The 118,464-nt window shown below is 36.1% G+C and overlaps 4 protein-coding genes and 1 long non-coding RNA gene across 14 annotated transcripts; 3 read left to right on the forward strand and 2 right to left on the reverse strand.

The window, feature by feature from the left end:
• The first annotated feature begins 19,347 nt into the window (after positions 1-19,347).
• On the forward strand, positions 19,348-20,748 carry LOC115958098 (protein ROOT INITIATION DEFECTIVE 3-like). Of its 2 annotated transcripts, XM_031076462.1 has the most exons (2): positions 19,348-19,730; positions 19,851-20,748. In XM_031076462.1, the coding sequence occupies exons 1-2, from the start codon at positions 19,418-19,420 to the stop codon at positions 20,657-20,659; spliced, it is 1,122 nt and encodes a 373-aa protein (XP_030932322.1). In that variant the 5' UTR covers positions 19,348-19,417; the 3' UTR covers positions 20,660-20,748. The 2 variants fall into 2 exon arrangements, with proteins under 2 accessions (XP_030932322.1, XP_030932321.1); XM_031076461.1 differs by having other exon boundaries at positions 19,349-20,748.
• Positions 20,749-33,111: 12,363 nt separating this feature from the next.
• Positions 33,112-35,880, forward strand: LOC115958620. The gene is made up of 3 exons (XR_004084565.1): positions 33,112-33,336; positions 33,706-33,739; positions 35,526-35,880. It is a non-coding gene; the product is annotated as an uncharacterized LOC115958620 (long non-coding RNA).
• Positions 35,881-44,854: 8,974 nt separating this feature from the next.
• LOC115958112 (zinc finger BED domain-containing protein RICESLEEPER 1-like) lies at positions 44,855-64,733 on the reverse strand. Its single transcript, XM_031076476.1, has 4 exons — positions 64,505-64,733; positions 45,494-47,491; positions 45,331-45,395; positions 44,855-45,216 (listed from the first exon to the last, which is right to left on the reverse strand). Exons 2-3 carry the CDS (start codon positions 47,463-47,465, stop codon positions 45,340-45,342), a joined length of 2,028 nt encoding a protein of 675 aa, XP_030932336.1. The 5' UTR covers positions 47,466-47,491; positions 64,505-64,733; the 3' UTR covers positions 44,855-45,216; positions 45,331-45,339.
• A 112-nt stretch (positions 64,734-64,845) lies between these two features.
• Positions 64,846-73,361, forward strand: LOC115958113 (NADH kinase). Of its 2 annotated transcripts, none has more exons than XM_031076477.1 (5): positions 64,846-65,054; positions 71,424-71,678; positions 71,822-71,902; positions 72,550-72,701; positions 72,841-73,361. In XM_031076477.1, exons 1-5 carry the CDS (start codon positions 64,971-64,973, stop codon positions 73,241-73,243), a joined length of 975 nt encoding a protein of 324 aa, XP_030932337.1. In that variant the 5' UTR covers positions 64,846-64,970; the 3' UTR covers positions 73,244-73,361. The 2 variants fall into 2 exon arrangements, with proteins under 2 accessions (XP_030932337.1, XP_030932338.1); XM_031076478.1 differs by having other exon boundaries at positions 64,847-65,054; positions 71,433-71,678.
• A 9,797-nt stretch (positions 73,362-83,158) lies between these two features.
• LOC115954733 (E3 ubiquitin-protein ligase CCNB1IP1 homolog) lies at positions 83,159-88,281 on the reverse strand. Of its 8 annotated transcripts, none has more exons than XM_031072658.1 (12): positions 87,992-88,267; positions 87,816-87,847; positions 87,633-87,706; positions 87,263-87,330; positions 85,679-85,753; positions 85,519-85,599; positions 85,138-85,183; positions 84,937-84,967; positions 84,580-84,835; positions 84,312-84,475; positions 83,323-83,593; positions 83,159-83,245 (listed from the first exon to the last, which is right to left on the reverse strand). In XM_031072658.1, exons 5-12 carry the CDS (start codon positions 85,741-85,743, stop codon positions 83,239-83,241), a joined length of 921 nt encoding a protein of 306 aa, XP_030928518.1. In that variant the 5' UTR covers positions 85,744-85,753; positions 87,263-87,330; positions 87,633-87,706; positions 87,816-87,847; positions 87,992-88,267; the 3' UTR covers positions 83,159-83,238. The 8 variants fall into 8 exon arrangements, with proteins under 8 accessions (XP_030928518.1, XP_030928517.1, XP_030928519.1 ...); XM_031072657.1 differs by having other exon boundaries at positions 87,816-87,886; XM_031072659.1 differs by lacking the exon at positions 87,816-87,847 and having other exon boundaries at positions 85,519-85,591; positions 87,992-88,281.
• Positions 88,282-118,464: the final 30,183 nt, after the last annotated feature.

Genomic DNA, 118,464 nt, shown 5'->3' on the forward strand with positions numbered 1-118,464 from the left:
TTAAGCAAATCATGCATGGGCATATAAGAGAGAGAAAAGAAATACCCAATTATGTTAAGCATTTGACATTCCAATTTTGCCATGCCGAAGCACACAAATGTCATTGACATCACACTTTTGCTATGCCAAAGCATACAGATGTCATTTCATGATTGGCGGGCAACAGTGGTGAGATGGTTATTTATGCCTTTTTCTTAGGATTTTCTAGTCCTTCCTGTTAAAAAGAGTGATATGAGTGTTAAGTATAAGAGATCACTTAACCTTACTCATTACAAACACGAGCCATAAAGCTCATTTGCTTAGTTGTGCATAGAGATGCTCATCTAAGTTACAAGGGATACAAAGTTTAGAAAACTTTGTTTCAATGGCCATCCAAAGTACACAAGTACCAATGTACACAAACACACACTGTTTTTGTATTTTTTTTTTTTTCTAATTTTTCAATTTTATTTATTTATTTTTATATCAAAAAAAAAACAAAACTGAAAATAAACAAAAACAACTTAAACAAAACAAAGTATAAAACTAGGTTGACTCAAAACAAAAGCAAAACACACAAGTTATGCAAAAACAAAAACTCAAAGAGAGAAAGTGATAGAATCACTTGAAGCCCTTTTCCTTCCACACCCTGGAAGAACCTTTCCTTTGATTAACCCTTGAACCGGTGGTGAGGGGAAAGAATTAAAATCTTTCAAGTTCAAAAGGAACATGAGGGCTTTGATAAGATCTCCAAGGGGAGCAAGAGAGGATTGAAGTTGATTTTTGGCTTCTAGATGCTATCATGCTGTTGCTCTATTGAGTGGCTAACCACATATAGCAATTTGGTTGAGTATGGCTGGCAACTCTACAATGATGATAGAGATGCTGCTTCTTCTGTTTAGGCTTTTAAGAGTTAGCCTTCTTAGCCCTAGGGTTTTTAGCTTCCTTCTTATCTTGCTTAGGGGGTGCTTCTAACATAGATTTACCTTTGTCTAAGTTCTCACTAGCTAAATCAGTTTTAACATCATTGTTCTCAATTTCAACAGTATTGCTAGGAGGAACACAAACAATAGTACTAGTAGAAGCAGTATTAGAGGAGGAGAGACTATACCCTAAACCGATTCGATCAGAAGTAGATTTCTAAAGACTGAGCATCTCATCAAGCTTTGCACTTGAAGTCCTCTCCAACTGAGCTTTGACTTGAAACAGCTCCGCTTCAAGCTTCTTAGTCTTCTTAGCCAAGAAATTATTTTCAAACCTCAATGCTCCAATAGTCTGATTAGCTTCATCAAACTTTGTGGAAAGCTCTTTTCACTCAAGTTCCACATCACTAAGCTTCTTGGAGGCCAATCTATACATCTTCTCATGCTTCTCTGAGACCTTTTTACAACTTTGCATAGGCTGTGTGGATGTCATCTTGGTCATCTATCTTCTCAAACTTAGACTCCACCAATTCCTCTTCTTCATCCACATCTTCAACAATCCCCTCAGCAGGATTGAAAGTGGCAGTGAAGGCATTCAGGATTCCGTCATCCTCATTGTCAGAATCATCCTCAAGCTCGGTGTCGCTTAAGGTAGCAGCAAGTGTCTTGCTATTCTCAATGCTCTTGAGATATGTAGGACACTCCTGTTTCATGTGACTGAACCCTTGACACCCAAAGCACTTAGGTCCTGCGGGAACAGTGTACTGACCGCCATCCCTAGCATCCTTTTTCCCTTTGTCTTGGCTTTTGAATTGAGAAGAACTAGATTGCCTATGGTCCTTGTTAAAGCCCTTCCATTTGCATTCTTCATGAACTTCTTGAATTGCCTGGTGGTGTAGGACTTCAGCTTAGAATTTTCGTCGTCTGAAGACTCATCCATGTCACTGCTCTTGGCCTTCAGTGTCATGCTCTTGCCTTTACCCGATTTGCCAATTCTAGTTAACCCTAGCTCGTAGGTCTGTAGATTGCCAACCAGCTCTGTCAAAGGAATCTTGTCGATATCCTTCGATTCCTCGATCGCCGTGATCTTTGCATGGAATCTCCCGGGTAAAGATATGAGCACTTTCCTCACAATCTTGGGTTCAGGAATGGTTTCCCCAAGATTGAAGGCTGAGTTCACTATGTCCTTGAGCTTGGCATAGAACTCATCAAACGACTCATCTTCCTCCATCTTAATCTCTTCGAAGCTTGTAGTGAGCCTTTGTAGCTTCGAATCTTTGACAGCCTTGGTTCCCTCATAGGTTGTCTAAAGGATGGTCAAAGCTTACTTTGTAGTTTCAGTGGAGGATATCTTCTTGAATTCCTCATTAGTGAGTGCACTGAAAAAAGCATTCAATGCCCTACTGTTAAAGTTTGCCGCATTGATCTTGGCTTCATCCCATTCAGCCGGTGCTTCCTTTGGCTTGGTCCAGCTAATCTCTACAGCTTGCCATACCTTCTCATCTAGAGACTGCAAGAAAGCTCTCATGCGTACTTTTCAGTATGCATATTTAGTGCCATCAAATAAAGGAGGTATGATTAAAGATTGTCCTCTATCCATGACAAATAGGGGTTAATGGATCAAACATAGCAAATATTAACTCTAATAAGAGTGTGCCTGCTCTGATACCACTTGATAGGCCAAAAACGAATTGACCCCTTGTGATAAATTAACCAATTAATTTAGCCAAATGAATTAATTAAGTTAATTAACATGCAAACGTGTGGTAGCACAAATAAATTACCAATAAACTAAGTATGCAGTGAAAAATAAATTTAACATGGTGATTTTTTATGAATGGGGAAAACTAACACGGTAAAAATCCTATCGGGTGATTTAAGGTCACCACTCCCGAAATTCCACTATTATCATAACAAGCGGTTACAAGTAAAGGAATCCCATTACCTTATACCAACCTATAGTTGAACCCTTGTCCCAATACCCAATTGGACTTATTCTGTAGTGACAATTTCTCCTTTTGATGCACGGCTCCCAAGTATGTGACTAACCAATTATGCGGATCCCAGTACGCGACTTCAATCACCAACTAGAGAAGGTTGTTGGCTGCAAAGTTCTTCAGTTCATCCTAACGATAAAGATCAAGAAGATGCTTGGTCACAAAACCCTGTGGTGCACAAACACAGCAACTTCTTCAAGAACGATGAACTAGGCTAAATTCTGTCTTCGGTCACAATTTGCTTAAACAAACTTTGCTCAACACTTGTGCAACTTGTGAACATTTCGACAGCCCTTAAAATAATCCTTTTATATGTCTAGGGTTGTGAGAAAAGAAAGCTCAAACACATAAAACCGGATTGGAGTCAAAACAGAACTAGAATTCTATTTTTCATAAAGCTCGACAGATACCTATCTGTCGAGATGCTGTCAAGCAGTTGTCGAGCCACGGGGCTGGAACAGCTTCTTAAGCTCAATGGATAGCTAGCTGTTGAGCTTTAATGACAGGCACTTCTTTAGCTTGTTTCTTGGACAGACTTGCATATCTTCAACACTTAATCTTGAAATACAGTTTCTTGAAGTATTAAACATATCGTAGATTTACCCAAATACAAGTAAAGTTCGTTTTGTCAAAGGATTAACCAATTACATAAAATAGTGACATATGTTCCTAACAAGTGAATCACATATGTCCTAACATATAATGAGACAAGGGATGGAGAACAAATGTCATCACCATATTAAGGAACCTCGGACCTATTGCAAAAGCCCGAGCATGAGGTTTAACAATCACCCCATGAAGAAGGTGTCTCACAAAAGAGAGACAGAAGTTCATCTTTGGACACAATCCTCAGATGTGGACAATCGGGGGAATCAGGATGCAATACCCTCGGAACATGTAGCACATCAAAGATAAGCTCTGGAGTGACTACTATACGTGTACCTTGAACAAAAGTAATAAACTGAGGCACAGAAGAATCAAAACCATGCATATTGGAGTAAGACTCCTATATGATCACGGAGGGACAACTCACGAGTATCTCACATAAAGATTCCCAAGCCTGACTGTGAATGACAATGGGTAGAGTAGTATCGGAAAATTCTGATAGAATCATGCAGCGCTCCGAATGAACACCACGTCTGGAGAAGTTCTCCGAGAAGTCCTAGCAGGCCTTCTCATCACGGAACCTGACATGAAGAGGAGTAGGATCAAAAGATGATGCCCCATAATGAAGAGGGTTTCAGGATGGAGTAGTTTTGCGCATGGGTGCCATGCGTAGACTATCCAAGAGAGAGAGGGAGACAAACAGAAAAACACCATCAACAGAGAGTACCAAATATGAGAAAGAAAAGGTAGGTATGCATGAACAATTTATGAGCATGTGATGTGCAAAGAAAAATTCATCATAGGCTCAACCCAATCCAATCCTACCAGCATACAAGTTTCCAACATAGAAACACATATCTAAACGCATGAAACATTGTGAAAATGCAAATGTAATGCAGTGCATGAGCATATAACAACATATAAGCGAAACCCAACCCAAAAATTTTATAAAATACTCAAAGATTTTTTAAAAACCCAAAATTTTTTAAGAAAACCAAAAACCTAGGTCTTAATGCGTGAAATGCATGAAGAATGAATGAAAGAGAGATCATACCAGAGCAGAAATGATCACACTAGGCCGAAATCCAAGTGGGTTTGAGGTTTAGAGAGAGTAGAGAGTGTTTGGGATGTGAAAGGGAAGGTTTTTGTTGAGAGAGATAGGAGAAACATGAATTTGATTTCGCGCTGAAGCTGTTTAAGGGAAACGCGTCTCCATGGATCGAGGATCTATCGAGATTCTGTCGAACACTAATTCTCAACAGATAAATCTATCGAGGTGCTGTTGAGACAAATTCCTGAAAGCTTTGATTGATTGAAAATGCGTCAAGATCTGTCGAGAAAAGAAGTCCAAGGGTCTCGATAGATAGCAATCTCTCTAGAAGCTGTCGTGCTTGATAAAAACAGGTTTTTCAAAGAGGAGAAAAACACAGATATGAATGCAATCAAGCAAGCTACTCAACCAAAGATCCAATCAACATTTTAAACTCTCAAAAACATCTCTCAATAAGAAAAAAATGCAAAGCATTTAAGATCCAAAACACATACACACATTAAACAAGTCTAACCAATTTTATATTTCAAAAATAAGTCAAGACAGTTTAGTGAGTATACATTAACACATGTATTCCTTGTGATGGCCAAATCACATTGTACCTGCACATGTATCAAAATTAGCAAAGAATTTACATGTTGTGCGTGAAAACATCACAAAATTGCGTAAGTGTCTCATGTTATGACGATTTGAGATATGAGAAAATCAATTTAACTCACACTCAATCATAACTGTTTGATGGAGACTATCACTTTCAAGGTACATCCTATAATTCCCACATCTCCTAGAAACACGCTTGCAACCATATTTAAAAGCATTTTGATTTTTTTTTTTTTTTTTGCTTTTGATTTTCTTTGCATATTTTTCTTTTTGAGCATATCATACATGGGCATATAAAAGAGTGAAAACAAATACCCAATTATGTTAAGCTTAAACATCATAATTTTGCTATGCCTAAGCACACAGATGTTTTACATGATTGACAGGCTTTAGTGGTGAGATGGTTATTTATGCCTTTTTCTTAGAATTTTTTAGTCCTTCCCGTCAAAAAGAGTAATATGAGTGTTAAGTATAAGAGATTACTTAATCATAATCATCATAAACACGAGCCACAAAGCTCACTTGCTTAGTTGTGCATTGAGATGCTCATCTAAACTACAAAAGATACAAAGTTTAGAAAACTTTGTTTGAATGGCCATCCAAGGTACACAAGTACCAATTTACACAAAACACACATTGTTTTTGTATTTTTATGATTTTTCAATTTATTTATTAAAAAAAAAAAAAACAAAAACAAACAAACAAACAAAAACATGTTAAACAAATCATAGCATAAAACTAGACTAACTCAAGGCAAGAAAGCAAAACACACAAGTAATGCATAAGCAAAAAGAGAGGGAGAGAGAGAAAAAGTGACTAAATTACTTAGAGCCTTTTTCTTTCCACAGCTCAGAAGAACCTTTTCGTTGAGCGAACCTTTGATCCGGAGGTGAGGGGGAAGAATTGAAACCGTTCAAGTTCGAAAGGGACGTGAGAGCCTTAAGAAGATCTCCAAGAGGAGCAAAAGAGGATGGAAACTGATTTTGGTTTCCAGATGAGATCATACTGTTGCTTTGTTGAGTGGTAATCACTTGTAGTAATTAGTTCAAGTATGTCCTATAGCTCCACAGTGATGAAAGAGATGCTACTTCTTCTGTTTAGACTTTTGATTATTTCCATTCTTAGTCCTAGTGTTTCTAGTCTCTTTCTTTTTAAGTTTAGGGGGTGCTTCTAAAATTGATTTGCCCTTGTCTATGTTCTCACTAGTTATATCAATTTTACATTCATTGTTCTCAGAGTTAACATTATTAGCAGGTGAGACAAACACAGTAGTACTAAAAGAAGAAATATTTGGAGAAGAGAAATCTTACCCTAAACCGGTTCTATTAGAAGCATATTTTTGAAAGCTAAGCATCTGATCAAGCTTTGCACTAGAAATCCTCTCCAATTGAGCTCTAACTTGAAATAGCTCCGCTTCAAGCTTCTTGGTCTTTTAAGCCAAGAAATCGTTCTCAAATTGTAGTGCTCCAATAGTCTGATTAGTTTCGTCAAACTTTGTGGAAAGCTCTTCTCGATCATGTTCCACATCACTCAGCTTTTTGGTGGCCAACCTATATAGTTTCTCATGCTTCTTAGAAACTTTGCACAATTTTTCATAAGCTGTATGGTTATCATCTTGATCGACCATTTTCTCAAACTTTGAGTCCACCAAGTCCTCTTCATCGTCTACTATTTCTGAAACCCCATTAGTAGGATCAACTATAGAGTGAAGGCATTCAAGATTCCCTCGTCATCATTGTCATCTGAATCATCCTCAGGCTCGATGTCACTCAAGGTACCAACAAGGGCCTTGCTTTTCCCAATAGTCTTGAGATAAGTTGGACATTCTTGTTTCATGTGTCCAAAACCTTGACATCTGAAGCATTTTGGTTCGGAGGGAATAGTGTATTGATCGCCTTCCTTAGCATCCTTCTTTCCTCGGTCTTGGTTCTTGAACTGAGACGAACTGGATTGCTTATAGTCTTTATCAAACCCGTTTGCATTGGCATTCTTCATGAACTTTTTGAACTACCTCATGATATAGGATTTCATTTTAGAATCTTCATCATCAAAAGACTCATCAATATCATTGCTTTTGGCCTTTAAAGCCATGCTCTTGCTCTTGCTTGATTTCCTTATCCTAGTCAAACCCAATTCATAGGTTTGCAATTTGCCAACCAACTCTGTCAAAGGAATTTTGTCAATATCCTTCTATTCCTCAATAGCGGTGATCTTGGCATGAAATCTCTCAAGCAGAGATCCGAGCACCTTCCTTACAACCATGGGTTTGGGAATGGTTTCCCCAAGATTAAGGGCAGAGTTCACTATATCCTTCAGCTTGGCATAGAACTCATCAAATAACTCATCCTCCTCCATCTTAATCTCTTCAAAGCTCATAGTAAGCCTTTGAAACTTTGAATCCTTGACAGCCTTAGTCCCTTCATAGGTTGTTTGGAGGATAGTCCATGCTTCCATAATTTCAGCTGAGGATATCTTCTTGAACTCCTTATTGGTGACCGCACTGAATAAAGCATTCAATGCTCTGCTGTTGAAGTTTTTGGCTTTGATATTAGCATCATCCCAATCAGCCCGTGCTTCCTTTGGCTTAGTCCAGCCTATCTCCATAGCTTGCCACACTTTCTCATCTAAGGACTGCGAGAAAGCTCTTATGCGTACTTTTTAGTATGCATAGATAGTGCCATCAAATAAAGGAGGGATAATTATAGATTGTCTTCTATCCATGACAAACAGGGGTCAATGGATCACACAGCAAAGATTAACCCTAATCAGAGTGTGCCCGCTCTGATACCACTTGATTGGCTAAGAAAGTATTGACCTCTTTAGTAACTTAATCAATTAATTAGCCAAGTTAATTAATTAGATTCGATTTCATGCAATAAGAATGGTAGTACAAACAAATCACCAACTAAGTTAAATGCAATGGAAAATAAATTTGACACAAGTGATTTTTTTAGGGAAAACCACCGAGACAAAACCCCACTGGGTGAATTTAAGGTCACCACTTCCAAAAATCCACTATTATCAAAACAAGCGGTTACAAGTAATTGAATCCCGGTACCTTATACCAACCTACAATTGAACCCTTACTCCAATACATAATTGGACTTGTAATGTAGTGATAATCTCTCCTTTCAATGCATGGCTCTAAGTACGTGACTAACCAATCAATGCACGGATCCCAATACGTGGCTGACACGCCAACTTGAGAAAGATGTTGGCTGCAAAGTTTTTCAGTTCATCCAAACGATGAAGATCAAGAAGCTCCTTGGTTACAAAACCCTTGGCGCACAAACACAACAACTTCTTCAAGAGAGAGTTGAACTAAGGCAAATTGTCTCTGGTCACAGTTTGAGTAAATAATCATTTTGCATCAAGTTGCATCACCTTGGACGGCCCTTAAAATAATCCTTATATATGTCTAGGGTTGTAAGAAAAGAAACCCTACACAAATAGCTTGGATTTGCGTGAAAAACTAATTTGGAAATCTGAATTTCGTAATTCTCAATAGATACAGCTTCTGTCGAGAGCTGTCGAGAATTAAACATTAAACATCTGTCGAGCTTTAATGAACAACACTTCATCACTTGTTTCTTGGATAGACTTTCATGGCTCCAATACTAGACTTGAACTCTTGTTCCTTGAAGTATTAAATACATCCTAGATCTACCCAATTACAAGTAAAGTACATTTTGTCAAAGGATTAACCAATTCTACGTGACATATGTTCTAAAAAGTTCCACATATGTCCTAACAAGTATTTTTGAAACCCACATGACTAGTCTTCCTATCATACTACGATGGCCTATCAAATAATAAATGACATGCATCCATGGGCACAACATCACAAATTACTGAATCATTTTAATTCTTGCTAATAGAAAATTGAATTAAGCATCTCTAAATACCTTCACCCCATTACCTTTGCGAAGCCACTAGAGTTTGTGTGGCTGAGGATGATTTTCAGTTTATAACTTCAACTTCTCCACCATGGTTACTGCAACAACATTTTCACAACTTCCCCATCAATGATAACATCACAAACTTTTCCATGAGAGGTGCATCTAGTATGAAATATATTGTGCTGAAGCCATTCATCTTCCACATAGGCTACCTTAAGACTTCTTTAAACAACAAATGACTCTTCTTGATCAGCATAGATCACCTCCTCATTGAAATCAGCATGTTCATGAATGATTAGTGCTGATTCATCTTCATCCTTTATTTCCATATCTTCCTCCACAAGAGAAACTATTTTGTGATTTGTATAATTAGAAGAAATATGTCCAAGGCCGTAACATTTAAAACATCTACGACCTGTACCAAGGTTTTGGGATGATTAGAACCTAATGTAGATTCAATATTTGGTGGTTGCTTGATAGTGGCTATCTTGGGTAGTGCAACAGCCTTAGAAGTGGAACCACTCCCTCATTTCAAAACCCCCTCTCAATTATAAGATCAATAGTTATTGCCACACATTTTCTTTAATTGCTACTCCACTTTCATAGCAAGCTTGCAAACAACATTGTAAGTCCAATAGGGATGTAGAGGGATGTAGTTGGACCACATCATTGAGTTCAGCATGTAACCTACCAAGATAGTGGGCTACCATTTGCTCCTCTAATTCTACAATATCACATCGAATCATAAGATGATCAAACTTTGCTGTATACTCCTCCACAGAAAGCTTGAAATTATGAAATTTCATAAAAGCATCTTGCCTGTAGTCATGCAAATATTTTCTCTTGAGCTCTCTTTTCATCTTTTCCCATCTCACAATATGATCTCTTTCTTCATGTTGTCGTTACCTCTTGAGATTCTCCCACTAGATTGAACCATGTTTTCTCATCTTGATAGCAATAATCTTTACTTTGTAATTTTCCAGAACATCTTTGAAATCAAATATTCACTTAATAGTAGTTAACCAATCAACGAAATCATCAAGTTGTATCTTCCCCTCAAATTCTGGCATGTCCACCTTCATATCATAACCCTTATTGTAAGTTTTTGAGATGATGAGGATGAGGTGGAGTGCTCCCACCGGAGGAATGAATATGAGCATGGTGAAATGGATTCTCCTTTTCATCATCGCTAATAGCTTTAGATTCTGAATTATGATGTCTAGGACCTTGTCCTTGATTCTCATAAAACTCCATACGCTCTTGGAGTTGCTAAAGTTGTCTCTTTAAATCATCCATTTCAAAATCTTAATGATATCTCTCATGTATCTCAACATTATTACCATGTTGATGATGTCCAACCATTGAACCAAAGCTTTGATACCAACCGATACTATATTTGTAAGGGAAAAACCAAACTGATCCGATAAAGGGGTGAAGGATGGATAGAATGTAATATGGTACAAAGGGTTTTAACCAAACACTTAATAAATAAAAGGGATAAATGGTTCACCACTTTATGGGATACAAAAACACCACCCATTGAGATACAGAACCAGAACTCACCACCTAAGTTTCCACCAATGGGATAAGAGTTTAAAAGAAGAAATCCATCTTCTTAAGCATAAAGACTTTTAATATGAAAATTCACTCTGATTTTATTTAATTTAGCCAAAAGGCTTATATAAAGCTTAGAACAACCCTCTAAGTATAAGAGAACGAAAATAGTAAATAAAACTTAAAATTAGGTTGACGCAAACGATAAGATGAAGACATTAAGACGATGTTACTGAAAGTATAAGGTCTGCACCATCTTATCTTTCTGGCTATAGGAAGCAAGTTAAGAGGGAACAGATCGATGCTACAATCTAAGACATAAGGTGCAAGATCTCTTTGCAAAGAACTTTTGAAGTTTGAATCACAAGAAGAGAAGCTGAACGTTATGCAGAATCCGCTTCCCACGCATGGAAAAAATGGTGCTGGTCCGTCCAGTAATGCAATCAGTCTTCCAGAAAGAGGGTTGAATCTTTTCACAGCTCATAACAGATCCAGGAACCAAAGTGTGTGTATGGTTTGAAATAGATAAGGTGCTACCAGAAATTGCCATAATAGCTCACAAAAATCCAACAAAGTCAGCAAGAAAGAAGGTTGCATCCACAGAAGGGGGTTCCACTCAAGCAACAATGCCATCTCAAGCTCGTCCCATCGTTAGGATAAAAGGACTGAGAAAGTTTGAACCTTTACCTTTCCTTTAGTCACAGTTGCTTCTAGATTTGATCTCAGCAGGACTTATTACTTCAGTGCCACCTAAGGCTCCGCCAAGTCCATTACCGATATGGTATGATCCGAATGCTCGATGTGAATACCATATGCAAGGAAGGGGACATTGGACTTATGATTGCTATGACCTTAAACATAAGATTCAGGACCTCATCGACTAGGACCTCTGGAGTCCGTATGTTAGTCCCATCAATCGTCCGGAAAGAGGGTTCGACCTTTCCTAGCTCATCATTAGGCCTAGGGCCAGGGTCCGTGTACGATTTGAAGAGGACCTACCAGAAGTTAGTAAAGCTAAAGGCTTCCTCGGATGCTAACTATCTTGTGGATCCCTCCATGATAAAGAAATCAGTTGAGACTGAACAGGAGTACAACACCGTTACTGATGATAAACCAAATGGTGAAAGTTCTTCAGCAGATCCCCTAAAGCAGTTATACTGGCTGGGTACTGCTACTGTCACTCCACTGATTGAAAAGGGTTTAGGTTTACTTCGTCCTTAGCCCGACCCTTTACTAAAGGCTTCCCTGCCTTAACTGCTTGAAGCTATCTCACGAATTGAACCAATCAAGCTACTTTCCTTTTTGTAGATCGTGAGTGGGTCTGTCGTCCTCCTTATTATAGTCCTCCTAAAATCAATAGCATTTCGTTGGAATACATCCTGTCTTTTCAGCTTAGTAGTCCTATGCATAGTCAGTACATAGTCCCAATCATGGCTACTAATAAAATAAGACTAAGAACCAAAAACCAGACGGAATAGTAGGTATAAAGTAAATTGCCCAATGTTTCCAAATTAGTCCAACTTCGTACCTTTCTGGCATAAACTGTATATCTCAGACATGTCATATTTCTCTGGGTTGGTAGTAATGGAATGGTTTCATTATCTAAAATGAAGAACATTTCCCACCAAAGGATCAGTCCAATAATACCACTCACTAGTAAATAGCGCAATACTTCTTCTTGAATCTCCGCTATTTGAATATGGAACATCATAACAATGAATAGGAATGAAATGGCTATAGCTCCTATATGAACTACTGGGAAGATCATAGCGGAGAAGTCAAGACCTAACAAAAGAAGTAAACCTGAAGTGTCGCGAAAGATTGGGATGGGAAACAAAATAGAATGTATTGGATTTTTAGCTCGTACAACCATCAAACCAGAGACCAAAGCAGGGCTCGACAAAACAGAAAGTATCATTGATACATTGTCCTTCCCTGAAATGGAACTTTCATGCTGGAGCAAGAACTAGCATGAAAGTCGATCTATTATGACTAGCGTAGTTGTTCATATTTCATTTTCTTCTTCCAAGCCAAGCCCTTCTTAGAAAGTACTCACTGAGTTACTTACGAAATCTCAAATCTCTTTCGACGCTGAGAATTTTTTATGTGTCTAGGTCGATCAAAGGTTAGGCTTGCTTCTCCCCTACCTTTTAGCATTCTGGGCCCCTGAAAAAATAAAGAAACCCGAAATCAAAAAGAAAGAAGAAAAATTGGGCCATGTTTCCTGAGAGAGGCCACCTTCTCTCAAGCTAGTAGTCTTCTACTTCTAGTCAATTACTCCATGACGGGCTTCCCTCTTTCCTGGGCTCTGCTTACTCATCTACACTCCGACCCAGTAAGTAATAATTGAAAAACGATCTTTCCTTGCCTGCATTAAGATTTAAAACTTGTTGTAAAAAAAAAGGCAATCAATTAGAATCAAGATCTAGACTATCTTCTATTCGGATAGATATGTCCTTATAAGCAACTACGCCGATCTTTTTATGTTTTGGCCATGTCCGTTTCCACTCCAAAGAGGAAATTTAGATATTTCAATCTTATGTCGTGAGGGATGTGACCTATGTTAGGTCCATAAGATACCATAGCTTTTGGTGTTCTATGATTCACCTCCGAATAATGAGTAGGTAGTTCGATCCTTTTGATTCTTCTCTTCATAGTAAACTGATGGGGGGACGCGAAGCAATAGGTCGAATTACTATATAAAGAAGAGTTTTAAACTATAGGACTTCTTGTTCGAGTAGGAATATTTCGGTATTTCTCGTTCCTTCTCTTCAATAAGAATAGGGATTTGAAATGATACAAATTCCTCTTCATTCTGTTGTGCTCAGCAAAGGAACTGCCTAAGCATACTTTTTTGGATCCAAACTTCTTTGTTCTTTCTAAGTCTTCTTCTTGCATAGAAGAACGCAACTGTTGCAAAAACCGGGATTTTAGTAGTAGGCGGCATCCCCTCTTAGTTTTGAGTAGGTGGAACCATTTTGTTTTGGTTCTTCTCCACATTCTTACCGGGTGATCTAGGAATTTGCCTATGATTTTTTCAACTGAAATTTCGATATAGAAAGATCTCCTTATTTCTTCACCGCGGATTCTCGCATCATTTTCTTGAAAAGATATTAGATCACCGTGGGATACTTTCAAATGAGTAATGCTTACCATTCCATTATTCACACAAAGCCTTTGATGACTTATCGGCTACCTTGCTTGAGGAATAGTTTCACAAAAATGGAGACAAACCAGAATAACATCCAATCTAGTTTTTGGATTGAGTGGAAAAGGGATATATGAAGTTCGTTCTGTTCCTCTATGCATCTCTGTGATAGGTAAATTCCCATGAAAAAGGGGTAACTTTCGTGTAGTTTGTGATTGGATGTAATTGTTAAGATTTTCTCTCGGATAAATCTTTCTCTTAATAAATCTCTTCTTGTTCCTCAATCTTTGAAGAATGCGGCGTTGTATTATTGAAAGTTCTCTGTTCTGAAGATTTCCTGAAAGTAGATGACAAGTTTTAAATCTTAATGCAGGCAAGGCATATCTTGTTGAATTAGTCTTTTTCACCACATCGCATATAACGGGAATCGAACCCCCTCTGTTGCTGGCGAGCGGATGGAGAATGTTCTACTTCGATCTAGCAACTTGTTACGAGTAGGTTTTGGCTTGCCCCTTTCTATTATATTAGTAAAACACTAATGAGCAAGAAAACGGATGCGCTAACGCGAAACGGCTTTCTAAAGCTCAATTCGTTGCTTTGTTCTATAGTAAGGGGCCTTTTCTTTCAATAAGACTCGAGCTAGGCGCTCACATTTTTTGGCCCTTTTTGCTCTACTAGCCTTGATTGGCAGATGGAAGTACCAAGGTGCATCCGGTGGTATCGTATATAAGATCACGACTGCATTTAGGAGTGATCTTTCCCTCTTCTTAAATCCGATGGTGATCTCACTTTCGAAAGAGGGTCTCAACGTGGCAGTGTACATGTAGCTCCATAGTTGAGCTAGTCACTAGCTACAGCTTTCTTTCATACCGGACCGGAGGCGGCCGAGAATCTTATGTCAAAAGGACCAACGACGATGAAAGGAGAAGGAGTAGGAGTAAGAGCTAATTCAGACGGAATTGAATGATTATGAAATAGACAATGAGACAAAGCCAAGAGGGGAGAGCACTTAGACAATTCACTTTGAGTACAGGGAAGTCCTCTGGTAGGAATTACTTAGGGCGTATTATAGTTTTTCACCGGGGGGTGGATCGAAGCGATTGTAGTGAAGAATTGATCTGAAACGAAGCACTTCATCTATGGGCATTGTAGAAAGGATAAAAAATGATCCTAATCGTTCTTCTTGGATCGCTCTAGTACGATGGATCGAGAGGTTGCATCTATGTCGGCAGAGGAAATGCAACATGATAGAGGAGTTCGCTCCGCCATGTAAGATCCTTGAATCTACCACGACCACCATCCGCGGCCTATTTTCGTTCTCTTCCTTGCCCGGGAAGGTGGATCAAAGAAAGGTAGCTTGCTTCTCTTCTGGACTGATGGCGTTATGTAGTGGTCGGCCTTCCTACCAGAATGCCTCCTTGGAAAAAAAGCCTCTTTACTAGTAAGGGCGCAGGAAGCAAAAAAACTTGCGCGAAGGATGTTTTCTTCTCTGCCTTCTCCTAAAAAAGGGCCAAAGGGGAGGTTGCATCCCTTTCTTTCTGTAGCTCTTTTGCTTTCCCAAGGATAGTGGTAGCTGGGACAAAGCCCACTTTCTTCGCGGAGCGAATGATAGAGAAACTCAGAGGAAAAAAAACGTTCTCTCTTTTCGAGGTCCGAAAGTGGAGAACGCATAGCATTCTCTGGGCACATAGGATCAAACGTAAAGCAGCACTTTCTTGGCGGAGTTTTAGGCGGCAAGATACTTTAGGGCTTGTTGGAGCTACTAAGCATAACAAATCAAAGCCAAAGACGGATCAAGGTAGCTTGCCTACCAAGCCGATAGGCGAAGGGCCGAAGGATGGAGCATGCAAAGTCGATCGTGCACCTGTCGTGTGACCCGTTGGTCTTAAGCAATGTCTTGCACGAAGCGACCCACCTAGAAATAGGCCTCCTTTATGTTAGGGGGGCACTCCAATGGAACTTCGATTGGATGTGGGTATTCAATCCTGCCACTAAAATGTCCAGAGGATTCCTAGGCCTTGACGAAAGGCTGGCCACCTTTTACGTTAGAAGAGCAAAAGGCCCAGGGCATAGCAAGATGAACCAATGTGAATCATAAGCTTCGTTGCCCGAACACGATTGGTGTTGACTACACTAGGTGCTACCATGGTAGCAAGAGAGGCCAGGTGGTGACAATTGAGAGGTTGTCACTGGGCATTCCTAGTCACATGGGAAGAGAGGTCAGTCAAATGGCAAGGCAAGGCCATACGCTTGTTTGGCTCCTTGCGGAGTATAGGTTACATCCAAACATCTGATTGGGGAACGGGGCAACGCCCATGAAGCTCCAGCGGAAAGGGAAGGCCTGCTGGGCCGTATGCCTGTGGGTGCAGGATTCTTCGAAGAGGCACGGTCTGACTCGAGGACCTGGGACCTTGGCTTAGCAACGAATGAAGGGGAGCTCTTCGAGCTTTCTCCGCCAGAGGCTTATGTAGTGGTCGACCTTATAAAGCTCACTAAGCTTCCCTCCCCCTTCCCTTATTAAATGAAGTGGAAAGTCTTCACTTAGTAGTCGGCACTCTATAAGCGACTTGTCGAGTCTATGAAGCTTTGCTTTTTGTAGTCGGCCCGTAATGCCTCCCTTCATTTGCTTGCCCCCTTCCAGCTCAGAATGCTGAATGTCTATTAAATTATCTAGTTCTAAAAGCGAATCACCAGAAGCTCACCCTTCGGGTGTTGCTTCCAGCGCAGGAGGCCAAGCATTCTGCTAGACGTCCCGGCCTGGGAGCCCAATTCGCCTTGTTAGTATTGAGTAGTACTTAAGTAGCTAAGTTTCCAAAGGTGAACAGCCCCTTGTCCTTTATATTATAGTTGTAAAGGGCTTCTCATAAAAGTGAGGAAGGAGGCATTCGAAAGGCTGACCACTCATAGGCCTTTTCCTCTAGTGGGAAGGTCAATGACTACACGGACTCTATACCAAGTCATGAGCGATAGCGAAGCCAAGATGCCGCCGCCTATAGGCGAAGGGGCGAAAGCCCGACGAAGGCCTATGCTAAAGTAAGAAAGAAAGTACGTTAAGGTTATGAAGTAAGGTCAGAACTCGCCACCTAAGTTTCCACCAATGGGATAAGAGTTTAAAAGAAGAAATCTATCTTCTTAAGAATAAAGACTTTTAATATGAAAATTCACTCTGATTTTATTTAATTTAGCCAAAAGGCTAATGGGATAGGAGTTTAAAAGAAGAAATCCATCTTCTTAAGCATAAAGACTTTTAATATGAAAATTCACTCTGATTTTATTTAATTTAGCCAAAAGGCTTATATAAAGCTTAGAACAACCCTCTAAGTATAGGAGAACGAAAATAGTAAATAAAACTTAAACTTAGGCATGACCAAAGTTAGGAATGACTCTTAGGAACTAGAAGCACAATAAAATACTTGTTTGCCTAGGAGAAATAAAACATAAAGTCCGATACATTCTAGGAGACAGTAATTAAAGTCTATTTGACTTTTTTTTATTAATGATAAAAAAAAAATAATAATAATAATGGGCTGCACTTTTGATCTTTAAGGAGCACATTTGGGCCGGGCTTAACATCAAATTGGACTTGCTGGAACTTGGGATACTTCGATGTCACATATTTTCCAACGTGCTTTTAAATATGAAAATTTTACCAAACCAAAAAAAAAAAAAAAAAAAAATGAGAGAGTTAAAAATTTTGATGTACAGGTATGCTAATATACTTACTGTAATTTCATGAGATCTGACCTTTTGATTCTTCTACACTTACTAGCTAGTTGAATGCATCCATAGTTGAAAGCTCATTGCAGCATTTTTACCTTTTTGTACACATATGTCATTTCAAAAGAAATATTTATTGTTAGAATCAAAATGATTTAATTGATTATTGTTAAGTCAAATTCTACTTGCCTCTCTTGTGGTTATGAAGGAGCATGGTTGTCAAAATCACAGTCTGAATTGTAGGATCGCACAATTTTACGATCCCACCTCACCAAAACTTTTAGAATCGCACAAGAATTATAAAAATTGTAGGATCGTATGGGATCCTACCAATTGAAATGCATTTGGAATAGTAAGACCAAATGACTTTGATATATTATCTTCCAATTGAGAATTCCCTATTAAAATTGGTACAACTTTAAATACACTCAAAAAGGAGAAAATCATTTAAACCAGAAAAAACAAAAATGAATGAGTTGGTATTTGTTATGTAAAACTTAAAGATAAAAGAGAAAATACCTAAACCATCAAGTGCAAAAGAAGAAATTGGTTTGAAGAACTTGTCTTCAAATGATGAGTGGTTAGCAAAGGGTGTCGACCAGAAGATGATGGTACAGATTTTGATGAAGAAAATGAAGTTACAATTCTATTGGATCATTTGGTTCTCAATGTTAGGTGATAATGAGAGTTTAGGAGCTACTATCGAAGGAAACACTATGCTAGTATTTTGGTACTTGGTTGGTTTCTAATTAACATTCACTAAACTTTTTAAATACATTGCATCAAAACTTAAATATATTTGTTTCGTTAGTATAGACGTAAAGATGTAGGACATGCAAATTATATTATACGATACAAATCTTTATTTTCTTATGGAAGTATTCATAATTTACATGATTATTCAACATATAAAGTTACCATCAATGTGTTTTTTTGCTTCAAATTTGAAAATATGTAAGATCTTATGATTTACAATCCTACCTACTTCCCACGATCTTACATAAAATCTTGATTTTGACAATTTTGGGAAGGGGTGTGTGTAACTAATGTCTTTTGTCTGTCTATTTGGTACACTTTTTTTATTTTATTTATTTTAGTGATTTGAAAGTGAGTTGTTTGAAAAACCTATATGTATCTACAAAGCGAGGTTTTTTTTTTTTTTTTTTTTTTTAAATTTTTTTTTAATGTATTTTTAAAAAGTGCAGTTTCAAAACGGCGCCAGCCAGACATGTCCAAATCTTCTTTTTTATTTGAAATGTGAAATTTATATTAAAAAGAAGAAAATCAATTTGAATTTAATAAGATAGATCCCAGTTTTCAATAAAATAAAATAAAATAAAATAGATCCCATATATAAAAATCTAATTAATTTATTACTCAATCAGTTGTGATTCGGTTGTAATATACATACAGTAATTTACTATGGCTAAAATACAGAGACGTTCTTATTATTATTGTGAGGGATTTCACAATTCGTTCCAATACCAATGGGCTTGGTCTGCAATCGAATGCTATAAAAGATTTGTGCTCCCTCATCCTTCACCAATTGGTCGTTGGATGGATCGGAAAGGTACATGGTCCAACAAGTGGTATCAGAACTCGGTAAAGATTTGTGCCCTCTCATCCTTCACCAATTGGTTGTTGAATGGATCGGTAAGGCACACAGTCCAACAATCATGTTTTATCTCAAAGCCATTAATAAATAAACAAACAAACATCAGTCTAAATATGGAAGCAAATTCATGTAACCAACACCCACAAGATGTAGTTCCAAGAATCTTTTTCTTTAAAGAAGCCAAACTAGATTAAAAGTTCCTTGTTTTCAACGCCTAGACCCACACGAAATCCCTCCTTAAACACACCCTCCTCGTTTCTCCACCTCAAAACCAACTTCCATTCTACTTCACAATGTATCTCAATTCTCAAGCCTACCAGAAAAGAAAATGTCATCTTCTTCTTCACATGAAATTGTCCTCACTAGCTCTCCTGATGGCCCCATTATCGCCTATGATGCATCCTCAGGTGCTCTTCTAGCCCACTTCACCGGCACCCAAACACCTCGTCAAGGCCTCACCCTTGTGGGAAACAGCACTTTGATTGCTGCCTCTCATATCTCCTCAGCCACAGGTTCTGGTTCCATTCACCTCTACAACTGGTGGTCTTCAACTGTTTTCCACCACCTTCCTCTCCCTGAACCTGTTGCTCCCCTCATTGCCTCTCTTGATGGCTTCTATCTCTTTGCTGGTGGCCTTTCAGGTAATATCCATGTGCTCTCACTCCCCTCAGCTTCAGGGAACGTACTCAAAGCATTTCCTGCTCACCACAGTCCTGTATCTTGCCTCAAAATCAGTGATGATGGATCACTTCTCATTTCAGGTGGTGATGATGGTACCATGGTTGTTATCCCAATCTCTCAACTTATAGGGGCCTCCTCATCAACATATGAGAATGCAAGCAACTTCATATTGCACAGGTTTGTTGCACATGCTGATTCAGTGACAGCCATTACTTGTGGAATTGGACTCTGCAACTCTACAATTATAATTTCCTGCTCACTGGATTGTACATGTAAGTTTTGGAATCTTTTACTCGGGACACACCTGAGGACAGTGGAATTCCCATGCACAGTTTTTGGGGTTGCACTAGACCCGACAGAGTCGGAGTTCTATGTTGCAGGATCAGAGGGTTTTATTTACAAGGGAACAATGAAGGTTGAAAGCAAACAGCTTGTAAGCCAAGGGCTTCAACTTGTGAAATGGGCTCAAAAGCATGGTGGGGCAATAGTGTCTTTGGTGATGATGAATGAGGGGCAGAATTTGATTTCTGCTGCAGAAGATGGAAGCGTTTGGGTTTGGGAAGCCGTAACAGGACAGGTCATTATGACTCTTCAAAATGAAATGGGAAGCATTAGTCATATGGTGGTGGCCACTGGGCGTGGTGCTAGAATGGATAGTAGTGGAAGTAATGAATCAACTGGGAATTGGAGTCTCGGTTTATCTGGGACTGGTAGAGAGTTGAGTTTGCAGGTAAAGCAAACACAAGAAATGGAAGATATGTTGACCGTGGTGGCAAAGGATAGGAGTAAAGCTATTGATATGCTTGAATCTGCTATTGAAATGTATGAGAGGCTCCTGGAGCTCATCCTCAAAGAAGCCAAGAAAGGTACTAGCAATGGTGGTGAGTAAGAGAAAGATAGACATGTAAGCTAAGTTAGTTATCCAAACATGAGTAAAGAATAAACATTGAAGTCGTGAAGCTCAATGTATTTTATTTACTTCTTATTTTATATATATATATATATATATATATATAAAATAAAAAAAAGCACAAACAAAAAAAAAATTTAGGTAAATTTCACAAACATTCTCTGAGGTTTGGGTTAATACAAACAAAGTCCAGAACATTTAAAAACTGACCATATCAGTCCCTAACCCCAAATGGCCTGTAACGCTGTTAGATATTCTACTCTCTCATCCTCCTTGCTGGGTCTCTCTCTTCCTTTTCTGGCTTAAGAAAGAAAGAACACAACTTTTCTCAAAAAAAAAAAAAAAAAACCAAACAAACAAAAAAACAAAAAACAAAAAAACTTGAATGGAGCCCAATGACCACTGACTATCAACCATCAACCAAAGCCACAAACCCACCAACAAAACAACAACATCAACATCAGCATCAACATCAGCATCAGTACACAAACCTAGAACTTTGTAACCATTTGCCACCAATAAACCCAGTACCAGTGATTCAAACCAAAACCCAGAACTAGTGATTCAAATCAAAATTAACCAAACCCAAAACCAGTGATTCAAAATGAAACCCACATAGCCAAAACCCATAAACCTCCAAAGCCAACCCACAACAAAACCCAAATCCTCTAACACCGATTCTATCTAAAACCTAACCACCACGAACCCACCACTACAACACCACTACAAAGGCGAAGGGAGAGAAGAGAAATCTGTGAAGTAAACCCACCACCACAGCACCACTGCAAAGACGAAGAGAAAGGAGAAATCAGTAAACCTACACCAAGATGCCATTGTGAAGAAGAAAGAAAGAAAGAAAATAGAAATCATAGAGAGATGTGAGAGAGTCACATGAATAGAAGAGGAAAAAAGAGAGATAGACAAGAGGTAAGAGAGAGAAGAGGGGTTTGCTAGAGAGAGACACTAAAAAGTAACTAGTAGCTTGTAATGCCGTCTAAGTTTATGGACTAGAATGGCCAAATTTTAAATATTATGGACTTAATTGGTACTAACCCAAACCTCAGTATTTGTTTGTGAAATTTACCCAAAACATTTATAAACCTATACTTCAATTTGGACCAAATATTCAATTTTTTTTTTAATTTTTTTTTTCAATTCAAAATCTTGTGAGTAGTGAATCTCATTAATACAATTTGGAGTTACTTCTTTCTTTGGTTGATAACAACAATACTGCCTCTTTGCTTGTTCACACTGATGTTAGGACCCAACTCAAGTTAAAAGTTCATCTTACTTGAAATCTTTTCACTCTTTGAATCCTACCAAAATAACTCAAAGCATGCATCTATACTTGAAATCTTTTCACACTTTGAATCCTACCAAAATACCTCAAAGCCATGTATTTGTAGAGTAATCAAAACAATCTTGGTCTTATTTATAATGCAAGTACTATAACTTTAGTTTAAGGTTAACCCAGTATATATTGTAATAAACAATTTTATGTACTAAAATATAGCCCGTCAAAAGTTTTTTTTCACTATGGACAAGTCAAATCATGCTTTTTTTTTTTCCTCATATTGCTCTCTTTTTTGTCTCTCACTTAGAGCATTCGCATTGGGCCTGCGAAATGCCAAATGTAAGGAAAATTTGGCATTCAAGCCCAAAAGGAGCTCAACATCCAGAAGTGGGAAATTGTAAAATTCCAAATTTTTTGGGATAGAGCTACAGTACCATCCTAAATGTAGGATGGTACTGTAGCACTTTACCAAAATGTTATATTATATTTTATTCCTCTTTTCTCTCTCATCACACGGTCTCTCATCTCTCTGTCTCTCACTCACTTTCTTCTCTTTCTCCCTCTTCTCTACAATCAACGGAGCTCCACCATGATCATCAACCTATGGGTAAGCACCAACGGAGCTCCAAGGATCATCCACCGTGATCATCAACGAAGCTCCATAGTGATCATCAACCTATGGGTAAGCACCAACGGAGCTCCATGGATTATCCACCATGATCATTCACTGTGATTATGGGTTTGCAAATTGGATTTGGTTGGGGGTGGTCATGGGTTTACTAATCAATTTTGGCAATGGGTTTGGGGCTGAGTTTCGGAGGTGTATCGTGGTGGCATCGGTGTGGTGGGTTGTGGGTTATGGTGGCACGATGGGTCTGGGGCTAAGTTTGGTGGGTTAGGTGGATCGGCATGTGTTGTTGGCGGTGGAATAGTGGGTTTGCTTGGTGGGTTAGGTGGTTAGGTGGATCGGCGTGTGTTGTTGATGGTGGAATAGTGGGTTTGCTTGGTGGGTTAGGTGGATCGACGTGTGTTGTTGAGGATGGATTAGTGGGTTTTTTTTTTTTTGGTTTTTGATAAACTGTGTTGATGGTGGATCAATGAGGTTGTTTTTGGTTCTGTGTTGGTTTTTTTTTTTTTGATAAACTGCGTTGGGGTTTTGGGTCTTCATAGTGGTGACGGTGGTGATGGAGGTGATGTGTGTGTGTGTGTGAGAGAGAGAGAGAGAGAGAGAGAGAGAGAGAGAGACAAATATTAAAGAGAGACATAAATATATTTTATTGTGTAAATATATTATTTTAATGTATTGTATAAGAAAATAAAAGCTGGGATGTTAGGTGTGTTGAAAAATGGTATGGTATAAATGATAAAGTGGATTTTGAGATGGTAAAATAGAATTTTTTGTAAATTCCATATGTGAATGCTCTTATAATCCCAAATCAAGAGCATTGTAGTGCAACTTATCCCGAAATTCCATCGATTCATCCTCTTGACCAACACCAATTTTTTAGCCCTGATCTCCAACTTCTCCACACTTGAAAAAAGCATATTGCAGAATCCTAAGAATAGATAAATAAATAAAATGCTATTTTTTTTTATAGAGATGAGAATAAGAATAGGAAGGGAGTTTCAAATTAAGGGAAGTACAATAGATATTTGCATACGGTCCATATTTGGTACTCTTAGAATGCATGCTAAGACAAGATGTTACTCATGGACTCACAAGTGATATACACAACAAGCTGGTTGTTGTTCTTTATTCAGTTATTTATACCCGATAAGGATACATAAAACATATACTATACATTATAGTATTATACAAGGTGGTTAGTTTTTACATGCCATATGTAATCCTTTTTTATTTTTTTTATTTTTCGTTTCTTCTTCTTCTTAAGAGTCTAGACGTGTAATGTGTAGCATGCATTTTATTCATGCTAGTTACCATAGTTGTCAAAACATGAATTGTATTGTAAATCGATTTTTTTATTTTTATTTTTTTATCATGTATCATGTTGTATTGTGTATGGTAAAATATACAAACAAAATACCTAATAAAATTTATAAAAATTAAGGAAAAAAAATTTAAGATATACATATAAAAGGTATATTCATTATAAATTTAAAATATATTCAAATAATGATCAATTTTATCATCACTTATGTAATAATATTTAACAAAACTAACTAAATAAATCAAATATGTTCATATCATACAAATTCAAATTAATTAAACTCAAAAGTGGTAATACATGATAGTTTCTTCACCATTTTGCCTAATCAACTCCATTTAAATCAATGTCATCATCTTGCACAATTATTTCTTCTTCATCATCAACATTTACTATCTCTTTTCTTGTTCTTTTTTTCTAATAATTTTTTCTTCTTGCCATTCTAACTTAGACATATAAAAATACTAACAAAAAAAAAATTATATTTTCATTTAAAACATTATCGATAGCATAGAAAATAAATTTGTAAATATGAAAGTGAAGTGTCAAGTGTGTAGTCCAAATTTTATTGAAAAATAAACTCATGGACATGTTATTTTATTGGGCTCCATTAAGTACCACAATAATTTTGTGTTAAAAACAAGTGTAACAACTTGTTTAAATCAAATAAAACTATAGATTTTAACAAAAAAAAAAAAAAATAATTTTAAACTCACATGTCTATGTATCGTACAATTCAACGATAAGATACGATTCATATAATACATACCTATGTATCATACAATTCATGAGCACTTTCGATACGTCCTTATGATATGAAACATTTTGTACACAATATGATACATATTGCTTATTATATGATATTGACAACTATGGAGTAGACCATCAACTTAGAACTCTACATTCTCATATTGGATTTTGGATTAATTATAACTTGCTCTCCTATGGTATGTGTGTTGGGAAAACAAATGGAAAAACACAGTTTTGTATCTCATACAAAAACACGCAGCGGAATATAGACAGATTTACTTCATTCATGTGAGATAGCATGTAACATTTGAGTTTTAGAAACAAAGAATGAAAAAGCGTACCTTGATGCAATGAAATTCAAAACAAATGAAGATTGGACTTGAGATGCCTTTCAATCTTCACTCCAATTCCACAATGTGCCCAAGATGTGTGACCTCTCAATCAGTTCTATATGTAATCTTTCAAGAGAATAACCAAGTGTCTCCCTTAAGAAGAACTCTCAATCTTTCTCCTTTTTAATCATACATATTTTTCTACACTTGGCTGTTACTTTATTTAATAACTCTCATTAAATAAATAATTGATTATCTAATTGGGTTAGCCTTTTGGGCTAGCCCAATTGGGTTTTAGTGTATGGCTTGGAGTGGGATCAAAAGGGACAAATAAAGCTCTAACTCTAAATTGCACTCTAGGCCTTATTAATAAATTATATCCCAAGACTTTATTAAACATTTAACCGCTTCATGAAAATATGCATAGTAATACAAAGTCATAATGTGTAATTGTCACTTTGAAAATTACTACGTCTTAATCCTTAAGTACCCGGTTTAATCCTTTAAATTATTCATTTATATTTTATGAAATCGAATTTCATAAAATATAAACTTTAGCAACTCTTTACTAAAGTGGTTAGGCCTAATACTTTGAATAACCAATCCCATTAAACTTATCTCAAGGGAATATTTTATATCTTTATAAAGATACTATGAATTCCATCTTGAGAATATGTGTTCCTTCAACATTACATGTGGTTTCCCTACATACTGAGGTTTTGATCGTTTGTTTAGATCTCACTCCAAATATATCAAAGCAATCTACATTTCATGATCGAGTTCACTATTCCCTTAGGATTGAGAGTTTATGTAAATGAGAAGTCGTGAGATTTATTATTCATTTGACAATTGTTAATAGAATAATAAATCTCACAGCGGTCCAATTCAATATGTTTTATACACTTAAAACATATTAACATATCAACTAGAAGTCTCTACTTCTATGATCAAAGCAAATCATCTTAATTGATATGGTATAGTCTTCGCAGATGAAATGCCCAATTTATCACCGTCTATGAACTAAGATTTTAAGTTTACAAAAAATTTGTGATTTATATCTTCTGTGACTAAATCACATAAATTACATACTATGCATCTCAAGGACTATACAATAATGTCCAAACATTCATGCTACCATTATTTTAGATAATAATGAAACAAGTTTATTACATAGAACATAATGTCATACATAGCATACAATAGGATTTTAGGGCACTAATCCTAACAATCTCCCACTTGCCCTTAAAAACTATTGCGCACTAATCTAACTCTCATTCCCTCTACGTGTGACTCAAAAGTCTTCTGGGGCAAAGCTTTGGTAAAGGGATCTGCCAGATTATTTGTACTATCAATCTTTGCTACTACCACATCTCCTCAGGCCACAATGTCTCAAATAGTATGATACTTTCTTTCTATGGGCTTTCCTTTCTTGTGATTCCTTGGATCTTTGGATTGTGCAACTGCTCCACTATTGTCATAGAACAAAGTGATTGGAACTTGCTCCATTCTCTTGACACCAAGATCATAAAGGAATTTCTTAAGCCAAATAGCTTCCTTTGTTGCTTCACAAGCATCAACATATCCAGCTTCCGTGGTGGAGTCAGCAATACAAGATTGCTTAACACTCCTCTAACTTATGGCTCCACCTCCCAAGGTGAACACACAACCTGAAGTGGACTTTCTGAAATCCTCACATCGATAAACTAGCATATAGTCTCTCATTCTCCTTAGATACTTGAGAATATGCTTTACAACCTCCCAATGTTTTGGTCCTAGATTTGATTGATATCGGCTGACTATGCCAACTGAATAACAGATATCTGGCCTAGGGCATCGGGGTGTTTCCCTATATCAATATGAAATTCTTTGTGATCTAAGAAAATATATATTTCATAATTGATTGTTCTTATACAATTAAAAACTTATGATTCGGTTGAACTGAGACAATTCAAGAATGCATGATAACCTTGATTGATAATGCGATTAGAAAAGTTTTTAGAAAAACTCATTCACTTTAAAACCTGATTTCTATTTGAAACTATTAGAAACTCATCTAAATAATAAGAAAAACATGATTGAACTTATTGAAAGTATGGAAGAACTAATGCATCAAAAGAAATCTAATTGAACAATCAAATATGTCGTTGATAAAATCCTAGAAAGAATCACATTAACTATTCACACCGTACAGAAGAAACATAACAGCTAGCCCTAGCAAAGAGTTTAGGCTGTCATTAGATAAAGGAAAATACAAGGTTTTCTCTCGAAAATTCATTCTGCACAGCCTCCCTTCCAAAACCCTAATGTCTAAGTGTCCAAAGAAAATAAAACTTTTACTATTTTAATTTCCGCCCAGGTTTACAGCAGTAACTTGTGAGTTAATTTCGGCCTTTAAAAATTGAGAATTTTAGAAAACTCAAAACTGGAAAGTTGTAGAATTTAAGTCACGGTTCCAACCCATCTGGCCTTGTGTCAATTGGATTTTTGAGGAGAGAGATACGCCCAAAATACTAATCAGCGCTCAAATCAGATTTTTCCTTTTCAGATTCTGCCTCTTTGATTTCTTTCCTTATTTGAAGCTTCCAATCATGGTAGACGATCCAAGCACTCCAGCTACACCTCCTTAAACATTTAAGTATAGTCCTTTAACTCCACTTTAATTCTACTTTGGCCTGCATTCTCTCACAAATTGCTGTAAACTCATCTTTCTCACATGATTTCCTAAAAGTAGAAAATTACACACAATGAATAGCATCTTATTTAAGAAATTATGTAAAGATAAATAATAGGGACTAATGCAAATCATGGCTTAATTATACAAATTAAGCATAGTAATAAGGAGATAACGCTCACATAAATATATAACAAGTACATATTTTAAGGCCTTATCAGTGTATTTTACACACTTTACCCCACGAGTGCTTGCTCATGCATTGGTCATGCATCTCACATGCATACTAGATGCATCTTTGCTGCACACACTCTAACACTTGACATGTTTTGCATTCACTCATGCTAATTAAGTCTTTTTAGACCTTTTAGCACATTCAACATGTTCTTGTGTCTATGTCATGCCTTGGTCTATACTTTGTTCCATCATCCTTAGCATGTCTTGTTTACTTTATGCTTTGTAGTATTGTGTCTTTAAAATGTTTTATCTTTTGTTTGAGTTTCATTTTCTCATTCAACTTGCACCTCTCATGCATCATCTTTTATCCTTGTTCATATCTTCTTTTTTTTCCCTTTTTCCTTTCCTTTTGATTAATTTGTCTATTCGTGACAAAAAGAGGGAGAGTATACTAGAAAGTATACCGGAGTGTATTATGATTTCTATATGACTTATGTGCACATTCTTAGAAGAAGAAATTCTACCTCGTGCACTTTCATAGGGGGAGAAAGCCATAGGGGATATGCATATACTAAGGGAGAGAAGACATCTTTTATGAGAAAACCTTGTTTTGTCTTGTTTTACCTTATGCTTGTTTTCTCGTTTCTTTATGGTGCTTTGAGTTACATTTAGTTTCTATACTTTGTTGCTCTCATCGCATCGTCTTTAAGTGTTGGACATGCATTCACCCTTATGCTATTGTGTTTTTGGTTGCATGTTCAAATGATCATTTACTTTACTATATGATTATTGTGGTCATTTCCATATAACTGTTTTGTGTTTGATCAAGTTGCTCATATGTTTCACATCATGTTTAATTGATCATACTTTTACTTGTTACATTATACTTGTCATTTTATCACTTGATTTACCTTGAGGGTCTAATGTGTTTTGTGCAAGTGTTTCAGGTTACAAGTATTTTGTTCCAAGTTCATCATAGGTTTTAGATTTAGGTATGAATGAGTTTTTCTATTGTTCTCAAACTCAAGTTTAATTCTAGAGTCTGTTATAGGGTGTTTTGTCATGGAATAGCCAAAAGGGGAGATTGTAAAGTTGTGATTTACAACTATGTTTTATGTTGACTTTATTCCATGAAAAAATGTGTTGTTATTGCATTAAATTTTGTCCTTGTATTTTTTGGGATTTTATTGTATTGGGTTTAGTATTAAGTTGGTGAAGAATCGAGCATGAAATGAAGAATCAGTGCAGTTTCGCAATTGGCTCGCAAGTAGCTTGTGAGAAAGGTTCCCACGAAAAGGGCACGTAAGAAGCACATGCTAGAAGCTGAAGAGTCATGCCAGGTTGTCAATTTTACGAGTGTCTCGCAAGTAAGGCCTTCCCGCAAAATACTCACAAAACTTTTTGCTTGGAGGATTTTAAGAGTGACTTTCTTACCTTTCACCCATACTATATATACCCTCATTACCCACAAAAGTATGAGAGGTTATTCAAAGAGAAAAACTCTAGATAAGTTTTCTACAGCACACACACCCATCTTTGAGAGAGAGAGCTACTCATCCTTAGTGAGAAATCATTGTAGTCTCTTCTACTTCCCTCTCCCATTGTCATATCTTGAGAGGAGATTTATACCCAAACACAACCCACTACTTTTCAAAGTGTAGAGAGTGTTTTGGAGCATGGGAAGTTTTGGAGATTTACCAAAAGAAGCCGGTGAGGCTTGGCAGATGCAATCGGGCATATTGCAGGATCTAGAAAGTTAAAGAAGACATGACTCCGAGAAGTCCATTGGTAGCAGGAGCTTGGAGGGCTCAACTACATTGGGTAGACTAGGCTTGGAGGGTCTTTTGCTATTCGTGTACTCCAATTTTATTCTCTAGTGGATCGATTTCGACTTGGAGGGTCTTGAAGAGGTTTTTCGCCTAGTTCTTCGATTTTCTCTTCGATAACACGTCTTAATCTTATCTTGTATTTGCATCTCTCTTCCCTTACTCTTGTGCTTTACTTTTATTGTTTATTGTTCATGTTTATGCACTAGAGTAATATCGGTTCATTGCGCACATTTCCTCTTGTTTCGCACTTTGATTAAGTAAAAGTAATCTAGCTGTAATTTTTTTTTTTTTTTTGGTCTAAACAAGCTTTTGTGTTTTCACACAAATCTAAGATTTCACACATAAAACTCTAGTTTTAGACACTTGAGTTGCTACAGTAAACTCGAGTCTAAGAGACTCGAGATGTTAGTTTGTTAAATAGTTTAGAAATTATGCTAACTAACGAAATTGTTTGAAGAAGGGTGCTATCTTGCAAAAAAAATCCATGAATGAGTTTTGTGTTGTTTTGGGCTAATGATTGAGGCAAGGCAACTATATTAAAATAAAAGGGTTGGCAATTTTTTCTTTATCCTTTATCATGTGTGGTTTGTACATGCCTTTTTCACATATGCTCAAGTGAAGTAGCCACTAGGATTTCCCTTTTTTTTTTTTTTTTTCTCTGAAGACATTGGGATTTCCCTAAATTATGATAAACATATAATTTTATTTTCCTGAAAAAAGAGGAAGTTTTACATTTATTAAACAAGATATAGAGACATATATTGTTTTCCTAAGCTAAAACAGTTGCGATGGTAGTGTAAAGTGGATGGCTCTTTTTTTCTTTTTCTTTTTTTTGACAAAATTTAACTACAAAATTGGTTGTAGGCTAAGGTTACAACCTTACTCAATAAATTAAACATTACTACATATTTTGAAAATCTAACTGTTGAATTGCGTTTTCTTTACACTCTTAATACACATGTTAAATTTTGTGTCAATTAGATATTATTTACTATATAATCTATAAGTTTATATTTATGCATAATTTTAAACTAAAAAACTTGCAATTTAAACAATTTATTGATGACATAGCTATTGATCTTTAATTTTTTAGAAATTTTGCAAGCATGGTGATTATAAAAAGAAGATATAATCCAATGGTGAATTTATCAAAATTTAACTCCAATAAAAAGATATTGAGTAAGGTTGGCTACAACCAATTTTATAGCTAAGTTTTGTCTTTTTTTTTAGTCCTTGAGTATTTTGAGTTGTTTCAAATGAGTAATGATTCCTCCTAGGCTTCTAAAATTTTTTGTTTATTTATTTTGCTATCTATGGCATGATTCTTCTTTACCCAATAAAGTTTTGGAAGTGTCCACAAGTACTTTTTTTTTCTTCGAGAAAATGAATAGAAATGTCCCTTCATGTTCATATATGTATCTTTTGCAATACTCAATAGATTCTTTATTCATTTTGTGAATTATCATCAATAAATTATTTCCTTTTATGAGTTTTATTTTATGTAAATATATTTCATAAAATTAAAAAAAAAATTATCATAAAACCCTTCATTGTATTATTTCAATTTCAATTTCAATGATTATATAACCCATTGAAAATAGTACAAAAGCTAATTTGATTATACTTAATATATATTCTAACTATATATTTTTTTAAATTACTAATGAAAGAAGACTCTTCTTTTTTTCCCCAAAAAAATGTTTTCCATTCATAATATTTACCAAAAACAATGAAAGATGCTACATCTACAATATTTCTACAACATTTTTACAACAAATCACATGTGGTTAGTGGTTATTGGTTCAAATTTCAAACTAATGCTAAGATTACTTTTTTGCCCCAACAATAACAACTAGTAATAACTTGCCACTTAAAATTTGTTGTAAAAATGTTGTAGAAATGTTGTAGACATATCATTTCTCAAAAACAATTGTGCAACGACCAATAATTAGTCACTTGAATTCCTCAAGTTGATAAGGATATTGAGTCCTAATAGAACTTGGTCAACCTTATGACAAAATTAATAGCCACACAGGCAAATTTTTATGTCCAAAAAAAAAAAAAACAAAAAGATTGGTATGTGAAAATTTGTGAGACCTCAAAAATGACATGTTAAAATATTAGAAGGTCAATTAATAGTCAAACGTCCTCGGCTACTATAATAATACTAATGTTTAACCCACACAATGCGCGGGATCATTTTATGAATTAGAAAACAATCAACTTAATATATTATACTTAATGTGATGGTAAAATAGGGAAGGGGGTGGATGGTTAGTTGTTCAGATAATGATGTTAATGTGCAGGTGTTCTTCTCAAAGACAGACATAACCTAGCATCAACACATGATCTAGAGAAAATGTTAATCGAAATCTCATAAGTTCTAACTAATTGGTTCAAAGTTTTTTTAAAGGTTGTGGGTTCGAGAGAATATAGTTATTGGAGTATGAAATAAGTAGAAGAGAAATTGGCTAATAAAATCAATTTGTAAAGAAAAAATTAGTTGCAAAGTGTGTAAGATACGTTAGCTATCAATCTATTTGTTTATTATTTTAAAATGCAGTAATTAATCAAAAAAAATTCCATAATTTCCATTTACAAAAAAAAAAAAAAAAAAAAAAAATTATTATTACTATACATTCTAAAGTATGTATGTTGAAATTTGGTTACGAACACAAAGATTTGCAAGTTCAATAAAGATTTTCCTTTTGAGTGCCGATCTTCGCTTGGGCTGGCTTCGAGGTTAACAGCTTCACTCTCAATCATCACAACCCAAACTTTGGTGGTATTTATGGAGGAGCCTAACAAATTACATTGAAATAAAACAAACATGCCTTTTCACAATTACTTGGAGCCAAACAAATTAACCTTTAATGCAATATAATCGCAATCATGTTAAAATAGTCTTTGAAGGCAAGAGTTATGAAATAAAACCTAAACATAATTAAATGAATGAGTTTAGCGTACATCAAGAGCGTCACATTTTAAATTTTTTATGCCATGCTAAACTCATATTCATCACCAACACCATTGCAATTTTTTTTTTCCATAGGTGCATCTATATCAAATTGTTGAAACAATTGATATGCGTAGTATTCTCTCATTGTAATAGAATCAATTGTATTAGATCTTATTCAATCTACATCACTATACAAAATGTCAAGCCTAAAGCCATCCTTGCAAGGAAGGAACAATACAAATCTAACCCAAAAATCTAAAACCCAGCCAAAGAGTTTAAATCAAAACCAACCCAAAAGGTAATTGAAATCAAAAAGTTGAAGAACCTCAGGTAATTGAAGCATACTTACTTCACCTTGCTTACCATATGATTTAGAGCCCGTTTGGTTCCACTTTTTCAGCCCAAAACGGGCGTTTTCAAAAAAGCTAAGCCTAGTTCTGCGTTTGGTAAGTTCAAAACGCAACTTTTTTATAAAAGTTGCGTTTTGAACTTTTATAAAAAACTGAAGACAAAACGCACAACGAAAATGGACCCTCAGCGGTCCATAAATCAAAACGCGCTATGCGCGTTTTGTTATATTACCGTTGCAATCATTGAAAGACCGAAATACCCACACGTTTGACGCCCCTCATCTCTCATCTCTGCTCTCCCTTCGCATTTGACACCTCCATCTCTTCTCTCTGCCTTGCTCTGCCTTCGTAAGTCTCTCTACTCTCTGTCTTTTTTCTTTGTCTTCCTTTTCTTCTTCCGCTTCGTCTTCCTCTTCTTCTTCTTTCTTTCTTTCTTTCTTTCTTTCTGGTTCTTCCTCTCCGTAAGTCTTTCTGTAGTTTTGGATTGTGGTTTGTTTTATGGGTAATGATTTTTCTGTGTGTGTTCTTTGGGTTGATTTCTCATGGGTATGGGTTGTTTTGATTTGGACCGAACCTGGGTTGATTCTCATGGGTCTGATTTGGGTTTTTTTGGTTTTGATTTCTCTGTTCTTTGGTTGATTTCTCATGGATCTGGGTTTGATTTCTCTGTTCTTTGGTTGATTTCTCACTTTTGGTGTGTGGGTTTTGATTTCTTAGGTACCAAAAACACTGATCTGCTACCAAAAACCAGGTACCAACACTGATCTGAATTTTTTTTTTTTTATTTACTGAGTGTGGGAAAAAAAATTCGGATCTTGCTATGAATGGGTATTGTTCCTTTACTTGTTTTGTTATTCGTTTTTGCTGATTGGAATATATAATGAAGTGTTTAGTTTGATGAATATATAATGGGTATTGTTTTCGGATCTTGCTGATTGGAATATATACATGTTCTCATGAAGTGTTTTTGTTATTTATTTTGTTATAACAAAATTTCGGATCTTGCTATGAATGTGTATTAACTTGGAGATATTGTTATGCTTCACAGACTGGTTGTAACATTTTGTACTCTTCGAAGAACTTATATATTTCAGTTGTGTTAGCTTGTGTTTTGGTTTGTAACATTTAACGTCTAGATCAATGATACAATTTATTTTTTATTCGCCTCTCCCTGTAATGGACGTTTAGATTTCACTTTTCTGTGTTTTCCTTTACTGATGTCAAAGCAGTTCAAGCAAGTATTAGCAAAGGTTATATGATTAAATTATTTTAATTCCCCAGGATACTAATCGTAAAGTTGTTGCTTTGTAAGTTCATGATATAAGCTGTACAATGGCGTATGGATTCTTTGATGCAAGAAATTATACTTAAAGGACCTTCTTCATTAGTTACTGATGTTTGTTAAGTCAGCTAAATAATCTTATTGGAACAAGCTTTTGATATTTTCATTAAGTATTGGGTACGCTGTCTACTGGAATAACAAATATGCCTTTGAACATTTTTTTTTACAACTCAATTGTTGTTTGGATGGTATCATCTCCTAATTGAATCTTGATTAGTGTACACTTTTGACCCTTAAAATTTTGAGTTGCTTTTATTTTGGCCTTGTACGTTTCAAAATTTTATTTTGGCATTTTATGTTTGATTCCATTTTCATATTAGTTCTACTGTCTATTTCCATTAGTAATTTGATCATCCATAATAAGTTTTTCTACCTACAATTAAATTCTTGCATTCCACAACATTTTAGAGATAGTATTCCATGAAATAGTTAAATCTAAAGGGTGTCTGTTGGTTAGATTAGTGAAAATGGATAGCATGACCAATATTAAAAAGGAATCAAACATCAAGGGTCAAAATAAAAATAATCCCAAATGTTAAGGTCCAAAAATGTATTTTAGTCTAAAATCTTCATATCTTGGGAAGACAAACTTTTTAGATTGACATAATCTGTTCCAAAACTTCCAATCCAGCAATTTCCCATCTGATTTGCTTGAAATCTAGCAAAAATTCTTGCTTGCAACATTCAGTTTAGGGCATATCTTCTTTGTTAGGTAGCAGGAAGACATGATAAATGATAGAATGGATTGAGCTAGGCGGTTTATTAGAGTACTCCTATCTACCCATTGAAGGATGCTTTTTCTCCCATCTAAATCCATTCAACTTAGATCCTATCTTCTTCTAAAAAAAAAGAAAGAAATAGATTCTATCTTACCTTTAACAAATTGCAAGGCTTGGATTTTTGTGTCTGGTTAAGTGCCCTAAATAATTGGTGCTCTAGTAATTTGAATTTCTAAAACATGGCTCAAAAAGTTCTAGGCCCAATAGACCCTTGCAATCACAAAAGTGCTAGCCTACTTATGTCTTTGTTAAAAGTCCGGATACCAAAATTCTACTTTTTATCTTTGGCACAGCAGCTTTAAAACTTATCTCCAATGACCTGCTAAAACAATTGATCTTTTTAATTTTATCTGCCTATAAATTCTGATTTGTTGTGAGCTTGTTTTTCTTAATTGGTTCTTTTTGGGGTTTGGCAGTTTAGAGCAGATTATGGCAACCAATGGAGTGGGGCATACTATGGAGGGCAGCTTTATGATGGTTATGGATATGCTTTGCCACCACCTTATGACCCAAGCATGTATGCTGCACCATTTGCTGCATATGGAGCTTACCCCATTTATGGAAACCAACAACAAGTGAGCTGAAGGAATTGCACGAGTAGTTCTAGAAATTAGACAATATCACGCTTAACTGGGCGAAATTTCTTCATTTCTCTGTAAGTTGAGTGGTTCTGTAGAATTCTTAAGAAAATCCCTCCAAATGTGGAGTGGAACTGAATTTTGACAGACTGAACTAATTTTGTAGGGATTTGACTAATGATTTATTTACAAATCACTGGACTGAAATTCCATTTGGGGGGATAATAATTAGTAGTTGTCTTTTTTTTTATATATATATATATATATATATATAATATCCTGTAGTACAATTTAAACTTAGGTTATTGGTATGTATTTTATCATCTTTTTTACATTTTTGTGTTGTATAATTTAAACTTAGATTATTGAAATGTATTTTATATGTTTTTACATTTTTATGTAGTACAATTTAAACTTAGATTGTTGGTTATATTTTTTATCATCTTTTTACATTTTTATTTTGTGCTTCATGTTGATGGAAATTATTTAGATTTAATTAATATTATTATTATTATTGTTTAGTAAGTATATGAAATAGATGATTTAATAAGTATGAAATAAACTCACATCCACAAAAAAAAAAAAAAAAAAAGACTTTGAAATAAATTCCCTTATATATACATTGTCCTCTTTGGTCATTTACCCCTCAAAAAGCCACTTTTAACAGTTTTTACCAAATACTCAGCTTTTTCATTATGCACTTTTTAACAGCTTTTACCAAACACTCAGCTTTTTGAAACTCCACTTTTTCATTATGCACTTTTACAAAACTCCACTTTTTCATTATGCACTTTTTCAAAAAGCTGAACCAAACTCACCCTTAAACATTAGTCTACACATAACTTACTATACATATCTAACTGATACATAAGAATGCAATTCCTAATATCCAAAACAATTTCAATAACACCAATAGCATATCCCAAAAATAAACAAAACAAAGAGAAGAAACAAGTTAATAGGAAACAAACACTTATGAAGGGACCAAGGATCTTATTTTGTTAATGCCATCCCTACTAAAACTCTCATTGCCTACAATTGCTCAATGGTGATCTTGTCTACCATATTTGCCATTTATTTTTAAAAAGGCACAAATTCTCAACAATCTGTACTCTTCCAGCGAAATTTGAAAAAAAAAAAAAATTTATCCTCAAACCCAACCCCTATTAAGCACATCTTTCTATTTGCTTCAAAATAGAAGCATAACATTAATCTACCATGTGCTTCTACCAGTTTTATAGTAATATTCCCTCATGTATAATTATTTCTACTATGCTTCAAAGTATTGATGATGTCTCACCTATGATTTCCCATGCAAAATATTAGCACATAAAACAAAACTCCCCAATCAAAGCATCGAAACATAAGAACATATGGAAAATGCTAAAGGTATTACCAATTTTACAACAAAAAGCTAAAGGTATTACCAATTTTACAACAAAAAGCTTACACAACTTACATAAAAATAAATAAATAAATAAATAAAACTTACATCAAAAAAATTAAGTGAGCATATTTCATGAATTTGATCATCCATTACAGTGATGACTCCAATTTTTCTAAAGCCTCATCCAATATGTTGGATTTATGAATGCAATATTATATGAACTATGAACATTTCCAATTAATATGCAACCAAATAGATTCAAGAGATACACCTAAAATGGGAAACATGAAAAGAAAAAATTGCTGTCAGCTCAAATTTTATTTGCTTTAGTCAAATGAGTTCCATAGCAGCAAATTGCTAGCATCATATCTCAACTAAATGGTATAATCATATAATACATCAATTGATGAAGTTAAAAATTAAAAAAAAAAAAATGAGGCAAGAAAATCTATTTAGAAACAAAAGTTGAGAAACTAAATAAGAAATGAATAAATAGGTTCAAGATATCTCCCAATGCATTGAAAATTTTTTCAAGAGAAAGCAAAAGCAATCACCTTTAAATCAATATCTACAAACATTATTTCATGATAATGTTATATCAACTACAAATCAAGATGGTAATTAAGACATGTGCATATCTCTAATTTTAATAATGATTATATGGATTAAACAAACACTAAGGATAAAATATATACATACACACACACACACATTGAATCATTAAAATCACTATTATTTCCATGGACGTAATTCACTCTACTATTAAACTCAAACCTAGAGGATGTTTAATGGGCCTTTTGGACTTATGGTTATCTATAGGAATTGGTAACCATCACCGTGGAAAAAAAATATACAGTCTTCCAAACTTAAGACTGTCACCATTCCCATCTCTTAAGAAAAATGAAAAGAAAGGCATGATTGTGTTTGTTTTTATCTATTTTAAAAACATCATTGACAAATACCCAAAACCAATTAACCCAAGTACTCTAAACAAAAGCAAACCAAATGTGACACAAATATCCTAAAGAAAGTAGATTCTAACCAATACCTTTATCAAAACAAAATCTAACCTAGAAACAAAAATCAAAGATTTAAAATCAATCTAACCAGAATACCCAAATTCTCTCTGCCCAACTAATTCATCTCTCCGTCTGAGTTTTTATTTAACATTTGACGAAAATTTATCCTTCAAATGGTACAACTGACGAAACAGTACAATGTTTCACTTTTTAATTGTAAATGTGGCTGAAAGTTAGATAAGTTTTTATTTCTCATGTGGCAACACAACCTTAATTGTAGGGCAAAGTTTTTGCTTTTATATAGAGTATTAGATATTAAATTAGATATGATATATATATATATATATATATAATTCAAATTTAATTTCAAAAAAGCACCTCCTCATACAAACTTAGACAAAAGAAACAGAAATATAGTGGAAAAGTTACTAAGGTTTATAGTACCATAGACCAAAGTCAAGGAAATAAAAGCAGTGTGCAAAACTACATATAACTTCTTCTTCTTTTTTTATTATAACTGTGTACAAATAAGTGAATAACTTGATCTTCAATCTAATTTTTCTTAACACATACGACACAATGGTAATCAACAGTAAACAGTTCACCAATTGATTTTTTTTTTTTTTTTAACACCTTCCCTCCATCCTTTCAATAGTCACTGCAATTGCCATACGATTTGCTGCACTGCTACTCTGACACATCTCTTCTCTGCAACATTATTTTGTAAAATCTGAAAGTTTAGAGTGTATAGCAATTTATGTTTTCTAAGTGAAATTATGGTTTTCTGGTTTTCTATATTGCAATCTATTATGATTCTAGTTTCATGACATAATTGAGACCATTAATATACCATACACAAATGATACTTTTTTTTTTTTTTTTTTAATATATAATGATGTCCACAAAGAACACAATTGAAGGATGATTCTTTCATGGACCAATCTAATTACGATTCTAATATCATAACATGATTGAGAGCAATAATAGAACATACACCGATATATATATATATATATATGTATGTATGTACATATATTTATTTCAGGGATATCCAAGTGACTATAACATGATCCATAACATGAATTGTTGAAACATTTCATTAGTTAATATAAAGACATAATACATAAGCTAAGACATAGGCAGCAAGAACATTAAAAAATCTTATCAAATTAATATGAAATTGAAGTATTCTAAACATAATATACAAAGTTTGAGAAAAATGATTTGGCAGTTTTTCAATTATTTGAATCTTAAAACTTTCTCCTATGTTAAAGCCAAAAACGGTTCTAATTATAAGGTATCACATTAAGGAATCATGAATGAAAAGAAAAGATACCAAGAGTCAAATTTGAAGATAACTACCATAAAAATAAAAAATAAAAAACAAAAAAGTCAGCAGTGAAGTTGGATAGAGACAATTAAACATCTTACACTTCTAAAGTGATCGAGCTGAAGAGGCATCCAATATAAAATTTCTTCATAGATTCCCATTGGCTTTTAGATAGTGACCATTCAGAAACAACAAACCCAAAAAAATAAAATTTTAAAATAAAACTTTGGTGTGGTTTTGATTATTAAAGGATTGTGTTTTGAGTGACAGAACAAATCTTCATCTTAATATGAATGGGAAAGCAAATCTATATATTACTAAAAGTTAAAGCGTAGCGTTTAATGCTGCTGCTGCTTTCACGTTGCGCCACATCAGCTGCCATGTCATTCTTATTTTTCTTTTCTTTTTTAAAATATAATTTGTCCTACAATTTAAAAATGGTTTTTACAATTTTCAGCCCTATAAATGCAGCTCATTACTTATTTATTTACTTCCACTATCACCCTATAATAAATCCAGGCCGTTACTTAGTTATTTACTTCCACTATCACCCTATAATAAATCTATATAATTAATCCAGCCCACTTCTTCTTTATTTAGTTCCACTATCAAGCCCAACCCAAAACCTTTTCAGTTCAGTTTTAGGGTTTTGTGTGAACCTTTTCAGCTAAAAAAAAAAAAAAAAGACGTTGAAGCCTTTCAAGCTTTAGGGTTTTTTTTTTTCCAATTTTCTTATAATTGTTTTTAACATTTATTTATTTTTAATATTTACACTTCTCCAACCTTTCTCTCTCCCTTATCATTTCATCTCCCCACTACTTCTTCAATCTTTTTCCCTTCCTTACCTTTTCATGTCCCACTACCCTTTACACTAATATCATTCTTCCTCTTCCCCTTCTTCCTTTATTTTTGTCTCTTCTTATTCACACCTTCTTACTATAAATTTGTCACTATCTCTTCTATTCTATGTATAGTTTTCCCTCACAAAAAAAAGGTTCCCTCTCTCCCCCCCCCTCTCTCTCTCTCTCTCTCTCTCTCTCTAAATTCTTTGGTGGATTTTTTTATTTTTCTTGCATCTCTACTTTAGGTTGATAATTTTTTATATTCTTTAAAGCTCTATTTTGGGTTAATGTGATTTAGTTTTGTTTTTTAAATTGTTGTTTTTTTTTTGTTTTTTTTTTTTTCCTCTTTGATTGTTAAATGTTATCCTATTGCGTTCTAAAGAATTAAATATAGCATATAAAAATATAATATTATTCTATTACATAGCATGATTTGGTATTTATTCTGTTACATAGCATGATTTTTTATAGTGTTCAATTTAGATATTAAACTATGAGATTTTACTAATTTTTGTTTATTTTCTAATTCTTTGTGGTGGACAAAGTACTCTTAATAGTTGTATTAGAAGTACTCTATAATGCCATTTATTTAAAGAAAAGCAAAGGTTAGCCAAACGAAAATAATCGGATAGGTGGCAAATTTTAACTTTTGCAATTTTATTATTATTATTATTATTATTATTATTATTATTATTTAATAACTATGCATGTATAGAAATTTAATTCTTAGATTTTGCTAATAATTGTTTTTTTGATAACATGTTTTGGGTGGCCGAAATTATAATTTCTACAAAGAAAATAACCTTAATAGATTATCAAAAACAAAATTTTATCCTAATATTGATTCAATTAATCATTGTTAGGTTTTATTAATTTTTTTTAGTTTACGTTTATTAATTTTTTTTTAGTTTACTTTTTTTGGTGTTTTGGATTGTTCCTATAATAAATAAAAATATAATTATGAAATACATTACTCATTATTAGATTAGTTTAAATTGTAAATTTTTTTTTTAATAAAACCACCATAAAAATAATTATCATGCGCAACGCGCGAATTCGCGGCTAGTTCAAAATAAAAGTGACCCAAATGGACAAAATCGATTCTAGATACTTAAAACCAATTTAAGCAAAGTTAGATACCCTAAACAAAACAACTTCTAACCAAAATTTCTCAAACCCAAATCTAACCCATCTATTTAAACTAATTAAACAAAACTACTCCTAATCGAAAAACCTAGATCATAATAGCATCCCTCAAAGAGATCCACATTAATGCTTCTAAAATACCTAGATAAGGAAAAAGCCCAATTGCCATTTTTTACTCCTACCCTGTTATTGTGGCTTATATTTTTTTTTTTGTAGAATAATCTATTGCTCTATTTTTAATTGGACACATTAAATAGATACCCACACATCAATTTAACCAAATACCCAAAACAAAACCAAATCCAACTCAAATACCTTAATAAAAAATATAACCCAGAAAGTTAAATAAAAAAAGAATCTAGCCAAATTATAAAACCTTATCATAATTAATGCACAAACTGAAAAGTAAAGAGAAAACTAACTAGTAGAGAAATTGAAAGACGTTCTCTGATAGCAAACTATGCATACATGGGCAATAGAAGTTTTTGATTTTTTTTTCCTTTTAATCGAGTTGGTTGGGATTGAGGCTTTACTTCCAACCGCTTGATGTTTTAAGTGGGGTTTTCCCCGGCAGTTTATGGGTGGAGTCTGGGCTGGTGGAAAGAGAACTCAATGGTTAGGGTTTTTGATTTTAAGAAAGACAGAGAGAACAGTTGAATTTGTTGAAGGAAAAGGAGAATTAGAACGGAAGAGACTGTGTGTCTGCAGTTCTAGTGGTCGGAGTATGGCAAGGGGACTGGCAAAGGCTGAATAGCCTCTCTTTTTTTTTGTTTCTTTCACCATGTCTTCATCGCCTCTCTCTTTTCCTGTTTCTTTCTCCGTGTCTTCATAGTCTCTCTCTCGATTTCATCGCCTCTCTATTTCTATTTATGTGTACTCTTTAATTTTAACTCCTTATTTTTTGTTATTTATAATGAGAGGATTTTAAACGCTGTTGTAGTGTTACCAAACAATGTAATTTATCGCCTTTTAACTTAAACGTGGCTGAATTTTAGATAGTCACTTTTCCTACACGGCAGCACCTCCTTAATCATAGGAATCAACTTTTTCTTAGCTTCTGCTATTATATATAGTAAATGATAAATATAGATTACATAACAAATAAAGTTGGAAATTTTTAAAATCCTATTTTTTGATATTTCAACCTTATTTATAAAATCTCATTATATAAAAACATATTTACCTTATATATATATATATATATATATATAATTAAATGTTTTATAATCTTCGTACTCCATGAATTTTAAAAATCTAATGAACGGTTCTACTTCTCATTTAATGTTTTTGTTATGCAAATCATTAGCCAATAAATATATGATAATTGTAAGAAATGTTATAAATAAATCACAAAAAAATGATAAAACTAATTAGTCATTATCATTATTGAATAGTAGTCTCTATTTTTATGCATCTAAGGAAGTGAAATGTATAAAGTTTACTGAAGGTATGTGTAAAGATTCACATTAAAAAAATATATGTAAATGTTTTCTTATTATTTAAAAAAGGTATATATAAGGTTTTTATTAACTTAAAACAATGTAAAACCAATTGTTAACAACTAAAACAATCACTACTACATAAATCGCACACAAACACTACATTTAATATCCCATACATTTTATAAATTACAACCTAAATCAATACAACTACACAATAAAAGCAAGAACATAAAACATGAATTACCTTTTGAATTACAACTTGAAATTTTCACAATTATTGGAAGAGAATCGCCAAAGTTTTTAAGCAACATTAAGACAAGGTAAAAAATTTTAATTTTCAACATCTATAGAATCAAAGATTGTCCACAGTATTTCAATTTTGCGCCATTTATTTTGAAGTAAAATATTTCTAGAAAATATTTTCCTATTTGCAAGTGTTTCTAGGTAAAATATAGTCAAACTTGTAAAATATTTTTCGTTGGCCGTAAAATCCTTTATAAAAAGTTGTAAAATGTTTTACCTTTGAAAATTTGGTAAAATATTTTCCACAAACACGTTGGCTTCCCCTTCCCCATCTGGTCACTAAGTCACTGGTCTGATGGCTAAAGATATTGCTTCAGCGACCAATGTTGGCGATCTAGTGGTTGGGGACTTCACTCCAAAAACCGATTATGGCGGTTGTGGCCGAAGACTTCTCTCCAGTGACTAGTGACAACGGTTTAATGGTCAGAGACCCTACTTCGGTGACAAGTGTCATCAGTCCAGTGTTTGGTGATTGCGTTCCATGACTGGCGTCGGCAATCCAGTGTCTAGAGACTCTGCTTCAGTGATCAATGCCAACAATCCAATGGTAGATGACTCTGCTTCGCGATGTGTTGGCGGTCTGGTGGCAAGATACGTCTCATTGGCAATTGATGATGGCAGCTTGATGGCTAGAGATGCCTCATCGGCAAATAGTGTTGACAATCCGGTGGCCAAAGATGTCGCATCACAATCGATGCCAAATGTTTAGTAACCTAAGATGTTTTGTTGACCAAAGTTGGTAGTTCAATCACCGAAAATACCTCTTCGACAGTGATTGTCGACAGTTTGGTCGCATGAGCCATTACTCTAACTTTTGGTTCTAGCAGTCTAGTCACCAAATGTTGCGCACTAGTGGCTGTAATGGTGAGCCGTAAGTTTTGATAGTTTGCTTGAAAATTTTATTTGTCATACCAAATACCTGAAATTATTTTACTAAAAATGTTTTACATGTAAAATATATTTCGTTTGAAAATATTTTACTTCAAAACAAACAATGCGGTAGTACAAAGTTCTCATTTACCATTTGTTACAAGTAAAATAACCCATGCTTATATATTAAAAATCGCATACATGTTTCCACGTGCTATTGGATTGTCGACATCCAACTTCTATGATAGAAGCATACAATGTCCACAATATTCCTTTTTCTTTTTTTTCTTTTTTCTTTTTTTTTTTTTTTGAGAAGACCACAATATTTCCTTTGATTACTGTTACTATTGGTACCAGAGAATCCCCATTTAACATTTGTTATATGAATTGAATGATGAGGGAAAACAACAATTGTTATCGATTATAAATCAACCAAATGGAAAACAACTGCTCCAAAACAGTAAGCAAATCGTTTGACATGCAACTTTTGAATTAAACACATTTTACATCCCAAATAACCAAGAATGCAAAAATATTGGAGTAAGTCATTGTGATTGTAAATGCCCCTTTATGGAAATGAAGAATTATATGTAACATGCAAAATGTGTTCGATTGACTAGGAGATGTACAAATTAGTCAACCGACTATGATAGAATTAATGTTTTAAAAATTAAATAAAACAATTCTACAATAATAAAAAATTATGTTGTGATAAATATGATTATGAAATGCATTACTCTTCATTAAATTTAGTCCAAATTGCATAATAATAATAATAATAATAATAATAATAATAATAATAATAATAATAAAACGACCCTAAAAAAATTATCTTGCACAATGTGCAGGTCCGCAACTAGTTTCAATAAAAAGGGAGAGGATACACATCCTGAAAGCAAGATCTCACACCTGGAGAAATATATGGAAGGGGTGAAGAAGCTTTTCTTTGGAGAGAGAGAGAGAGAGGGTCCCTCTAATTTAAGCATAATTGTAAGGATCTAATTGCTCTCATAAAATGTACATTGCTTCTTAATAAACAACTAAAAGTACTCAGCAATTTATCTAATTGTGACATATGAACATTCAAAAGAAATATAGATTTGATTAACACCACATGAGCTTCTAGAATAAGGCCCGAGCGTAAACAAAACAATCAGACGCTATCATATCAGCCGAACGGTTCCATTAACCTTGCATGACAATACCATCAAACCAAAAATAAGTTGATTGCACTTACATAGTTGACACCACAAAAGTAGATATTTTGGGGAGAATGCATGATTACAAAACCAACAGAAACATACCTAGACAAATTAACTTGGTTCAATGAGAAGCGGTAGGGGAGAAAGGCTTGAGGATGAATTGACATCTGATACAGGAGAATAGAAGATTAATAGAAATAAACTACCAATTAAAATGGATCAAAGTAAAATTCAAATACGCATAGTTAAAATTTGGTGCACATACCCCCTGGTTCCATCCGCAACCAATCTTGTGTGCATATCAAAGCCTGTCGAGTATTTGCATCCAACGAACTTCTACAATGATCAAGCACTCTACCTCCAATGTTAAATGCCGACTCAGGTGCCACAGTCGACATAGGAGTTCCAAGAACATCACGTGCCATCATGGACAGGATAGGGTACCTTGGCATATGAACTTTCCACCAATTCAATATGTTGAAATCACAATTACGAGGAAATACTGGTTCCTCTAAATATTTATCCAAGTCCGATATTGCATTTTGACTCTGAGAAGTCTCATGAAGAAATTTGTCGAAACCCCTTAGTCTATCTCTAGTGTCATTACTAGTACTAGGTAAGCTGCTACCAGGCAAAGCTGAACCTTGATCAACCAATGTTGAGCAGATAGAGTATGCATTGAAAAGTTCCTTTATACCATCAGAAACTTCCTTGATACGATCCAAAGCAGTACTACCATAAATCTGAGAATAGTAATATTCAACTAACTTCATTTTGAATCGAGGATCTAAGATTGCTGCTACTGCCAAAGCCAAACTGCACTTGCTCCAATATTTATCAAACTTGGCCTTCATCTTCACTGCCATGGAACTAAGAAAATTATCTGGGCTCTTGCACCATTCTATCAATTGGATGTGAACATCACATACCTCAGGAAAATACATATTCGCAGTTGGGAATTTGTTGCCAGAAAATACATTAGTGATTTCAAGAAAAAGTTTTAAGTAACCAGTAACAGAACTAGCCCATTCCCACTCTGTATCAGATAGAGCTGATATGTAGTCAGGATCGTGCTCTGGCAAGAGAGAAAATGCACCCCTGTATTCTAAGGCCGTTTCAAGCATGAGATATGTTGAGTTCCATTGAATTGGACAATCGAAAAGCAAGTTTTTCTCACTGTTGATTCCAACTTCTTGTGAAATCTCATTAAACTTTCCTTGTGTTACCTGTGAACTTTTAACATATTTGACACTTGCTCTAATCTTTTGGGTCACCTCTCGCAATGCTTCCATAGCATCTTGAACAATTGAGTTTAGAACGTGTGCAGCAGATCGCACATCATACAACTGACCAGTACTCAAAAGAGGCCTTTTATGAGAGATTTGTTCTTTAATTCTTATGACGATGTCATCATCCGTGGAACAATTATCAAATGTCAAGGCAAACAACTTACGGTCAACATCCCAGTCCATCAGGCACTTATTAATCACTTCAGAAAGCATGTCTTCAGTATGAGAAGAATCAAGTGTGACAAAACTCAGAATCTTTTTCTGCAGTTTCCAATCCTCATCAATATAATGTGCTGTCAAACACAAGTACTCAACATTTTCTGGTGAAGACCACATTTCAACGGAAAGGTTAATTCTGCCATGCAATTTATTTATAGTCTCATACACTTTCAGTTTCTCTTTCCCATAAATTTCCATACAAGCTTGCTCAACAGAACTATTTGGCACAACCTCAAACAATGGCTGAAGATTCTTGACAAATACTTTGAATCCAACATGGTCAACCATGGCCAATGGGTAACCATGTACTATAATCATGCGAGCAAGATCAATCCGACTCCTCTCTTGGTCAAACCTACCACTTCCAAGGTTAAAAATTTCATCCTTTTTCTGTTCCTGATCAAATTTCAAAATTGTTGGCTTAATATAGTCATCTTTTCTCTGTCCTTCATCAAAACTGATATTTGCAAGGCTCACAGTCGTATCTTTTTTCCTTCTCTTTGCTGCAAGTAGTTGAGACACATCAATAGTTGATGATCTTTTTAGACATCGCATCAAGTGGTTTCTTAGATGTGTCGTTCCACTATTACTTGATCCACTAAGTCTCTTGTTACAATGTATACAAACAGCATAACAAATGTCAGCCTTTCTGACCCTCTCAAAGTGATTCCAAACAACAGATGTCAACCTCTTTGGTTTCTTCACAGCTAAATCATTTGATATTTCCATCACATAGGCTTGAGTTTTACTGAAGTCTGCACAATGAAGTGGATACAAATAAGCAAATACTCCTAGCACATAAATCTTATGAACCTTGAATATTGACAACCCAACGAAGTTGTGATTCTTTTGAAAAACAATAAATTTCTTTAAAGATGAACCCATGATTAGAATGCTCTATTTCAAAGAGATGCAAGTGGTGGAACCACCCAAATTACAATAGAAAATCACTTCAGAATAAATTGCAGGACTAAGCAAAGCACATGAGTAAATTCTACCCTAAATCCATCACTTTATAATCCAGCTGGAGAAACCGATGTACTGGATACTTGACAGGAGCAAACCAAAAATCAAACCATCAATCAGTTAATTCCTTAATAATCTTCACTGACAGTTTCACCAAAAATTAAATTTGACAATTGTCATTGACAATTTTGAAAATGTCCTCAATACCTTGTAGAGTAGAATCTTTTTAAATTCTCTCTCTCCCTATTCAATTCTTGTTCTTAAGTCCATTCTTGTAGAGTAGAATCCTTTTAAATTTTTTTTCTCTCCCTTTTCAATTCTTGTTCTTCAATCCATTGAGAGAGCCATGTTGAGTGCTTCAGAACAAGGCCTCAATCCCTCTACCCAGCCAACCCAACCCCAAAACCTAAATAAAAAATTTTGGGCCAGGTCTTTTATACTCTAACCAAGAGACTTGGTCAACCAACCCAGCTGAGACCTTCAAAGCTTCATAGCTGTAATTGGAATTTATTAGGATCATTGAAGGTTTTAAAAGTTCCTTTCTTTCTTCTTCTTCTTCTTCTTTTTTTTTTTTTTTTTTTTGTGGGGGGGGGGGGGGGGGGGGGGGGTGGGGTTGGTGTGGGAAGTGGGTGGGTGTTCAGTGCATTCTATGATTTGAACAAAAAATTCTTCTCCAACCCACTGATATCTCAGCCACTCTGATATGACAGCCTCTTTGAGGTACTGAACCAATATGCAATTGAGGCTGCTGCGGCAGTAAGTTGTTGGCACTGCATCCATCAATTTTTGAAGTGGTAATGGGTGCAATTTTTGTCAACAAGGGTGGGATGAAGTAGGCTACTTAGAATATCTAAGTTCTTGATAAGTTGCGATTCTACCAAGATTGTTTTTCTTTTTTTTTATAAAGTGGATCCCCACCAAGGCAAGGCCCTTTGGACCCACCCTTGGAGAGTAAACCACACCGATACACGACCCCACCCAGACACTTTAGCCAAAACAGCAACTTCCAGCTTATCCAAAGTTTCTTTCATAGCTGATAAGTCTTCCAGCCCTGCTTCTATTGAATTTACCTTTTCACATAAATGGTTCAAAGTCTTCTTTGATTGGTTCATAATCTTGAGAAAAATCCTTAAATTAGGACTCTAATTCTACGTTAGTCACCATTATCTCTTATGAAATATTTTGTCTAGCAGTTGGTGGAACAAAATTTTAACAGCAAACCTTTTTTTTCTTTTATCTCTTAGGGTTATGAGGTTGTGTTAAGAATAAAAAGGTGATTTGATGAGTTATTTGAGAACTATTTGGTAGAAGTTAGTATGTGGAAATTTAGGGTTTTGATGGATAAAAGAAATGGCTTGATTTGGGGTTGAAAAGAAGAAGAATTAGAGAAGCTTTTATGATGTTCAAGGGCTGTATGAACAGTATCCGTAAACAGTAACAGAGAAAGAAAAGAAGAAGCAAAGCAGAGAACGAAATGAACACACAAAAGCCAACATGCCTCTATGCTTAAAACATTCAATAATTTTATTAATCAACTCTCCCTCCTCACATACTGCCTAGGTGTGGTTTTCCAGAGAAATGGAGGCGATGTATTTCTTTTTACATCTCCATTGTATGCCTTCTTTCTTAGTTAACAGAAGTCAGTGTGGCTTTTTGGAGAGCACCAAAGGATTACATCAGGGTGATCCGTTGTTCCCTTTGCTTTTTGTAATAGTCATGAAGGCATTGAGTAGAATGATGGATAAGGCAATAGGATGTCTTTTGTCCAGATTTAAAGTTGACAATAGGAAGAACAATGACCTCATAATTTCTCACCTTCTATTTGCAGATGATACACTGATTTTCTGTGAAGCTGAATCAAGACAGAGTTGGCATCTGCAATTTCTGTTTACTTACCTATTAAAAAAAAAAATTTTCTGTTTACTTGGTTTGAAGCTATTTTGGGTCTGAAAGTTTATGTGGGCAAATCAGACCTGGTTCCTGTTGGGGATTTCAGATGTGACAAATTTGGCAGGATTGGTAAATAGTTTGGAATGCAAAACAGCTTCTTTCAAAAGGTTTCTCTCCAAACTAATTTGGAGAAAAACCCTCAAAAACTCCTCCTATATCTTTTTATTGGATGTGAATTTTAAAAATTTAACTGCTGAATTACATGTTCTTATTATATTCTTTATGCTTGCAAAATTTCAAGAAAATCAATGATTAATAGCTATGTCATCAATGACATGTTTAAATTTCAAGTTTTTGTGATAAAATATTATGCATAAAAAATAAGTTCATTGATTGAATAATAAATAACATCCAATTTGATCGAAATTTGACATACGTGTTAAAAACATAAAGAACATGCAATCCAACATACCATATTTTCAAAATTCACATCCAATAAAAAGATATAAGAGGAGTAAACCTTATCCCTAATGAAATATTTAGGCCTTGCTTTGGGTGCCAAATTCAAAGCAAGAACTATTTGGAATTTTGTTTTGGAGAAGATGGAGAGGAGATTAGCATAATGGAAATGGATGTATTTGTCAAAGGGAGGTAGACTTACCCTACTCAAAAGTACTCTTACAATTTTACCAACATATTTTTTGTCTTTGTTTCCAATTCTTGTAGATGTATCCAATCAAATAGATTACAGCGAGATTTTCTTTGGAAAGGCTTGGATAAGGAATCCAAATTTCACTTGGTGAATTGGGACAAAATTCATACTCAATACCAAATTGGGGAACTAGCTGTTCAAAACCTCTATTTATTTAATAAAGCTTTATTAGGGAAACGGTTGTGGCAGTATAGTGAGGAAAGGGGGCATTGTGGAGGTGGGTAGTAGATCAGAAGTACGAACCTATTGGGGGTGGTTGGTGCACGAAAGATGACAGAGGGTCGTATTGGGTTAGTTTGTGGAAGTATATTCAAAAGGGGAGGACTAAATTTTCTCAATTCATTAAGTTTGAGGTAGGTGATGGTACAAGAACAAAGTTATAGCTTGATACCTAGTGTGGTGGTGAACCCCTTGGGGAGTCATTCCATGAGTTATTTAGAATTGCTAGGATAAGGAAGCTCTAGTAGCGGATCATTTGAGATATCACAATGAGTCTGTCCAGTAGGAATTCCATTGAAGTGCAGGGTTTTGGAGATGATAAACTAAGTTGGAAACCGTCTACTCAAAAAGGTTTTGAGGTTTGTTCGTATTATAGAGTTTTAGCCCATTGAGAAGATGTGACATTCCCTTGGAAAGGCATCTGGAAGCCTAATGTTTGGGGGAAAAAGTGGGCGGATAGAAAAGGAGGAAGGAAAAGTGGGGGAGAAAACTTGCATTTTCCACTATTTGGTAAGTGGCAAAAAATGGTGGGTCTCGAGTGTTTTCTACCAAAAACCAATCTCTCCAATTTGGAGAGAAAATACAGAGGATATGGGGGCTTGAAAAGAAAATTACACATGCCCAATCTCTCCAAATCAACAGCCCACACATGGCCACATTATGTTGCTTCTTTTCCTTCATCCTTCTTTCTTTTATATCTCTGTCTTTTCTTCTTATTTTATATATAATTATTTAAAAAAATGATTTATTGATAGGGGCATAAAAGTACAATTATACTAACTATTTTTTCCATCCTCTCATTTTTCTTCTCAATCAAACAAAAGAATTTTATATTAGTTTTCCATCTTTCCACTTTTCCATCCTCCCAACCAAATATACATGGTGGAAAAATAAGATATTTTTCTATACTCTCACTTTTCAGTCCTCCTCACATTTCCATCCTCCAAACCAAACAAGGCCTAAAGTCCCAACAAGGACAGCATTCTTTCTTTGGGCTGCCTCATTGTGAAAAATACATTCAGCAAATAATTTGAGGAAGTGCAACATTGTCCTCATGAGCTGGTGTTCATTGTGGAAGAGGGCTGGAGAGAGTGGATCATCTGCTGCTTCATTTCCCTATTGCTAAGGAGATACAGAATATGGTTTTTGCTCTTTTCAGGGTTAAGTGGGTGATGCTAGGGAGGGTGGTGGATTTACCAGCAACTTGGCAAGATTATTTTGGGTGACGTCATAATAGTGAGATTTTGAAGGTCATTCCTCACTATTTTATGTGGTGTATTTGAAGGGAGAGAAATGGCAGAAGCATTGAATGGAGAGAGTGGTCAACACCGGATTTGAAACTGCATTTTACAAAAACTTTGTTCTAGTGGTCATCAGCTCCAGGGAAGTTTTCTTTCTCAAACTTTTTGGAGTTCCTAGATCATTGTACTTTTAAAATTTAGCTATTCTTACATCTAGTATGCCTCCTGTGTACGAGATGTTCATTATTTCTAATATAACTATTTTTTAATATATAAGTAAGAATAATTTTATTGAAAACAGTGGTTACCTTAAGGCCACTGTTTATGGTCTCAGGATTACCGCGGGCCACCTTCATGAGCCACTAGAATTCACCGTCAATGGCCAGCAGCTGCCATGGCAATGATGAACCACCATTAATTACAGATACACTTCCTACTATGTGCGTTTGTTACAGCCTAATTAATAAATTAAGCCAATATATTTTTTTTGGGCACAGCCTTTTACAGTCTCACTTCTTTTTAGGTACAGCTTTTAGTCAACCCTAGCTTATTTTTATCTCACCAAAATAAGCTATACCAAACACACATTAATTTTACTGTTAGTGACAAACTATCAGCAATGAAGCATAGCAATTCTTTTAAATTGAATTCAATCCAGGATGGAATAAGTTGTTTTATATCTAATCCAATCTGTTATACCAACCAATACCAAACACACACAGAAGCCCCTACAAGTCACCTTTCTACATGAGAACAAAAACTCCTTCACTCTAAGGTTACCTATCAAAAATGAAACAAAAACTCCATTGGCTCAAAAATCTAACGGCGCATGATGTAATGTAATCTCTAATAATGAAAATATTCCCACTGCCGCAGCCAGCTAAACGACAAGCATGTCCCATATTATCACTTCAGCCATTGTTGCCAAAGGAGTTATGCCGGAATAACATGAGTTTCACATGACAAGTCCTCAACAATTTTTATATTTCCAACACTTCTCTCACCTAAAAAGTTGCAAATGCCATACCAAAGAAACACTTTTGTAATCTCTCCACATTTTGGGAGTACCAAGCATTAACAAAAATTTCAATCCTCCTACACCTTTTCTTTCTATTAATAGGCAAGTACAACTCATGCAAGCATGCACGTATATTGGATTCAACCTTTGATCTCACCCTCTACTTATTATTTACAGTGGGAGGAGATGCCATATGGTTTAAAAATTATAGATGCAAAAAATCCAATCCCACTACAAGTTATAAGATCTTAATATAAGCATTAATATCCCTATTATTATTAATGATTTCTGTTTATCCCTTCCCTACCGACTAGTATAAGAATACATTATAACAATTAAAGCACTCCACATCAAAGCTAGCCAAGAGATTAAAAATAAAAAATAAAAACTTTTGGCAATCATATTATGTTCTAATCTTCCTGAATGTTACTATTTTCAGAAAACAGATAGTCTATACAACCAAATACACCAATAATCACCTTGATGGATTACTTCATGTTAGTATACCCCCTATGACTGGCTGTGTTTAGTGTACAGTTCACACAAAACTTGAAGAGTCAGAAAATGAAATAAGAATCACGGAAGAAATAAAAGACACTATTTACATTTCATATATCAATTCATCACAAGCCAACGCATATTTGGCTTTCGCATTTATAAGGCAGGCATAAGAAGATCATTCTAGGTTATTATCAGTTACCATAATAACAGTAAGCATACAAGTCTTAAATGAGCAGAATTTTGACAAAGAGGTTGGATGCACAGTCATAGACCTTCACTATTGGCCTATAGCTATGCTTAAGTTGTTTATATCCAACAAGATGCCAAAAGATCTTGAGCGCACAATAAATAACTTCCCATGTTCCCCCACAATTTGTCTACACAGTCAAAACATACAAGCACACAAGCAGTCATTCCTTTCTCACCACTGTCAATCAATAAGGTCAATAATGCATACGACGAGATAACTTCACGCCACACATGATATGCATGCACTATGGCCACAAGAACCAATCATCCACAATAGGCCCATCCCTCACTAATTAAACATCAACATAGTAAGCATGAACATAATAATATCAATCCAAAGGCAACAAAGGAAATAATCCTGCTTGAGTATGAAGTTAAAAATGAGGCAACTAAGAAATACATATCATAACATGAATGTAAAATAATCACAATGTAAGAATGTGCTCTAGAGCACAAGCCAGTGAGCTATGGCTCAAATGGCACTTCCCCTTCCCACAAGGGTAGATGGAGGAGGACAAGGTTGTAAGTTCAAAATCTATTGAGTGCACGTGTAACTTACCAATAAAAAAAAAACTCAAACACTATTCTTTTTCCTTTTTTTATTATAAGTAAAAAATCCTTATTAGAAATAGGAATTACATGGTCCTTTATACACAAGTAATGTACTCAGGCACCTACACAAGCACTCTAGAACACTATTCTAAAGGAAGACAAATTTTAACAGGCAAAAACATTGTTAGTTTAGTTGCTCATGGACATATAATAAAAGCAATAAAAAAAAATTACCAATGTCAAGGAAAAAATCTAAAACAAATAGGTCACAAGAAACCAATGAGCTCTAGCACAAATAGCACATCCTCCCTTCATATGAATGGTGAAGGGTAAGGTCATGAGTTCAAAACCCACTATATGCAACATGTGTTTGTATCTTACCAAAAAAAAAAAAAAAAAAAAAAAAGAGAGTAAATTACAACAATCTCCCTTGAGATTTATCAAAACAACGCCCACCAAATTTTTTACCAAAGATACTCCCCTTGAGGTTTCTATAAATGTAACAAATAAGTCCACTCTTGACTTTTCAAATGAAATTTTTATTAAAATAAAATAAAATAAAAAACCTAGACTATGGACGAAATGACACTCTCCCTCAAGGTTTTTTTTTTTTTTTTTTTTTAATAAGTAATGAAAATTTATTAAAAAAAGGATAAAACTAGGTACAACAGGGGTGTACTTAAGGAGAAATACAAATAACTCTCAAACTAAAATACTCAACCAAATCTAAAAGAGTAAAAACAAGGAGAAGGGTGAAAAGCAACATTCCAATCTAACAAGGTATGGAGGAAGAAGGCTTTAACGTCAAGGATAGACCATTCACAACCCTCAAAACTTCTGGCATTCAGCTCTTGCCAAAGGCACCATACTACGCAATGTAGCACAGCCTTCCCAAAAGGCTATATTTCTATGCCTTCCAAAAGATCCTTGCCAAGCTGCGAACAAATAAATAAACCTCTTTGGCATAACCCATTGGAGCCCAAATAAACAGAACACCATTGTCCATGGCTCATAAACTATAGGACAATGTAGGAGAGGTGGTCCACAAACTCCCCACACCTCTTACACATGCAGCACCAATCAAAAACGATAATACCTCTCTTCCAGAGAATGTCAAGGGTTAAATTTTCCCTAGAGAACTTGCCCAAGAAAAGAAGGCCACCTTAGGTGGGACTTTCGAACACCACAGCAATATCCACAGGAAAGACATGCTATTAGGAGCGGACAGGGAGTGATAGTAACTACAAACATCAAAATCCCTGCTCTTGGCAAGTCTCCAACAGGGTCTATCCATACCCTCCCCCCTAATAGGCTTGGAATAGATAAGATCCAAAAAAGCAACTAGAGGCTCCAACTCCCAATCTTGGACCAATCTAGAAAAATGAACATCCCAATGGAAAGCTATGAACGTCATATATCATGGATTCTTTATGACGAGTGATACTAAATAACTCCAAGAAAGCCACCTTAGGTGGGCAATCACCACAACACACGCCATGCCAAAACTTCACTCTAGAACCATCCCCCACATCAAATTGAAGAAACTGGGAAAACATCGACCCATCCCCGTCAGACCAAAGGCTCACACCATAGAGAGAGAACACCAACCCCCCCCCCCCCCCCCGAATTTGTTTTCATACTCAGCCTCAATAACCCTCCAAAGATGTACCCTCTTAGTCCCATATCTCCACAACCATTTCTCTAATAAAGCTTGATTGAATATTCTCAAGTTTCTTATACTCAATCCCCCATGCCGAACTAGCCCCTCGAGATTGTACAAACGAGTAGAAATATTTTGATAAAAAAGTGAATATTTCGTTAGGGAAGTAAATATGTGAGAGAGCACGGACTTATCTATTGCATTTATAGAAATGTGAGGACTATCATTTATACAAACATTTAGGATATAATTTGACCAAGAATTAAAACAGAAAAATACAAATAAGGCAGGAGGATCAAAATTCAAAACTTGAGGCACATTGAACCAACATAAGCAATTTTTTAAAATTCACCAAATAAATTAAAAAAAAATAATAATTTATCCATAACAATTTATACCATTGTGGAAATTCATCATAACAAAATATATGAACCCCTAAATGAGACTAATTTAATGATGTAGTAAAATAGAATCAAACAAAGAATGATCCATTTATGGTATTGAATATCTTGATGAGTTATGAATATCTTGATCACTTGTTGAATCAACCGAAGGATGGGTTATACCATGCCTAGGAGTTAAAACAAGCCCACCTTTAGTATTGGACCACCGAGACTCTTCTTGCCCAGAAAAAACCACAGGTCCACCTTCATTATTGGACCCTCCACTATCTTCAGGATTGATAGTGAGTTTCCCATCCTAAGGTTTAAAAATTCTTAAAGCCAAATTTTCAATATTCAACTTAAAAAATAAATACACGTGTGGGTCTACCACTTATAACAGAACTATTAACGGTAAAATAGCCATAAATCACATTTCAACCCAATTGACTCCCAAATTTTCAAAATTCCTTGAATTCCTTTGGTCCCATAATTAAGCATGTTTTGCCCATTCTGGCCGCCACTGGCTGCCAAACCAACACTGCCAGCATTTTCTAGAGTCACCCCAACCAACAGCCTTAATTCTTCACAGGATAAGAAATTGCCTAACTCTTTCTGAAACGAAGACCAGCTAGAACGGTTAGAGCTTTCTAGTATCACACAACCTTGACGAGCTCAACCATAATAAACCACTATAACCACAAAGAGGCCAGCCTTATTCGATCTACCACAAAATTCCAACAACTTATTATTTTTATTATTTTCCTGGAGTCGCTTTCAAAGGAAATCATTCCCCAGAACCCAATCACATATATTGGCAAAACAAGAAAGAATCCATTCCATGCCTTTACGTCCTACCCAAATAGAACTCATGACATTACTCTCATGAGCAAACGTATCAGACTGCCCACCATCAAAAGAAAGAGAGAAATTTTTTGCATTAATATGAAAAGATCACTTGCTGCTTCCATGATCAAACAAAGATGTCGGTGGGATAAAGTATGAGGATGGTTTGGTGGAAATATTTGGTGGGGATAGAGGGGCAGTAGATAAGAATGCAGGTTTAGGCACTAAAGGAGGGCTAGGCAGTGAAGGTGATTGTGAAGGAAAGTTAGGCAAAGAAGAGAAGGGTTAGACAACTGAGGTGGTGGGAGTGGGATAGGCAATGTTGAAGTAGAGGAAAAAAATGGGGGCATGGGAGAAAACCAAAAGGTGATGGAAACTGTGGTCGGAACAAGAAAGAAAAAGGAGAGGGTGAAGGAATATGTGAAGGTGGTAGGAAGGGAAAAAGAGATGGAGGTGGTGTTGGCTGGGGGTGAGCGTGGAGGTGGGGTGGCTGAGGCAGCGCAGAAGTCATCTAGTCATCAATAGTCACCATTGGATTTAAAAAAATAATAATAATAATTGTATTCTAAAACATCATTTAATAGCCATGGAGTAACTTTAGTATCCATTATTGCTCTTAAATTGATATTTGTTTAACAATATATATATATATATATATGTATATGTATATGTATTTATGAAAAATAAATGCTTAACAATATATAAAAATAAAAACACTTTTTTTTGGGATAAGTAACAAAAATATATATATAAAAAAAAAAGGAGTCACCCAGGTATACAGTAAATATACTGGGGTAAAATAATCAATTACAAAAATTGCATAAATCTAGTAAATCAACAATAGAAAAGGACAGATTCCTCAAGGCAGTCAGCTAGTCCAATAAATATTCGGAAAAAGAATAATTTGAGATCAGGCATAGAATGCTCAGAATCTTCAAAACTTCTGCTATTTCTCTCTCCAAATGCACCACATCAAACAATGTGGGATAATCATCCAAATGTGACCATTTCACTGACGACCAAATTGATCTTGCTAGCAAGCTAGAAGCTCAACTACAAATTTTGGCATCACCCAAAAATAAATAAAAAATACATTTAATAATTAATTAATATACGTATCCCCACCATGTCGTAACCTATGTTTTCAAAAATTGCCGTATTGTCATGTCGTACTCGTACCCGTATCCATGCTTCTTAGAATCCCTCTCTCACTGTTACTTCCTTAATGGAATATTCCATTTTTAGGAAAAGATTCCTATTCATTAATACAAACCTCAAGAGGGAAGTATCATTTCGTCCATAGTTTGGGTGGGAAATTTTTTTTTTTAAAATGAAATATTTCATTAGAAAAATCAGCTATGGCCTTCTTTGTCACATTTATACATACCTCAATAGAGTTATGTCATTTTGTCCAATATTTTCTTTTGGTTGGGTGTCATTTTGTAAAACCTCAAGTGAGCTTGATAGAAGTTACCCAACTTTTTTTTATGTATAATCCATGATATAGACCAAGGTCAACTACCCTAAACCCATAATATGTGCCTAAACTTGATGAAATTTGCATCAAGCAACAAGCAAATAAACTCAAGAATATTAGAACTTCAAAACAATTTTTTTTTTTTTTTTCAATCCATGTAATGTAGGTAGAAGTACCAAAAATAGAGATGTCAAGAAGACATAAGAAAGATACATGTAGGAATTCAAATTAGTTAAAAGGGAACTAATCAAGCCAAACCTAATTAGTTGCCGTTATGGCTTAATTGAGCTATGTTGCATTGGAGGTCGATTAGACCTACAAGTTACATAATGGGACGGCTTAATTGAGCTATGTTGCATTGGAGGTCGATTAGACCTACAAGTTACATAATGGGACGTAGATCTCTCATGTCATTTAAATTCTTCCAATCCTTTTCTAAGACTAAGACACAATTTAATCACACGTATGTAAGTTTGAAAAATCCCTTAATGCTACCTTCATTGCTTTAATTCCTAAAAAAAATGACGCCTATAATATTAGAGATTTCCGGCCTATTAGCTTGGTGGGGAGTGTGTATAAAATCTTGGCTAAGGTTTTGGCAAATCGTTTGAGAGCGGTTTTAGATCAATTGATTTCTGAGACTCAAAATAGCTTTGTGAGTGGGAGACAAATCCTTGACTTGGTTCTTATTGCGAATGAGTGTATGGATAGCCGAGGGAAGAGTAGGGCTCCTAGAGTTATTTGTAAACTTGATATTGAGAAGGCCTACGATCATGTGAATTGGGAGGCTTTGCTGGATTTGTTGAATAGAATGGGTTTTGGAATGAAGTGGTGTAAGTGGATCCGTACTTGTATATCCACAGTTCAGTTCTCTATTTTGATTAATAGATCTCCAGTTGATTTTTTTGGTAGTTCAAGGGGTTTAAGACAAGGGGATCCACTATCGCCTATGCTATTTTTGATTTTGATGGAGGTGTTCAGCATGATGTTGAGAAGAGTGGAGGGAGCTGGCTTGATCCGTGGTTTTAAAGTTGAGGGTAGGAGCGGTGGTGGGGAAAGTGTTTCACATCTATTGTTTGCAAACGATACTATCCTATTTTGTGATGCAGATGTGGAGCAAATTCTTCATATTCAGTTGTTGTTACTCAGTTTTCAGGCGGTAATAGGTTTGAAGGTCAATGTGCACAAGAGTGAAATGGTTCCAATAGGGGAGGTTGATGATGTGCATGCCCTGGCTGAAATTTTGGTCTGTAGTGTTGGAACTTTGCCTATGTCTTATCTTGGCATGCCGTTGGGGGCTTTGCACAACTTCCCTTCAATTTGGAATCCCATTTTGGAAAAAAGTGAGCAGAAATTAGCCGGGTGGAAGAAGTTGTATTTGTCTAAAGGGAGTTGATTGATGTTACTCAAGAGTACGTTATCTAGTCTTCCTACCTATTTTTTTTATCTCTATTCACCATTCCTACTTATGTGGTTAATAAAATTGAAAAGTTGCAACGGGATTTTCTATGGGGTGATAGCAAGACTCATCTGGTAGGATGGGATAAAGTTCGTGTGCCTATAGCTAACGGTGGCTTGGGGATAAGAAAACTTACTACTTTCAATAAGGCCTTATTGGGGAAATGGTTGTGGCGGTTTGGGAAGGAAGAGGATTGGTTATGGAGGAGAGTGGTAGTTTCAAAATATGGGGAAGAATGGGGGGGATGGACCTTAAAGCTAGGTAGGGGAGTTAATGGGTGTGGTTCGTGGATAGGTATTCGTATGGGATGGGAGGATTTTAGCAAAAATTGTCAGTTTGTTGTTGGGTTGGGGAATAGAGTGAGATTTTGGCAAGATGGGTGGTATGGGGATCAACCTTTCCAATTGGCTTTCCTAAGACTATATGGTATTGCCATTGATAAGGAGGCATCTGTAAAAGCTTCTTTGTCAAGGCAGGGGGTGAAGGATAGAAGAATTTGGAATGCTCGTTTTATTCGAGAAGCAGGACAACTAGAACAAAACTGAAATAACGGAAAAATAAAATATATGACCTAGGAGTCAACATCTCAGCCTTGCTTGGAGTCAGCACTTAGAGTAGACCTGGAGTCTGTTTGGATTGAACTTATTGTTACTGAAACTGAAAACTGAAAACTGAAAACACTGTAGCAAAATAATTTTTAAATGTGTGTATAGTACCGTGGGACCCATTTTTAATATTTTTTTAGTCTATGAACAGTGACAAACAGTGTTCAACATTGCTGCTGTCCCCTAAAAGTAACGCCTGCAGGGAAAAAAAAAAAAAAAAAAAAAAAGCTAAAACGCAGAACTGAAAACGTGGGTTTCAGCTGAATCCAAACCCAACCCTGGAGTCAGCACCAGACCAAAAGAGAGATCAAACGGCCATTTTTTCATTCATCAAAATATCAACTATCTCCTCAAGGAGTATAATAGATTGCTTATAAAGGATTGCTAAACTCTAGTTCTCAACGCTAGGAAACCCTAATTGCCTTATTACAAAAATAATCTTACTTCCAAATTAAAATACTAATAGCCCAATAAACTAATAAGACCTAAAACATAAAAATACAATTGACTTGTAAACATAAATAATACTAAATAATAATCTTCTTGTGTCTCCCGCATCATTCTCCTCTGATTGGAGAAAACTCGACCTCGAGTTCTAAAGCGTTGAAGGATTAGGATGCTGACAAGTAACACTTGCTTCAAGTCTGGAATCACCCTAAGGAGCATAAAGAAAAGAAAAACCTTGAATTCCACCATGTCAAACTCTTCTGGAATAACAAAATCAATGTATGGAATCAACATAATCTTATTTTGAACCATTGGAAGCACTATGTTATCCACTTTCTCCACTTTAGCAAACTGTTTGTCTTCATGCACCATGGAAGGCTGATCAAAAGCAAATTCATTAGCTTCCAATATCACATCATGTGCACCCTCTAACATAATACTCTCTTTAGACACCATCTCTTTCACCTTACTGCTCTTCAATAGATTCATTTCCTTGCACGTATGTTAAAGCAACACTTGTCAAGGCATGTACGTCTGTGTCAACATTAGGCTTTGGTGTTGCTGGAGGATTCTCCATGACCAAGATATCATCATCAATGTTGTCTTTTATTGGGGCAACAATAAGTTCATTGTGATCAAGTATCCTTGGTTTCACAATTGAATCTGTTTGAGTCTTCTTTTGCTTCATCTGAGCAATCCTATCTTGAACATTTTTCATGAGCTTTATAGATAATTCCTTTAATTCCTTAGTAGATAATTCCTTGATAGATTGTTCAAAAGTGCTTTGAGGACATGAAATGGGATGAGGATGAGGATTTATCGTATTTGCTTCAACTTGAAAAGTACCACACTGAGATTGGGGTAGATACTTAGCTCGATAGTATGATGACAAATACTCATCACAAAACTTTTCTTTCATATCTTCCCACACACTAATGGTAGGTTCATACCTCATATAGCAGAAATATTCAAGATTCTCCCAAAACCTTTGTGCTTTACCCCTTAACTTCAATTTGGCATACCTAACCTTTTCGTTATCTGCAAAATTTGCTTGCTCAAAGAATTGCTCCATCCCATTCATCCAGTTGACAAAATCTCGTGGATAATTATTACAACCATCCAAAATAAGGTGCTTTTAATATTACCATAGCTAACTGGGCAAAAAGATTTTTGCCAACTTGACTTGTTAAGTACAGCCCACTAAAGAAGGGATTGTCATGGCATTAACCAAATAAAGCTTCACTGTTTGAAGTTTGAACACCAATGGAAAAAACCAATGCATCCACATGGACTAGAGTGAAGGCCTAGACTTGGGTTTTTTTTTTTTTTTTTTGGGTATGCATGTAAAGAAACACCGATCGATGTATGCTCTGATACCAACTGACGCAGGACAACCAGAACAAAACTAAAATAACGGAAAAATAAAAGATATGACCTAAGAGTCAACACCTTAACCTTGCTTGGAGTCAGCACCAAGCGGGGAAACCACTAGGAGTCAGCATCTAGGATAGACTTGGAGTCAGCACCAAATCAAAAGAGAGATCAAACGGCCATTTTTTCATCCATCAAAATATCAACTATCTTCTCAAGGAGTATAATAGGTTGCTTATAAAGGATTGCTAAACCTTAGTTCTAATTGGCTAGGAAACTCTAATTACCTTATTACAAAAATAACCTTACTTCCAAATTAAAATAATAATAGCCCAATAAACTAATAGTACCTAAAACATAAAAATACAATTGACTTGCAAATATAAATAATACTAAATAATAATCTTCTTGCGTCTCCCGCATCAACTTAATAATTGGGAGATGGATGAAGGGCTGCATTTTCTTCGTATATTGGGAGCCAATACTCCTCCACTGGATGTTGGAGACCGGATGAGATGGATGTTGAAACCTAATGGGGAGTTTGACATCCGGTCATATTATAACAAATTGCAGGATTCTCCCTCAATTGTCTTTCCTTGGAAAGATATATGGAGAGTAAAGGCACCTAGATGGGTTTCTTTTTTTGTTTGGTGTGTAGCTTGGAATAAGATCCTAACGGGTGATAACTTGAGATTGAGGGGATTGGATTTTGTAGACTGGTGCATTATGTGCCGACATTGTGGAGAGACGGTAGACTAATTACTTCTTCATTGTGAGATGGCTCATCGGTCGTGGAGCTTTGCCTTAATAAATTTTGGTTTGTCTTGGGTTATACTTAGATCAATCCCAGATTTGCTTTTTGGCTAGTGGAATTAGTTGGGGAAGCATTTGTCTCAGATTTGGAACTTAGTTCCGTTGTGCATCCTATAGTGTATTTGGAAGGAACGGAATCAGTGGACTTTTGAGGATTTGGATAGTTCCGGTGATCAGATGCTTGCTTCTTTTAGTGGGACTCTTTTTGATTGGTCTTGGGCATGGGGATTTACGACTAGTGATTCTCCCTTCTTTTCTTAGTTCTCTTTCTCTTTTGTAATTATATGTTGTCTGGTTTTCTTTTTTGTTCTCTCTCTGTTTTGTTCTTCTTGTATTTTCTAGGTTTGCTCTATGTTTTTCATGCATAGAGTAGCTGTTCGTATATATAACATTCTTACTTATCAAAAAAAAAAAAAAAAGCATGAATTTAGATCATAACACCTAGAGCTAGGTAGACACAACACCTGCCTTCCAAAAAATAAACACAGAGAGAGAGAGCCTACACTCCACCGGTGTGATTTCACATACATCACAAATGAAATAAGTGTCCCAATTAACCCTAACCCAATATGCATGCCTTCAAGTGATTTTATAATGACATAACAGGTCAGTGAGCTCTAGCTCAAAAGGCAACCTAGGACTATGAGTGTAACTTGCCAAATAAAAAAAAAAAATGTGTATAAATATACACACACACGGGATCAGAACTTCAACAAGATTCTCCAGATTCATAAACCACGAACAAATTCGGATTGTGAACAAGAAAAACATATTTAAGAGAGAGAGGAGAAGAAGAAAGACAGAAATTCATATTATCAAAACACGGTAGTAATTTTTCACCAAAAAAAGAAAAAAAGAAAAAAAAGAACGATTCTAATTTCAAATTCAAGCTTCCTAATAACCATAATTTGACGTACACATCTCAAGTGGAATAGAACAAAAACCAATGTGTTTGCCTGCACTTGATCAAAAGCAAATCATGAAACTAATGGGTCATTCAACCCGCAGGGAAAGACCCTCTCATAATTCGGATCAAAGCCTCAAAACAAATTATGCTTACCTAAGTTGCTAACCTTAAAAAACAAATTATCCTCCAATTTTCATAAACAAAATCCAAAACCCAGATAAAGGCATTCACAAAACAAAACACAAAGGACCACAATCTTAGCTCCTAATTTTTCTACAGCCATAAATTCAGCATGTAAATCAAAATAATAATTAAAAAAAAAAAAAAAAGTGGGTCTACCAAACAATCATCCAATTAACAAAATTCAATTAATATGAGAACTCAATAAAGAAAAAAAAAAAAGCTAAAAGATTAATGGAAGTAAATGATAAAAAAAGAGGAAAATTGGGTCTTACAGAGGTAGAGGTAGTAGCAGAAGCAGTGTCCTGTAACCTGTGTGTAGAGTTCGAGGAAGAGTCCGAAGGGAGGGTCCGGGTTGGAATGTGAGACAACCTCAAAAGAGACATAACCCGATCTCTGAATATGGGTTGGACCCAGATTGGTTTCGGCTGGATGGGTCAACACCTTATTTGGATAGGATTGGACTTGGACCCGAGTCCGACTTGGGTTAGTTTCATGGGTTTTTGATTAAAAAAAACAAAAAGACTCCAGTGTTAACGCGTGGCTTCTTATAACTCGGTGGGTCGCACATAGATAGGACTCAATATTATACTAAAACTAAAATAAAATAACCAAACAAAAAAAAGAAAGGGCAGGGATAGGGATAGGGATAGTATTTGTATTTGTAATTGTATTAATATTAGTATTAGTATTTGTATGTATTCAAAGCAACTCTCACCGTTGTGCAACATTTGATTTGTGATGCCGAAGAAGCGACTGTTGTTGCTGTTGAAACCCTTCGACTTGCGCCAAACAAACGCTCATTCTCAGATCACCAACCCTCAGGTCATTCCTTTTTATTCACTTCAGTCTTTGTCTGATGTTTTGTTCATTTTCTTTTTCCAACTATTGCTTCGGCATTTGCCTTAGTACTCAAGTTGTTTGATAAATTGTCGAACTTGCTATTTTTACTTCACTGCTAAATCTCCATGCCTCGTTTAGTTTCTAAGAGCATTCTATTCAAAACCAACTGTTTTTTGCCTTTGATGCTGGGTAAGAACAAAATTATTTTATTAAACGGTCAAGTTGTTTGGTAAAATTGGTTGATTAGGACTAATTTTTTTTAGTTTTATTATTGGTAATTTTTGTTGTTGGACTAATTTTTTTAGGCTGGTATATTTTGTTGTTTTAGATTATATATATATATATATATATATATTTTGTCTTTAAAATGAGGAAAACTCTAGAACTACAAACTTTTTTTATAAATTAATGATGTGATAAGCGGTTATTGATAAGTAAAAAATAATGTAAGTATTGGACCAAAATACAAACCAATAAGAATTTGTTACCATGGTAATTTATAAAAATGTTGTAGAAAAATTTATGACTATAACAATACTCACAAAAGAATTAATGATATTGTTAAGAGGGTAAAAATGTATTTTTATAAATTAAAAAAAAATTGCTAAATAGGTAATAAGACTTTTATTAAAATAACTAAATATCATGTTCATGATGACAAACACTCTAAAGAAGTAACAAATACAAAAATTTCAAGAACTAAAGCTAATAGATTGTAAGAATTTAGAAATTGAAATACATTGTGTAAAACCCCAAATACGAGTCCATTGAAACAAAGTACCAAAGAGATGAGATTTTAAGAGGTCTAAAGGTCTCTCATTGTCTTCAAAGGTACAGTATTACGTTCCTTCCAAACTAACCATGTTAAACATGTAAGGACCATATTCCGTGTCAACAATTTCTCCTAGCAAAAAAGAAGAGAACTAAACGTTTTCGACATTACCCATTGAATCCCAAACACCTCAAAAACTCCACTCCATAAAATGTGAGAAAACTTACAATAGAGTAGAAGATAATCCACAAATTCTCCATCACTATGACAAAAGCAACACTTATTAACCAGGGACTGACCTCATTTTTCCAAGCAAAAGAAGGGAACTAACTATTTTCGGCATTACCCAATGAATCTCAAACACCTCAAAAACTTCGCTCCATAAAGCTTGAGAGAACTTACAATAGAGTAGAAGATGATTCATAGATTCTCCATCACTATGACACAAGCAACACTTATTAACCAGGGACTGACCTCATTTCTCCAAGCAAAAGAAGAGAACTAACCATTTTTGACATCACCCACTGAATCCCAAACTCCTCAAAAACTTTAGTCCATAAAGCGTGAGAAAACTTATAGTGGAGTAGAAGATGATCCATAGATTCCCCATCACAACAACACAAGCAACACCTATTAACCAGAGACTAACCTCATTTAACTAGATTATCAATGGTGAGTATCCCACCACTAGCAATCCATAAAAAAAATTAAAAAAAAAAAAAAAAAAAAAAAAAAAAAAAAAAAAGACACCCATTTAGGCACCTTTGCACACCAAATACACTTCCAAGGAAACACATCAATGAGAGGATCAGACAACAACTTGTAGTAAACCTCTTCTCCATTTTTTCGATAATTGGATTCCGTATCGATGAATTCTTACAATGAGCCCCCAGTGGCATAACTAAATAAGTCATAGGTAGGCTACCCACCCTACATCAAAGTACACAAGCCAAGGCATTAAGATCCCCTACTTGACCTACTGGAACAATCTCACTTTTGCCAACATTAACTTTCAAGTCATCGGCGTGTGGTGGCAAAAAAAAAAAGAAAAGAAGCAGTCAACCAAACCAGTGAACAGCCAAGAAGGTCAATCAACCAAAAGCATTGTTTACACAAAAACATGATCTCAAGCGTTTAGAGCTTAGAGTTCAGATAAAGACACGGTCAAAGATGATGTTTAGAGTTTTAGATACAGGCGGATGCAGGTGGTTGATGATAGGAGGATTAGGTGAAAGAGACGTACACATAATTATGAAGAGAGAAAAGGAAAAAGGAGAGAGTTGAGGAGACGGAGGAGACAAATTTTAGAATATGAAAGATGATCTCATAATAATAATCGCAATCTAACTTATCAAAAAATAATAATAATAATCGCTGTCTAAGTTCATAGCATTTTTTTTGGAACCCCTCCCCAAACAAAAGAAAATTCCTCTCAATATATTGGCTATCAAATTACACCATAGACTTGTGTCTCTTTAGGAAATATCCATGGAGCTTGAGAGATTATTTCTTTAAAGACTATCCGCAGGCTGCAGCTCTCTGTTTTGGCCACTATTACTTGTAAAGTTTGCAAGGCAGGAATATCTGACATACCTAGGGCCACATGGCCATTCTTTCTTCTAAACCATATATATATATATATATGCACCTAATGGGTTTTAAACTCACAAGCCACAACCTCACAATCTACCCATTTTTACAGAAGAAGTGCCATTTGAGCTACAACTCATTGGCAACAAACTACTGTAATTGTGATAAAAACCTTTTTATTTTTTCAATACTGTTAGTAATGATTTAATGATTAAATTTATAGCTTAAACTGTTGGGACTAGTGGTAGCTTATCATGCTATCAAAGCAGGTTTTCTTTAGTTCAAACATTATCTCCACTCTACCTCTCGATTAAAAAGTTAAAAATTTCACATTTTGCATCCCACTTATTAAAGAAGAGTCTGGGGCCACACATGAGAGTGGGTGTTAGAATAATAAAGATTAACTTCACACTTTCCTAACATATTAAGCTTTTGTTACTAGTGGTAGTTTATCAGTGATAGAACTTGTAGCAAAAGCATTAGGACCTATATGGGGTTCAATTTCAAAGGTGTCTTGGATGGGTTCTTTCAGCATTTGGACAGCAATGTCCTGAAAGATTTCAACGAAAGATAATCTTTGTAAGGGAATATATTATCGCTTAGTTTGTTGCTGTGGAAAATATTTTTGTCAAGAAATGACTTTGTCACAACCCTAGGAAACACTAGTCACATTTGCAAAAAAGTATTTTGTATCAAATGATACCATGTCCTTCATATCAAAATCCAATAAACGAGAGACGTGTGCAAAAATAACTATCCATTAACACATTTTTCAATTGTTAATGGGTTAGTTATTTTTTGCTGACATGTCTCACACTTATTGGATTTTGATACCACTGACATGGTCTAATTTGATGCCAAATACCTTCTCCACATCTGCACTATACTCTAAAAGAACTAGTCAAGTTACAAGGCTCCTTGTAATTGCTTATATAACCCAATTCAACCTAATATGCATCCAATGTGAGATTCAACATACACTCATGCAACACATACACTTACATAATCTAATCCAATTCAAACAATATGGAATATCACAATCTCTCTCTCATTTAAAACCCGGATGTCCTTGTTAGGACATGCCCTCAAGCTACATAGTGTTACTAGGTTAGCTCTGATACCATTTTTCCCGACCCGAGAAAGTGCTAGCCACATCTACACTATGCTCCAAAAGGACTTGGGAATCTACAATTAGGGCTCCTAATTATCACTTTATTTTTTTATAATTAATAAATTTTTTATTGATGTGAAAAGAAATCCTTAAGTATACGAGATGAATAGCACATTAAGTTCCAAGATTACAATGATCCATAAAATCTAATAAGTTATCAAAAGGTTATGCTCCTGTCACCAACATCAACTCCAATGGTGTTCTACAACTCCAGTTCTAAGATAAATCATTCACACTCAAAATTTCCAGCATTTCTTTCTTGCCATATGCACTACATCAAGCAATGAGGGATAGCCTTCGAAATTGTGTTGTTTCTACATCTTCCAACTTGGCCTTTCCAACAAGCTAGTAAATCTGCAAAATCCTTAGGCATCACCAAATGAACTCTAAAAAATAGCCCAAAAACCATATCCCATAGTTCTCTAACAAAAGAACAAGCAAAAGCAAATGAGGGACCGTCTCCCCATCTTTCTTACACTTACAACAAAAACTCACCAAATAATATTTCTCCTCCTCTGATTATGCACTCTTAAAATTCTCCCCAAAGATGCAGCCCAAACAAAGAAGGCAAAGAAACCTTGGTTTTCCAAATGCTCTTCCATGAAAACTTTACAGGTCCACCAGGGGCTAGAGCTCTATAGTAAGAGCTCACCTCAAAACATTTCTTACTAGCCAGCGTCCAACAGATTGTATCCTCCCCTTGACTTCGCATTGAAACAGAGTAGAGCAATTCCAAAAAGGTTGAGAGAATCCTGCACCACTTTAATAAAATTCAAAGCCCAATAAACCGAGTCATTATGAAATTCCATGTAAATTATGACTAAGACCTTCCTTATTTCTTGCTATCTAGAATAACTTGGGAAAAGATTCTCTTAAAGGCATATCACCACACCACACTTCTTCATCCCTTTATTATATATTTCCACATGCTCACCCCATAAGGCCCATTCACTGCATCGGTACAACAACCTCCCCGCACAGAACCATAGTAATTCTTGATCAAAGTAATTCTGCCTCATAATCACTTATGTAGCCTAGTTGACCTACTAATCACCACATGTGAGTCTTAGCACATACCTAGTTGCCCACACACTTCACACTTATCCAATCTATCAAAACAATCTGGGTATCACAAGACTTGTTTTCTTTAGTTTGGTTACAACCTTGCAATGATCTTGAAATTATTTTCCATCATTTGGCTTGCGTGTAAAATCATTAATATTTCCTGTAGGCACGGTGGTAGTGGAGATGTTTTTTTTTTTTTTGGGGGGGGGGGAGGGTGGTGATGGCTGCAGTGAAGCCAGTGTGAGAATGTGGGCAATGGTGGTGGTAATGTTGAAGTTAGTGTGGTAGCAGTGGTGGTGGCGCAAAGGAATGGAGGGTGAGAGCATAAGGGAATAGCCGAAAGTGATTTCCGCTTCTCTAAAGCAAACAACATTCTCTGCCTCTTTTGGTTATTTTCTGTTAACTTCAGGAAATATTTTCCATAGCAACAAACACCGGAAAACGAAGAAAACATTTTGCCAGAAAATTTTATCATTGAAATAAACAATAGCATAATTATTGATATTCATTGTTCGGTGCCAAGATAGGTTTGGTCATTTGTGTTCTCATTATTTGGTGTCACATGGGTAATGCCAAAAAAAGTGACTCAGCAATTCATTTGTTGACAAGGGAAGTTTGTTCAGCATAAATGTAAAAATATTTGGAAAGTTAAGTCATGTGGACAATTTGTAGAGTAAAAGTATGATTTCGATGATGTTGAGCATCCTTGGCATGAAATTTAGTCTCCCTTATTGAGTTCTTTAGATCTTGTTTTAGACAGTGTATAGTCCATGTCTTTCCTTAATTTTTTTGATCTTTTAAATTTGAGAATGTAATTCTTTCGGAGAAGCTCTGATATACTCTCCGTGTATATGAGTTTTACTTCTTTATTTGAAAATTTGTTTTACTTACCTAGTAAAAAATAGGACCTAGTGTTACTTATCAAAAAAAAAAATTTAAAATTAAAAATAAATAAATAAAACCCTTTTGATCTAGTTTTCTGTCTCTAGATCAGAATTGTGTATTTATTTGTTTGAAAACTGATTCCTAAAAGCCATTTGTTAGAACTGTGTGCCTGCTAGTTGAGTGAAACTTAGACTCAGGATTTGCTTGCAACACGTAACGGATAGGTTCTAACAACTCAATTAAACCCTTTGCTTCCAATAATTTAGTGCTCTAAATTTAAGACGGTAATATCACAACTGCCCTCTTAGACCCACTCTACCACTATTTCTGAATATATTATATGCTTTATTAATGCCCCTAAGAAAATGTTGTTCTTCAAAATCATTCTTTTTCATTTTAACATAGAAATTTACTTATTTTTATTTTGGTTTCAAGGCTTCATTTATTTGGATGGTCAGAGGAACCATTATCCCCATGAACCTGACCACAATGCTAATCGGCCTCTGGAACGATGGTCCTTTCATGTCAATAATTAAAATTTTTAAATTATGGAAAATGTGATATGAGGATGACCATTTCCAAACTTTCTACAGTTTAAAGTTTTGACATATATTGGCTTGCACACCAGCATTTTTTTTTTCTTTGTTGTGGTGGGTGCATTTTCAGTGCTTCAAGCATGTATATTCAAATCAAGTTTCAAAACTTGCTTGATACCCATTCTCTTGATTGAGAAACTTGTGGTTAGGAGATTAATGTTATGCTTGATTTTTGTGAACTTTCTGGTTTAGCTATGTTCTCTTTTGTCTCACCTTATATTTTAGTGTTTTTGTCAATTTCTTTCGGCATTGTGATATAGTTACTTTTGAAGACATTGCAGATGTTACATCACTTGGAGAACAGGCGTAAGGAGCACATGAATACCATAAAATTTTGTCAGAATATTCTGCAACAAAAGCCAGTTGATTGGGAACCCATATTACGTAACAATCTATCACAGCCTATCTGTAACGTGGACCTGGTTATTACAGTTGGTGGTGATGGCACTCTTTTGCAGGCCAGCCATTTCATGGATGATTCAGTTCCAGTTGTCGGAGTGAATTCTGATCCCACACAAATTGAAGAGGTTAGTTTGATTCTGCTTAAGCTACCTTCACATCAAGTATGTGTTTCCATGGGTTCTTTTTGTCATTCTCAAATAAATAGATAACAGTTTCCCGGGCAGAGATCTCAGAGGAAATTTTATTTGACATATTTTCTTTGGTATAGGTGGAACAGTTTAGCAACGAGTTTGATGCTAATAGAAGCACAGGCCATCTTTGTGCAGCAACAGTCAACAACTTTCAACAGGTAAGACATGCTCACTGCTTTGATGAAATATAATTGGTATTTCATCTCCCTTGTTTTAGAGTGTATTGGAAGCAGCTTTTAAGGGAATAATGAAGCTTCAATACAAACTTTAATGTATGTTCAAATTTTTAGTTTAATTTGCTTCAAAGGAGGTTAGTGTTCAACTGCAATGGCATGCAGTATGGTGTTTAAGGCATCCACAGAGATAGGTATGTCTGGTGTTCAAGTCATATATTCCTGAACAAAGATGAACACTAAGGCACTGTAAAAATAATAATAATAATGATAATAATAATAATTATTATAACTTGCTCACTAGGTCTTGAACTCACAACCTCACCTTGCACATTGCTCTTATAGGAGGAGGTCTCATGCCTATATGCCACTTCCATAGATAAGACACTTACATAAATATGCTTCATTAGTTAGAATCAACATTTCTACCTTTTTCCGTTAATACTTAAAAGCATCTTATACCTATGATTTGAATATCTGGAGTCATCAATATATTCATGGCAGAATTGGACCTTAGATTGTAGATTCTGATTTTAAAAATTCTGCATTGTTTTTCAGCATAAAGCACAAATATCTTTTGATAACAGGCAAATTTCTGGTTATGTTACATACATGTTAGTACTTTCTTTCAGGTGCTTGATGACATCCTTGAGGGTCGTAAGGTTCCTTCCAAATTATCAAGGATATCAGTACATGTAAAGTCACAACTGCTGTCAACATATGCTCTTAATGATATCTTAATTGCACATCCATGTCCAGCAACACTCTCTCGGTTCTCATTCAAGTAAGGGTACCATTGTTTTGTTGGGGGGGGGGGGGGGGGTGTAGGGGCGGGGCACAGGAAAAAAAAAAAAAAACACCTTTTTTCCTTTTTTTCCTTTCTCTCTCTCCCAAAATAATTAAAAAGAAATGTCTGTCTGCAGAATTAAGAGGGAGAACCAGCCATTTTCCCCTTTGGTAAACTGTCGATCAAGTGGTCTCAGAGTTTCAACAGCTTCTGGTTCAACTGCTGCAATGCTCTCAGCTGGTGGATTTCCGATGCCCATCTTATCTCAGGATCTCCAGTATATGGTAAGAGAACCAATTTCTCCTGGAGCAGCCTCTAGTTTGGTGCATGGATTAATCAAATCTGATCAGTATATTGAGACCACATGGTTCTCTAAAGAGGGTATGATATACATTGATGGTTCTCATGTTTGCTATTCTGTCCAAAATGGGGATACCATTGAAATATCTTCTAAAGCCCCAATTCTGAAAGTATTTTTGCCTCACCAATTATTATCACAGAACTATACACAGAAACATGAGTTGCATTTGCAAGACTAAAACATGGGTTGGTGACCTAAGCTACAAGTATTTAGCACTACAAGAATCCTGGATTGCTAAGAGAACCTGTTTTAATCCCATAGATCTGGTTTTTCTTCACATGATTGGAGCCATTGTACGGTATATAGTCCTGACTCTGTTAATATTCCTCTAGTGGACAAATATTGGGCCAATTTTAGTTCCCTCTTGAGATGGAAAGATGCTTCGGCTAGGCAGTAGGCACCCCCTTCAACGTGAGGCTGCTTTTTGGAAACATTGAAATCTGGACTTTGAGTTGTTTTTCTGTAAATTAGGGCCGATCTCTGTGGCATGGTCTGGACCTTGGAGCCTTGCCACATCTACCATGTCTGACATGAAAATTTATTCAGTTTGCTCTTACTCTAGTAAATTTAAAATAAAATAAAATAAAATAATTATTTTTTTCTTAGTGTTAAATGGATTTGATTATTGATGTTGAGTTTTTATATTCATAATGAAATTGTCTCCTTTAATTGATGAATGTGCCATCCAGAAAAAAAAACAAAAAAAAAAACAAAAAACAAAAAACAAAAAACAAAAAACAAAAATCTGTAGGGTTGATGAACCATGAAATGTTGCATTCAGTCCAATACAATTACTTGGAATTTTTGAAGAAACCAAATAATGTATTAAGACAAATCAAATAGTACAACCAAACTTTCATGAGTTTTAAACTTCAATCTATCAAATGCTATAAAACCAAAGATTGTGTTTGCAGCTAGTTGGTTTGTACAGTTTTTGAGTCTCTGTAAGGTATCCTATTCATTAACGTGATGGGATTGCGTGTATGGTTGTCAAAATCGCGATCTGAATCGTGGGATCGCACGATTTTACGATTTTACCTTACCAAAATGTTTAGGATTGCACTAGGATCATAAAAATAGTAGAATCATACGTAGGATCGTGTGGGATCATATAGGATTGAATGGAATCCTACTAATCCTACCAAAAACATAAATTTTTGGTTTTTTTTTTTTTATGGGGTAAATTTTTTGTTTTGATGAAGCATAAAGGGTTTTTATTTTTTCATGTTGTGATGGTATGACTTTTTATTATATTTTATTTTTATAAAATTATATTAACTTAAATAAATGTTTTCTAGTTTCTAGTTCACTTGTAATCAAAATGAAGGAATGTTTCATCATTTCTAAATAAAGAATTTGATGTTGGCTTTGCTGCTTTTAAGCTATAATGTTGTTAAATTTATTTAATCAATATACAAATTTGTGTTCTAATATTACTAGAATATTTTTTTATATATAATTTTATCAGTTATGCTTGTATTTGTATATTGATTGATTGGTTTTTTTGAGCATGCTCTTTAATTGTTGCTGAGTAGTATAACTTGAATAGTTGAGTGTAAAATTATATCTTGATGTCTTTTACAGCTCTAGTATACAAATATATAATGTCTACATAGATGATGATAATTAGTAATTTAGGATAATGGTTAAAAAAACCATAGAATGGGAATAATTAATTGTTCACTTCACCTTAATATTCATATTGTAGTTAGCTAGTTTCCATTTGCTAACTTATTTTGGGTTTCAAATTTGGAACTTAGAACTTGGAAAATATTTTCTATATGTTTTGATAAATATTTGGTATTTGGTTGCTAATTAAACATTTATTAAACTTTTTAAATACATTGGGTCAAAACTTAAATAAATTTGTTTCATTAGTATAGACTTAGCGATGTATGATATATAAATTACATCATATGATGCAAATCTTAGTTTTTTTATGGATGAGTTTATAATTTATGTGATTATTCAACATACTAAGTTATTATCAATGTGTTTTTTGCTTTAAATCTGAAAATATATAAGATCTTACAATTCATGATCCGATTTTACGATCTACGATCCCACCTACCTTTAATGATCCTACGTAGGATCCTGATTTTGACAACCTTGGTTGTATGAGAAAATTGCAGTTAAACAAATATACTACTGATACTTCTGAAGAAATTCCTACCCTAACAATATGATGCTGGGAATAAAAACAAAAATTAAGAAAACAATAAAGAAAGAAAAGGGAGCCCATGAGTTCTAGCTCAAATAGCAAGAGGGTATTGTTTCGCTGTAAGAACTACATATTTTGGAATTTAGATTTTAGATGGCACATGATGGTTGGTTGAAAAATTGTTGCAATTTCAGGCATTTGATAATCTGGGAAGCTTTTGATCATTCATGTACATCTCTTTTATTTTTTTAATTAGCGTTACAGTTTGTTTGCTAGGTCAGTCCCAACCTAATTCACCCTTTGCTCAACGTAATGAAAAAACTGCTATTTTTTTTAACGCTATTTGTATAACGTATGCAGCCCTAAAAATGCTAATTTTTGGCTCTTGGTTTTGATGGAAAATCCACACTCAAATTGTTCAAATCACCTAAAAAAGAAACCATTACCTACCAAATACAAAGCACAGCAGAGGGGGAAAAAGAACGAGGGATTACATGATACAAATGACATAAGCAGGAACAACAAATAGAGAATGAATAAGTAAAAAAAGAGGGAGGGGGGGGGGGGTCGGGGCTCTAAACAAATCTCGGTCTAAGTGTATGCTACAATATGTTTAAATATCAATTTGTAATTAGATTATAACACTTGCATAAGACCACCAAAAGTATTTAGTGAAAAAGTGGATTTGAGTACACCAACTAATTGACACTAACGCCCTACTTGTTTTGAAATAAAATATTTTAAACGTAAAATTATAGGTAAAATATTTTACGTGTAAAACATTTTCAAATTTTTTTTTTTTTTTTTTTTGATAAGTAACAAAAATTTTATTAAAAAACAAAAAACAGCCAACCCAAGTAGATTGGAAATGTACTATGGGGGCATAAATCAATAACCAAGATTACAACGATCAAATAAAACAGGAAGAGAAGAACAAGAAAAATGAAAAAAGACCACACTCCAATCGAGGAGAGTGTGTAAAAAAGAAGACTTAATCTCTAACATAGAGCGTTCACATCCTTCAAAGCTTCTAGTATTCCTTTCGTGCCAAATACACCATAACAAGCAATTAGGCACAATTCTCCACAACTCTATATTTCTATGTCGTCCAAACTTACCCTGCCAAGACTCAAACCACTTAATAATCTTTTGAGGCATAACCCAATGAATTCCAAACAAACAAAACACTAACGACCACAACTCACAAGCAATGGGGCAATGAAGAAGAAGATGATCCACTGACTCCCCACAATTCTTACACATATAGCACCAATCAAGAACTAGCACACGTCGTTTGCAAAGGTTATCTGTTGTTAAAATCTTACCTAAGGAAGCAGACCATGAAAAGAAAGCTACCCTTGGAGGAACCTTCGATTTCCAAATCATCTTCCAAGGGAAGGATAAGATGGTAGGAGGGTAGAAAGAAAGATAGAATCCTCTAGCCTCAAAACCTCTATTCCTTGCTGGTTTCCAACACACCCAATCCAGACCCAATCCCTGTACCATTAAAGAGTAGACCATATCCATAAACAGATCAAAGGATTCTTGTTCCCAATCTTGTGGAGGACAACGAAATTTAGCATCCCAATGAATCCTCCCACCAGACCAACACATAACCTCCGCTACTGAAGAATCTTTTGTTCTACTAATACAATAAAGTTCCGAAAAAGCCTCTTAGAGAGTACAATCTCCACACCACACATGCTTCCAAAACTTCACTCTAGTACCATCCCCCACATCATACAGAAGTAGTTTAGAAAAACTCATCCAACCACTCCTATATGTCTCCACAAACTAACACCATAAGCACTAGTCACCTTTTTCATGCACCAACCACCCTAATCATTCCCATATTTCACCTCAATAACCCTCCTCCATAGAGCATCGTTCTTCATGCCATACCTCCATAACCATTTTCCTAACAAGGCGGAATTAAAACTCCTCAATCGTTTAATACCCAACCCTCCAACCTACAGCGGCTTACAAACCTGAGCCCAATTGACTGAGTGCAATTTAGAGTCACCATTAATACCACTCCACAGAAAATCTCGTTGTAACTTCTCCATATGATTTGCCAGCTTCCCAGGTAAAGGCAGAAGGGAAAGGAAGCATGTAGGTAAGGAGGAAAGAGTACTTTTAATAAGAGTTACCTTACCCTCCTTAGATAGATACAACCTCTTCCACCCTGCTAATCTCCTTTCCATCTTCTCCAAAATAGGATTCCAAATTGACAACTCCTTAAATTTTGCTCCTAACGGTAGCCCCATATATCTCAATGGAAAAGAGGATTGCCTACAACCCAACATCCCCACCAGAACATCCATATTGTGCACCACCCCTATAGGAACCAACTCAGATTTTCCCAAGTTAATCCTTAAACTTGAGACCTCCTCAAATCTAGCCAGAATTGCTCTCAAACTAGCTATTTGCGTAGGATCAGCATCACAAAAAATAAGAGTGTCATCAGCAAATAAAAGATGAGACACCATCACCGAGTTACCAGCCGTATTACCTACAGAGAAGCCTAAGAACTGACTAGTAGTAGCAGCCACATCCAACATACGACTCAAACCCTCCATAACAATATCAAATAGAAATGGAGACAAGGGGTCCCCTTGCCGAATCCCCCTAGAACTACCAAAAAAATTAGAAGGACTACCATTGATCAGAATGGAGAATTTAACGGTAGAGATGCAACACATTATCCATTTTCTCCATTTCTCTGAAACCCATAGCGCTGAAGCATATACATTAAAAAACCCCAACTCACATGGTCATATGCCTTCTCCACATCCAACTTACACAACACTCCTAGAACACCTGACTTCAATCTACTATCAATACATTCTGAAGCAATTAAAAAAGAGTTCAATATCTATCTACCTTTCACAAATGCATTTTGAGAATCTGAAATAAGCCCATATGCCACCCTTCTAAGACGATTGGCTAACACCTTAGAAATAATCTTATATCCCACCAACTAAGCTAATAGGTGAAAATCCTTAATCTGCACAACTTCCACCTTTTTAGGAATAAGTGCAAGGAAAGAAGCATTAAGACTCTTCTCAAACACAGCCTAAGTATGAAAATTTTGAAACACTACCATAATTTCAGCCTTCAAAATACACCAGCAAGACTAAAAAAACGCCATAGAAAAGCCATCCGAGCCAGGCGCCTTATCACCCTTAAAATCACTAATCACCCCCAAACACCTCTTCCTCATCAAATGGCCTATCTAGCCAAAGTGCATCTTCCTTCGAGATACAAGAGAACTCCACATCATCTAATAAAGGTCTATGAGCCACAGTTTCAACATATAGCTACCTATAAAAATGAGAAATACAACCTGCTATAGCCTCCGGATCTTAAGACAATTCTCCATCCACCAAAAGCCGATCAATGGAATTAAATCTTCTGTGAGAGTTAGCTATATGATGAAAGAATCTAGTATTCCTGTCTCCTTCTCTAATATAAAGGACTTTAGACTTATGCCTCCAATAGATTTCCTCCATCAAAGTAACTTTTTCTAATTCACCTCGAACTAACTCCAACCTTTCCTCCTCCAATAAAGCTCGACTATCCTCAATCATCTCTAAATCACTAAGCTCTTGCCATAATTTTCTCATCCGATCTTCAACATTTCCAAAAACCTCCACATTCCATTTCTTCAAATCATTTTTCAAGAGCTTCAATTTATTGGCCAAAACAAAACTCAAAGCTCCTAGGACATTATAAGATTCCCACCAAGATCGCACCCTCTCAATGAAACCCTCATCTTTAAGCCACATATTCTCAAATCTAAACGGCCTCCTATCTCTCTGAAAGGAACCACCCTCAAGAACAATCGGGAAGTGATCAGATAACAGCCTAGGCAAGTGTTGTCGAGAGACAGATGGAAACTTATCCTCCCAATCTGCAGAAAACAAAAATCTATCGAGCCTAGCCTTCGAAGCAACTTCACAAGTTAGACCAAGTGAAAGATCCCCCTTGAAGCAGAACATCAATGAAGCCTTGCTCAAAAATAAAATTGGAAAACTCCCGCATAGCAGCAATAAAAGAGGTAGAACCAGAACGCTTGGAAGGAAACCTTACCACATTAAAGTCACCACCCACACACCATGGAACATTCCACCAACTGTTTAAACCAAATAATTCCTCCCATAAGAATCTTCTATCTCTCACAGAATTAGGACCATAAACGCTAGTAAACGTCCAGACAAACTGATCTGACACACTTGTAAATCTACAAGAAACCGAAAACTGCCCTATAGCTTCCTCCACTTTATTCACAACCCGTGTATCCCACATCAATAGCACCCCTCCAGAAGCTCCATAAAAGCCTAGATAAGACCAATCAACATGTTGACCCCTCCACAAACTGCGAATCACAGCTCTAGTTATCAACTCCATTTTAGTTTCTCGAAGACAAATAACATCTGGCCCCCATCTCCTGACCATATTACAAACCCGAAGCCTTTTATCCCTATCATTTAGCCCTCTAACATTCCAAGAAATAATCTTCAAATTCATTAATGAACCACCACAGCCCGCTCCTTACTTACATTCCTTGATTTCGTTGAACCAACCTTGACATTCATAGAGGTCAATAAATTTTTCAACTCCCGCTGACCTTTCTGCCTCGACTTGCCGTGCTTCATTTGATCATCTACTGCCTTAAGCTTTTTATTCTTTTCCCTGGCCTCTATAGCTAGCAGCAATCTCGTAATCTGCTCCTCAAAACCTTCCAAAGAAGTGCCCATTGATTTTCTAAAAGCCTTAATCCGATTTGTTACCCATTGTGATAAATTATTACCATTAACCGACTCCTTACACCCAACCCCCAGCTCAGAACTACACTCCAACTCCAAAGGAACTTCTGTGGCCAAAAGTACCACAACTAAAGGCTTTCCACTACACTCCCAAGTCATCTACCTCTCATCAAAATCCTACATCTCCTCCTCTGCCTCATTATCAATAGAGAAAGAATCAACTAACCCATCACAGTCCTCTGCCCAGCTAACCATCTGACCGTCATTGATAAAAGAATCATTACCTGTTACAGTTTCTACATCAGTGACTGACCAATCCGACACACTCTCTAGAGATCGATATAGAGATAGCGAAATCAGTATTTGTCGACCATCCGCAATTGTAGCATCCACTCTTTGGAATTACCCCATGATTTGTCCAAATCATTGTCCAATTCCCTAATAGTGGGAGAAGAACTAAATACTACCTCACAATCAGAAGCCCCATGCACCGTCGCCCTTACCTCCAAACCCAATAATTCATCATCCTTATCCTTTGTTGCCATCGGAGATGACGACTTCTCCACCAGTTTTTCTATCGGGTCCCCTGAAGACAACACCTTCATCCCCGCTGGCTCCAACGAAGGACATATCGGAGCTAACGGTGATGAACCCAGCTCGCATGTAGCCTGGACCACTTCTGCTATCAATATCGGCAAGGTGGGGGACTAGGCAAGCCAGCTCGAGCTCACTTGGACGCTAGACCCACTCTCGCTAGGACTTTCCGTGTCGATATAGAAGAAATCGAGCCCAAGGTGACCATTGGAGCCATCGCTGTCGTCCTTGGTGGTAGAGAATTAAACATCGAGCTCACGGGGAACACCTTAGCACTCGCACCATTCGAGATTGAGCTCGGGCCTGAGGTGCTTGACTCTAACTTACCATCCTCAACAATTAGGCCTGTAATACCTGTGCTGGGTTTATTTTGGGAATGCTTGGAGCAAGCCTCTGCCTTAAAAATAAAAGGGCTAGGCAATAGTGGGCCTGAGCAACTCTTAACATTACCCAACCAAGGTGCATGGGCTTCAAAAGGCTCATTGTCCATTCCCTTAATAACAACCTGGGCAGAATTGTTCTCACATGCCACCCACTTTACATCTTGCTTATCACCCCTATAACGTTGCCAAGACACCTGCCTCTTACCAAATTCATTTACTTCCACAATCAAACATTTCCCTAACCAGCTAGACCTCCTAATTTGATGCTCCCTACCAAAATCAACATCTTTCAAATTCAAATTATTCAATCTGAATTTATTTTGTTTCGGGATTTTCTCCTTAAACTTAGCATCTCAAACATTAATACCACGGTGACTCCTTTCCACACCACTCACGGCAATCGGTATAGCATTATTAGCCGGAACTTCAAAAGCCACCACCTGAATCCCAACTTTGTCTCTCGAAGGCGGCGTTGTGTTCTCCACTACTTGAATCTTCTCTGTCTCTCTAATGGAGAGCTGGTGCAAATGCTTCCTTACTTGTATAGACACTTTAACCGTTTCAACAAAGGACCGAGAAGGGTGAATCTCTGAACCCAACTTAGACTTGTACGGTAAAGCTTTTGGACCACCTAACGCATAATGAGAAGGTTCCAACATTCTCCTTAATTCAATCCCAAAGGCCCTCCAACCTTGTTGTGCCTTGCCTGCAGGAATAATGATCAATCTTCTCATCCCGCCAACTTTTAACTCTGTTACTAACAAATATTGCCCAAACGAGTTAGAACCCCATTGCACTGTGTATGCGGTGTCTCCTTCCTTGAGCGTGAAGAAATGTTTGGGGTTGACCCCAATCACCGTGTGTTCCAAGCTTTGCATTAGCCAACGTGTTGCATTCCTACCCATAAAAACTGATTGCATGAAATACTTCCCTTGTTCAAAAATCTTAAGGGAGAAAAAGTTCCCCCCTTCCTCAACCACCAATTGAAACAACTTCGGTTCAATAAAAAAACTGCAAAATCCACCTATATCGATCCAAAACAAAAACAAAAATTAACTGGGAACAATATTTTTGACTAATTTGAGGTAGCCGGGCCTCTCTAATGGATCATACTGAAGATTTTCTTGACATGGCTAGAGAGAGAGAGAGAGAGTTAGAATTGACTAATTACATTGAAGGAAATTGGTATAATTGACAACTAAGTTGCTCTTTTAGAGCTTGATGTAGATGGTGACAATGAGAGAGGAATTCTAGGAAGCATGGACAAAAAATAAAATCCTTTTTTTTAAGGGAGGATTTTTTGTGATTAGGGAGCTAAAAAATAAAATCCTTTTTTGTTTAGTATGACAAATAAAATTTTTCAAGCAAACCAACAAAACCGATAGCTAAGCCATTAGATCCGTTAGTGCTAGAGGAACAGTGGATTCAACAACCACTAGACTGCCAACACAAGTGGCTAGAACGATGGCTTTGGTTATTGAACATCTGACACTTATCGACAAAAACGGTGTCTCCAATGGCTAGACCCTTGACACCAATTGTCAGAGTAGCGGCTTTGACTGCTTAACTAGCTGCCTAATCTACTGGACCGGTGACCTAGCTACCATATAGGGTGAGAGAAGCCTTTGTGTTTTTGTAAAATATTTTACCAAAATTTTAAAGGTAAAACATTTTACAACTTTTTATAAAGCATTTTTCAGTCAACAAAAAATATTTTTCAAGTTTAATCTTTGACCACATTTTACCTGCAAACAAACATCTAAAAATGAGAAAACATTTTTCAAAAAAATATTTTACTTCAAAACAAAAAGAGCGTTACACATGAATTTGGGTGTCCCTAGAGTTTTCCTTGTACAATTAGACAAAATGGAGTGCATCATTAATATCACCCCAATAATTGGGGAACATAAAGTATTAAAATATTGTAGAACTTATTTGACAAAAAGAATTGTAAAGGGAGATTGCTTCCCATGATTAGGGATCAAATTATTGCCTACGGTGTCCAGACTCTCCCCAAATGTTTGGAGATCAATCAACATTTCTAATTAACAGGCAGCTGCTTAACCCAAAGGAAGCTCACAATACTCTACATGGCATATCAGCAAAGGAAACAGAAACTACAATAGAACATTATATGCTGGTTCATGTTCCTTTTGCAACTTTACATTTTTTTTTTTCCTTTTTGGGTCAAAATGAGGACAAAGATTGAAACAGATTATCCAACATCTCTAAGATCTGGCAAATGGCAAGTCCCTCAACTTCAGGCTTAAAACCTATAAAACATAGAATTCATTAAATCTCAGAAGTAGGTATCAAAGTAACACTTGGTAGATTGCAATCAAACACTTACGTGAACATCTGAGGGCGGTTACGAGAGAGCTGAGGCCTCTTAATTGGGGAGAGTATCAAGTTCCTTAAAGTCATTGAGGGGTGGTTACTAGCTCCAGCTCCAAAAACAGGGTGAGCAGCAACCCTTCTTGTCCCAGCATCCACTGAGATGACTGGTTGTTTCACTGGTGAGCCAACAGAGATATCAAAGGGACCTGAGTTTGAGCTATTCTGTCTCGCTGGCCATACATCCTCTCTAGGCCCTGGAGTGTCAGGAGTGAAAAGCGACCGATCTGCAAGAAATAAGTCAACCAATTTTCGAGATATTTAAGCAAAAATGCAATGAAAAGAGAAAATTTTCAAATATTATAAGAAAACTTCTTTTCTGGTGTTCTTTGCCGCATTTAGAGAATCCACTTAGATGTGATGCTCAAGTATTTGCTGTATTTGGTTTGTGCAGCAGAATGGATACAAGAGATCACACATTCTTTGCTTAGTCTGGAGTAATCTATCACCTATGACTGATAGGAATGCTAGAATCAATGGAGAAGAATATGCTCTAAAGGCCAACTGGTGCAAAAAGTGCTTTTGATGTAAGAGGCAGATTATCTTGTACAAGAATGCCGGAAATACCATTCAAAATAGAGTTTTCTGCAGTCTTTGGTGATACCTTTTTGATGTCTTTACTCTTTGATAGTTGATGTTAGGCTTGGTTTTATTTGTAAAGTTTGAGTTGTGGGTCAAGCATCATTTTTGCTGACTTCTTGCTTGTTCTTGTTCCAGGTGGAAACTGCTCTTTGCTGCTTCTTGTTTTTAGCTTGGGTTTGCTCTGGGTTTTGGGGTCAGTTTGGCATTTTTTTTGTTGGGTAATCTGGACCTAAGTTTGTGTTTTGTTGCTTATGCAACTTGTTAAGGTATGTTTTGATCAATTCAGTTTTCATTCATCAAAAGTAAGAAAATTTCTTTTCTGGTGACAATACAAAATTTTATTAAAAAAAAAAAAAGAATTACCTTTTCTGATAGGGTCTCTATTATCCATCATGTTGGCAGGGTTAGCAAACAAATCAGGCTCATTTCTTGAATAAAAGTTGGCTGCAGGTTGGATGGCTGCTCGTTTGACTGACTCATACTCACCCCTCAATTGGTCATACATTTCATCTAGTTTTCTCTTCTGCCTGGTATTAAAATAATATTTTGTATAAGGTCAAATACCAAATTACCTAAATATAGTATCAATAATTGGTAACATTGGGCAAGGACAATGTAATAATAAACTGGCCTGGATTTCTCTGAGAATTTATCCTGGAGCTCCTGCTTGTCCTTTGACAAGCTCTCAATCTCTTGCTCCATCATTTGGCACCTCTTAGCCATTTTCTGGTATGCAGTATGCACCTGCTCCAGCTTTTCTGTGAACTTTTCTTGCATTGCTTCACATTTCTGCCGGCACTGAGCAACTATTCTGTTCATCTTGCACTGCCATTCCAATTCCTTTTGTCCGAGATAGAACATCACACTTCTGTATGAACTTTTCATCACTGAGTTTGTTCAAGGAAAGATGCATAGCCAACATATCCTCAATAACATTTAACAAGACACAACTCTTTCTCATTAATGGAAAATTTTGATCAAAGGATACATATCTGTGGAGACATTCCAACCATGGCCATCTGCAACAGAATATGTTGAAAACATTAGCAACGAGCAATTGGTAAACAAGGAAAAAGGAAAAGGAAGAGTAAGGAGCTTGGTTGGAATTCATCAAATATTGAATAAAGAGATTGAGAGGATCGAAACAGGTGTACATAGACAAAAAAATTACAGAGATACGATTGCTTACATTTGTCCATTCATCATTTGGATTGATATCCAAAGGTTTCATAAGACTGACAAGTGGAAAACCATAATAAGGTAAGAGGAAATAAGATTATACATATGTAAGTTGGAAACAAGAATAAGCAGTCCATGACACTCCTAATGATAAGCTAGGTACTTCTATTATCAATAACAAATGTAATGATATTGCAGCATGCTCGTTGTGGTTCCCATTGAATTCCTTGAACATGTTACTAAGGGGAAATAAATCTAGATTGGGCCACTAATTCCTAAAGATGACCTAACTCAGTCTATTCAGTAACTATGCCTGTGCAGATGCGTTCCAGTTCATTTAAGCAATTGATTTTATGAAGAATTAAATATTGAAACCACATTAAAATATTACCTTTTAGATAGCACCTGGTCACAAATGGGACACGCTCCATCATTACTGAGGATCTTGCTGGCATCATCCGTGCCTTTTACACTGTTAAGGAAATGTTATGCAAAAGTGCCAAAAGGAAAAATAAGAACAAAAGGTAAATTTTCTTTATGCATCCAGATACATAAAAGGTGACCACATGTGGTGGAAATGGCTCGCCCTTCCAGTTCTCGCCAGCACGCATTGCATCTCATTTCAACTGTCATATATAATCTTTAAGTTAGTGCCATATATGGGGATTCATATGACCTGTTAAGAATTTAAAATAAATAAATAAAAACAGGGCAGAGATCTTCAAATAAAAGTTATGCCCCTCCTATTCTAAGTTCCACAAGAGAGCCAGCAAGTGTTGTTTCAAAATAAGCAAAGAAAAGCAAAAGCTATGTCCCACTAAAGCGAGCTTTAATCATCAATGTCTTCGATTGCAAACTTGGGAACAGCATAAAACAGCCATGGTGGCAACTACAAGGAGGTGTTCATCCACTTAAAGGTTCATCATAGAAGCAGACACAATAACACATTTAAAATTTCTAGCTGTCAATGCTAGACAGTTGAGCACTTAAATTAAAAAGATGCAAGAAAATCAAATTGCTGCAGGACCCTTTTTGGTCAAAAAGTAGGTCACTGGATTTTTTTTTGTTCTTTTATTTTATTTTCTTTTTATTATGTGCCTAAATTACAAATTTTAGATTTAGAGCCTCTCAAACTCAGTAATAACTTGCAATGTCAGGATAAAAACAGATTTTAAGGCTCACAAAATACCACCAGAAAATTCAGAAATTGCAAATCATGCATGCATATAAGTACATGAGGTATTGAGGTGTTTTAGGAAAGAACTTCAGCAAAGATGAACTCTGATGGCAATTTTTTGCCCCAAATTCTAGGCCAGCATAGAATTTGAAATCTTATGCAATGCCACAGTTGTATATAATTCTAAATGAAAAACTTGTCTCCACCTTCATTTTACCCTACTAAACTTCACATGAAAAGTAGTACTGCCTCCTCTATCACTGAAAATTCCATTGTTACTATAATACACAATTTGACCAGAAACAAACATCATCCATGAACTTCCTGATTTTATTTTTTTTATTATTAATATTGGTAAGTTACACATACACGTGGGTTGAAACCATGACTGCAGCCTTCACCTTTCTTGTACAAAAGGGAGGAAACATATGAACTTGAACACATTGGAAAATTTTATTTATGTAAATTACAAGAATTTAACTAGAAGACTTTCTTTACACATGAATTCTCCAAAAAGATATCTTCCCAAGAACAATCCATATGGCCTTCCACAACCATACTTTGGAAAATAACAACTAAAGTCTCACTTGTTAGAAGGTAACTAATTCCTTTTAAAGCTTTTTTCAATCTCAATGAAACCTGATCCACTATAACTGACATTGGTAACAATTTTCATTAAAGCAAGTCTAACTATAAATAATTATACCCTTAGCATTATCAGGTTATACAAACCCAAACCACAACCAATAAGTCTCAAAACTGAATGAATCACATATGTGGACATTACCAGAATTTCTAAGCATACAGTTTGCTTTTCTTCTCCAGAAAAGGTTTTGAATCAATCTACGATTTTTTATTTTTTATTTTTTCATTAATATTAAAAGATTAGAAAATTATAGTTGAAGAGAACTAAAATAAATAACAGAATGCAATGGAAAAACAATCGACATGAAAATACCTCAGAATGCCCTCAGATCAATCAAGCTGGAGATTCCTTATTCAGGGAAGATCGTTAGGGATATTGTCCTATAATGACAATGTGAAAATTAATATCAGTGAGGTGTGGATATATATATATATATATATATATATAAAATCTCATTCAAATTCGTCATCAATTCTGAACTGAACAAAAAGGGAAAGTGGACTCAACAAAGCAGCCAGAGAGCAGCTGTATTCTATTAAATGAGCAATTTATATTTTTTTTTCAGGTCCTAAACGGCAAATAATCCATGCTTCAGGAGTTCAAACTATTTTCTTTTCCTACATTTTCTCAGAAACCAAGTGCTGTAAAATAGAGTCAGTATGCTTGTAATTTAGAGCTATACCTAAAAACTTGACAGAAAATTGTGCATCGAAAATTCAACGCCCTTGCTTCTCAATCAAATGCTCAGAATTATTTCTGAAAATTCATACAAAAAAACGAGGATCACCAGATTCATTAAATTCGCGGAAGAACAATAAAATATTAGCAAAATGAAATTAAAAGATCAAAATACAAGTGAACTGACTATGATTCTCAGCTAATATCGAACTTCAAGCTCTGAAAATAATTATGAAACACTAAGAAAGCTTTAAAATTCTGCGAATGAGGCGGAATATACGGTCAAGAACTTCCTGTACGATCAACAATGAAACAAAAAATCCGAAAGCACTAGAAGGAAGTAGAGAATTCAAGCGGTTTTACCTCTGAAACACTCTTTCTGTCTGTCTCTGAGATTTGTTGCTGAAAGCAGAAAAAGAAATTCTGAATTTTTGTTTTGGTTTAGTTGAGCTTGTTTGGATCGAAGAAAAGGAGGAGAGAAATTTGTGTAAATGATGAGACGCAGCGAAACCCTAGGGATGAAGATTTGGCGCGAAAAGTTCTTGCTCTGAGTCTGAGAGAATCTCTCGGTTGTGGATTCGAAATTTTCAATAGCAAGGGAGGGAGGAAATGGCTTTACGTGCTCTCACTGACACTGGTCTCTCAAACTTTTGCAGCAAAACCAACCATTTTTTAAGTTTAAAAGTTTAAACCGAGTTGGGCCCAGTTTTGCGGTAGATTTCTGGTCCAAGCCCATTTAAGGATTTGATATACTCCCCGTAACTCACTAAGTATTTCTGGTCCAGGCCCTGAACAACACGCTCTAGCATTACACCACAGCTGATCCAACGTGTTATTATTGTATTGCATCACATCCATTCATCATATTGCAGCCATTCATCATCCTCCTACCACATTAAGTATTCATCACAAGCTCATCATATGGTCACTATCCCATTTAGAGTGTGCACTCAATCAGTCAATCCTCTAAAACTAACCCGATCCATCACAACCCGCTAGGTTGGATCAATTTTTAGGGATTGGTAGGTTGAATTGGATTGTCAAAATAAAATTTACATGAGTCGGGTTGTGTGCGATTTAGTAAATTCACAAATCTGTCTAACTCGATTTGATTCACCTATATTTAATATATATATATATATATATATCTAAAAAATATATTATATAATTTTTTATTTACCCTTTTCTTTATCAACTGTGTTAGAGTAGAACGGTATGATATCCTATTAATTTTGAACCACTAACAAAATTGTTTATGTTGACTTGGTGTTATGCTTAGGTCTATTAAGTTATAAATTTGTTGTTATTTGTATTAGTATTGTTCTAATCCATAGGTCCAATCATTGGCAAAGCTAGGGCCTGACTTTTTCAATTTTCCATTATAGATAGTATGAAAATCACAAAAAATTAAAATAAAATTACAAGTTTACAGAAAAATGCACTTATTCCCCCCCCCCCCCCCCGAGGGGCCGGCGGGGTCGACTTTAGAATTTAGGCCGTAACTACTCAAAAAAGTCCAAAAAAAAAAAAAAAAACATCCCACAAAAAAGGCCTTACAATTTTATAATTCCTCAAAGTTTTGAATTAGTCTATAAAAACCCCTAAGAAATTAAATTGGTAAAGAAAAATAACCATAGGCCCATTTTCAACAGTTCAGCCCATGGCCCCTCCAAATGGAAAACCTTTTTCTCCTTTAACAATTCTAGAATTCAAATGGTAAATACGAAAATAAAAAATAAAAAAATCCAAACCAAATCATTCTTACGGACCACAAGGAGGCTACCCACTGCTGCCCCATGGCCCTAACCTCCAACACACACCACCAACAACCACTACTAGTATCTCTCCCTCTCTCACTCTAGATTTCTTCACTATCTCTATCTCTCTTTGGATTTCTCACTCTCTCTCATGTACAGTACATAAACACTTTTTTTTTTCTTTTGATAACATAAACACTTTCTATTTAAGAGCATCCATAGTAGATGTTGAAAAAAAATGACATTTTAACACCCCAAAAGCCTACTTTATTATTTTACTACACCAAAACCCTACTTTATTATTTTACTACATCATTATTTTATCATATGTTTTATCATTCAATTCTATATATTAAAATAATATTTACTACACATTAAAATAATATATTATCTCCTCCCTATTATCACCATCAACAACAACAATGGCACATCCACCACTACCACAACAACGGCCACCAACAGCAACAACACCGGCCTGCCACCACCGAGACAAACCCACATCCACCAACGCCACCTTAAAAAAAATTAAAAAAAAAAAAAAAAAAAAAAAAAAAAAAAAAACATAACCAAAGAGATTGGCACAACCACAAATCTCAAACCCATCGACACCATCCCAAATCTCAAATCCACAGCACCATCCCAAAATCCCAAATCACGGCGAGTTGGTGGCAAGCGAGATCAGAGAGACCTGGACGGCGAGACACAACGGCGTTTTGGCCCTTCTCGTCTTGGATGTCGGCAATGACGATGGCTCATGCACTGTGAGTGGCAAACTCGTGAGTCGTGACCTCGCCCATGCCGCTTGTGCCTCCGGTGATAATGGCCACCTTTGCCTTGGAGGTTATTGTTTGAAGATGTGGAGTGTGTCTTTTTATGTTTTCTCTATTGAGGGAGGAGCTGGGAATCTGATGTGAGAAGAGAGAGAAAAAATCAATTAAAGAAGTGAGAGGAAAGAGAAAGCCGAATAAAAAACATTATTTTGGTTTTAGCATTTATGTCCGTACCGTTGCAATTTGCAATGGTACGGACACACAAATGCCAAATATTTGTAACATTTAAAACATCTACTGTGAGGTGTTTTTTGGTGTTTGGTGTGCTAAATGTGCCAAATATTTGGCATTTGGCACATCTGCTGTGGATGCTCTAATGAGAAACGCTATGCGTCTAAATATGTGAATAGTTTATAGGTACTTGTGCGTTGATGTTCTCAAAAAAGTGTACTTATGTTGGTATAAAATATTAATAAATAATATTAAGTTTGTATAAAATATAAATAAATAATTTCAAGCAAAAGATGCTGGACACAAGTTTTATGTGCAATTATTTGATTTTGTTGAATAGTAATAATATACAATTCATTATCAACCACTTTTTAGTTATGTATATTAAAAAATCTAAACATCTGTATCTAAATAATTATTTTGAATTATGATAAGGGTAAGTGAGAGAGCTAAAAAATTATTGTCAAATCTAACTTCCCCTCTGGGAAAAATATTTTTGGCTCCGCCACTAGGTCCAATCCAATTGCCAATCCAATTGGGTTGGGTTGAGTTGGACCATTTGTAATGGGTTGGATTCGGTTGGATTTTTTCAACCCAACTCATATACACACTTAATCTATCTATGCATGGTCATGGTTGGGTTAGGTTGGATTTTTTCAACCCAACTCATATACACCCTTAATCTATCTATGCATGGTCATGCTGTCGTGTTTTTGCTTACCTTAGTGTGTCTCCACAACACCACTTATTAAGATGTGTGATCATGGTTTATGCATATTCTTCTACAATCACAAACCCAACAAACTTTACTAAAAAAAATTAAAAGAAATCCTAAATGTGAGAGACCGGGGTAAAACCTATGGGGTACACTCAAAATAGGATGTAGGCGTCGGCACCTTCCCTTTTCAGGATTATATGGAGTCGCCACTTATTTTATAAGTAAAATAAGAAAACTATACAAATTACAACATATCTTGAATAACACACAGGATGAGGAATCAAAGAAAGGGTAAGAAGGGGCAAATGGAAGTTAAACTGGACATCAGCAAAGCTTAGGACCAGGAGGAATGGGAGTTTTTGTAGAGGATAATGTTGAAGCTTGGCTTGGATCCTAGATGGGTTCACATGGCTATGGAGACAATTACTACAAATTCATATTCAGTCTTGATCAATAGGGAGCCAAAAGGTTTCATCAAGCCATCACAAGGGATAAAGTAGGGGGATCCACTTTCCCCATACCTGTTTTTACTTTGTGCTGAAGGGTTATCTACTCTTTTAAGGAAAGCTGAGGCAAATCACAGTATAAAAGACATTATGTCCAGCCAACAAGGGGTGTGCATCTCCCATCTCTTATTTGCGGATGATAGCCTTTTATTTTGTCGAGCAACTATGGAGGAATGCTAGAGATTACTTAATCTTTTGGGGAAGCATAAAGCCGCTTCGAGCCAAGCCATTAATAGACAAAAAACATCACTCTTCTTCAGTGAGAATACCAAGCCAAAAGTGGGAAATGCCATCCAATAGATGCTAGGGGCAAGAGTAATGACTGATTGTGAAAAATACCTTGGTTTACCGATGACTTGTGGCAAATCCAAGATGAATACTTTCAAGGAGCTCCAAGAAAAAATAACTAAGCATGTGATGGGATGGAAGGAGAAGTTTATTTCCAAGGCAGGGCGGGAAATCCTTATCAAGATTGTAGCACAAGCTATACTAACATATTCTATGAGATTGTTTAAGCTTCCAAAGTCTATTTGTGATAAAATCAACTTTTTGTTGGTCAAATACTGGTGGGATCGAAACCATGAGGAGAGGAAAGTGCATTGGATCAACTAGAATAAATTGTGTACCCACAAAAAGAAAGGAGGGATGGGGTTCTGGGACTTAAATGCCTTTAACCTGGCTATGCTAGCAAAGCAGGCTTGGAGGCTAATCTATAATACCCAATCTTTGTTCTAAAGGGTCTATAAGGCAAGATACATCCCTTGGTGCTCCTTTATGACGGCAGAGCTAGGATGCAACCCTTCTTTTGTTTAGCGTTCAATCTTGGCAGCAATGGATATTATTAAGGAGGGGTCACAATGGCAGGTTAGAGATGGTTGGTCCATTATGGTAGCTAAGGATGATTGGCTGCCTCATGCCCTTCCTAAACGAACTTTCACTGGACATGAGGGTATGCGAACCAATTCATGAGGATACTAGACAGTGGGATAGGGGAAAACTGTTTGCTACATTTACCCACAAGACATGCGAGGAGATTTTGTCTTTGTCGCTAAACAACCTTGCCTCTCGAGATGTACTGGTGTGGAAGGAGAATACAACCAACAAATTCTCGTTACGTATTGCCTATCAAGTTGCTCTTTGCCTAAAGAATCACAATAATGCGGAACATTCCTCGGCCTAACACCACAGTACAACTTGGGGTAAGATTTGGAAGCTTAACATGCCTCTAAAGGTCCGAACCTTCCTGTGGAGAGCCTACTCAAACTGCTTGCCAACTAGAGATAACCTATCCAAACGACGGGTAAGAGTGGAGGCCACTTGCAAAATCTGCCAACAACAACCAGAAACAATCAGCCACTTGCTGTGGGAGTGTGCTTTTGAGAGGAATGTTTAGAGCTTGTTTAAAGGAAGAACCCAAAAATGCAGCAAAGTTGGAACTAATTTGTTCCTACTGTTTGAATGTATGCGTAAGATACTGGACCCACTAGAACTGGAAAAATGGGCAGTAATGGCTTGGGCCATATGGAACGCAAGGAACAAATACTACTTTGAGCATGTACACCACCCTTGGCTTATCATGGAAGGAGCAAGTGGATTACTGAAAGAATATCAAAGACTAATGAAGACTTAGGTTTGATGGGTTTGATGGGTACACTTGTATTTTAAAGTAGGTTTGGGTCTACGCAGACCATCATTGTAGTTGGCCTTCTTGGGAATACTGCTGCATGTAGTTGGTGTTTCCCCTAACGTCAATTTGTCTCAAATTGACTTTACATGTAAACTTGGACCAAAATTGGAATTTAACCATGATTTCCTAACTATTTAGTTAGTAGGCACGGTTTTAAAAGTATATTACTTACTAACATCTCGAGTCTAAAAGACTCGATTTTAGACTTATAAACCGAGTCTTTGAGGCTCAGTTTTCATGATCTGATAAGATCTAATGTGGCTTTTTCCCACGTGGCGTCCACCTAGAAATTGAGTCTCTAAGACTCGATTTATAAGTCGACCCTTTAAGTATTAATTTGTATGTGACGTGACGATCTGGTATGACGTGGTTGATCCACGTGGAAGACCTGGAAACCAAGTCTCTAAGACTCGATTTCAAATAGGGGTTTTTTCAAAATTAACGCCTCTCACTCTAACTTTCCACTCTCACTCACCCTCTCTCTCACACAGACCAGTCTCACACTCTCACTCACCCTCTCACTCTCACACAGAACCTCTAAACGCCTCTCTCACTCACCCTCTCCACTCTCACTCAGTCTCCACTCTTAGTCTCCACTATTTCACATTCATCACCTTCACCGAAAGATTTGATAAAGCCACAGCGAGGTGTACAGAGCTTTGATAAAGTCTCCACTCTCACTCACAGAGCTTTGAGTTCCTTCAGTCTACGCAGTCTCTCAAAACTAAAGAAAGGTGAGTCGCTTTATGCAAAGTGTGTTTCATCGTTTGGTTGCCGAGAAACAGTGGGAAAATCAAAGAAACTTTGGTTTCAATTCGTTTTTTTCTATTTTGGTTTCTGTATTGAATTTCTAATAGAACTGTTAAAAAAGATCGAAGCTTTATTGTTCTTGTGATTGAATTGGTTTGTGGAATCGGATTATGTTTCTGGGTTTGTTTATATTTGCTAAGGATTTAATTTTAGTGCTTTGTTGATCAAAATTTACTTTGATCTAAGTTTGATTTGGTCAGTTATGGTAAATTGTTACTAAGAATGGAGAAATTGGAGATACATATATATTTATATACTTGTTGGGTTGCTAAGGATTTAATTTTTAGTTGTTTTATGGAAAAAATTTACTCTGATTTAGTGCTCTTTCTCTAAACTTTGCTAGAGTGGACAAAATGCTTTGGTGTTTTTACTTTTAATTCTTTGTTAAATAGTTGTAATTTCTTTGCTTTATAGTTTTTTTCGTTTTTTTTTTAATCCCTTAGTACACTACCTGTGTGCTTTGGTTTCTTTTTTTTTTTTTTTTTTTTTTAAACAATTGCAGTAACATTGGCCTGCTAGGTTATTGAGGATTTAATTTTAGTCCTTTGTTGGAGAAAATATACTTTGATTTAGTGATTTTAGAGATGTTAGTAATATATATACTTTCTCTCTAAAATTAGTATTGTCTAACATGAATGTAAATCATGTCATGTTCAGCTAAACAAAAAAAAAAGAAGGTGAACTTAATTTGTAGTACAACTATACAAATAAAGGATTATTAGTCAAGAATAATGAAAATAAACTTAATTTAAAAAACAGAAAGACAAAGTACTTTTTGTGAAGGTTACGTTTGTAGTTTGTACAACTAATACAGATAAGACCAAAAGGGATAATAATTTTGTATCTATTTTTGACCCAACCACACCTGAGCTCGAATCTTTGAGGAAGTAGGGTCCAATGAATGTATCCTAGAGAGAAAAATAGGAAAAAGAAGTAGTCAAAGGTTGTAGTTTTATATACTTAATGTGTGTCTTTAGTCATCAACGTTCTCAACTACTCTTAATTCTTTATTCTATCAGAACATATTTTAGCAACCTCAACTTGAAGCCTTCTTTATTGTTTGGGTTTTTGAAAATTTCTTCTAGTGGGAGCAAGTGAAGTAAATGCCTTAATCAAGTCCAAGAGCTTACCAAGTCTTATGCATGGATTATAGACACTGCCATGCCGATCTTTAATAGCGATGCCTTAACATTCACTTTAGTAATAGAATATATCAAAACTATGCAAATCCCTTGTATTGTTACATTGCATTAATGCACCAATGGCCAACAAGACTTTTACCTGGTAAAATGATTAGGAGTCCCGAATTGTATTGGTGTTTTTGGATTTTGAACCATTAAGCACTTATCATTAACTACTAGATGTTATGTATCTAATTAACTCTCACATGGAAGTACAAGTCATTGAGAATTAGTCCCTCATATTGAGTTTGCATCACCACATACTGCAACTAGAACTTTCTTTTTTATGGTTTTGTTTTGTTTTGTTGAATAAGTAAGACCAGACAACAAAGCTGCAACAAAAACTACATCTTATTAAAAAAAAAAAGACAAAGGAACTCCCCCACAAACTACACAACACTTTGTTTTTAATACTATCTCTTACATTCTTACACAAGAACAATCTATATCTAACATCTCAAGTAATAGCATAAATGATCTCATCCTCTGACCAAGCCTTGCCTCCTTGAATTTTTGCAGTATGATCAATTCTAATATGATAAATGACTGAAGGGGTGTGTACTGTAAGAATTATGTTGTTGTATGTAAACTAGATTAATTATTTTTCTTTTTTCTTTGCCACCTATTGAATGCAAATATTGATGGTTCAAGTTTGTGCTTTGATTTTCTGTTGTGTAAGCTCTCTAAGTGCAGATTAGGCCTTCATTCAAAGTGAAAAAGGATTAGTATTTATTTAAAGTTGTGAAGTACTCATCTTTCATTTGGCTCACTCATTATGTAAGCCACATTTACATGGTAGCTACTACAAGTTATTTCAAACTTTTCTCCTCATTGTCAAAAAAGCTACAAAAAAATTAGTTTTCTTTCCTCTTTGATGGTTTTTCCCTTCCCCAGAACAAATGATTGTCCATTTTAACCTCGAGCAAGGTGTTTTTAAAAGTTTGGAAGTTGTCTTGTTCTTCTGTTTGGTGTGAGCAGAACAGTATTACCGTCTCTATAGGTGTTATCATTCAAAAGTTATTTCTATTATTGTTTCTTTGTTAAGTTGGCTTTCTTAGTTTTAAGGTCTTTAAAAAGTATTCTGACTTGTGGTTGAAAATTGTTCAAATTTTGGCTTCAATGTCATTTGTACTAATGTCAGTTGCACTCTTGGATCATTGAAAGTAGATTTTTGACAAAAGAGAGCTGCGGTGTTTTTGCCTTTATACTCCTTACTTTGAAACACTAGCCTTCTTGCAAAGGAGAATCCAATGGCAGATTTTAATCAGCATAATTTACTAATTAGCCATGATCATGTACTTGGATCCATTAAGAGTGCTTCAAAAATTGGCAGTAAATTTATGATTTGCAAAGTCTTATTGAAATGTCTTTTTTAGCCTTGTAAATTTGTAATTAAACTCTTGACACTTAGATTTCCAAGAACAAATTCTTATTTAAATTAGAAAGGAATCCCAGAATGATTATCTTTTGGAACTTTATCATGTTCTAAAGAATAACTACCTAGAAACTCTTTGAATAACTTTTGCCTCATTTGCCATCAATTGTCTCTACTTTGATAACCATTGGATACAATATGGTTTTTTGTTTTTTGAGAATATTTCTTAGATTGTTTTTGTTTTTGTTTTCAATAATGTCTATTACGTGTTAATTGCTTATCATTCTTGTGCAGTATGGCTACTACAAATGCTGGATAGATTGACCATGCATAGCCTAGCCCCATTGACTAGTTGGTATTGACCTTGCAAACCAAGCATCGGTCAAAAACTATTTGGAATGGGCAAGTAAAACATAGCACTAAAGATTTAATGAATGTACACGCATTTAATTCATACAATGTACATGCATTTGCTGTCATATGTTAATCCATGGTTCTGTTTTATACAAGATCTAGGGTCCCTTACCTACCATAGTTGTAGTGAAGAGTTCTCCAATCGACCCTGAGTAAAGAGATTGACCATGGCCAGATAATGGCCTTAGTGGAGCGATGGCAGTCTGAGACTCACACCTTCCACATGCCACATGTTGAGGTCACCATCACATTGCAGGATGTGGAGGTTCTTGGCTTTCAACCTATAAATCAAGAGCATAAGCAACTTACTGGCTAGAGGATTCTCATTAAAAGGCTTTTGGAGCAAGTTGCTGATCCATTGCCGCCTAATGCTGAAGAGGATTAGCTACATAAGTATGCACGATGCTACATCCTAGCGCTACTGGGGGACACAATATTCATGGACAAATCTGGCAATAGAGTGCATCTAATGTGGGTGCAGCAGTTGGAAGACCTTCGTAACCCACGAAGGTACAGTTGGGGAAGTGCTTGCCTTACATGGTTGTACCAAGAGTTATGCAGGACAAGTGATAAGGATGCCAGTCAGATTGGTGGGTGCTTACTGTTGGTCCAGTATTGGGCATGGGCCAGGTTCCCCTATTTGTGCCCAGCAGTTGAGCGTGGTCCGCTAGTGAGTGCTTATGGTCCTCTAGTGCGTGGTCCACTGTCTCTGAAGTAAGTCTTTACCTCATACACGTCATATACATTATGTGATCATTACCTAAGCCCACAATCACATAACTTGATTCTATTTATTTATTTTAAAGGTTTCTAGGAATTATTTATGTCAACATTAAAAAAATTTAAACAGAGGTTCAATATATATGGTTACATTAATATACTCTAATTTTGTGACTGTCATGTGGGTTGTATGTGCTCTATTTTTTATAAGGACTATTTCTTATTCTAGTGATATTATTAATTGAGTAAATATCTATAAGATTATCTTAGTAGTTATATGTGATTACATTATAGTTTTAATCATAACATTATCTTAGTAGAAAAGTTCTAGATATTGATCCCTTGTTCTTGATTGCTGTAGGTGGTTGTGGGTCCCAAACAATAAAAACAGGCCCGCCCACATCTTCGGGGATAGGTATCGTGAGTAAATAGCTTCAATGTTGCCAGACCAGGTATGAAAATGCCTTGTTTAACATGTTTAGGAAGAAGATATACGTTTGGTGAATTTTGAAATATAAACATAGTTGCCTAATGTGTTGCATACTTGTTTTTGGGCTGTTGTAGGTGGTGTGGCAACCTTATGAAGTTGAATTAGAGGACCTTTCACCGTGGTGCGTTGCAGGGAGGGCTGTGTGTATGGCAACGATACTGCTTGTATGTTTCCACCTAGTAGAGAAACATACACCGGATCGTGTCGTTCGTCAATTTGGGATGATCCAAGAAATTCCCTGCGATGTTGACATTGATACAGTGCTTCATGCCATTGATTTGAGGGGGAAGGTCGGTGTTGAATTGATGCGGAAACATGTTGTACATATCATGGAGTGGGGTAATCACCTTCAACGGCGTTATGAAGCAATGCTTGGTGATATGCTTCCACAGCATGAGTACTTCGATTGGTTCAGAAGGGTAAGTCGGAGGTTCATTGATGTCCCCGATGCTAGAGTGATTCTAATGGTAACTTCTTCATGTCTTCTACATCTTACCATACTTTTTAGCATGAAACCACTGTTTAGAGAACATAATATATGTGGTCCAATGTCTGCTTAGCATCAAACCTCCCTTTTAAAGCTGTTGTCTGCTTAAGATTCCTTATAGAGAACTTTGTTGATTTAAAAATCTAATTTGAGATGCTCTAAGGTCATATTTCCTATTTTTATTATTTTTTAATTTTCTACTCATTTGAATTTTTAATTAGCATTTTTGTCTACGCTATATGCTAACTACATCTTTAATAGAAAAGATAATTTAAATTTAGTCAAAGGTAACACTTGGTCTTCTTATAATTTGCAATTATTACTAGCAGAACCAATTTAGAACCAACATTTATTTTATTATTGATTGGCATTGTTGATTTGGTATTGCATTACAAATATACTTGGTTTTTCCATGTGCAAATTGAAGGATACATTCGTTTGTTGAGATGTCACCCAGTGGGCACGAAGGACCACAAGGACATTATTGATGTGCTGAAGGCAGTGTAGGAGATTGGCCGTGTACAACATTGGCCGTGTACAACCTCCAGACCCTGAGGCCCTAAATGAGGATGCATCTACTCCTGCGGCAGGGGCTACTTAGAGGCCAAGCACTACTAAGAGCCCAAGCACGAGCACAGCTCTTGCCGGACATCCGCTTGTTGCTACCCCTCGGGTTGTCCCTACCCCCGATCCCTCTCCATCCACCCCACATCAATCCCTTAGCCCTACCATCCCTTCACCCACCCCACATCCATCCCCTAGTCCCACCATCCCTTCACCCATCCCACATCCACCCCCTAGCCCCACCATCCCTTCACCCACCCAACATCCATGTCCTGAGTCTGACATCCATCCACCCACCCTACGGTCATTTCTTGAGTTATCACCCATTCCATCCTTTGACCTGGGTATTGATCCAACCCCTCCTGACATGCAACAGGAGCCACCCTCCCACAGTATGTCTACTGGCCCTTCTTCGGGCATCGACCCACCATATGTTCAGGTTGAGCAGGCTGTTGGGTTACCTACAGTGCCAAAAGGTCAACCGAAACGCATATCAAAGGCACCTCCTTGTGGGACAAGAGGGCACAAACATGGACACAAAGCTAGGCCCGAGGCATCTGACAAAGGACATGCATGACCTCCTCCTCATTATACGAGACAGCGTAAGATTCAAAAAAGGTAACTCAAATGATACCTTTTGTAGGTTTATTTTACAATATATGAGCAGCTAAAAAGCATTCTTTGTTCTGATGGTTAGTTCATTATATTCCCTGATGAAATTAAGGATATTCATGTTCAAATATTTTCCTAGGAACATTTGTACTTCCTTCTCATTTTATAACTTTAACTTATTACTATGCTGTATCTTCATATTAAGTGTGTGGTGATGTTTTTGGCTGTGCTTCAATTGTAGATGAGAATCATCATCTTCCAATTGGTGCTAATGTGTTAGCTGCTTCTGGTGCTGGAGCTGCAACAACCATTGCTACAAATCCTCTTTGGGTTGTGAAGACAAGACTTCAAGTGTGTATCTCATTACCACATGCCTCTTTTGAAATTTAGCTTGATTAGTGTTATCACAATTGATGAAAGAATATATGGCTTCAGGATTCCTAGTTAGCAACCTACAATCTTTTGACTCGGGTTGTTTATTTCACCTCTCTTTCTCTCTCCCCCCTCGATGACATTTCACATTGCAACATAATGCAGATACCTCCCTGGACCTGATGACATGTTGGTTCTAGATACTGCCTACATGATTTATGTAAAATTTGATGACTATCCAAATGCACTTCAGATTTCCCTATTTCTGGATAACATGGTTTGTACTTTAAATGCTACATGCATTTTAGGAACTTCTGAAAACAAGTCATGAACTTGGGAATATTGGTATATATAGAAAGTTTTGGCTTAGCTTTGACTTATTGTAAATTTTGTTGTTTTATGATCGTAAGTGTTTGGTTTATACAAGAAAATGTATAACTTGCTGAAAAACCTGTAACTTTTGTGTTAGACCACACCCTTCAAATTTCAAAGGCCATTACCATCAATACATACACACACACACACATATATATATATATATATATATCTGAATTTGCTATTGAGCCTTGTAATGCATCATTGAATTAAAGACCAAGATTTGGTTAGTTGATCTTTTGAATATGAGTGCAGGGCAGCTTCAATTCCAAGAGGCAAGGGTCGTGCCTGCCTTCAAATGAAATTGGTTTACAGTCATTTGGCACCCATTATATTGCTTTTGCTTCAGTGGATGGATTGCTCATGTACTTGTCCACATTCAAGCTATTTAAACCTTTTTCACATAATTGTATATGTTAGAATTATGTGTCCTCAAAAACAATACTATGCATTTTTATTTGATGATAAAATTCTATTTTCACATTCATAACTTTTATATGTATATTTCATTGTTTAAATGTGGCATGTGATGTCACCTCTGTAGGAAAAATCATGTTAATGGTTAAGGAACCAAAGACAGGGAGTAATAATTTTTCATATATTATTAAATTGTTCTAGGCTGTGGATATTAATTGAATATTACCACTGAAGCCTACACTTGTTGTGCTGCTATATGATAGGATGATTTACTCCATCATTGAAGTAGTGACTTTAAGCAAACAAGTGGGTGTAATGTAACAAGTACATACACTGAATTGGATTTGATCAAGGACACCTTATGGAGTGATCATTGTTAATTAAAAGGTTGTCCTATCACAAATTTTCTATTGTCCTCAAACATGAGGGGTTTGTGTATATTTATTTATTATGCACATAACTTTGACAATGTCAACTGGTGATGCCAATTTTAAAGGCTATATACAGACACGTTAGGTTATGTGTGTAATGAGTAAAATATATAAATGTTCAACAATGGACCCACCAGTCTCTAAAGAAGATAGCATATTCAGTTGATTTTTATATTGAAATTGGACTCAAAACAAAACCGGCCAGTGACATTTTTCAAAAATGTTTTTCATATATATAATATTGTGTGTTTATATATATATATATATATATTTAAAAAGTTTTTTAAAGATATTTTGGAGTCCAATAGAAATTATGAAATCAAGAAATTAAGGGTCACATAAGCTAGGGACATGACAATGATATTTATCCAGTCCTAATGGCTTGTGGGAATATAGTATGGTGGAAGGATATAGATATAAAATTGTATAAAATGAGACCTCATTTGTAATTCTCTAATCTTCAGGGGTCAATTGCAATGTGTTGATGGACATTATTGAAATATGTAGAAGTTCATATATTTTCTTAATGTGGTTGAGAAAATTATGAAATATTTTTGGAAAGTGTTTCAAGATAAGTTAATAACGTTCAAAAGGTTATTGATAAAATCCTATGGCTGAAGATTAGGATCCCTAAGGATCCCACGTCCAATCTCTCTCTAGGGTTTTAGAGTCTACTATAAAATAAGATTTTATAATATCATATTTAGTGGTTGGCCATCAGAACTACTATGTGATACTGTAGTCTTCTGAAAACTCAAAAGAAATAGAGAGAGAGACGTGAATACCTTGGGAGGCAATACGCTTGGGTTGCTAAGAGAGGTACGCAATTCTGTTCTATTTAGAATCCATGGTTGTGTGGTACAACGATCTTTAAATGAAAAATATGGTTTTTGTTTTATATTGCTTCCGCAAAAGTTATCAGAATACAAGGTTAATTCCCACTTCCTTGCTTATGCAGTACAAGTAACAGCCAGCTTGTAAAAATATGAAACTGTTTGGGCATGTACTAGTTCTCATGTTTTTGAGTGCTTGATATGCACGATTCAAAAAAGATCATAGTTATACTTGTAATCACAAGAAAATTGACAAATGAAGTAAGTAATTATAGATAAGCATCATAAATGCTAATATTTTACATTTTTCCCTTTTTGGAGAAGCTAATGTGTAGTACTCGTCCTGCTTGATTTGCGTATTATACTATTATCAAGCTTTTCAAACATGCATGTTCTCTAGCTTCTCAAACTATATGTGCTTGAGTGTCAACAAGCCTGAAAATGTCTTTCATTCAAATTCCAAAGAAAATTAAATTGAATTCCTACATGTTGTATACCTGAGATACACTAGTTTTTGCTTTGCAATGCTATTATAATGAAATGCCAGTGTTAATCCTTAATCTGTATGCTTTTAATAACTACGCATTGTTTGAAAGGCATCAATTTAACTATTATTATGGTTGGATTTTTGTTATTGGTACTTTGTTTGGTAACTGATATTTGGTTGTTTGTTCTTCCATTCAGGGTATTACATTTGAGCTAGATGAAGAGATGGCTGCAAATGATGATGACCGAGAAGCATTACAGGACATAATAAACAACACCAAGATGACCGAGAAGCATTAGAGGTACCCTACTAGTGCTGTTTATTATTACATTCTTCATGTTGTAATTTTCTGAGCTGAAAGTTTATCTGATGAGGTTCCATTGAGATGGTTATTGTCATACTGCCACTTTTTTATATTGTATTGTACTGAATGTAGTTTTTTATTTTAGATATGTCCTTTGTTGACTTGTTCAGGTTGTATATTTGAGTAGTTGAAGATTGTTGCAAAATTATTACCATTTCGTAATTGGCTTTTTTATTTTTTTGCAAATCATTGTTGTAGTTTTTTAGTGATTTATCTAATTATAAAAAAGTTCACAGTGGGAAATTTTTTAGTTTATCTTTGTCATCCAGAAAGATTTGCTGAGTATGGTTGACCTTGACGATATTTTTTCTGTTTTATTTTAGATTTATTTTTTCTTTTGGATGTTTTAAACATATCATTGGCTGTCTTGGAGGGTATTGTAGGGAACTATCTATTCATTCTGTTAACTTGAGCAGCACATCGGCTCAGCAATACATCATGGGTCTTCTTAAGGTAATAGAAGGATTACCATCTAATTATTTTTATTAAGCAAATCCCAATGACATATTAAACGTATAAGTGGGGAAAAAAATCCTTTAGCTGTCAACTCTTCCTTTCTTAGGCTCAATAATTAGTTCTTAGGGACAGTAAGAGATATTTATTAGACCCATTTTTCCATGTCAATAACTTTTCATCACACATGTCACTGTCAAGGAGAGTGCCTGTACATAGTTGAGGCCCATAGGTGGAGTAACATTTGATATTAAAGGACAATTTGATCAATAAGAACACCTCTGTTGTAATCTTGATAACCAATTTATTTTTTAGCACATTTGGAAATCATTTACTCAGCTTTCAGATTTTAGTTTATGATCACATTGTTGGGCTATATCCACAAATCTGTAATTGGTCCTTCCCATGCTTGCTTAAGAATTTGTTGAAAAATTTGGTAAAGTTTTTAGTTTATATAGCATTTTATCTAATGGTTGACTATTAATTTCATGCAGATATATAATACCAACTATTTCACCATCAAGAGTTGATCCATTGGTAACGAGTTATTATTACATTACATATGTTACCTTTCTTTTCTTTTCTTTTTTCATTGTTATTTTTTCAAGATATACTTTTTCTGTTTTTTTCCCTTTCTTTAATACATAAGTAACTGTTTTGAGGTAGTTTTACCTTTTTGTGCAGATAGGAGATGAGAAGTCTTATGAAATTCTTTGCAAAGCATTTGATTGTGAAGCTGAAGCTATCTTCGAGGTGACATTTTATCCTTAGTGCATGAAGTATTTGTAAATTAGTTGCAACCTTATAACTAAGGTTGTCACGTAGATATAGAAATTTAAAATATGGAATAAGATGCATGTGTGATATCATGCAGGTATCTTGACATAAATATTGGAGCTTGAAATTTGATATATTAGTACATTCACATGAAAAGAAGTAACTAATTGTTTGATCTAAGGTTTCATATTTGATTTGCATTATTGGTGTGCAGGTAAACATCAATGCTAAACAAGTGAAGAAATTGGTACTTATTTCTTGGACATTTTTCCTCCATATAAGAACCTGAATAAGTTCTTAGTAAATTTTTAGAAAAAAATTATTTCCTATAATCATTAAAGCATGTTGAGGAAGAGAGAAAAGATGAGAGTAGGGGGCGGGGGGGTTGTTGATGGCAATATCAGTGGCACTGGGGTTATTGGGATGGCATGCATAGAACTTGTTCTGAAATCACATATTTCGGACTGTACTGCCTGGTATGACTGAAATATGTTGTACTGAATCACCATATGGGTATGGTAACCCTTTGGAATGTACTATAAATACCATGTTGTTTTGAATCTTTTGGCTTGTTTTCCTGTTTCGACCTATTTCAGATTGGTATAGGATAAAACAGGGCTTTTAAAAAAATTTCCAAGGTGTAAGACAGTCAGTAATCATGGCTACCTAATGGTCCTTGCTTGATTATTTGTACTTTATTGGATTGGATTGGTAAATGTAAGCATTTCTTAGAAATTCAGAAGAATTTTTTAAACTAGTTCTCCATACTACTTCCAAGGCAATGTTTGTAGTCTTGTTTTCCATTTTCATTGACATTGTTTTTTCCATTCAAATTGGCTCTTGCAGCTCAGACAGAAAATAGCTTCAGCCACCTCAGCCATCACATCTGTTTTTGGGCAATGAAAAGAAAGGTATTAATCAGTATACACACTTATTGGCAGATTATATGGTTTATTATGTATTGATTTTGATAAACTGCTTAATGCAAGAACAATCAAACTGTGAGCATTTGCCTTTTACAGTAGAAGAAAACATCGTGTAGTTTGAATTACTTTTCTTTCTTTATTTTGCTGTATTTTTGGGGATAGTTGAAATGGAAAGTATTCTTTTTTTACATATTTTAGGATCAGTCGTGTGCTCTTGATATGATTCGGGATGATACAACTCTCCAGCTGCTGGGATTGATCCAGGCACCACTAGTAGATGTAGAGTTTAGAGGTGTTCCGGCCCTTAAATTTTTGGGAGATATCATCAGCAGCAATGACAGTCAGTCTTGATTTTATGGCTTGGCATGTTGATGTAGTAAAGAGTTGTGGCATTGATCAACACCTCTATGAACACTGGAGCCCTCTATGATACGAAGCTTCTCGACTAAAGTTTCCACTTGGCTCTTGACTTGGCCATACCCAAATTCGGGGTTCTCGTCTTTATAAGGATCTGTTTCCTAGTCATTACCCTAAGGTGGTACATTGTGGCCCTATTCCTGTACTGGCAAAGGCTGATTTTCATTCTTGGTCTTGGGGCCTCCGTAGCTATGACTAGAAGAGTTTTGTCCTTATCCTACAACCATTTGTTGTACCATGCACATCAATTCTGACAATTGCTCTTTCAAAAGAGAAATTTCCTGAATAGTTTCCTTATAGGGAGAAGTACCACTAGTAGACATCTCTCTTGCGTGAGACCTAGTGACAATGTGATCACAGCGTGGTGATAGCTTAGCTTGTTTCTTTTTAGCAATATTTTGATCCTAAGAAATAGTGGGAAGTGAAAGAAATGGGGTGCATTCGACAAAGTGGAAACACAACACAAAAATCAAGTTAGTCTATGCTCTTGCTATTTAACATGCACCTACCATTTTCAGAAAAATTTGGCTTTGCACCCTAGATCGGGTATTTATCATGGTGAGTTTCTACTAGGATTCAAGATTAAGGCACAAGATTGGCAAGTAACTGAAACTTTCTTGATACGCTCAATGATGCAGGAAGGACCCTTCCTTTGATTACACACTTGTACAAAATTTGCTTTTACAATGCTAGGTTCATTGGTTCCAACAATAGGCATTTTATAATACAAGAAATGCGACTACGAGGAAAAGCTCGGCTTCTAATACTGTGGACTTCTCAAAAGAAGCTTTTGGACGCTTGGAACTCTGGGTAACTTGGACAACATGGATCTCTTGGATCTTTGGATTTCTTGGGGGAGGGGGGGGGGGGGGGCTCTTGGATTCTTGACATCTAAAACCTTTGGTAATTTTGACAATTTGGATCTCTTAGCAATTTGGACATCATGGACCCTCTTGGCTACTTTGACATCTTGTGATCTCCTTGGTGATTTAAGCTTTTGGGCAATCCTTTTGGATCTTTTCTAGAAAAGCTCTTGAACTCGATGCTTTGGGATTCTTAACATCTCTCTAGCAGCACTTCCTCCTGAACAGAGTTTCAGTTACTTGCCATAAATTTTATCTTTGCACAATTAGGTGACAGAATCAGTCAGTGTATGCATGAGTGCCCTTGTAGGGTTGTAAACCCATAGGGATAGGGTATGGTCTAGCATGTATAAGCAATAGGGTTGTTTTTCCTAGGGGTTTAATCATGGGTGCTATGCAAACAGGATAAAAGGAACCTGGAGTAGAGCACAATTTCTTTGGCACAAGCAAAAAGGATGCACCTATTACAAGACACTTTCCCCTGACCTCTAGCCTTATAAGGGTATCCTTTCCTAGGCTTGGATGTTCACTCGTTAGGTTTCGCCTAGTCCTAATAGGCTCTGGGCTTAATCTAGTCCTCATAGGTTTGACATAACTAGGCCAACTGTATGCAAAGGCTTAACTAGTAGGTGGTACCTATCCTAGGGTACTTAATCGCCATACCCCTCCCTTCATGGAAGTTATGGGGTAGGAAGGATCAAGGGGGCCTTTTTAGCTACTCTTGTAACATCAGCCAACACTACCGATGTTTTTGTCCATACACCTATAGATGGGGTGATGAAATCCCTAAAAAAGGTGAGACTACGCTAGCAGTGGGGAGCCCGAGTTCAGCTTAAAAGGGTGTATATGTCATGCAATTCTTAATGAAGGGGAAAGACTTTTCCAAAGCATAGCAGATATATAGGAAAGAGGATAAGGTGTAGCGGGAATTAAATTTTGCTACCCTATGTTTACATGTGAGGAAAGTTGTAAAGCATGTGAGGAAAGCTATAAAGCATGTGAAGAAAGTGGTAAAGCATGTGAGGAAAGCAGTAAAGCATGTGAGGAAAGCGGTAAATCCCCTTGTGAAAACACCTCAGAGCCACCCTTTCGGAAAAAGATTTTTGCTCTTTTGAAACAGTCTACTAGGATATAGTAGAAGCCTTTTTCAAAAGGAAAGCCCCAAAGGCCAATGCCAATTTCTATGTTTTTGAAAGCCAATGTCCAAAGATTATGGTTTTATCAAAAGCTCTAAAGGCTAAACTCTCATCAATCCCCAGTGGAATCGCCAGTCTGTCGACGCCCGGCCTCAACCAACTAAGTGGAAAGACCGTCGCCGCCACGCCTTTGTTCGACCACCCACCTTGGTGTCAACTCCCACGCACACAAGGCCCCGTTGGAGGGCCTCTCTCGAATGGTATGTGGTGTGTGTGTTGTTCGTGTGGAGCTTTGGGTGCTTTCTATTTATGTGGAGAAAGGTAGGTCTACCTTTGGCGTTATGGCAAGAACCTAAACCAAATTTTAGGTGATTACCAAAGGTGAGTGGAGTTGCCACCAATCATTGGGTTTTTCTAAGGTGTGATTAGTCACCTATTTCTAGTTGATTTTATTATTGATCCTAGTTAAGAAAAAGGGAATTTTTCCTAATCTAATGTGGACGGCAAAAAATCTTGATTCTTAGGTCCAGAAGTTTGGTTACATGTGGAGAAGGTGTTAGACACCCCACAACTCCTGTCCAAGGACAATCTTTTGTTTTGACAAAACTTTAATTTTCAAAAATTGGCCGTAAAAACATGACTTTGGCATTGGCTTTTGGGGGCTTTGAGATTTGGCTTTTGAATGGGTATGGTTGCAATCTATGCTTTCCTAAGGCATTTGAGCAAAGTGCCAGATTTCTACAATGAAAATATGGCAACAAGTCACCTTACTTTCGTGGCGAAAATTAGGCATCGCTTGTCTTAGGTGACACGAACTATGACAATCACACTGGAGGGGACGAGCAAGTACATATATACATACATCATTCACAATGCAAGCACACAGAGCAGGAAAGAAAATGCATACATCCCTAGAGCATGGCCGAAAATATAGGTGCAAGAAAGTAAATAGGGGTCGCCATACCCTAGAGATGAGGATGAATGGTTTACGGCATGATATACCTAATATAACCCATCTAAGATGTTAGGACATATGTGTTTCACTTGTCAAGAACATATGTCATGATTTTATGTAATTGGCTTATCCTTTGACAAAACACACTTTACTTGTATTTGGGTAGATTTAGGATGTTTTATATACTTCAAGAAACCTTGTTTCAAGATCAAGTATTGAAACTTTCAAGTCTGTTAAAAAAAACAAGTTCAGAGTGCAAAATCATTAAAGCTCGACAGCTGCATCTATCGAGCTTAAGGAAGCTGTTCTTCATTCGGTGTGCTCGACACCTGCTTGACAGCTGCTTGACACCTGCTATCTGTCGAGATTTAAGATTTTCAAAATTTCAATCTGATTTCCTTGGGATCCGTGAATGTGTCTTTGGGCTTTCTTTTCTCTTAACCCTAAACATATAAAAGGATCAGTTTAAGGGCTGTCAAAGTGTTCACAAGTTGCACAAGTTTTGAGTAAACTCTGTTCAAGCAAATTGTGACCGGAAATGAAGTTCTTACCCTAGTTCATCTCTTTCTCTTGAAGAAGTTGCTGTGTATGTGCACCGTAGGGTTTTGTGACCAAGCATCTTCTTGATCTTCATCATTTGGATGAACTGAAGAACTTTACAACCAACAACCTTCTTAGTTGGTGATTGAAGTCGTGTACTGGGATCCGCGCAATTGGTTAGTCACGTACTGAGAGTCGTGCATCTGAAAGGGGAACTGTCACTACAGAACAAGTCCAATTGAGTATTGGGGTAAGGGTTCAATTGTAGGTTGGTAAGGTACTGGGATTCTTTTATTTGTAACCGCTTGTTGTGATAATAGTGGAGTTTCAGGAGTGGTGACCTGAAAATCACCCGGTGGGGTTTTTGCCGTTAGGTTTTCCTCATTCGTAAACAAATCACCGTGTTATTTATTTTCCGCTGCATATTTAGTTTGTTGGTGATTTGTTTGTGCTACCACGCATTTGCACAATAAATTGATTAATTAATAACTTGGCTAATTAATTAATTAATTTCTATCACAAAGGATCATTTAGTTTGTGGCTTATCAAGTGGTATCAGACCAGGCACACTTTGATTAGGGTTTAATCTTTGTTGTGTTGATCCATTGACCCCTGTTTGTCATGGATAAAGGACAGTCATTAATCATACCTCCTTTATTTGATGGCACTAACTATGCATACTGAAAAGTACGCATGAGAGCATTCTTGTAGTCTTTAGATGAGAAAGTGTGGCAAGCTATGGAGATAGGCTGGACTAAGCCTACAGAAGCGCCAGCCGACTGAGATGATGCCAAGATTAAGGCGGCAAACTTCAACAGCAAAGCATTGAATGCATTATTTAGTGCTGTCACCAATGAGGAGTTCAAGAAGATATCCTCAACTGAAACTGCCAAGGAGGCTTGGACCATACTCCAGACAACCTATGAGGGTACTAAGGTTGTCAAGGACTCAAAACTTCAGAGGCTCACTACAAGCTTTGAAGAAATAAAGATGGAGGAGGATGAGTCTTTCGATGAGTTCTATGCCAAGCTAAAGGACATAGTGAACTCAACCTTCAATCTTAGGGAAACCATTCCTGAACCTAAGATTGTGAGGAAAGTGCTCAGATCTCTGCTCGAGAGATTTCATGCCAAGATTACGGCAATAGAGGAATCAAAGGATATTGACAAGATTCCTCTGATTGAGCTGGTTGGAAACTTGCAGGCCTACGAGCTAGGGTTGACAAGAATAGGCAAGTTAGGTAAAAGCAAGAGTATGGCACTGAAGGCCAAGAGTAGTGAAACAAATGAATCTTCTGATGATGAAGATTCAAAGATAAAGTCCTACATTACCAGACAGTTTAAGAAGTTTATGAAGAATGCCAATAGAAAGGGTTTCGACAAAGACCGCAGGCAATCCAGTTCTCCTCAGTTTAAAGGCCAAGACAAAGGGAAGAAGGATGCTAAGGAAGGTGGTCAGTACACTATTCCCTCAGGACCTAAGTGCTTTGGGTGTCAAGGCTTCGGTCACATGAAGCATGAGTGTCCTACATACCTCAAGAGCATTGGGAAGAGAACGGCACTTGCTGTTACCTTGAGCGACACTAAGCTTAAGGATGATTCCGACAATGAGGATGACGGAATCTTAAATGCCTTCACAACCACAGTCAATCCTACTGATGGGATTGTTGAAGATGTGGTTGAAGAAGAGGAACTGGTGGAATCCAAATTTGAGAAGATGAATGATCAAGATGACATCCATACAGCCTGTGAAAAACTGTACAAGCTTTCTGAGAAGCATGAGAAACTGTATAGGCTAACCACCAAGAAGCTCAGTGATGTGGAACTTGACCGTGAGGAGTTTTCCACAAAGTTTGATGAGGCTAATCAAACTATTGGAGCGCTGAGGTTTGAAAACAATTTCTTGGCTGAGAAGACCAAAAAGCTTGAAGCAGAGCTATGTCAAGTCAAAGCTCAACTAGAAAGGACTTCAAACGCAAAGCTGGATGAGATACTAAGCATTCAGAAATCTGCATCATGCATTTCATGTTTTGAAACCTAGGATTTGGGGTTTTTGAAAATTTTTGGGGTTTTTCAAAATAGATGAGATTTCATTGAAATTTTGGGTTGGGTTTTCACTTAAATGTGTTTAAAACCTCATACATTGCATCACATTAGCATTATAATGGTATTGCCATGCATTTAGATGTGTACTATATGTTTGTGTGCTGATATGTTTGGATTGGGCTGAGCCCATGATGCAATTTCCTTTGCATGTCACATGTTCATGCATTTCCCATGCATACGTACTTCTTTTCAATATATTTGATATATTTGAAAATGTTTGGGACTTTTTTTACTGTTATTCTTTCTCTCCCTCTCTGTTAGTTTATGTTAGTCGTGTCTATGGCACCTAAACGTAAATCCACTCCAGCTCGGAACCCTTTTCGTTCTGTGCTTCTTCTTCGTCTGATCCTACCCTATCTCATATTCAGTTCCGTGATGATGATGCTTTTAAGGCATTTTCGAAGAACTTTTCTAGACAAGGCATTCATTCGAAACGCCAAGTCATCTTAACGGATTTTGCAGACACCGACCTTCCCTTTATCATTCACAGTAGGGGATGGGAGTCACTGTGTGACGTCCCGATCACCTGTCCTCTCGTGCTTATCCAGGAGTTCTACTCCAACATGCACGGGATTGATCGGTCTGTACCTCTTTTCTTCACTCACATTCGGGGTACATGCATTCCTATCACACCGCAGTTGGTTGCGGATGTGCTTTGGGTCCCCAGGATAAAGTTTCTTGACTATCCTGGTTGTGAGCATCTGAGGACTATGTCCAGGGATGAGCTCATGTCTGCTTTCTATGAGCGCCCTACTGCTTGGGGTGAGCGTCTTTTTACACCATGTCGACCTTTTGCTAAAGGTCCTAGATTCATGAACATGGTGATGACTTTTGTTTTGCATCCCCTATCTCACTATAACTCTATCACAAAGCCTCGTGCTAGATTTTTGTTGTCTCTTCTTGAGCATCTTACCATAGACTTCCCTTCTCATTTCATTCTGTCTATTATAGATGTTCATCTAGATTCGGCGTCCCGTGATAAGCTCATCTTTCCTTCCGCTATCACGAGGATTCTATGCCATTTTTCCGTTCCTTTTCCCTCTTCCGATCACTTTACCGTCATGTGTGCCATAGAGTACGCTACCGTTAAACGTAGCGAGGCCCAGCTTCGGTTGCGGCAGTCGGATTCAGCAGCTCCTTCCTCCCGTTCCGCTCCATCCCGTTTGGCTCCATCCACATCGGATCCTCCTTCTTCTTCGGGCGATGTGTCTCTAAGAGATATCATGGCGCAGCTGTAGCGCATGGATACTCACCTCGATACACTCTTTACGGAGTTGTATCAAGTGAACGTTCGTGTCGGTCGTATTGCACGATGACAAGCATCTATGGGTGACTTTGCTCCTAAGGCTACTCCTTCACCACCTTCTCCCATGACTTCTGTTTCTGAGGATGAGGATGATGATGATGGTGATGACGATGATGCTTCAGATGATGCTGATGGAGATGCTAGCTCTGCCGATGAGATGTCTACTTGACACTCTTACCCTTTGTCATTGTGACAAAAAGGAGAAGTAGTTTTGGTATATGAGAGTAGTCCATTTTAGGGGAAGAGTTAGTGTAGGATCATTTTGTTAGGGGGAGTATTGATACATTTTGAGGGATGTAGTAAGGATAGTATGTATTTTTTCTTTTCCTTCTTTTTAGATACATTACTCTTGTACATAAGGTCTTGTGACCATTTATAAACATACATTGTACTTATTTCTCTCTTTATATTGATGTATGTTTTTCTTTCACCTACCCCTTCATATGTTGTTTCTTTTCTCTCTTTATACACATGTTTCTTATACTTGTATGCAATCTATTATTTCTGTTTCACACAAAGATGCCTTGATGAATTTTGTTTAAAGTGTTTCAGAAATACAGGTTGTCAAAATCTACTTGCCATAAACTCTTTTCTTGCAATTTTTTTCAAGAGTTTGTGTTAGGATAGATTTTATTGTATTCAACAAGTGAATATGAGTTGAGTGATTTATGACTTCTCTCATATGTTCATTTGTTTGTTGTGGTTTTGTCACGGATTATCAAAGGGGGAGATTGTTAGGACATATGTGTTTCACTTGTCAAGAACATATGTCATGATTTTATGTAATTGGCTTATCCTTTGACAAAACGTACTTTACTTGTATTTGGGTAGATTTATGATGTTTTAAATACTTCAAAAAACCTTGTTTCAAGATCAAGTATTGAAACTTTCAAGTCTGTTCAAGAAAACAAGTTCAGAGTGCAAAATCATTAAAGCTCGACAGCTACATCTATCGAGCTTAAGGAAGCTGTTCTTCATTCGGTGTGCTCGACACCTGCTCGACACCTGCTATCTGTCGAGATTTAAGATTTTCAAAATTTCAATATGATTTTCTTGGGATCCGTGAATGTGTCTTTGGGCTTTCTTTTCTCCTAACCCTAGACATATAAAAGGATCAGTTTAGGGGACGTCAAAATGTTCACAAGTTGCACAAATTTTGAGCAAACTTTGTTCAAGCAAATTGTGACCGGAGACGAAGTTCTTGCCCTAGTTTTATCTCTTTCTCTTGAAGAAGTTGCTGTGTATGTGCACCGTAGGGTTTTATGACTAAGCATCTTCTTGATCTTCATCGTTTGGATGAACTGAAGAACTTTTCAACCAACAACCTTCTTAGTTGGTGATTGAAGTCGCGTACTGGGATCCTCGCAATTGGTTAGTCACGTACTGAGAGTCGTGCATCTGAAAGGGGAACTGTCACTACAGAACAAGTCCAATTAGGTATTGTGGTAAGGGTTCAACTGTAGGTTGGTAAGGTACTGGGATTCCTTTACTTGTAATTGCTTGTTGTGATAATAGTGGAGTTTCAGAAGTGGTGACCTGAAAATCACCCGGTGGGGTTTTTGCCGTTAGGTTTTCCCCATTCGTAAACAAATCACCTTGTTATTTATTTTCCGCTGCATATTTAGTTTGTTGGTGATTTGTTTGTGCTACCACGCATTTGGATGATAAATTGATTAATTAATAACTTGGCTAATTGATTAATTAATTTCTATCACAAGGGGTCATTCAGTTTGTAACCTATCATAAGAGAGAAAGGGAGGAAGAGAGGGGTTTAAAAGAGTACATAACCAAATAGGAAAACTAGACTCCTAAACCTACTGAACATAGCCGTTTGGGTTGTATCGACATGCTTACGCTTGCGCTTGTGCCCTTTTTGCTTGCGCCTGGGAGACCGTATCCTCGCTCCATGCATCCTTGCTCCATGTGTATACATGCAAAGGGAAAGACAAGAAAACCAGCAGGCAAGCAATGGAAGGAAGAAGTGCAAAGAGCATATGAAAAAGCATAAAGCGGATAAGCATGATAGGCATGGCAAGCAAACAAGCAAAAGGGTAAACAAGTGAGAAAGTGAACAAAAGGAGATGTCTGCGAGGGACAATTGTAAGTTTGGACCGAATGCCTATAACTTCATTGTGTTGAAGCATGGACGACACACTAGCAAGCATGACTCATGCATGGACATGTAAGCAAGCATGTAAAGATGCATAGAAAGCCAACGGGTGGCACAAACAATCATGGTAAGCATAGTATCGCACGGAACGGAAAAGGGGAAAGGTATGCACGAAACAACCGGCATCATGGTGATGCCTCCCAAATGGTTTCATCTAAACAAGGCCTCATAGGCGTCGGATGTAACCACACAAACACAAACCCACTAAAGGTGTGGCAAAGCCTATAACTAGAGAGGCTAACGCAAGCATAAAGTATAGAAGCAAACAAGCATAGACATGCAAATAGGATGATCCAAACCCTTTTGTGTGGGCCTTGGTATATGGACGATGATAAAGACCATAAGGTCTATATCAGGTCCAAACCAATAGGCCAAAGCACAAGAAAGAAAGATAAAGCAACAAAAGGGCTACAATAGCACATGGCATGACAAACATAGCCTAGGTCTAGGCACGCGAACATGGCATAGAGCGCACAAGCACATGGAAAATAACATGAAACATGTAGAGAGCATAGATCCAAACATATAAGTAGGTGGAAGTATAGATATAGGCATTGGCATAGAGACATGCATGTAAACATATAGGAACATAGCACATAAACATGGAAGAACATAGATCCAAGAATATAAGCATGTGAAGGCAAGGATCTAACCATATAACATGGAAATAAACACATAGACACATAGATCCAAGAAAGGCATAGCTAACAACATCATACAAGCATGTGAGCGTGTAACCCTAACATCAACCTTGAACGAAAGAGGCACAGAACATAGGAATACATGGCATAAAGCCCTAAGCATGTAGATCTAAACATACAAGCATGTAAGGATGTAGATCTAAGCATAAAACATAGCAAAAATCACATAAACACATAGATCTAAGTAAGGAACACACATAAAGCAAGAAGCATGCTAAAGAAAGTGATAAATCATGTTATTCTAGCAAAAGGAAAGGATAAATGCTAGAAAATGATTTAGAAGGTTAGGGGTGTGGATGATCGCTTAAAAAAGCTACATCTATACCCTTAAACCCCAAATCCAAAGTTTAGAACCGAGGAAAGGAAGATTGGGTACAAAATCAATACCTTGTGTTCTTGGTTGAAAGCTTGGATTTGTGTGATAACACAAGAGCTTGTTTAGACCCCCAATTTAAAAATTAAAACTAGATTGTTTTTACTCTAACTTATCTAAGTGCAAAACAAGAGCAAATGAAGTGCAATAAACCGATAACTACTTTAGTGCATCAACATGAAAAACAAACAATAAAAGTAAAGCACAAGAGAAAGGGAAGAGAGATGCAACCACAAGATAACACCAAGGCGTGTTATTGAAGAAGAAACCAAAGAACCCGGCAAAAAACCTTTCCGCCGCCCTCCAAGGGGTAATCGATCCACTAGAGAATAAAGTTGGAGTACACAAATAACAAAAGACCCTCCAAGCCTAGTCTATCCAATGTACTTGAACCCTCCAAGCTCCTACTACCAACGGACTTCTTAGAGTCATGTCTTCTCTAGCTTTTCAGATCTTGCAATACACCTAATTGCATTTGCCAAATCTCACCGACTTCTTTTAGCAAATCCCTAAAACTTCCCAAGCTCCAAAATACTCTCTACACTTTGAAAAGGTGTGGGTTGTGTTTGGGTACAAATCTCCTCTCAAGGTAAGACAATGGGAGAGGGAAGAAGAAGATGCTACAATGATTTCTCACTAAGAATGAGTAGCTCTCTCTGTAAAAGATGAGTGTGTGTTGTAGAAAACCTATCTAGGGTTTTTCTCTCTGAATGACTTCACATATTTTTGTGGGTAATGGGGGTATATATAGTATAGGTAAAGGGTAAGAATGTCACACTTAAAAGTCCTCCAAGCAAAACGTTTCGCAAGTACCTTGTGGGAAGGCCTTATTAGTGAGACACTTGTAAAATCGATAGCCTGGCATGACTCTTCAACTTCCAACATATGCTTCTCATGTGGCTCTTTCGCGGGTAGGCCTCTTGCAAGACACTCGCGAAATCCACTTGTTCATCTAATACATGCTCGATTCTTCACCAACTTAATACTAAACCCAATACAACAAAATTCCACAAAATACAAGGAACAAAATTAAAGCAATTACGACACTTTTTGTCATGAAATAGAGCCAAAATAAAACGTAGTTGTAAATCAACACTTTACATTGGTGAAGAGAGAAGAATCAAGAAGTTTTGATGAGTTTTTTGGGTATTTTTTGTGTGTATTTTGGTGTTTGGAAGAGAGAAAAAAAGCGTAAAGAAGTTGGGCCGAGAGCAAAACTTAGCAAAATTTCCTCTTTTTTGGTCTAAGAGGTGCCTAGGGCTATTTATAGCCCCATGCACATTTTTCGAGGCGGTGACCCTTCAAGGACCATCGGCCTCAAAATATCTTGGCTTCCTGTTTTTGAAAAGGTATGGAACTTGAAAATCCAATGGTCGGATCAAAAGTTATGGCTCTCAGAAATTTGCAGTGCATTGATTAATGCGTCATCTTGGTTGTTGTGATATCTTAGCCGTTCTAACTCCAATTTTGACCCATGAACAGTCATTGGAATGAGAATTTGATAATCTTCACAATGGCATTGATTTCAACCCATTCTGGCAGCCAGATCAAAATTAGGGTTTCTAGGCCCACCCAAGATTGACTTGGGGTCAAACTTGGTTAAAGCATAGTTGTCAGATCGTAAATCGTATCGCGAATCAATTTTTAATTTTTTTCTATCGTGTATCGTATCGTATCGTGTATCGTAAGATACACAAACATTTAATAAAATTTATAAAAATTATAAATACACATATATAAAGGATATATTCATTATAAATTTTAAATATATTCAACTAATAACTAATTTATTCATCACTTATGTAATAATATTTAACAAACTAACTAAATAAATCAAACTAGCATGTGTTCATAACATACACATTAAAATTATTTAAATTCAAAAGTGATAATTTATTACAAATGACTCAAAAACAATAATTTATTTTCATCATCTTCATCAAATTGCCTTACCAAATTTTAACAAAAAAATCTCATTTTAAAGCATTTGTCTATGTATCGTACGATACGTACAATTTTACGATACGATACAATTCATACGATATACATACTGTATTGTACGATTCATGAATACTTACGATACGTCGATACGATACAGAAATTTTTACACACGATTCGATACGTATCGTACGATATTGACAACTATGGGTCAAAGTTGTTAAAAACCTCCGAGAAGCTTGAGTTTAATGAAAATCTATGAAAAACACTTTTTTGTGAGAGTTTGGACCTCGATCAAACCTAGGGCTGACCAGGGGCATTTTGGTCAGTTCAGTTGGAAAATGCACTTCAGGTACTCCGACGCCCGAACGGGTCACACCATATCATTTTGGATGCTCTTGCGGACCCTTGGAAAAAAAAATGATATTTTTGGATATTTCAGGGTCTGGCACGTGAATCGAAGGTGAACAAAATACGATATCAACACAAAGGATTACAAAGGAAATCCCAAAGGAATTAGAATTTTTGGTGCGATCGCATGAGAATTGAGACAGTTAAATTTCACTAAAATAGTT

The sequence above is a fragment of the Quercus lobata genome, chromosome 8, assembly GCF_001633185.2.
Source record: "Quercus lobata isolate SW786 chromosome 8, ValleyOak3.0 Primary Assembly, whole genome shotgun sequence".
Classification (NCBI taxonomy): domain Eukaryota; kingdom Viridiplantae; phylum Streptophyta; class Magnoliopsida; order Fagales; family Fagaceae; genus Quercus; species Quercus lobata.

Coding starts and splice junctions, on each gene's coding strand:
- LOC115958098 (XM_031076461.1), top strand. CDS start 19,418: ATGTCATCTTCTTCTTCACATGAAATTGTCCTCACTAGCTCTCCTGAT.
- LOC115958112 (XM_031076476.1), bottom strand. CDS start 47,465: ATGGAAATATCAAATGATTTAGCTGTGAAGAAACCAAAGAGGTTGACA. Junction 45,396..45,493: donor GTTGCGGATGGAACCAGGGG/GTATGTGCACCA, acceptor CTCCTGTATCAG/ATGTCAATTCATCCTCAAGC.
- LOC115958113 (XM_031076477.1), top strand. CDS start 64,971: ATGCCGAAGAAGCGACTGTTGTTGCTGTTGAAACCCTTCGACTTGCGC. Junction 71,903..72,549: donor CAGTCAACAACTTTCAACAG/GTAAGACATGCT, acceptor ACTTTCTTTCAG/GTGCTTGATGACATCCTTGA. Junction 72,702..72,840: donor CTCTCTCGGTTCTCATTCAA/GTAAGGGTACCA, acceptor GTCTGTCTGCAG/AATTAAGAGGGAGAACCAGC.
- LOC115954733 (XM_031072654.1), bottom strand. CDS start 85,760: ATGACAGTTGAAATGAGATGCAATGCGTGCTGGCGAGAACTGGAAGGG. Junction 85,592..85,678: donor CACATGTGGTCACCTTTTAT/GTATCTGGATGC, acceptor ACAGTGTAAAAG/GCACGGATGATGCCAGCAAG. Junction 84,968..85,137: donor CAAATGATGAATGGACAAAT/GTAAGCAATCGT, acceptor ATTCTGTTGCAG/ATGGCCATGGTTGGAATGTC.